This window comes from Haemaphysalis longicornis, unplaced genomic scaffold, assembly GCF_048455015.1.
Source record: "Haemaphysalis longicornis isolate Haplotype H1 unplaced genomic scaffold, Haemaphysalis longicornis Haplotype H1 scaffold_9, whole genome shotgun sequence".
In the NCBI taxonomy this organism is placed as follows: domain Eukaryota; kingdom Metazoa; phylum Arthropoda; class Arachnida; order Ixodida; family Ixodidae; genus Haemaphysalis; species Haemaphysalis longicornis.
This window is the reverse complement of record NW_027526460.1, coordinates 19859501-19998397: the sequence shown is the minus strand read 5'-3', so window position 1 is coordinate 19998397 and position 138897 is coordinate 19859501. Positions and strand designations below refer to the sequence as shown.

The following is a 138897-nucleotide window of genomic DNA, read 5'->3' as shown; positions in this document are numbered from 1 at the left end:
TTTTGAAGAGAGGTAAGTAAAGCAAAACATGAAACAGGAATGTCGGCACCATAACAGGGCTGCAACATGACTGCAAAATGCAGCTGTGCCCGCATGAAGCGATTGCAGTTATTGACAATTCCTTCGGTGATATTCTGCGAGGCAGGTGCCGCGTTTTTTATACATTTTTAAGCGCACATGAAGCGTTATGGCACACGCACAAATGTTTTTGAGGGGTGTTCATCGCGCTATGAGAGGTCGTGATACAAACTCTTCGGTACGTTTTGGAGCGCAGCCATACATGGGAAACATCTGAGGCTGGTAGAAATGGGAGTTATTTTTTCGCAGGTGCATCAGAACTGGCGCTGCCTAAGCCGGATACCATGTAGATTACGATACTGATGATGATATTGTTGGCGATTTATAGATTGACTGGTTTGTGAAAATTAAAACGGTTTAATCACTGGAAAAACTTGCTTACATGCTTGGCACAATTTGAGGATCGGGAGAAACAGGTCTTCCTACAAACATACAAGACAACTGACTGTGGTTGACCCCGCACAGTTAAAAGGCTCAGCCGAATTAAATCGTACACCGAACAAAAATAACAAAAAAACAGTTAATTTACTCAACATATTCAACAAATTTTACTCAACATAGTATTTTATATCCTTTCTTCGTTTTCTTTTTGTTTTGTTTGTAAGCATGTGCAGCTTTCCCGCTCATGGCTGTCCTTTCAACAGCGATTACTTTGCCGTTATTTAGCGTAATGTAAAGTTATTTTGCGCAGCTAATATTGGGGGTGAAAACTTTCTTTGCGCACAGTTTCAAGACTTGCACGTTTTGCGGCTAGGTTCCTGAGCCATGGAAACTATCCCATAGTAATGCATGGGGAGTAAGATTTGACAGCGAATTGCACATAAACTATTCAGAATCCTGGAAAGTTCTTCTAATGTTTTTATCTTCACGTTGACGTCTTGCTTTGTGCCAAATATCACTTTCCTAAAGTACTTTTCCCAGGTTCCTGAGAGATCGGAATTTTAAGCGAGAAAGCTGGGTATGGGTACTGCCAAATGGCTGATCACGGTGATGACAGCGGACATCGAAGACAAGCATGTGAGCTTGATGCAGAGCTTGCGTCGAAAAATAATATCCGGCTGTCGTTCTTTGATGCCAGCCAGAGTCAATGACTTCTCCTGTCCTGCATTTCCCTCCGAATGTGAAGGCTTCGAAAGGACCGTAACCCTTCAGTACCCTTCACCCCTCTGCGTACGCCCCCGTATTCCCGTAACCAGACAGGCTGACACTGAGTTCGTTGAATTATCAAAGGTATCCGACAAGGTTCACACGGAAAGCCAACACAAAAGTTAGAAAACTTCGCCATCCTCCTGCTTTGGGTAAGCAGGTTCATATGTATTTTAAAGACTGCAAACAATGTGCTGAAATTTTTGAAAAATGCTCCAAGTGATTTTCACATTACGTCTGGTACCCCACGAGGAAGTAATCTGCGACCACTTTCATTGCTCATTTGTAAAAATGATTTGGTTGGTGTTATTCCGTCGAACTATTTAGGTATGACTGCTTTTTTTTTTTTTCAGAAATGTTTGCAGTGAATGGGATCATATTTCAATTCAACAATCCACCGGAAAAAGAGTTCGTGGTTAATGAAAAGCCAGTTCTAGAATGCGGTAACGTCCCTGGTAGTCCCATTCCTTGAATTTCATTTTGTGACGTCATAACCCGCGCTTTTTAAAAACGCTAGCCTACCCGTTTTATGCATTTACCCTCCTGACCAACTCTCACTCCCTTTCCACAAGCAGGACGATCAGCAGCGGGAGTTGATGTTACGTTTTTTTTTTCTGGAGGAAGGCTTCATCACCGACTTCATCCTGACATAAATTTTTACACTAAAAATTTTCCTTTGCTCCATGGCGACAAGACACCGGAGGTAGGAGCGCAACTCGGTATTATTTTTACAAAAACATAATTCTAGACAACTTCCCAACATTTCTTCCTCAGCTCTACTGAACTTTTAATTCCTCTAAAAAAATTAAAAGAACTAACGACCCTTCGTCTAACGACAACGATGGTTGAAATAAATGCTCAGCTTTCTCGTGAGAGATCCGTTATCTGTCGCTGGGATTGTAGGGGTTCACAGAGATTTGGTGACGGGGCGGTCGCCATGAGTGGAACCAAGAAAGCTTCGTTTTAAATCCAATCTGCTTCAGTCGTGTCGGAATGACGCGTTGGGATAGACGTCGGCTTCATAACGCGAGGGACCCAGGTTCGATTCTGACCACGGGAAGTGTGTTTTTTTAAGTGCAGAGCACTTTATGGGCTCGCCTTGTCGTCTTAGCTCGCTAACGGTCGATGCGACTGCCAGAATCAGGCGGTGCAGCGAGATAGCGGACCCAAATAGAGCATTCTCTCCCTGCGTCAGGGAGTCACGCTGAAGCTTCGAAAACCACGCGGGTTATATAGTCGTAACCGTTCGAACCTCGTGAACCGCTGGCGCTTGTCATACATCTCGCAAAGAAAACTGCAGGTACATTTCAGGCAAAATATGTGTATGTAACCGACAGCCCCCGCGTTCATTTGGTTAGGAACGCTCGTTGGGTTGGTTTTTACGATATATACAGGGTGTCCCATCTATCATGCACCAAGATTTTAAAAAGGGTAATGGCGTAAATCGGAGAAAACCTAGCGCATAACGTTTGCAGTACTGTGGAGAATCGGGCAGCATTTGTTCGTTAATGAGACCTAACTAATTAATTGTAATTAATTATCTAACTCTAGCAGTACTGCCCTAATCACTAAAGTGTCAATGAGGCACTTGTAGGTACCCACGAGAGGCATCTAACTGCGGTATTTTCAGCGACGAACTTATAGCGTACACAATTATTCTGACTGATAAAGAAAACCCGAGAAATATGAAGAACACCACGTGACGGCGCCTCCGCGCGCATCGTAAAGCAATGCCCTCAAACAGGCTGCCTCTGAGTTAGCTAGAATGAAATAAACAAAAGAAAAAAAGAAGAAATCGCGACGGAGTTTGTGTCTTATCTGCACACGCGCCACGAGAATCTTGTTGTTGCTGCTCCTTCCATGCATTGCAGTATTAAGGTGATGCGTTGTCTGTTCGGGCGCGTGACAGGCGAAGCAGTTGCTTTCAATCAGCTTACTTGGGGACGCTGCTTTACAGTGCGCGCGGAAGCGCCATATTTTTCATATTTCGCGAGTTTTCTTTATCTGCCAGAATGAATGAGTACGCAATTAGTTCGTCGCTGAAAATACCGCAGTTAGATGCTCCTCGTGGGTACCTACAAGTGCCTCCTTGCCACTTCAGTGATTAGGACAGTAATTCTCGAGTTAGATAATTAATTACAAATAATTAGTCAAATCTCATTAACGAAAAAATTACTGTACGCTTCACCACAGTACTGCAAACATTATGCACTAGGTTTTCTTCGAGTAACGCCGTTGCTGTTTTTTTTAAATCTTGGTGCATGATAGTTGGGACACCCTGTATAGTGAGCGAAAAAAGCGGCCGCGCAAGAAAAAATTTGCCGCGTATCTGCTCCTTTCGTTGCAAATGTCGACAAAAGACGATAGTCTTTGTTGAATTTTGCCAAGTAAATGCCTCCCTTTGCATTTCCCGCTCACCTCTCAAAGGTTTGTTCAAGTCAATTTAAATTTACCGTGTTCTACTGCTCCCGGGCGGGTGCCTCAATGCCAGCGCTGCCGTGTACGGCGGAGGCGGGCGTGAATTGAGTCGCCTTACTACAACGTTTATAGAACCATGTTGCCCTTCTCCACGTGCGTTCCAAGCGGAACGTGGAACCTATCATTGGAACGTTTCGTTTCTCTTGATGTTTGATTCCTTAAATACCGCTATAGGAGTGCTGGCAACAGCAGGCGACGATTTTCTGCAATTAATGTAGTATTTCATTTGCTATAGCAAAAACCAAGCATTCATAATTTTTTAAAATAAAGGAACACTGCAGATATCACTCATGTATTGATTTTACGCCTCATATTTGCGTAATGTCTTGTTTTTGTTCAACAGTTTTGGCAAGTATGAGCGTTAACACCGCACTTAGACGTTTAGATTTGGCTGTGAGTATATAGACTATATTGCGCAGATTTTGTTTCACTTTGGCCGGGTGGCTGAATTGAGCCACAGACAGACTCACAAACAAACAGACAGACAGTCCAAAATTTCTGTGTTTAACTAGCCCAAGAGAGACTATCGCCTTTAAAAAATGGCGCGTTCGAAATGCCGCAGAAAGGCTCCAGCCGCGCAAGAAAAAAAATTACGTGTTCGAAATGACGAGAAACAGCTCCAGCATACGAAATTAAAGCAAGCGCAAAAAGAACAAAACTCCCGTTGGCTCAGTTTCAGGCAGGGGGTGCGCGGGCACTGCGAAGGCGGGAAATTTCAAATGCATTGGGTGGCAGCAGTGAGCGGATAACGGCGCTGCAGCCGATTATGGCGAATCACTGCTCTGCACTTCCGACAGCTTTCACATTGAGTGGAATGGCTTTAATTTTTTCTCGAGGGGCTTGATGTGTATTGGCTTATCATCATCATCGTTTTGTCTAAACCCATTGTGTAAAGTAGGCATTCCTGCAGTGCGTTTTCGCGACGGGATGGTTTCCATCAATGAGGCATTGAAAGCTTCGCTTTAAAAACACCTCTGAAAGTACAACAATTTTAGTCTGCGATAGCTGTAATAGATCGAAGCCACAATACGCAGAGCACGCTTCAGTTACATGGTGCGCACATACTAGAGAGATATCGTGCAACGCAAGACAATCCGACGAAAAACGGTTAGGTTCATTTTCGGTGAATGATGCGAAATGATTAAACTTTTACGTAACTTCCCTTCAGCAACCATAACATTGGATTCTGAAGAAGCATACAGCCTCGTTTAATGCGCATTTTTTGACCGAATTACTACAATCGGAAATCGTTTTCTCTCTGAGAATTGTACAGATTAGTATTCTGTCGTCGCCACCCCCCCCCTCCCCCCAAGATTACAGTTTGAATTTTACAGAGTTTGTAAAAGCACTGTTATCTCTCTGTTAACGATAGACTTATCCTTTGTTTTCTGACCATCAATTTTGTGAAAGATTTGAATGCTTGTGTTTTTCCAAGTGTTTTTCTTAATCACGTATAACACACGAAGCTTTATCTTTCTTCTGCTACCATTTTCCCCCTCGTGATTATATGATATTCTTTCCCGCAGCACTGTTACAACAATAAATAAACAAATCTGCGATGCATGGAGGCATGTGAGTTCTTCCACGCAGGTAACAGCTCCCCATGAAAGCACTGCTGTCAATCAGCCCTGAGTCCGTACAGGATTGTGGGGTAATTGGGCCGACACTAATAACCCAGAACAACGAGTCACAGGCGGCTACCCCACCTTATCGCTCGCGCTTGCCTCAGTTTCCCAAGAATTACCATGGGTGAAGTCACGTTTAACCTCGGCGAGCTGTCACGACCGCAAAGAGCCGTCTGTATTTTTCTTGCTCCTCTCACTTATCGCGCACATCTTGGCATTTGCTTCGGGACAACAGACGGAGGAGCTCCATTTCGGCGATTAGCGGCAATTGATAAGATGCCGCCTTGTAAAGCAATTAGAGACTGCAGTTCTACAGCTGGACCACCAAGACTTCTCTCGCGCCGCTCCCGACACCCTGGAAAGCTTGGAAACGGGTGAGCGACATGGTTTCTTAGCACTTGCACGTCGCGCCTTCGCCTTGGTCGCGTAACGTTCATCGCTGTGGTGTGCTCTAAAGGAAGAGAAATAGGAACTGAAGAAGATGAGGAAGCTATACAATATTTGTATTTCTACACTTGGGTGCATCTGTTATCAGTGTAATCGTTTTTTTTTTCTTTTACATCTCCGTTTCTCAACTGGTTCCCGCTGTTAATCACTCAACCACACCAAATCAGAATCAGAATCAGAAAAGGATTTTATTATGCAATGGATAGATTACAAAATGTTTGTATACAGAAGGAGGTCCCATAGGATAATATTTCCGCTTTCTTCAATTGGAATTCCGATCATGCGACCACCAGTCCTCGTTTTTACGCGCCGATTGTTGCCTACATATCCGTACGTGGCGTACGCTAGGGCGGAATATTACGTAAGGCTGTGCAAAGCTTTGATGGCCACGTGCCCAATTTGTGTCAAACAGGTCTATTTATTGGCCGCCGAACACACCAGACACGGAGAAACAATGAAATATGTCTGATATTTCATCTTTTTCAGTTGCAGTCTGAGCAGCGGTCATGCTGCGACCGTCTTTCCGTGAAAATAGGGCGTAACTCATGGCGGGTTCGCACGCAGTAGCTTACTTTAACGGCTCTGACGCAGCGTACTAAATTTTTTGGTACTACGTTTCAATATAAGTTCTATATAGCTAATGCAAGTGGTACTTAGAAGTGGAACTGTATTTTTTTTACGTATCGAGTAGTACGTAAGGATACCCCGAGAGGAATACTGAAGGTCAATAGCACATTCCAAGGGACACCTGCCTTGTGCGGTTGAAAACGACACCCCGGATACCAGTGCGCTGTGCACAACCATCCCAGGAAGACTCCCTGGGACGAAAACAAAAACAAGTAAGACTTATCCTAAATGCCAATGCAGGCATTGCACATGATATTCAGGTCTTAACAAGGTCAAGGGCAGTAATCAGAAAATGGTAAGGAGCAGAACAAAGTTCGGTCACCGGAAGGAGAAGATGAAAATAATTAACAAAAAGAGACCTAACTTACCGTCAGTAGTGCAGGGATTCAAAAAGATTCCCCCTGATTCCCAGAACAAATTTGAGGCCTTAATCGGAAAAAATGATGACTTCGTATACATACTGTGTGATAACCTGATAACAAAAAAATCACAGTTGGCAGCAGCTGCAGGAAGAAGAGAACGTAGGAAAGAAAGAAATAAACTGACTAAGAAAACAAAGAACGTAAATAAAGAAAGGTATATAGACTAACAAAAAAAAAAGAACTTATTGCGGAACGCAGAATTATAAAAGTGTCTGGGACAGCAGAAGAATCCCACGGGGTTGTCGAGATTGGTTAGCAGAAGTAAGGATAGTGGCGTTCATGCTTACCGTAGAGATTAAAAAAAAAACGTTAAAACGAGTAGGAAGTTTAAGGGTAACGAAGAAGAAGCTTGCTATTTGCAAAGACAATCTATGCACGTAGAAACAGAACTGGTAACATTACGAGCTATGGGGCCGGGATAATGGAAGTAGCAAAAAGCAAAGCGCAACTGATTCGAGCAATCTAAAAAGTGATAAAAACTAATGAAGTACCGGACGATTGGCGTAAGAGCAGGATGAAGCTGATCTATCAAGGTAAAAGAGACAGGGCTGATGCCAACTCGTACAGTATTACAGTTACCTCAGTGACATACAGGCTGGAAATGCAAGCCATAAAAGCGGAACTACAAGCGTTGATAGAGGGGAATGGCTTACTGGGAGAACTGCAACATGGATTCAGACGAAGCGGGCGCTTAGAGGACAACCTATTTGTTCTAACCCAATGCACGGAGGTGCCAAAAGCGGCCGTTATGGATATCATGTCTGAATATAAAGCGAGCCTACGACAATGTAGATACAGAACTTCTATGGAGCCTGCTTGAGTGGGAGGGATTAGGTTAGGGCTTTATAGAGCTGCTGCAGAGAATTTACAATGAGAACGAGGTGAAAATTACCTGGGAGGACCTAAGGGCACCGAATCGATAGTTATAGATATTTAAACCAGTGTTGTCTTTTGTCTCCATTGCTGTTCATGCTGTACGTGGCAACATTAGAAAAAAAGTTTGAAGACAGTGAAATGGGTTTCAATTTATGTTATATCCGCAAAGGACAGTAAGTGGAACAACATATCTCGGGTCTGATATATGCAGATGACATAGTACTATACCAGCAGATAGCGACCAGTGTCTGCAACAGCTCACAGATATGTGCGGGGAAGAAGCCAGTGAGCTGGGGTTAGGGTTTAGCACAGCAAAGTCTGGAGTTATGGTCTTTAATGACGCCGCTCGTAAGGATACGGTATTCGTTCAACAAGCAATAATACCGCGGGTAATGAAATACAAATATCTGGGCGTTTGCATAAACGAAGGCCAGGCCTATCTAAAAACGCATAAGGAGTATTTAAGAATGAAATGAAAACGAAACGCATCTATCATGAAGCAAAAAACACTATGGGGATATAACAAATAAGAAATAGTGAGATGAATCTGGTATGGTGTAATGGTACCGGCACGCACCTTTTCAAACGCAGTAGTGTGTGTCAAATCAGATATTCAATCAGGGCTAGAAGTGAACCGGAGGGTGGTAGGTCGATTGGCATTAGGATCCCACAGTAAAACAACAAATGAGGCACTGCAGGGAGGCATGGGATGGGCCTCCTTTGAAGTGAGAGAAGCGCAGAGCAAAATATGTTTTGAAGAACGACTTAGAAATATTGATTGCCAGAGATGGGCGGCCAGAGTGTTACCGTATCTTTACATGAAAAGCGTGGGCACATAGTGGAGAAAAGAAACCAAAAGGCATAGGACAAATTATATGAAACATGGAAGCGCAGGGGAAACGACCAAGGCAATAAAATATGAAGATGAAGAATCAAAGACAGCGACCTGGAAAAAGAGGATGGACGCAAAGAAGAGTTTTGATATCTACAGAATCGGGAAGCGGGACATCATGAGGGAAAAGTTCTTTGATAAGTGCATGGCTTTTTGAAGCCCGAGCGAGGTGCTTGCGGACAAAAAACGCTTTTCCGCGTGCCGATACAGGAAGAACTGTGCACAGGTTAAGGCAGGGAGCCAGAAAACATGCACATATTGTAACAGAGTGCAAAGGTATCCGTCCAATCCTCAGTGAGGGAGACATCCAGCTTCCAGAAGCCCCTAGCTTTAGGGTTAACGGAAAAGTGAATTGGAAAGCAGTAGAGGTTAGCAAAAGAAGGTTAGAATGTTGGTGGGGAAAAGAGCAGAAAAGAATCTGGGACGACATACGAACAAAGAAGTGAGATTAGCACAAAAATTCCGTAAAGGCTTTGTTTAAATGACGAGGTGATTGCACAGTGGCGTTAAGACTAGGTCGCTGTGCAACGCCACCCCGTTACAAATGGGAAGCCGATAAGCACCATCATCACCATTAAGGACAACTTAGGCCAGCGCAACGAGCCTTGGAAACAAAGATAACAGAAGGGACGCTTAATTATGTAGGAAACGAGCCTATCTGGTTAGGGAACAATCTCCGATGTAAAACATCATAGCTCAAATTAAGAGATGGTTTTGGGCTGGATGTGCAATGCGGAGAATTGACACGAGGTTGGCCATTTGGGCAACAGAGTGACTGCTGGGAGACGGGACTTGAAGCAAAGAAAAACGATTATTCGATAGAGGTGTCAAGTAAAGAAATTGCAGAAATTCTAAAGGGGGGCATTGCGGGACAAATGCGCAAGTGTCTCTGCTGATACTCCGAGCCAATTTAAAGTCGGCTTCACTGCTATACACAAACGCGTTGCTGTGAATACATTTTGGGGAGCTATTTAAGCAGTTGATATCGAAGTATGAAGGCCCCGAAGCATTTTATTGAACACCTCCATAACCCCCCTTGTATTTGTATAGGGCGCTATACACAAAGTTGTACATTACAAATGCTTTAAATTTTTTTTCAAGGGAAATACAAGCAGGCCTACGTGAAAATACCAAGGCCCTGGGCGTTTTAATATTATCATTTTAGTATGCGGCGAAAATGTGACGCATGCGGCTTTACAGACTGCCAGCTAGACAGACGGGTTTCCTTGAGCAAGCATAGAAAGCATTAAGAAATTCGGGGCAAAAAATGTATTCAGACATCGCAGGTTAGGAGTGGCTGGAAGTTTTGGGAGAAACATTTGCCATGCCGTGGACGCAAATATAACTGCTGCTGCTGCTGGCTGCTGACGACGACGATGACGACGATGATGATGATGATTAAGATGGTTGTTGTGGTGCCTCCAGAAAGAGGATAGTCTGTCTGTGGGTCGTTCACCTAAACAGGCTGCTTCAACGTAATCTCACATAACCCGAGCAAACTTACACCAGACCTGGCCTAACCTAAACCAAATCTAAAACTAATTTAAACCAATCCTAACATAATCTGACTGAACCTAAACAGGTTTTTCTGAATCTTTTTTTTTTTAATTCAAAGCACCCTGATGCGACGGAACGACCTACGAAAAAACTCTCCCTGTTCTTGCTGCTGTTGCTATTGTTGGCGGTGGTGGTGGTGGTGGTGGCGACAATGATACTCGAGCTATATGCTTTCAAGTAAACAATACAGAACTTTTACTTTTGCTGTAATCCGACCTAATAACATAATTTAGGGCTGCTTTCTCGCTACCACAAAAAATATAAAAGTAACTTCAAAAGTATTACACTAGTGTCAAAAATAGCTCAATTACTTCTGGTACCAGGCAATTTCAACTCTACCGAAATTGTATTTTGACTCGAAGCTCAGTAACCTCGAACAGGCGTATTTTCCTTCCCCTTTTTTTTTTCGCTGTTTTCAGGGCACAAGTCTTCAGTTGAGCCCGGTGAGCGCGCTGTGAGGGAACCAAAGGGATACCTTGCGGCAGAAGAGGATTCGTCATGTTCGCTTTCATCGACCCAAGTCTGCTACCCATTAAAGCTCACTACTTCCTCTACGTAGCAGGTAATCGTCCAATGTACAGGCTTACTGCGCCCGATTACTTTCCTGCAAACCCCATAATTAAGAAGGGGGACATGGCAACCGACGCGTAACTGTTACGCAACAGGTGGTCCCCTTGAGAATAATTACTGCGGACACAAGTTAAGTTTGTGTTGCCATTCAGCGCAGTACACGAGTAACCGTTTGAAAGCGATGAAAACTGCCGTTACCCAAAAAAATCCAGACGAGTTTCTTGGTTAGGCAACCACTGGTACTACTTTGCGCTGTCCATTTTGTTGACATTTTTTAATATTGTGTGCCTTAGGTTGCTGCCGACGAATTTTCACGGGGATTAATTGCCGTATTAAGCATGACGAGTGAACCATCAGAGACTTTTTGCTTATCGGGTCGCTAAGGCAGGAACTTCCCACGCAAGTTCTTAGTAATGCACACGAAAACAACCTATAGGTAGAAAGATCTCGAACAGATCAATAGAAATTCACGTAAAAGTCGATTGTAAAGAAAAACGTGATGTCAAAGCTAAACCGTTTTGTTAATTGTCGTCGTAACGCGAGTAATTCCGTAGCGACAAGCGGGATGAACAAAGATCGTCTTTCCCGGCCTTTATCAATGAGCGGTCATCCAGCGCGCGCGTGTTCCATACCAACCGCCCGCCAACCATGAATAAAACGTGGGTTAGGGGGTGCGTAGACGGGCTTCGCGTTTAAAACCTAGATGTATCGATACGAACTCGCCCGACAGCCATTTCAACGTTCTGTACTCTTACTCTCTTTCTACGTATAAATAAACATGACTTGTCATTTTCGCGCAGCTCAAGCCAGCGTGCTCCCGTATCTTGCCGCCATGGGAAGGCACAACGGCATACCGGAGTCCAACATCGCCTACATATTCGCCCTTATCCCTATCGGGGCCATCTTCGTCAAGGTCTGCTGCGGCTACATCGCGGACAAGACTCAGAATGTTACCGCCATACTTCTCGTTCTTAACGTCGCTCTGCTAGTGTCCGACGGTATGGTGTTCTTCAGCGGAAGAGTTCAAGACAAGCCACATCCACCCGTCGCATACCTCGAATGTCCCGTAGGCAATCTGACGCTTGCCGATCCTTTCGTAAACTGCACTGACCCGACGCCCTACCAATGCAGCCTGGAAAATTGCACTCAAAACCTTCCCAGCAGAAATTTCAGCATTTCCGTCTACGGCAACGTTTCAGAAGCGACCGGCGACGCCATCTGCCCGGTGCCGCGAGGGAACGGCACGAAATCCTCCGACGTCGCGACCCAGGTCTGCCGCTTTGTTTGCGCGTGCCACGAGGCTAAAGACAATAACGTGAACTTCAGTTTGTACGTAATATTTGTTGCCATCGCGTTCATGACCGGCGCCAGCGTGTTTGTAACCACGGACGCGGCCGTATGCGAAAAGCTTGGCGACCGGGCCAACACCTTTGGCAAGCAGCGGATCTGGGGCACCATCAGCTGGGGCATCTGCAGTCCCATTGTGGGAATCGTGCTGGATGCGGCCAACGCGGCAACGGACAACCGTGCCGGCTACACGCCGTGCTTCTACATCTTCGCCGTGCTTCTCGTGATGGACATTGTCCTACTGCATTGCACGCCGCGCTTGGTGATGGGAGCTCGATCCACGAGCTTCTTCAAGGACATCAAGACCATCTTCGGGGGTGTCGAGGTCATGGTCTTCACCCTGTGGACGTGCTTCACCGGTGTGTTCTTCGGCGTTCAAGCTTCGTACAACCCCTGGTTTCTGGAGGACATCGGAGCACCGAAGCTGGTCATTGGACTCGGCTATGCAATAATGACTTTGCTTGTTGAATTTCCGCTACTCTTCGTGGCGGACAAGATCCTGATTCGGATTGGCTACTTCTGGTCGTACTGTCTGTCGTTCGCGGCTTCCGCGATAAAGCTGATCGCCTACTCCTTCCTTGTCAACCCCTGGCACGCGCTGATCATCGACATAGTCGGTGGTGCGTCCTTTCCCCTGGCCTTTGCTTCGATGACGGTCTTCGCGAGGGAGAACGCACGCCAGGGCACGTCGGCGTCCGTGCTCTGCGCCCTCAACGCCTGCTTCGAAGGAGTCGGTTCGTAAAGTTTTTCGCACCAAAATTCACCTTGAATGTTGATTTAGCAATGCTAAATTAGGCCAGATGGCAGTTACATAAGTGTTGGAGGCTAGGTGCTTGCCGGGGTACGTAAGCGATTTTATCGAAAATCTTCTCCAATGCTTACTGACCGCATTTGTGCAGCTCTCGGTATGTGCCGGTCGACGTTCAGTGAACGGATGTGCACGTCTGTGTGTGTGCGCGGGCATGTGTTCGTGCGTACGTGTCTGTGCGTGGGCCTGTGTGTGTGCGTTTCATTTTAAAGAGAAGCTCTATATGGCTAGGATTCCGCGCATTTTCCCTGTGCTTGTGCAAAAACGTCTTTCGGCAAAGCCGACTTTATTGAGAATGCTCAGCGCAAAACGGCTGTAAACATCGTTTTATCAAAGATCTTCCCAAAAACCGTTATCATATGACAATGGAACGCTAAGGCAACTTTATCATTACTCCGGGTTTCATCCCTTTGTCATAATTAGCTAGTTTACTGTGAAGTTGTAAACTTGGAAGATTCCATCTGCTGTAAATACGCGAGCATATACGGGAGGTGTATGGTTACAAAAAGCGGCTGTAACTCCTGTTTTGCCGAAACTTCCCAGCAAACACTATATGACAATTGGCCGATAATGACTCCATAGTTAATCCGAGCTTCATTTATGCGACACTTGGTTTACACTAAATGAGTTTGTATCTTTTTTCAAAATTCTGCATCACATCTGCGTCGTGTGCTAAACAGCTTCGCATGGTCATCGCCCTTCACACGGTGGAAGGACTCATGATTTTTTTCTGCTCCTGCTGATTTGTTGATATTATTTGAGAAGTTTATTGGCTTGCCGTAGCACTGCAAGCATATTCCAGAACGTTTGAAAATTTAAAATGGGTGACTTAAAAACTTAAAAAAAAAAGAAAAAAAAAGATGGCAGCGATGGCGTAGAGGTAGAACACCCGCCTCGCGTGCAGAAGGCCCGTGGTTTGAATCCCGGTGCCGGACAATTCCCACCGGATTAAAAAAAAAAAGGAAAAAAAAATCCGCGTATTGATGGAATTGCACAAAGGGGCTTGGGCTGCGGCCTGACCCCGGCGACCATTGCCGGTAATGCACTCCCTCACCAGAGCAGGATTGGCCACCCTGGTGTAGTAACGGCCACAACCTCCCATGAATACACCAATACAGATAATGAATAGCAGCCTACCATTGTCGCTGAAGAAGAAAGTGTATGACAGCTGCATCTTACCGGTACTCACCTACGGGGCAGAAACTTGGAGGCTCACTAAGAGGGTTCAACTTAAATTGAGAACGACTCAGCGGGCAATGGAGCGGAAGATGATAGGTGTAACATTAAGGGACAAGAAGAGAGCGGAGTGGGTCAGGGAGCAAACTGGTGTTAAAGACATCTTAGTAGAAATTAAGAAGAAGAAATGGACGTGGGCAGGGCATGTAATGCGAAGGCAAGATAACCGCTGGTCATTAAGGGTAACAGACTGGATCCCTAGAGAAGGCAAGCGTTGCAGGGGGAGGCAGAAAGTTAGATGGGCAGATGAGATCAAGAAGTTTGCGGGGATAAATTGGTCACAGTTGGCACAGGACCGAGGTAATTGGAGAATAATGGGAGAGGCCTCTGCCCTGCAGTGGGCGTAGATAGGCTGGTGATGATGATGATGATGACTTAAAAACTTCTAAGGCAATTGCTTTTCCGCAGAAAGTCTAAAATGGACACACCTTAAATATTTTGGCGGTTTCAAAGTTAAAGGCGTTGAAATTAACTTCTTGTTATTCTTATTTCATTTTTGTTTGACTCCCCATTACCATTTCCTTTGTGCAAAGCGTAAATTGTTCTATGTGTTGAACAGCGCAGTAAGTGTTGTAGCCAATGTACGGATGACAATTTTGTCATGTAAAAAAAAAAAAACGTATTCCTGTTTTCCTAATGGTGCTCAGGACGACAGGCACTGCTTTTATTTCGTTAACATATCGAACTTTACCAAGACCTGATGCTTATTTCCTGATAGACAGAGTCTGAGATGCATTTCATGTGAAGACGGCGCACCAGCTGGCTTCACGTGAAACTGTGCGTTTTTCTGTGCCCGTCTTTGTGAGCAATACTCAGCGCGACTTCCCATCGAAAGATGTCATGCCAACTAGCCCAAAACCAAGCATTGTTGCGATATCAGCCACCTTTCTTGCCAGTTATTGCTATTAGACTCTCCTATAATATGTATACATCATCCTGCAGTCTTCTCCTGAAGCTCTTGACGTTTTCTTCAACTGGGATCCACGTGCATCAGAAAACGCAACAAAACATTGATGTGGGCTGAGATGCTTGCTTTTTCTCTCCTCGCAGGCGTAGTCGTCGGGAACTTCGTGGGCGGGGTAAGCTTTGAAAAAGTCGGCGGGAAGCTGACGTTCCGGTACCTGGGCATCGCGGCTGCTGCCTGTGTTGTCGGCTGCGGTCTTTCCGGTGTCGTCGTTCGGAAGCGGTATCCACGGGAATCGCACTGGAGAGCTTCCACCGCGAAGCCAGGTAAAACTCCTTCCTTCTATACCACGGAGTCAAGATTTTGAAGTACGAAACTGTTTTTAAGCCGCTCATCATGATACAACATCTAAAGCTTTGCCAAATCCCCGGTCAAATTTTCGTGGCTTCAAAAGCAAGCCCACTGGTATACTGTAAAGCTATCATACGTTACGAGCATATTTATTTGCCACAAATCCCACATGTGTCTTCAAAAAAGTAACGTACCCGCCGCGGTGGCCCAGCTGATAAGGCGTTGTGCTGCTGAGCACAAAGACGCGGGTTCGATTACCGGCCGCGGCGGCCGCTTTTCTGATGGAGGCGAAAAGTAAAAACGCCCGTGTGTACGAAGCTTCGGCGCACATTAAAGATCCCCAGGTGGTTAAAATTAATCCGGAGCCCTCCACTGCGACGCGCCTCATCGCCTGCGTTGCGTCGGCGTGTTAAACCCTGCAATCAATCAATCAATCAATCAATCAATCAATCAATCAATCAATCAATCAATCAATCAATCAATCAATCAATCAATCAATCAATCAATCAATCAAAAAAGTGACGTTTACGAGTTCAAATGAGTTGGCCGAAATTACTTGGTACTTCGTCGATGAAAGCGCGATAGCACGACGGCACCACGTTGCAGCTTAACACATTCCAAAACATGCGGTGTTCTAATCATCATGTTGAGAAAGAACCGCGATTACAATTCACTCAGAGCGCCTCCTAAGTGTCGCCTGTATAGGAGATATTAAGTCTAAACCGCTAATACCGCCAGCGATAATTATTCATAAAAAAAAACTGTGGTTGATTCCTGTGTCATCGGAACCGGTAAAACACGAAAGTGAAATGTGCAGCGAAATCTGCAGCTGAGCATGATTTGCGGGTCGGCGGCTGTCTTGTGGGTGTGCTTGGCGAGCGACGTCCTGCTGGCGGGTCGCTTCGGCAAAGGTGTATTGCGTCATTTCCGTGATGGATATGACGTCAGTGAAATGTTGGTGTATCGCGGCATAAACTTTATGGCGCTTTCGTGTTAAAATACAAAACCCGAAAACAAACAAACTTAAGTTAACGTACAGCCGGTAAAAGGCTTGTCTATAACACAGCGTTCGTACTCTCAGCCCTATCCTGCCCCGCCGGAGCGGGATTTGAATAAAACTACTGCGGAATTATGAAGTCTTAGCCCTTCGCTTTTGCCTCCGACATGTTTGGAACGAGTATGTTTCGGCAGTTTTCGGATGTAGCTGGTTGAAGTTGAAATCGCTGTTATAGACAAGCGTTTTACCGGCTGTACTCTTTAGTACTAAAGGTTGCTGCCCCTCAAGAAGACCCTGTGTGCAGGCGTGCACTCTTTACAGGCCACTTGCTTCGCTGAACTGGCGTCATTTCCGTGATGGATATGAAGTCAGCAAAATTTTGGTGTAGCCAGGAATAAAACACTTTCGTGTTAAAAATGGACGCGTACCTGCGTGCTTCGTTACCAAATAACACCGTCTACTCTCTGCCTCTTCCACCCCTCACGCTGTTGCCCTCCCCTTTCCTCCTGCAACGATGGATGCAACGAAGATTTCCTAAATTCAGTTTTCCCGCTTTGGTGTTACTTGCGCGCCATCTTTTGGGACAGCGCGCTTTTGTCTCGCCGCTCTTCGACATCGTTTTGAATACTTTGTTATTATTTTTATTTGCTATCATAAAAACAATTCGGCGTATCTTTCTAACTAAGAGAACGGTGATAATTTGCCTCAGGTATGGCTGAGGTTTCTTTTGCGTTGAAGAATTAAGGATACGCGTGAGCCATGTCAGGAGCTCATTTGTAGCGAAGCAAGCAGATACGCGGACTTTTTGTAGCGTGAGCTACACTGGCCGAGGTTGAGCAGTTTCGCTGGGCTCCTGGAGAGCCGTGCTGCGCATAAGTGAGGAGCAGTGACTCTCATGGCGCACAGCTGGCGCGCCGGAAACGCTGCCGCCGCGACTGGTTTGGACTGAATTGGATTGGAAATCGTTTTAGCAGCAGTAAGCATGATAATCAGCTAATCCTAGACAACCAGGGAACCTAAGAATAACCAGCTGAACCTTCACTCCCGCTACGTATATCCTGGCATAGCCGAGTGAAGCCACTGCTTTTTTTTTTTTTGGGGGGGGGGGTGTCTGAGCGGAAAGTACGTTGAATCGAGAGAGAGCCAAACCAAAATTTTTGTGCTTAGGTAGCCCAAACAAAAATATACAGTCTTTAAAACCGCTGTCCGACATATGCAACCCGTCCGCGCTGCGCCGAGATTAAATATGCACATTCCGCGCCCGAGTGCGCCTTCGCATAAGTAACACCTGGCTTAGGTGTTGCATACCTCAGTATTGTTAGTGCGCTGCCTGTGGAAATTTCTCGGCAGGAACCACCTCCTAAAAAAACGCTCTTCGCGTTAAGCAATGTTGCAATAGCAAATCCGGCCTCCCCCGTTACCATATATCTAGCGCACTCTTAAAAAAAGGTCGTGACACTTATTAACAGAACAATAACAAGTTACATGTCCCAGTATAAACTATATAAGTACATACAGTCAAACCCGTTTATAGCGAACTTCAATATGCACCGTGATTAGTTCGATATATCCAATAGTTCGATATAGCCGAACCCGCCTATAACGAGCTTATTGTTACGAGTTCGCAATCCACTGGAGCCCCCCGCCGCCTCCCCAACTCCGCCATCCGCGTAGGCAGAAACGAACACAGTACAGTAGCCATTACCATACCAAAATAATCAATTTATTGCAAGTATCAAAGCTACTTTCCGCCTTAACTGCCCACGTTGCAAAAAAAAAAAAAAAAAGCCGGTGATTTTTGTTTTCACTTTCGTTTTGGCGGCTTCAACTAGCGTAGCATTCTCTACACGAAACATTGTTTGCACCAGTTCGAGTCCGCGTCCTCAAAAATCTAAGAAGCATTGGCGGAGCACATCGACTGCCGAAAGCGCTTCATTATAAGCGTCGGACGGATTTCACTCGCGACATCATCGGGAACGTTGGCGAGCTCTTCCCACCGTTCACCGATGCTGCTGTCTTGGTCCGGACTCGCTGACTGGGCGGGTTCCGTCGCAAGTCCCGCGCATCGGAAACAGTTACGGAAAGTATTAGGCGTCACGTCGCTCCATGCGAGGCGCAATGTCTCAGTCGCCGCTCTTGCTCCGTGCTCGCGGCCAATCCACATCTCAATCGCCGCTCCGAGAGCATGCATTTCGGCGGCCATTCTAGGCGCCCAGAGTTCGATATATCGGATGTGAACTTCGTTATAAGGAATATGTTTCCCATGTATTTCCGTAACTGAATTATTTTTGTTCGATATATAGCATAATTCGCTCTATCCGGGTTCGTTATAGCCGGGTTTGACTGTAATGCTTCTACTAACTGGCCATGCATAACCTAGTAAAAAACTACGTGTGACAATGTGGATCGGCTGAGCGTGCAGCACGATATAGACACATTCAGCCCGCACATATCACACTTAGACAACAAACGAATTGAGCAAGAAAACCAGCGGGGTGCACGGGGAGAGCGAGTATAACTTAGTTACCTTAGAAGTACATCTGCTCTTTTTGCTTTTATACCCAGCAGCGGAAGTTCCTCTGGTAGAGTCGGTGGGCTTGTTGCAAAAATCAAATATTTCAGCGATAAATTTAGAATTACGCATTTTAATGTGGTCATATGCAAGTCAGCATGTGGATTTGCACTGAAACCTTTTTAATCGTGACTTGGAGTGGGAAAAGGGCTGTAGTTATTATGTTCAACAATTCATAGAATTTTGTTACGATCACTTAAAGTTAGTGTCAAACAAGCAGCGGTCACTAAGTGCACGGTCTAGACTAGTTACGATAGCATTTAGGTTCCATACTTAGTGGCAGACCCTGCGTACCGTTCTTCGGGATAGTAAAGTTCGGAAGGAGTTAGTAAATACAGCCGTTGCTACCCTTTTACGAGTTTATTTGCTAAGAATGAGTGTCTACATTTGCCGATGAAGTAATCATACCGTTTACAAGGCCAATCTTGCCTACATGAAGCTGCTTTGCATGTGCCTTACGACGATCAGTTTATTTGTTCTTTGTCCACTTTTCTCCGCTCAAAATTTTAGGTGAACCACAGGACACATCCTCATGGACGACCATCGCATCGTGAGAGGAGCGCCCGCTAATGGTGAATCACGCCCGGCGGTGAAGCCCTTGCCACCAGCGTTCCAACAATGGCGGTTTTTAGCGCGTTTGTTCGGCTGGCGGCTGCAGTGCATCCAGTTTTATAATTTCCTTTGTCGAAAAGAACCAGTGACGCTTGGTAAACGGGATGCCGGCGGCATTATACGTTTGACGAGACTCATCGCCGATACGGGAACCTAACGAAACAAGCAAAATACTGTTCACTTCTGATGCACATTTTAAAATTGCGAAGTTAACAGGGACAACAGAGTCTCAAGGTCTGTGTATAAGTCACAATTTCAGTAAAAAAATGACTGAAGATCAATTTATCATTCTTCAAGAAACTTTCTTTTCTTTCCTCAAGACGTGAGAGTGCTTAAGGTTTCGCATCGGTGACGAGGTCATCATAATTTTAACACAAATTTTTGTAACAGTCATTTATCTTTAGGGATTCAGAACCCTACAAATCTCCGAGTTACGTTCAATAATTACAGTTTATTGTTAACACATCGCGAATAAAAAAGCGTTTCGACAATGGAAGGTAATAGAAAACGAGGTGTTACTACTCTTGAGTTCTATTCTTGGATTTTTCTTCGTGCTGTTTTGTTCGTAATGTTTTTGTTTAACCAACCGCATTACTCAGCGCATGGCTGAATCGTTCTGCTGCAGTGCTCAAAGACACGAGTTCGACTCCCACCTCGGTGGCTGTCATCGCCTGACGAACAACGGCCGGAACGCTAGTCGCTGGGCCGACAGCCGACGCCATCATGTGCCCAGCGGAATCGCCATGGCGTGCGCACATGGACGCCGTTCGGCGGTGAATTAGCGCTCTGCAGTGCATCAAGGCGCTTGAAGCGGTCGACACACCGCAGCCTTGGCACAGGGTCGCTAGGAGTAGAAGGGACATTCGGGGTTGTCGCGGGATCGACCCTCGGGGTGGGCGGACAGTGCTTGACCGCAAAGCCTTACATGTCTCACCGGCGGTGATTTTTGGAATCTAACAGCTTCCTTTTCGGCCACTAAGACTTTTGCAAATGTGCCCCAGTATCAAGTTTGTTCGCAAACCCAACATGTGAATCATCCTCTTCCTCATTCCAAGCATGTATTCCTTGGACAAAAGCGAGTCTGCACGGAATTACGCAGATGCAGTGACGGTACATATCGCGCTTGCTGAATAGTGGATGGCTTTACTTGACCTTTCGTGGATTCTGTATAGAGGACGTTTTCTTTCTGCACCAGGAATAGTTGACAAAATATACACTGTCGCGGAACTGTTCGCTGCCACACACACACACACACACACACACACACACACACACACACACACACACACACACACACACACACACACACACACACACACACACACACACACACACACACACACACACACACACACACACACACACACACACACACACACACACACACACACACACACACACACACACACACACACACACACACACACACACACACACACACACACACACACACACACACACACACACACACACACACACACACACACACACACACACACACACACACACACACACACACACACACACACACCACACACACACACACACACACACACACACACACACACACACACACACACACACACACACACACACACACACACACACACACACACACACACACACACACACACACACACACACACACACACACACACACACACACACACACACACACACACACACACACACACACACACACACACACACACACACACACACACACACACACACACACACACACACACACACACACACACACACACACACACACACACACACACACACACACACACACACACACACACACACACACACACACACACACCACACACACACACACACACACACACACACACACACACACACACACACACACACACACACACACACACACACACACACACACACACACACACACACACACACACACACACACACACACACACACACACACACACACACACACACACACACACACACACACACACACACACACACACACACACACACACACACACACACACACACACACACACACACACACACACACACACACACACACACACACACACACACACACACACACACACACACACACACACACACACACACACACACACACACACACACACACACACACACACACACACACACACACACACACACACACACACACACACACACACACACACACACACACACACACACACACACACACACACACACACACACACACACACACACACACACACACACACACACACACACACACACACACACACACACACACACACACACACACACACACACACACACACACACACACACACACACACACACACACACACACACACACACACACACACACACACACACACACACACACACACACACACACACACACACACACACACACACACACACACACACACACACACACACACACACACACACACACACACACACACACACACACACACACACACACACACACACACACACACACACACACACACACACACACACACACACACACACACACACACACACACACACACACACACACACACACACACACACACACACACACACACACACACACACACACACACACACACACACACACACACACACACACACACACACACACACACACACACACACACACACACACACACACACACACACACACACACACACACACACACACACACACACACACACACACACACACACACACACACACACACACACACACACACACACACACACACACACACACACACACACACACACACACACACACACACACACACACACACACACACACACACACACACACACACACACACACACACACACACACACACACACACACACACACACACACACACACACACACACACACACACACACACACACACACACACACACACACACACACACACACACACACACACACACACACACACACACACACACACACACACACACACACACACACACACACACACACACACACACACACACACACACACACACACACACACACACACACACACACACACACACACACACACACACACACACACACACACACACACACACACACACACACACACACACACACACACACACACACACACACACACACACACACACACACACACACACACACACACACACACACACACACACACACACACACACACACACACACACACACACACACACACACACACACACACACACACACACACACACACACACACACACACACACACACACACACACACACACACACACACACACACACACACACACACACACACACACACACACACACACACACACACACACACACACACAAATTTCTTCATAAGAACGCGCATTTCTATGCTTCGTTTGGGTAACACGACGCTTTCTTACCGAACCTCTTTGAGGCAGCTCTCCGAGCCTTATATCTTATATGCACTGCACGCCAAGGTACAACAATGACTATGGTACAACCACAAAACGGGTCATATTCGGCGATCAACGAACGACAGAGCTCGGCGTCATGGACACGGGCTTAATGACAATTCCTAATCGGGGTACGAAGAAAATAAAATTAACAAGTACAAGCGCATCTTATCGCAAAGCTTTGCCTCAGTGGCTTCCGGGCCACGGCAACATTTCGGCGACGCGGTGACATTTCGGTAACCCATGAATGCATGGGGGACGTTTTCTGATGTTTCGGAAATAAATGACGGGTGACCCAACATTGAAGGAGGGGAGGAGGGGGTAGTGTTAACACGTGATTTATTTATTTATTTATTTATTTATTTATTTATTTATTTATTTATTTATTTATTTATTTATTTATTACATGTTCCTACAGCGCCCGTAGGCCATTACTGTGGGGGCGTTATTTTCGAAAACTATACAGTGCATAAATGTGTCATTGTGAGACAAACAACAATGAAAAAGTTATTTGAACAACAATACATCAGGCAAATATCAGGAGAGAAAATTATACAGCATGCTTCATAGCCTCAGAAAAATTCGTTTCAAAAATCGTTTGGGAGTTTGTTCCAGTCACTAAAAATTGCGCCCACCTCCCCGCGAGGGGGACCCTGTGTAGATGCGACGCATCATGGGGTTCACTTGGTGCTTCCGTTGGATTGATTCTGAAATCGCGTGAAACGTGTCGGGAACGCGTATGATTATTATGTTTTATGATTATTATTATGTTTTATTGGCCAATCTTGGTCAATCTCTCTAAGTGGTATGCTTGGGGCTTCGCTGTCGCAACGACCTTTACTCCATCATTGTTGCTGTAAGTGGGAGCTTCTTTTCTTTTATTGCAAGTGTTAATCATTGCCCCATCATGCGTTGTATCAGTAGCATCTTGACGTAGTTTGAATAAGTCAAGGATATAAGGCGCGTTCGTAGCATTTGATTCTGTCTCGGTTTTGTGGCGCAGTGGGAAGAGCACCATGTACCTCGCGTTCCGCCCACAGGGTCGTGGGGTCGAAACCTGGCGCCGCTATTACTTTTTTTATAGTGTAGGGGGAGGGGTGTGGACGAACAACAACGCCGTATGGAGGAACAAGGCGAATGAATGAGATGCAGTCGCATCTAATAGGAAAAAATGTATGTTTGAGCACATTAATGCGGCTTTGGTACTCTGTCATCTTTCGTGCATTGTCTTTCCGTGCGGATAAATAGTGTGACTGTTTTAAATCTTTGTCTGTTCCGGTTCGGTTACTGTAAATGTGTAGAAATTTCAGCCTGAGCAGTTTTCTTCTCTGATGCCATGACTTCCATCCAATACTGTTTATAGTTTGTGAGCTCCTGACCTGAAAATTATAATTGCTGGTTAAAAATTGAGCAGCTCGCTTTTAAACTCTCTCTAATCTTTTTTTTTGTAATATTGCAGTAGATGTGTCCCATGTTGTGCATGCGTATTCAAGCACTCGTTTTATATTTGTGAGAATGAGCGTCTCTTTTAGTGTTTGGGGGACGTCCTTAAAATTCTTCTGGAAGAAGTAAAGAATACGGTATGCCTTATTGGTTATTGCGTCGATGTGGGTGGTAGTATGACGACTTACTGGTAGTACGACGACTTGCGCCTACTCTCATAAAACCCAGATTTAGTCTCGCAATTTGTTTGTTTGGCTTTCTCGCGTTGCCTTAGTGTTGTGCAAAGAAGGACAACTTGATAACGCGTGCTGGTAAGTACGTTATCAAGTTGGTAAGCTTGTGTCGCACGGCCAAGCCGACTTTTTGCATAGCTGCCAAAGATTGGACAGAAAGAAAACGATGATAAAGCTTAGCGGAGGGTTTCACGAACGTAATTTTTATGGCGGAATCAGTCAAGCAACCTCGAAAATTTTTTCGCGAACTCCTTGCTGTATGCGCGCGCCACTGTCTGAAAGCTACAACTCTGCAGAATAAGACTTGCAGATAATGCGACATGTTCGTGTGTTTAATCGTCGCGGGATGGGAGATGTTGCGGCGCCCCAGCACGTTGCGTCCCCCGCCGACGCAAACGGACAATCTCCAAGAACGATAGTGCTCGGCTGAGCCACCACCGACAAGTTCTGGCTGCGCGCCGCCAATGCGGTGCCAGCCACGAGCGGAAAACAAACGGGAACATCAGTCTTGGGTTCACGGCGTGGTCGAGTTCGGACGTGTCGCGTCTCATCTCTTCTTGACAATCGCGACTAAATTAAATATTAAACTTAATACAAAACACCGAATTCGAGCCTGTATCGCCAGTCATTGAGAGCATTCTAGGGTTTACGAGCGACACGTTACAAACAATGCAGCTTAGTTTCGCTTGTCATGTTATTTCTGTGATGGCAGGAACTGTTACGTGTTATGTTTTACATAGGTTAGATCTGAAGTATCGGTACGCTAGGAAGATGCTGCAGCGTTTCTGGGCCCCACGTTGGGCGCCAATGTAGTTGGGTTCTAGCATCCGACCACGGCCAGTGGCTACAGCTCCACTAACACTGAGAAACGACACCGAGTCAAATAAAAAGTTTACATCAATTTCTCTCCCGAGGTTTATTCTCGTACCGATGTATCCGTCAGCCGACACAGCTAGCAACCCTTGAGCATAGCTTGGTTCAAGCACCATGCGCTGTCCGCAATTATCTTCGTCATGCGCTCTATGCGCGCAAACTATTCCATTGTTCATGTCTCAGCGAGCCACGTTGTCTGCCAAAATGCACTTTATCGTGAATCCTCATCACTATTTGGGGGTCAATTTATGGCATTGTTTTCTACACCAAGGGGTGTCGACTCTTTGGTGTGCACCGACTATCCAGGGTGTTGTGTAGCAACGTGTTTTCTTGCTCGCGCGGCGTTCTTTCTATGCTACCTCGATTGAGAGGCTTCGCACTCCGACAGAACAACGTTTCCCAGCAACGCTCTTGGCTACAATGGCCGAGGTTCATACACCCTCGGCGTGAACCCTACAAGTGAGGACATATACGCACAAGCGTAAAAAAACGTTAACGCGTTTATTACGGTCACACTATAGGAAGGCGTGCATTCGCGATTTACTTTCACCGTACGTATAGTTTTGTAACCAACACCATGCTCGAAGCCTCCAGTCCACCAAGTGCCTTACTCCCCACACCAAGGACAGAAAAGGACGTCGGGAGCCCTGTCGAAAACCATAGCAGTTCTTATCTGTTGTTGTTCGCGTCTGCTTGTTCCTCCGTGCTGCTTTCATGCCGCGAACTCAGGTATCTTTCGGCTCTTAATTGTTAAGTCGACCAATGAATGTTGCTACATATTTCGGTTATGGGTAGTTCAAACGTCAAGATAATCTATACCGACGTTAGTGTATACAGACTATTCCTCAGGTCTAGTACCTAAGCTTAGGGCAAAGCGTTGACTAGAACGGATAAGTTTCGCGCTGCCGACAGCGGACGACTGGAAGCCACTCTCAATTACAGAAGCTTTTCTCAGTAAATAAATACAAATTTTTGTGTGTGTGAAAAAGGGGGGGGGGGGGGTATGTGCCCGAGTACGTAAGAGAGATGAGAAGTTGAAGTTGAAGTTTTTTATTTCAGTCAAGTACAATTGCTGAGGATGCGGGAGAAAAACCCGCTGTGCTCGCGGCTTGACGGAGCTCCACCCCCCACGATACAATCAGCAGGGACGAGGCAGGGAAAAAATACAAAATACAAAATGCAATCCAACAAAAAGCGAGCCAACAACAACAAAATGAAAGACAAAACGCTAACACAATAAGATATTTGTTTAGATCAATTACATCAAATCCGGGCGCTAATACCGTATTGTGAAAACATATTCCGGAGGGGGCTGTAAGACGTACAGCGAATGGATAAATCGTCTAAATCATATTTGTTTAGCGATAAAGCCAAGGCGTACGATAGAGTCTGGAGACCGTAATTCGTGCGAGCAGATTTGTGTGAGCAGAGAGACGAGAGACCGAATTCGCGAACTGATCAGGACCCCGACCACGCAAATATTTACTGTTTTAATTTATTCTTTCCTCCCCCTCTTCTGTTAGAGTATATTTGAAAAGCAGATAGGACCTGAAGTAATAACCCAGAAGTCCTTTCCTTTCTATTGAACCGAAAACGCAAAGTAAACGTTAATACTTGCATTACATAAGGCAGAATATATATCCGAGATTTTATATAAAAATAAAGCTCGATCGCGAATTTTGAAGCCGTTAACACACAATGACTATGCTGTTTGAATACCATACATTCTGCGGCTTGTAAACTAAATCCAAAATGCCTGCAGATGACGGCGCAAGAACGAGAGCTATCGACCTTGGCAACCGCGTTCTGTTTAATGCAGTTGCGAAAGGCTCTAGGTATGGATTGTTTATAGCCGCCCCGTCTGGTTCGTCTCGATTGAGTGCGCCTAAATTTAGGCCACCCTTGGATGCCCGGATCGGCCGCAGGCATTCGCATTTTTGAGACGTTCTTCGCACAAGTAAACGGCTTGCGTTTCCAGCCGCATAAACTAGCGCAGACGACAGCGTGTTATGCCACACCACCAATTAGGAAAAGAGGAGGGTTAAGTCTCTCTCTCACACGTAGTGCGTTTCCTCTGCATTCCTGCTCGATAACATTGTATTATCGCTCAAAGAGGGTGTCCTCAGTTTACGTGGCCTCACCATGTAGCCGAAAAAACTTTTCAATTAAACAAAAGGCACATTTCTGCCGCTGAGACTGTTAATTTCATCGTTACATCGCGTCGCTGTGCGTAGCGGGGAAGTAGCCCACTGTCGGTGTTTCATCATTTCATCATTCTCGCAGTCTTCTTTGTTAGCGCAATGACTACGCGACGTAGGTGAAGCACCGCATGGCAGTGCAGAATGTGGCCTATGCATACCACACCACTACAGGGGCCTTACACGTACGCCCCAGATCCCGCTCGCCGTATGTCCAGTGCGAGTGCTGAAGAGCGTTGCCGTCGTCTGATGCTGAGGAGAGTAATTTCTCTTTGCAGATACCCTAGCCGCTGCTCCTGCACGCTTACTGTACCGTGTAAGCTTTCCTAAATTGACCCCAAGGTCAACTGGGCTGAGATGCGTTAATTCTCGCATCTGGCGCGCTCTCTCACGGATGGAGGCGATCGTTTTCCTCGCATTAAAGTAGAGCGTGACCGGTAGCAGTCTCAGTAACTGTAAAATTTAATTTTCGTCCCGAATTGTAAATAAGCACATCGCATCATTTGGCGAGACGAACTTGAGCAGCGTTTGCATAAATAGTTCCTTTCGCATTTCTTTTTGCAGTAAAGAACAAACGAGGCAAGCAGTAGTGTACTACGGACGCATGTAATATGCGCGTATACGTATTTATGTTTTGCGCTTTATCGAGCGCACACTGCATGCAGCGTCGTGAACGTGACACTGGCCTTAAATAGAGCAGCCGTTGGGCCCTCAGACGCAGGGTCAGAGCGCACAGTGGAATCCGCTCTTCGAGACGCAGACAGCCGGGAGCCACGTACTCCTGCCCAAGCAACCGCTACCGCAGTAAGAGGACTCAAGTTCTTGCAGGTGTACACCTTTGTCTTCGTCTGGCTCTCTGAGCCTAACCAACGCAGGTATGGAGTGCTGCCTGCTCCGGAAGTAACCATCATCTCGGATACCTGATAGGTTAAATCAGATAGGTTCAACCGTACTGGGAAGGCTCTTTGGTACACTAACAGCACTCCCTCACTAGAAAAGGGTCTGGCCACCCTGTTGTAGTAGTTGTACAACATCCCCCATGACTTTCCAAAGCAAATTTCAGCCCTCAGTACCCAGCAGCTGTACGACACCCGACCCCGGTGATCAGGCCAGCGCTACAGCAGAGGGTGCTAAGAATCTCTGGGTCCGAACAGCTGCCTTTGCAAATTGACCCTGGCAACGTTAAACGCGCAAACCTGGCGAGGGAAGCTTAGCTGTACTACTAAAGAAGCTCTCAAACATAAAATGGGATATCATAGGATTAAGCTAAGATAGAAGAACGGGAGAGGGCTTTATGGAGCTGACTAGGGAACATATTTTGTGCTACAGAGGACTCCACGAGAAGAAAGAACGCAGAGTGGGATTCTTAATTCATAAAGAATTGGCAGGCAACGTGGAAGAATTCTTCAGCATTAACGGAAGAGTTGCAGCCGTTGTGATTAAGCTAAATAAGCGTTACAGGTTAAAGATAGTATACATGCCTATGCGCCAACAACTAGCTACGATGATGAAATAGTAGGCATTTTCTACGAGGACGTGGAACCAGCAATGAAGGGAACAACACAGTTCATGATTGCGATGGATGACTTTAACGCAAAGGTCGGTAAGAAGCGATTCGGAGAAAGGTTAGTGGGAAACTTTGGAATAAACAATCAAGAGTCGTGGAGATACACTGATGGGATTTGCGGAGAGAAAGAAGCTGCGGTTGACGAATTCATGTAGTCTTCTACAAACGAAAGAATAGGAAATGGACATGAAAAAGTCCTGACGGTACAACAACAACAAAAAAACGAAATTGACTTCATCTTAAGTGGCAGCCTGGGTATTGGGCAAGACGTAGAGGTTCCAAGTAAAGTCTGAAGCAGTGAGTGTAGGATGGTTAGATGCAGGGTAAGCCTGAATATCAAAAGAGAAAGAAGGAAACTGGAGTCAGTGTAGAACCAGGGCGGAGGATTTTAAAATAACTCCCCAAAATAAGTTTGCGCTTCTAAACGAGGAGAAAGAGATAGTGCAGCAGCTGACGGAGAAGTAGCACGTAGGAAATAAACGGGGAAACGGACTAAGAAAACGAAGGACCTAACTGCGAAACGTAAGGACATGAAGGTGTCAAGTGCGGCGCGTGGATCAAATTGAGCTAGCAGAACTGTCTAAATTGAATAACACAAGTAAAACAAATGACATACGTGGATATAACCTGGAAGTGACCGAGAAAACGCTGCAAATAGGAGGAAGTTTGAAAGCAACTATAAGAGGAAGCTTGCAATCGGCAGAGACAGAATGTGCGCACTCGGAGACGAGCAGGGTAACATTACGCACAACATTGGCGAGATAATAAAGGTAGCAGAATGATTCTGCGCCAGACTGTATGCCAGTGACGTTAGATTTGGGGAAACCACTGAACGTACAAGCTTAACTTGCGATGTCCCAATAGTTACTAAAGAGGTAGTAGGAAAGGCTCTCAAGGGCACGAAAAGAGGAAAAGCTGCAGGTGCCGACGGCATAACCGTGGTTCTTTTGAAGGGGGGAGGAGATATAGTACCGGAAAAGCTTACTGCACTATTTTCGGAATGCTGAAGGACTTATACTGGAATTATACTGGAATTATACTGGAATTGCTTGTTGTACGGTTTTCAGAGTGCTTGAAGACTCAAAAAGTGCCCATAGCCTGGAAAAACGCCAACATTATTCTGATTCATAAAAAGGGAGATACCAAGGACCATAATAATTACAGACCCATCAGCCTAGCTGTTTACCCAAGTTTTAGTTAACCGCATTGGAGCCAGCCTGGATTCTTAACAACCCAGGGAGCAGGCCGGGTTTAGGAAGGGGTACTCAACCAAGGGTAACATCAATGTTGTAAATCAACTGATAGAAAAATCCGCAGAATACACTAAACCCCTTTACACTGAATTTGTAGACTATGAAAAAGCGTTTGAATCAGTAGTAAACGCAGCCATGCTAGAAGCATTAAAGGAGCAGGGAATAGAAGATACCTACATAAGACTTCTTGACGACATATTTAAGAGATGTAAGGACAAGATAGCCCTTCCCAAGCAAAGCGATAAATTCCCCGTCCAAAAGGGAGTAAGACAGGAAGACACTATATCGCCAAAACTGTTCACAGCATGTCTAGAGTGGGTATTCAGAAAGATTGACTGGGAAAACACAGGATTAAGGATAAACAGAGAATACTTGAGTCATTTGAGGTTTGCAGACGACATAGTATTGCTGAGTGACAATGTAGAACACATGCAAACAATGCTTGAGGAACTACAATCAGAAAGCAGGGCAGTGGGGTTGAAAATAAATATGAATAAATCGAAAGTAATGAGGAATAAACATGCCGAAAGCGCCCTCTCCAGCTTAGGAAACGAAACGCTAGAAGAAGTAAAGGAATATAACTACCTCGGACAGATAGTTGGTGCTGACCCCTACCATGAGAGAGAAATCTAGCTGTCGCAAAATAGGTATGGACTGTGGAGAACTCGGCTACCAGTCCCAAATTATGACAAGTAAGCTACCTCTATCACTCAAAAGAAAAAAATGTGGTTGATTCCTCCGTCATAGGAATCAATAGAACACGAAAGTGAAATTGCAGCGAAATCTGCAGCTGAGCTTGTTTTGCGGGTCGGCGGCTGTCTTGTGGGTGTGCTTGGCGAGCGACGTCCTGCTGGTGGCTTGCTTCGGTAAAGGTGTACTGGCGTCATTTCCGTGACGGATATGACGTCAGTGAAATCTTGGTGTATCCCGGCATAAAACACTTTCGTGTTAAAATATAAAACCAGAAAACGAACAACCCTAAGTATAACTTCTCTGTGGTTCTAAAGGTTGCTTCCCTGCAAGAAGACCCTGTGTGCAGGGGTGCACCCTTTACAGGCCGCATGCTTCGTTCTACTATTAGGTCGATGACGTCGAATGTTTTATAAATGCTTTGATTTGACGGTTCGTCGGCACCAACCATAGAATATCGTGCGAAAGAAGCAAACGTTCCCGCTTATAAATCGTTTAGCCATTATATCACCGCATATGTGTGCTGCTCTTTGATGATGTATCACTTTGCTAGGCTTCAGAATATTCAGATTACGGACACAAATTTCTTATAAAGCGTTGTCCAATGCACCAATGCGTGCATTCGGTAGTGTGTGGGTATGTAGACCTTTGCTAGACTAACGGCACCAACTGTCGGGTCCAGAGACGTCGGAACTATTTTTTAGAGCGAAAAAATCGTGCCATATATATCATCATCATCACTTATACCCCTGCTGCACTAGCGTCCGAATGTCATTTGAACCAAATGTCATTTGACTCAAATTTGACCAAATGTCATTTGACTCAAGTTGTGGTTTTGCTACACTAGGTTTCGAAATGCCATTCGGCTCAAATGACATTCGAACCAAATGAGCACCGCGAGGGACATTTGGGATCTCAAATGCCATTTATAGCACTCTCTAACGCAGCTGCTGCGTCTTCGATCGGCAATAAAGAATAATACTTCCTTACGTAAAACGAACAAAATATTTTTGTTTGTGGAACTTTGCGTGGAACTTTGCTCACTGTTAATTTACTTAAAACATGAAATCAATATATTTAATTTTCATACTCTCAATGCCAGGGTCAGTTGCAAAAAAGCAAATCATCATCATCATCAACAACAACAACATCACCAGCCTATCTACGCCCACTGCAGGGCAAATGCCTCTCCCATTAATCTTCAATTACCCCGGTCCTGTGCTAACTGCGACCAATTTATCCCCGCAAACTTCTTGATCTCATCTGCCCATCTAACTTTCTGCCGCCCCCTGCAACGCTTGCCTTCTCCAGGGATCCACTCTGTTACCCTTAATGACCAACGGTTATGTTGCCTTCGCATTACATGGCCTGCCCACGTCCATATCTTCTTGTTAATTTCTACTAAGATGTCCTTAACATGCGTTTGTTCCCTGACCAACTCCGCTCTCTTCTTGTCCCTTAATGTTACACCTATCATCTTCCGCTCCAGTGCCCGCTGAGTCGTTCTCAATTTAAGTTGAACCCTCTTAGTAAGCCTCCAAGTTTCTGCCCCGTAGGTGATAACCGAAGATGCAGCTGTCATACACTTTCTTCTTCAGGGACAGTGCTAGGCCGCCATTCATTATGTGAGAGTGTCTGCCGTATGCACTCCACACCATCCTTATCCTTCTTATTATCTCTGCCTCATGGTTGGGATCCGGGATCACAACTTGGCCTAAGTATAGATATATTCGCTTACCACTTTCACTGCCTCGCCACCTATCCCAAACTGCTGTGCTGTCCCGAGGTTATTGATCATTACTTTGGTTTTCTGCATATTAATTTTCAAGCCCACGGTTCTACTCTGTTCGTCCAGTGCGGAAAGCATGCTTTGCAATTCGTCCCCCGAGTTACTTAGCAAGGCAACGTCATCAGCAAATCTGAGGTTACTGAGGTATTCTCCATTAACCCTTACTCCCACCTGTTCCCAATCCAACGTTCTTGTAAACATGCTGTGAATAACATTGGTGAGATTGTGTCTCCTTGTCTGACGCCCTTCCTTATACGTATATAACTTCTCTCCTTATGGAGGATGATGGTAGCTGTGGACCCACGGTAGATATCCTACAGTGAATCCACTAGAATACTAGAGGATATCTAAAAAGAAAATAAACTACGCAAACAGCCACCACATTAGAGTCAAAACTCGTATACGTCTATTCTAATTTGATATTGTACTGCCTTAGACTGCTCCTAAATTTGATTGTCGTATTATTCTACGAAACCGGAACGGGGGCGACAACAGCGCCACTACAGAACGGCGAGCAATTGGGAAAGCTTTCAAATGCCATCGAAATTGTAGTGTAGCACGGCGGATTCTGAATGGCATTCGAAGCACCCCTTCGAGTCAAATGACATTTGGTTCAAATGACATTCGGACCCTAGTGTATCCGGGGTATTATTTTCCTTGAGGACTAACGCATGCGCAGTATCGCAGATGACTACACTAAATAAATAAGCGCAATCGTCGACATAAAGCCACATGAAATCCAGTCAACTTTTTATCCAACATCACTGTAGCTGGAGAACCTTCAAAAACCCAGATAGTGTATTGATGACAACTGTGCACCCTCTACAAGCCCAAGCAATCACGGACGTCCGTGGGGCGTCCGAAGTACAGCCGAACATCCAACGCACAGTTTGTACGGCCACTGTACGTCCATGTTTAGATATCACTTTCGGACGTACGGCGGACATCTAGAAACGGATGTTTTAAAAACAAAAACGAAAAAATACTTTGCTTTTCAATTAAAAAGATTTTGTGCATCAACACCCCGACTTGTATATTGCAAGTTTCATCCGCATATTTCTTAAATTAAGCCTAATATTTTTACTTTACTGAAGCACCTCACCGACTCCAATGATGATCTCTTTGGGGAATGATATATAACAATTGAGAACCGTTATTGAAACACGTGAAGCAAGTTCACTGTGTTCATGTATGCCTGTCTGTCCGGTAGTGCGTTGTTCTTGTGCGGTGTGGTATTCGTTGAAGGAACATATTAAGTGCGAATGCACTTTATAAGCGACCCCAAACCATCCACCGCCGGCGGCGGCGTCGGCGTCCGCAGTGGTCCTCTATATTTAAAAAAGAAACAGCATCCGGCGCCAGGTTTCGATCCGAGGACTTTGCGACCGCAGCGCGACGCTCTACCGACTAAGCCACGGACGCCACGCTGATATCAGTGTGAGTAACGCGCCTTATATCTTTAACGCATTCAAACTACGTCGTCAGCGGCATGCGTTGGCGACTCAGCGGCGTTATAGCGGCTTGATAACTGCGTGGTGTACACGTCATACTACAAACCCGATGGAAGAGATGGAAGAGAAGGCGGCGAGGCGGTGGGCTGCGGGGGCCGAGCGCAAGCGCCGCAAGCGGGCCGACAACCGTGCATTCGCACTTTCACATTCTCCCCCTCGGGGAAATGCGGGGGAATTTTTTCTTCTAGTCATGTGATTCTGGAAATTTTTACTGAACATTCAAAATACGTCCAATTTCGGACGTCCGACTTGACGTACGGACGTGTTAAATCCGGACGTCCCACGGACTTACAGGGCCGTCCACTTTACACGGCGCAGCCTGGCCGCGCTCCGCGGAGCGCCAGCGCACAGGCAGCGGCCGCGCATCGAAGCTATGCGGCGCAGGCGCATAGGGGCTTGGAGGCGTTGCTTCGTGTCGTCTGGTAGCGCGGGAGCGCGCCTTGCTTGCTTTGCTGTGAAGCACGCCTAACTCTCGGCATGCCTGTTAGCACGCCACGACCACGTTGCGGGAAAACGCACTTCTCACCCTGCACCACGTTGTGTATTTTCTGCGTACAAATGAGCTCTTCCTCTACTCAGTTTCACGGTCCCAGTTTAATGCATGTATTGTTGAAGGCATTTTACCACTGGTTTGGCTGGGGTTATAGGGTTTAACGCCGCAAAACGAATCTTGCTACGAAGGCGCTGTAGAGAAGGGCTCCAGATAATCACCTGAGGTTTTTTTACTGTGCACTGATACCGCGCAGCAAACGCGCGTTCTTCCATTTCGCCTCTTTTGAAAAGCGGCTTCTGCTACTGGGATCAAATAGGGGTCTCCCGGCTCAGCATATCCGAGCACCCTAACCACTGAGCCACTGTGACGGCCCAAGCGATTCCTGGCGGGATTCTCCGGACTTCACCGCACCTTAGAAGTAAAGATGGTCAAGGAACAAAGCTTTATTTTCTGCGTGTGCTCTCTAAAGCAGGACACCGTATGGCCGGATATGCCGTCCTCCCCGCTTTTTTAACCGTGGAGCAGTTGTTACTGGCCGTAAGTTCACCGTTGCAGGGAAAAAAACAGCGAGAAAATTTCGAGCTCCCGTGGGCGCGCGCCTTGTGGTGACCGGCAAAAACCTCGAGGACCGAGAAAATGCCGATCGATCGCTCGTGAGCGCGTGCCTCGCGGAGACCGCCGAGTCCCCGGCTCGCGCAGTGACTTTAACAAAGAAAGAAAAAGAACCTCCAGCTCTGTTGTCAAACCCTACCGCACGTGTAAAAACTCCCGCGATAATGCTGAAGATCTAATGCTATAGTTGACAAGACAGGGTACCCTGCCTGGGAGATATCACCGCGGCCGTCAAATCCTCTGAAAGTTTTTATGGGTAATTGAAAACATGGCTACGAGTGTGCCAATCCTTCTTGATACGACCTGCAGATCCCGCCACCGCTGCCTCGAGTCGATGACGAAGAGATGGTGGAAGGATACAATGCTGATGATGATTTTCCATCCACCACTCACCGCGAAGAAGACGACGACCCCTTTGGTGCATATGACGACGATTACTGGCATCCCAACTATGCAAATTAGCAATGATATTCAAACTTAACTGTGTTCGAGAATTCTCACCAACAACAGCTTCGATATTCAAATCTTGTGCGTGAGTGCAAGCTTCCCTAGTTTTTTTTTATCGTAGTGTCACATGCTAAGTCTAGCTCATAGACGCTCGCGGAATGCTCGATGCGACTTCGAATGTGATCAACGAACTCATGGAAATCGACAACAAATATCGTAAATATGAAAATAAATCAGAATATGTTCAGCCCACAATGCAGGTGCTTTTTTAAAGGTAAGGCATTGCTGGCATTATTAAGCACATTGCAAACGTATTGAACATTTAGGTGATTTTTCAGTTCGTGCGTTTGGCTAGGCAATGCTTGTGGGGATGGTAAAGAAAAGCATGCATGAAGAACGGAGAAGCTGTTCCACAATTGTGCAGCATGGAACTGGTGGCCACAGCTTCATTACTCACGTAGGTCCATTGCGAGGAAGTGCGCGTCGTACCAGAAAGGAGGGTACGTAGCAGGTGGCAACAAGAGGAAGGGCCGCTGTCTCCCAATAACTAGCCAGGCAGGCAGCGCAACCAATTGAATATGCATTATAATGTAGCAGACTAGAGTGGGACCAGTTCAGGACTCGGCCGGAGGGTAGGACAACTGTGCTGGGTCCCTGACCCGCTGGCTGGGCGACTTCATGAACCATCTCGACGATGCGCGAAAGTCATATATATGAAAAAGCCGACAAACATCGTTACCAAAGTCACGAGATCGAAACCCGGCCGCTGTGACCAAAATTTCGCGGATGCAAAATGCCCAGACACCCATGGACTGTGTAGTGCAATACTGGTGGCCGAAATTACACGTAGCCCTACTCTACAGCGTCCCTCCTTAACGAAACCAAGCCAGTTCGGAAATGTTTGCAACAATACATGCATTAAACTGGTACAGTGGACCTGAAAATAGGAAGCGCTCAGTTGTCGTGCGCAGAAAATACACAACGCGGCGCAGGATGAGAAGTGCGCTTTCCCGCAACGCGGTCGTGGCGCGCTAAGAAGCTACAAGCATGCCGAGAGTTAGGCGTGCTTCACAGCAAAGCAGGCACGGCGCGCTCCCGCGTTTGCAGACGACCCGAAGCAACGCCTCCAAGCCCCTATGCGCCTGCGCCGCTTAGCTTCTATGCGCGGCCGCTGCCTGTGCGTTGGCGCTCCGCGGAGCGCGGCCACGCTGCGCCGTGTTAGCACCTAAAGTGGACGGCCCTGTACATGGTACGTCCATCGGCCCTAAAACGGACGTCGTACGGACGTCCGTTAGAGCCGGAATGAACGTATGGTGGACGGCCGACGGTTGTCCGGTGGTTGCTTGGGTAGCACACACAATGCTATACATTTTATTCATCAATGTACGAAAATGCAATGCACGCTTTACAAAAATATGAAAACAGTAACAGGGAGCTTATTGCAAGCTGCCAGATCATTTTTCGACACGGCTTTCGACACGACCGTGTGGGCACCGCTCGTTGCCCACACTCCTCGAATAACTGCCGGATTACTGCTCCTACGAAAGGGTTTCGCTCAGTTTTACTGCAGCTTGAGCATGGAGAGCTTAGGGAATCTCCCGTCGCCGGGACCCGCGCCATCATGGCGACCATAGTTTGTCGCCGTTACGTGATTTGCTCTCGATGGCTTTACTACGAGTAGCCCGAAGCCATGGAGGAAGAAAAAAAGTTTTCTTCCTACATGCCTGACGCAGGCCTGGGGGGACCGTCTCCAAAGTGTCGCCCGGCTGACCGGGGGTGGACGGTGCGACGGCCACGATTTGAAGCGAATTTCGTCTCATGCTTAAGCCCGTCTGGAAATAAACCAACTATCCCGGGGCCGTCTGGGAGTCAGTGGGAGTCTACAAATTTTTTTGACTGGGGGAGCCATGCTCCCCCATTTGTACTTTAGGGGGCGTCGCCGCTCCCTTTGCACCCCCTGTTCCAATGCCCCTGGCCGGGTCTGGTCTGGAATTTTGAGCCTAACGCTACGCTTCGAGGAACCGGTTGACGGTATTAAACCTCAAAGCGTGACATTAGGCCTAAGTTCTATGTTTAGTCTAAACGTTAGGTAACCTTAGCGTTGAGCCAAACTGCATGCCAAGAAACGTCATACGTCAAACTGCGGGTGCCGTTTGACGACGTTACGCATAACGTCGCGCCGGCGCATACTTGCATCGTCCCATCTCTCTGCTGTGCAGCAGCCTGTGCGCAAGTGCGTTATATACTGAAAAATACAGGAGGCTGTACGAAAGGGGCTTTATGATTCATGAATTTCCCGTGAAACCATCAGAGGTATAGTTTTTAAGCACCCGAGCTCGACACGCCAAATGTCTGCTTTGTTTCGTTGCACTCGTTTATAAACGCAGTAGTCCGCGTAAAATGGGAGAATCTGCTGGGTGTATTTGTTGTTGAGTAGAACTCAGAATGACCATGGGTCACTGTAATATTAACACCCATTTCTAACAGGTTGGTTGACACAAGTCCTTTTGCACTGCGTTATCGTTAGTGAACTAAGAAGGCAGAAGTCGCGATCACGACTTGGGCACCTAACTTTGATGAGCCCGATTCGGCTACTGCTGTGCATTCTCGTTGGAAACTGAACAGGAATCATGATGCGTAGTACGGAAGCAGTAGCGATGAAAAAGCGGCCATGTTGTCCTTCAGCGTGAAATGAAGAATATCAATGTAAAGTCTGACTGACTGTAGGGTTTAAAGCGCTGATGCAACACAGGCGATGAGGCGTGCCGTAGTGAAGGGCTCCGGATTAATTTAGATCACCTGGTAATCTTTAACGTGTGCCAAAATCTCGTACACACGGGCATTTTTGCTTTTCGCCTCCATCAGAAAAGCGGCCGCCGCGGCCAAAAATTCAACCCGCGTCCTCGTGCTCAGCAGCATAACGTCTTAGCCACTGAACCAACGCAGCAGGTCCAGCAATGTAAAGTACATATTATTCATATAATTAAAAAAAAAACTTCGCGTTTTGAAGCAAGAAAATGGCAAAACGGACGAGAAACAAAAGAAAAAACAATCGGCAGAAGCTTTTTTAGAACGTATTTGATTGCGATTGCAACAACTGACCTCCTCCCAAGATTCTATTTGAAATTGTGTTTTCAAGTAATTTATGTACTGGCAAACGCTTTAGATTACATCAAAAAGCTAATTCACATTTTGTTCGTGAGCTTTTTGTTTAAGCGTCTTCAGAAAACCGGGGTATATATGAAGGACCATATGTGGCAGTAATATGACAGAGGGACAGCTTTTTTTTCTGTTCTGTTCTGTAATTGAGTATGACCCAACACAAGACATGCAGGCACACGAACGATTTTCTCTACAGTTATGGCTTCGCCAATCATGGTCCCCACAATTCTACTGCGAGAAAGGGAGAGCAAAGACAAACGATTCCTCGACAAAAAGGCAAAAAATTGTAAGGTGTAACGCACCGAAGCTGCACATCGGCAATGAGGTGCGCCGTAGTTGAGGGCTGGATTAATTTTGACCAACTGGGTACCTATAATGTGGGCTGAAATCTTAACACATGGGTGTTTTCTCCTTTAGATTCCATCTGAAAAGTGTTTACCGCGGTGTTCGGATCGAACCCGCGTCCTTGAGTTCAGCAGCTGCTGGCACTACAAAGCCTCTAAAGCAGTTATCAGAACACAAGGCACGGGTACCAACAAATAACTGGAATAATTTATTGCGCCATAGGTTCACATTTCCACGTTGTCACAACAGCTGGCAGTAGTCAGGTTGGAAGACGTTGCACCATCTTTTTTGCTCGTTCAGCATTGAAACACACCCTGCAGCCTTACAAGTCCGCACACCAAGTGCCTGCCCCCCAGCAAGCCCCACTGGAGTATCCACCGCAAGCTTCACCCAGCAGAGAGAACCCAAGAGTCACACCGACACACACGACAACGCACTCGAAAGGCAACGCGTAGTATATATGCCATGCCACATTGCACAAACTGCTCCGCACAAACATTCAACAGACAGAAGCTGCTTTTGAGTATTTCACTGCTTTAAGGCAAGCGCGTGCACAGTGGAGGACATGACAGCAACCATTTTCATCTACTAACGTCAGCCTCAAAGCAAATAGTTCAAAGAAGTTGGCCGTGAAACAACCTACCGATGACGTTTCACTGCAGCGGGACTACAGTGCTGTTATCAGTGCACAAGCCTCACACCTAACCGTGTAAAATGTGTGAATTTATAATTCTTCATTGTTGATGCTGGGATGCCATGTCACCCAGACAGAAAGTTTAAGTAAAGATGACAAAAACAATCTGCACTGAAAACAGCAATGTGAGGGTTTCTCATAATACCTTACAAATTCAAAAAACCCTCCATAAGAACTACATTTCAAATTTTTTATTGCCTTGCAGATAAGGGCCAGCAGCTAGTATGCAGCAAAGGATAACATTGAGGGATGCACTGCTTAATTATTCTGCACCACTACTGATTAATTTGGGATAAAACATTATCTTTTGAGGTCTCGTAGTAAAGCGACACCACTTCGTCTAACCACTGTACAACCCACAAGCATAACTGCACACTGCGCTCTACTGTTAGTGAGTACTCAACTCTGGCGGTACGCACTGTGTCAATGGAACCGCAACTAACACCCACAAGAAGCCACTATCAGACTTAAAGCATGGTCACACAAAGCAACAAGTTTAAAACGTTTCATTTAAAGTACTAATTGCTTGGCTAAGGCAGTATCTGTAACGCCGTCCCTAGCCCTTTAACGTCCATCAATAAATTCACCTTTCGCAGGAAAGGGATTAGGAGGGTTAGGAATTGTACCAGAGTTATGCACTCGTAATGCACATTTTCAATACTGCCTATCTTTTGCCCACTAAAATCCTTGCCCTAATTTGGTATTCCTTTACCTCGTTTAGTTCTTACACAATGCTGCAATCATGAAAATGCCATCACGTGTCAAAAGAAGACAGGGAAAACAAAATGCCCCCAAAACTTGATTTTTGTTCCAACACTGGCAATGAGTATGAAACATAACATCCCTTCTTAGTAGAGGAGTTTGCGAACATACACCCTTGGCTTGTTTGGGTACCAGCTTAGCTTCCTTACTGTTACAATAGAAACATACCAGTGAAGTTCAACGCAAGCTAGCGCACGCTGCTAAGCACAATGATGACATTCCCGACGCAGCTTACCTCGCAAACAGTTCCCAACAGTTAAGAACGGAGATCTTTCCACACACACTGAATGGCCGCTGGGAAGGTACAATGCAAAGGCACACATTCACATTCTTGTGGTCCCCTGGAAACCATCAGGAGACGCTGCGCTTCAAGAATGGTCGCTTCTCGCCAGTACACACGGAGCCGGAAGGTCTTCACAAAGGGTTTAGATGGGAGTGCACTGAACTAGGGTGGTTCCACGGGCCTCAGTTGCCTCCAGCTGCATTGATGCTGGGCCTTTATTTGCCTGCATGACCAGTTCTCTCAGGTAAGCACTGCAAGCAGTGTAAGTTTGAAACAGACTAGCAGATTTGAGCACAGAAGACGCAGCACAACGGGACACTGCTATACAGACTTCATCAGCTGCCTGTGTTGTTGGCTAGCCCTCACACCATTATAGCTAAAGTTCACAGTCTTGCTACAATTCTAACCTTAATTGTACAAAAAGGTCTCATCAGGACACAAGAAAGTCCATGTAGTTTAACTTTTTCACATTACGGGAGTCTTGCGAATCTTGGGAATGTGCCACTGCAGCTAGACACTGAAAGGAACACATGTGGCAGTAAGAGAGGCAGTCTGTGTCACAAGTCCTGAGGGACGGAAGGGTCTGAACACTGCAATCACAAGGCTGGCTGTACTGGACACTTGGTCTGCGACAAACAACTGAGGCACCAGTTCAGTGCACATCACACACACGCACTTGTGGGGGCAAACAAAGAAAAAAAAAAAATGGTTGCACGGGGGGAGGGGCACCGGTTCAGGACGTTGTGCTGGGTGAGCAGTCGTGGAGCAACAAAGCGGGACTGTGTCGGCTTTTTACTTGGCTTTCTTGATGACGACTCCCCGCTGCCAAGCCAAGATGAGCCGTACGGCAAAGTAGAGCGAGAACATGTGTGCCTGGAAGGCGACGGTGAGGAAGGCGTACCAGAGGACCGCCACAGGGTAGCCCTGCCACAACTGGACGCCCTGGACCGCGTGGCCGTGTTGCACAAAGGCGTACATATCCTTGAAGAAGTAGCCTGCGGCCCCGATCATGGGACAGAGCCCCAGGAGGACCGTGCCGACGACGTAGACCTTCATGCTGCTCGGGCGGTTGCGGCGCACCGCGGTTAGGCCAGGCAGCGTGAAGAGCACGCTGGCCAGCCACACCCACTCCCAGAGCAGCGGCTTGGGGATGTACAGCTCCTCCAGCTCCAGGATGAAGACGTCAAGCCGGTCGAGCACGTCTTCGGCTAGCTTGGCGCACATGGCCAGGGACAGCAGGAAGTGCAGCAGCATCGCAGTCTTTAGCCGGGTTTTGTAGATGGCGCTGCGAGCGAAGGAGACAAATGCGCAGCGCTTAGAGAGAGAAAGTGTGAGAACACACACGCACACAACTGGGAGACGGCAAGGATTGACCTATGCCATCAGCAATGGCCCGGGTCACATTTCTCTGGCATCAGCTAATACAAAGGGTTGCGGCCACATCAGCATCAATCTGACAGCGGTTCGAAGACGCAACGACAGACACGAGAACTGAATTCTATGACAGTCAACACGTTCGAAACTACGACGTGCCTGAACGAAAATCTTCAACAACGGACGTCTCGTTCTCGTTCGAAATAATGCAGCAGTGATGACGCACTACCGGATCAGCGTGATTCCTTGGTTACTGCTAACGACGGCGTGCCGGGTGTAGAATGACCCCCGAAGAGTATGCGAAACTACCTTCGGCTTCACAGATGGTTCAGGTTCAGACACATACGCAACCGAAAGCCTGACAGCTGTGAACTTTGTAAGAAAACTCTAGTCAGCCGAAACGATGTACACGAGCAACTGCATCAAGTAGAAGCCTCACAAAAAGCAAAACGAAACCAACCGCACATCTGCGGCGCCACCCGTTTAATGATGTTTTCGGCAACTATGCACTTCCCCGAGTTAATGCCACGTATTCGGCGTTGACCATTCTGCATGACCCGTCCCCTTGCCAGCACCAAAACACGCTTTATTTTGCTTCAAAAACTTTTGATTTTGCGAGGCACACTGTTCTGAATGTTGTTCTATCGCCCAATTTGCTTCGATGCTCTGAAGTACGAGAAGTTATTCCGGCTGTTCCTAATATTAGCAACGCTTGCTAAGGGTATTAGCGCGAAGACAATTGCTGCGCTAGGCAACCAACCTGATCTGATAGTGCGATGCCACTTTCTGTCGATGGTTGAAATCACTTCCATCGGTGCCGGTAACGTGAACGCCGCCCCGAGATGCCATGCTTGCCGTTATTCTTCGTGCAAAATGTGAGGAATCCTTGAGCGAGGTCGGAGAGTCGACATCATCTCTTTGCCGGAAGCTCCGCTTTGTTTCCGGCTAAAGTTTACAAGGCGGAGTTGCTAAAATATTCTTCATTTTAAAACAATGAGAAAATTATTGTAGGATACCCTCAGTTTTATTACTTCTTTAATTTTATTTTTGTTTCACTTGTTAGGTAACTTCTTTAGTTACGAAACTGTTCATGGTTGCTCTATGCAAAGACGGCCGAATCCACTCTTGCAGAAGAGAGCCCAGACAGCCCAGGGAGGGTGCCTTATTTTCATCCTTTTGCGTTCTGGGGCTTACGTGCATGTTTTATCCCGAAACGAAGTGTTCCCACGGATTTTGTGCCGCTCCCTTGTAGCTTTCCCCAGGTTATCAACGACTTACGCCGTGACCGTTTCGAAAAACGAAAATGACAGCTGATGAGGAAGAGGACATCCCAGGTAAGCGCGCTCCCATTGCACGCTAGATGCTCGCGTCTCGAGCTCATCGCATTTTGTGGCGCGTGTTTGGCAGTTTTGCGCGACCACCCGCGCGTTCTTGCGCCTCGGGCAGCGGCCTTTCTTAGCGCACCGTCCCCGAACTGGCCCCCGAGCGACCGATCTGGGCGTGGAACGTGCATCTCCGGTGTAGTACCGCTATGTGATGACCACTCCTACGCACGCACGCAAACGGGTTCGCTCATCGGTCGCTATGCAGAGCAGGCTAGCGCGACGGGCGCTCTCCGTGGCGGCACCAGCGTTTCCCGGAAGAGCACGTTTTCACGGGCGTGTGCGCGACGTCTTGAAGCGCGCATCGCCGTAGGTCAGGGCGAGCGTGAAATGCGACCCTCGTACGGTGCTCGTCACGATTAATTACGGTGCCGCGCATGGCAGGGGAGGGGTGCGCGGAGGGAACGCGTCTCGGCGTAACCAGCAATGCTTGGACGAATTCCCTCGCGGGACTGGTCCGATATTCTTCCTTTCCGAGAGCGAAAGAGTGCCGTTGCTAACTGGCGGCAGCCTCTGCCTGCCATCTTACAGAGTACTTATTCTGGAACCGGGCCAAGGTTGTTTGATTGTGACAGACCGGGGGTGTGGCCAGAGCGCTCTTTTTGCGTGCTAGCGCATCGCGACGGTAACGCGCGCGCGTAGCGGCGCAATCTCGGTACGTGGACGCAGGTTCCTCTACTTCCATCGATGCTTGCCCTGCCCACAATCGGCGCGCTCTGTCACAGGACAGGGAAGATATGCTCTGTGGCGGGACTCGCTGTGAACGCGATTGGCACGTGCGTGCATAACATAGTGAAATTGGAAACTTAACTCTGTATTTGACCGTTTTTAAACCATTAGACGCATTTTTTTTTTCCAGCTTGCGTGTGCGGCGACATTGTCAGGTCAAATGTTCCCGAGATATGGCATCTGGTAAATTCATTCTGTTGCAAACAACAGGCTGGGTTAGAACATCGAAATCTTGAGGTTCAGGTTATTACCTTAGTTTTAATTTAAGCAAACTAAAGCAAGCCACCTATACCCTATTTCGAAGATTTGGCCCCCTAAATGAAAACAGTAAATTAAAGGCAGCTTGCCCAGCAGTTTACATAAATATGCGTATTAAAATAAACTGAAAATTGTCAACATGATTTCGCGTTCAAGATTTCTTTACTCGTCTCCTTTATGCAGGTGTGTCGTGATTGTGCATGGACTTATGTGACAGAATGATGTAGCACGTCTCTGTTTATGTCTGTGTCGCAAACAATAGCTGTGAAAACACCTTGAGATCTGCAAAGTTCATGCTATTAAGAGGGCACATGGGTCTTTGGGACCAAAAAATTGTCCAAAAAAAGCATTTTTTAGGTATCACTGTTTTCTTGATTTGCACAGTTTTTGCTTCCAAACATTCCATACTTGGTACTTATAGAAGCCATAGAGGCCCGCTTTCAACCAAAAATTGCAATTTTTTTATAATTCCCCGCTTCTTCGCCGGGAGTGGTATCGCAGTGATACGAAATTCTCGAGAGGCTCATGTCAGCAGGTAGTGCAGCTAGGAAAATCGTTTCTTTTGCACTGTGAAGCTGAATGTTTAAACCATCCAATAGGGGAAGCAGATTTCGCATTTTGTGTTTCAGTAGTTGTTTTATTAGCGTTATTTTTAATTGGTTAGCACGAGTACTTCAAACCTACAAGTTAGAATTGATGTAAACTTGTACGTGACTGCAAAACAAAAAAACCGCTTCCCACATTTCATTCTCCACAACTTCTGGTATCTATTCATGCCTTGTTGGTAATATTTTGTTGAATAGTATGTACCTATTGTTCTCAATAACTATCAAGAATGATTTGTAATTAAACCAGGAACTAATTACCGCATATGAAAACTAACTGGATATTTGAAACCAGCTAAAAAACTGAACAAGTCCATTAAGTTTCATCAACGTTGGTTGGAAAGCAAAACAAAAGTTTCTAAGACCAGTGTGCCCCCTTAACCGGACCTTAATTTAGGCATAGTAGAGTGAGTTGTAACACTCTGGTGCAAAGATTTCATCCTCCAAACAAAAAGGAAGAAAAAAATGTTTCATTTCTAAAGCTCGTCTCTTTTTTTTGTAACAACAGCGCATGACATCATTGTGTCTTTGATTTACTGGCCATTTGACTCTACATTGACAATTTTGTACACTGCTCGCATTTTTTCCCGTCTTTCGTGAAAGGCTCCGGGGCAGTATGCACCTTTGGGAAGACCAGGTTTGCTGGCAACATGCCTGGAATGTTCTGGGTGAAAAACGATCCTGTCATTCATGTGGCCTGCGGGGACGAACACTCTGTCTTCATAACTGGTATGTGCAGCTGCATGCATGCAGGCTGTCTGACGACCGTGCCGTCATTTTTCTGGCTGTTTTTCTTTATTGCTTGGAACATGCTGCAGATATGTGTGCTGTGCAGTTGCGCGTAGATCGGACCCCTGCTTGCTTAATTGTGGTCTGTCTGTCAAAGCTGTTGTCTGTAACGTAAACATACCAGTAATGTGAAAAGGCTTCTTGGCAAGCATGTTGGGTCCTGTTTCAAAAGCAAAGGTCAGCAGAACCTAGGCTGACGAGAGAAAAGAAGACTAGACAGGTGCTGCATTAAATTGTGCTTATTTTGTTGATCAAGCCGCAAGATTTAAGATCAATATCAGATGTCCCATTATATTTGATTCTTGCTTTATTTTTGCATTTCACTAGTATCAATTCTTAAGTGTGCATTTAGTTATTCCTAAGCATGCATTTGACTATAGTGAATGTAGCCAGCAGTTGCAATTATAATAAATAAAAATAATGATGACTTTACTTACTGTTACAGGACTGAAAATAATTTTATGCAAAAATGAGATCATGTCTTTCCCACTTCCGGGAGTTGCAAAAGCTGATGGAGCAGCTGCGCATGTTTTGAGTGGCATTCAAGAGGTTCTAAAAGCAGCTGGTTGAGCGACTAGTACACGAATGGAACATGATTTTTTCAACTCTGCTATCTTGTAGGCCTTCCAATCAGACCTAGTTATTTCAAATGGTATCTGAATGTTCGCAGAGATGTAGAAGGCACACTTTCCGATCCAGTTCACTGGGGAACAGGACGGTTTGTGCTGTATATTTCCTACTCTTATCTGAAACCATTGTAGCCAGTGTATGCTGGATAGCTAAAGAAAGTCTGAGCAAAGGACAACTGAAATTTGAACAAGAAAAATGAAATGTTTCTTTTTGTTCATGCGGTTTCGTGGAGTGGGTAAATTGACTGTGGTTAGAGTTTATTTGATAGCTGCAAGGGCTCTGAAGTCCTGTGGAATTCAAATCAGCTGCGGATACGATCAGTTGTCATGCTTCCTTATTAAATTTGTCATTATATACGTTATGCAGTGGACACTACAATATTAACAGCTTTTTTTCTCATGAACACAAACTCTGCGATTCAAAAAATTTAGCTACATGTGTACTGTATGGGAAGTGAAATGAATAATCTCAGTGAGTTACTTAGTTAACGGACACATGAAAACAACGCTACGTGTGAGGGATTATCATAAACCAAGACCATCTACAAAAATGCAAACGAATCTTTTAGGTTCAGCATGTATTTGAGACCGCACACCGATATTATGCACCGAGGCAGCTTTCCATCTGGTAATTGTTCCTGGCTTGTATGAACCGTTTCACTGCCACTCCCGAAATAGCTCGGGCAAGCTCACACACACACCCCCTGCCACACCCGAGTATACCCATGTTGCCTCTTTACCCGACTCCCTGCCACTTCTGTGGCAACTCGTTGAAAAGAATTACCGTATTTTCACGCGTATAACCCGCACCTGCATATAATCCGCACCCCCATTTTCAGCCCGGAGGAAAAGAAAAAAATCCTTGCCTATTTCCCGCACATTTGATACAGGAAAGGCTGCACCAAAGCTCTCAAGCAACACATCACATACTATGCTGACAGAAAAAGCGTAAAATTCAGTCAGCGTGCGCTAGTCATTGTTTTTTCTTCCTTGTCCTTGTATATTTTGCGCAGTCACTGCCATAGAAGACTTAGTCAATGTTACTGCTTAGGAGCTTCACGGCACAACGGGCATTGCTGTGGAGCTGCACCAAAGGAAAACCCCCCCCCCATATTATATGCACCCCTACTCTGCCACTGAAATTTTCGCATTTTTGGTGCGGGTTATACGCACGAAAATAAGGTATTATGGGCATGTTGCGCTATCTATTGAAGTCCCGTGCATAGATAGGTCGTGTCAGGTAAACTTCAGACAATAGATGGAATGAACGTTTTTTCATCCGCGTCCCCTCATCTTATCTCAGCAGCACGGCTGTGTAGGCCGTGGCGAGTCAGATGCGACCAGAGCAGCAAAGGGAGTCTCGCTATCTGCGTTTTAGCTGCCAGCTGCCGCCTTGTGTGTAGCGTTGTTTTGAAGGATGTCACACTAAAACGTTTTCCAAACACCTGGACATCCTAAACAGCTGCAGTTATTTTTACAATTAAGTGTTAATTTGTTCGTATTCCGTACATCTTTTTTATTGGATAAGGTCATCCTGATAGAATGTTTACATGTCCTGCAGAGCATCGTAGAGCATTACTAGCATAAAATTCCCGCCGATTGAATATGAAAAAAAAAAAAAAAAAAAAGTTCAGCAGGGAGTGAAAACGAGCCATTAAAAAAGAAGAAGAAAAAAAAAAAAACTCGGCAGTGACAGGGTTAAGTACCACATGCATACTTCCGAATTGCATTGTTAGCTTTTTGCTCACTCTTGCCAGGGCACAAAAAGACACCTAGTGGTCAGTGTGATGATGTTGTGTGGCACACGGGGTCGCAAAGTTTTTTCACTTTTTGTTTTTTGCGTGTTTGGTGGTGAGAATACGTTGCCTTTTCAGCCGGAGGACGTGTGTACAGTTTTGGAAGCAACGAGTACGGCCAATTGGGGCACGGTCACAAGAACGCCGTTGTTCGACCCAAGTGCGTCAAAGGTACTGACCAGTCGAGCGTCTCTGCTTAGGTGAAGGCATGCGATGTCGGGAGCGTTTTTCACGGCGCTTAGTTTGAAAAGCATTTTTTTCCTCACCTGAGTGGAAAAAAGAAAAAAAAAAAAAAAGATACAGCATCAGGTTAGGCCGGTCTCTTGTTCTGTTTGCGGTAGCTCTCTGGATGACTGTTTCAATGTTTTGAATTGCGACCTCCTTTCTGCCATGTGAAAAAACTTTAAGTTGATCAAATGCAACTTTGCAAGTTTGGTGTGCAGCTGAGTCATACGAGTAATGACGTTGGCATTTAGCTTAACAAAGCTAAACAGGCATACTTGACTGTGCAAATTATACAGTTGAAACCTAGCAAGTCGAATTCATATGTACAGTATAGCCCACTTATAGCGAACCCGGTTTTAACGATATAGCGGCTATAACGAACAAATATTCGTTTCCCGTTACCATTGGTATACATATATTTTCTGTCCAGATATAGCGAAAAGCGGATATAACGAAGTGATTTCGGTTTCCCGTTGTGTTCGTTATAAGCGGGCTCGCCTGTATCAATTTTTTTTTTTTTTGCTATGTTGTGTTGTATTGGCCAGATATTATTTTTTGGCGCATGAACTCCTTCCCGTGTTGGGAATGGGAAATTATTGCTGGCATCAAATTTCAGAATGTATCAAAATTTTTGTCATCTCTTTTCACATTGATGTAAGGAGTTTCAACCACCTGTGATTTTTCACGCCTTCCAAGTTTGAATAAGACATTAGCAGTTATAAATTTGGTGCACAGAACTACTAGGAAGTCAGTGTATGGTTCTGATCACTCCCTGTAAGCTTTGAACAGTTCCGACACCGTTGATTTCATTGTGTCTGCCTACTAAATGTTTTGTCCTTTCAGCCTTGAAAGACCAGAGAGCTGTCCTTCTAGCATGTGGACGAGCACACACGTTAGTTGCTACAGGTGAGAATGACTCTTAGCTGCCTTTGCATCTCTGAGGGGGTTGCACTGACAGAGGTTTCTCCTAACCTGTGAATTTTTAGTGGTGAAACTGCTTTCGTGATAACTTTTGGTAGCCTAAAATCTTTTTGAAATTTGAAGTGAGACCTTGCAAAATTTTTAATTAAGCAATCTTCATTATTGTCATGCATCTGTTAGTTGATAAAGTTAAATTGTTTGAGCTTCCTAACAATTTGACATAATCAATTAGTGTTTAAGGAAAAAAAAAACTAGCAAATTTAGTGTAAGAAGTGGAATCACAAAAGTAAGTTAAAGCTTGCATTTGAATTGTAACGGTGGGCAAACTTGTTTTGGTACTTCTCTAAGCTCCTTTTCATAGCATCATAATTTAATCCAACGAAATAGCTGTAAGTGATGTGCAGGCATAATTTTCCACCTCAGCTCACATAACTGATGCTCTGTCTTAGATGCCTAAAGTTGTTTGATGAGACTGGTAAAATTAACATTGCATTTTCAGCTAACTTGTTGTGTTAACGTGTGTACAACTTTGGTGAAGGGTCACTTGTATTTCTTTTTGTCTGATATGTCAGAAAATTTGTTTTGGAGGAAAACACAAGCAGGCGCACAGGTCCTAATTGACCCCCTCGTCCACTCCCGACGACGCAGATGACCACAAGGTGTACGGCTTTGGCGTGAACACGGAACACCAGCTGGGCCTCAACTCACCAGAGTTCCAGCACACCGAGCCAGCGCTCATCACTGCCCTCAATGGACTGGAGATCAAGCAACTGGCCGCTGGGGCCGAACACTCCGTTGCGCTCACAGGTGGGCTAATCTTCGCTTTTTTTCCACGACCTGCGCGGACCAGTGAATTGTGGTGCATCATCTCAACGGATCATTTCCGTGACGTGTTGCAGACAAAGGCACGGCCTATGTCTGGGGTGGTGGCAAGGAGGGCCAGCTGGGCTTGGGCACCAAGACCACGGTTCCATCGCCCCTCGAGCTCAAGGTGGACATCCGGATCATGTGCATTTCCACGGGCTACTACCACACGGCCATTGTGTCCGGTCAGACTCCTGCTTTTCGTCTTCTCCTGGGAGGAGTGGTGATTTGGGGCTGCTGCACTAATTGTGGGCTTGTATTGTAATTGCCAGCATGCTGAGGTTAACGTCAAGTTCTCCCAGCATGCCAAACACTAATCTTTACACTTTTACACTTTTTACTTGCAGCACTTCCAAGCCAAGCGCATGAAATGTTATTTAAAACGCGTCGGTGACTAGCGTATTGTTGGCGTCCTATGGAAGCGAAAAAACAGGGCTGTACTGTCTACGAAAACACCTGGTTACACTAACTTGCGATAAGAAATGGCATGTATGTGGCAATTCCTAGCAAACAGGTGGGCCAAGAATGTTGAAGAGTAGCTTAAGTTTATTTGCTGGACTCCTGGAATAAGGAGTCTCCGCACTGGTCTGCCTCCACACACGGAGTTGAATTGGGCTTCAATAAAAGTTTATTCATCATCCAACAGCCAGGAATCTGCCAAATGCAATCGCCTAGTGGTTTTTGCTGAAGGTAATGGTAGGTAATCGTAGCATGATTAACTCTTTCGCTGCCGCTGGAAAATTGATCGATTTTTAAAGAGTCCAAGGAAACATTTTCTTCCTGCTAGAAAAAAACTGGTTAGACACTAATTACAGGAACACAAAGTGCAGATTATTTAACGGCCTTTCCAATAACACCAGTTTTTTAAATGTTTTTATATATCATAGTTGTGAAAAAAAATATCAAAATCAAAATTTTTGTCAAGTTGTCGAAAAAAAATGCTAAAAAAGGAGTTGTGTATATCAAACCACCGGTACTAGAAAAAAATTAGAATATACATTTTGTAGGGAAACATTTCAAAAACACGCTCTAGAAAAAATGTGGACTTGCGCGGAACAGTTTGTCAGATATAAAAAAAAAATGTTAGCACCCACGGTGCTTGTGTCATGCGGTGAAGCCCAACCTCCAATTGAAAATGTGCAGTTTCGGGTGGTTCCCTGGAATAAAACTGATTTGACATTATCAGAGGCACCAATTTGCCCCCACATCACGTTAAAACATCTTGTCAATGACTGACTGCATTTACAGCGAGCACAATATTTGGGACAAGGACACGATGCGGAAAAAAACATGCATGAAGTTGAAAATGGAACACCGTGGTTGATGCTTGTTGATGTTCACAGTCAGTTATCTCTCAAAACATAAAGCTGAGCTTTATTATCATCTTCCTACTGTAGCCTTGCTTGCAAAAATGAGGTATGATGCGCTAGAATCGTGCCCTGCGATCTTTGGCCGAGTAGCAGTTGCGCGATAAAAACATCAGCACAACGAGCCTCCTCCATTGCAGCGCCACCTAGCATTTTTTAAATGAAACAGTACAAAAACTTATCGGAGACTCCGTCCGAATAGACAGTTCAACTAAGCAGCAACACTAGACACCCGGAGATACCCTCGTATGGAAACGAAACTGGAAGGCGAACAGCTGGCAGTGTAAGAAGGCTGGTTTGAAGCGCTGTCCTCGGTGGAACAGATATCTGGCGACTGAGTGTGATCTTTTAACTTGCATCTGAAGTTCTTATCGCAGAAATCGGGTTAGGGTGGGGGGAGATCAGGAGCGGCGTGCTTTGTTCGAGGATCAATCGCGGACGCTTAAGGCCCCATTGCAGGTAGCCTTGAAGTTGGGTAACTGCGTAGTAGCGCTAAATATGAATTTCGCGATGCAGAAACAAAACTGAAACTGTTGTAAACTGTTCGCCTCTTAGAACACCTCTTAGAACGACGTACGCAAAGGCAATAAAACTGCCTAAAATCATAAAGTAGCTTTGCAAACAGGCACTGCTTGACATTTCCAGCTGGTTTCTGGTATTATTACTGTCAGAGTGCGAACCTGACGATTGAAAATCGTTTGCTGGTTCACCATTCACGCCCTGATAGCAAAAAACAAACAGTGGTGCAGAGTAATTACGAGTGGCACGCATTCTTCGTTGGTAGGAGCGACGCGCGGTGATCACGCCCCTTTTCCACACCCAGGTGATTCAAAAGTGTGTCAAAAATCACGTTTCCGTTGCAAAAATGAAAACAAAACTGATTTTGAAAGGCCATGTTCTGATGTAACTCCAAACAGCTTTACTTGTTCGAGCAACACCTGGAATGCTATGAAAAGGCGTGCCCAAAGTATCGATCAAATTGAACGATTTTGAATAGGCGCGGTAGCGAAAGAGTTAACGTAGCATAGCATGGATGATTAAGCGGAAGGTAATCGTAGATGATCAGTGACTTGCACACTTTTGCAAAGTGAGAGTTGGAACAGCATTGCTGGCGGGCCAAATTGTGTGGTCTCTTGTCCCCCTTTTTTTTTTCTTTTGAATAAAGCTCTTTCGAATGGCGAGGGGGCACCACGCGCTGTGCGCACATTGTTGGCGCTGGGTACACAGTTTGCCATCAGTTTTGGCCGACAGCCAACGTAGAGGGAAAGCCAGCTCGCCTGTTTTTCAGCCGGCCAAGTACAAGTGCGCTCTAGTGAAGAAACGTCACTATGTACGCAAGTGGTGTGTAGGTGGGTGTCTGTCTGTTTAGCTAGGCTACTTGACGCTGCTGCTTTTCTCACCTGTCCCGAGCTAGTGAATTGTATATATGCCCAGGACTCGGTTGAATCTTTGCACACTACAGACAACTGCAATTAATTTTGTTATGATGTAAATTTGCTGTTTATGCACTTTTAAATACCCGCAGGTCTTCTTTCATTTCATGTTGTCTTTTTCTTTGTGTGTGCGAGCACTCGTGTGCGATAGGTTCATTATAAGCAAAAATAGCTGTGTGAATTGTAGTTGAGGGGAAAACTGATGCTGTCTTGATAGTTATGCCCTGTGAAACATGATTAAGTAGCGCGGTAAGGATGGGACAAAAGTAGAGACCACGTCCCGTCCTTACCGCGCTACTTAATCATGTTTCACAGTTTGAACCAACTAGCCCACATTTACGCGTTGACAAGTTATGCCTTTGTTTCACATTTTGCGATTTGCTGTGCAGACCACCACGCAGACTGCAATTCAAGGTGTCATAACGTGGTCTAAAGTAAAAAAATGAATAATAAATAGCTTAACATTGTGTCAAAATGGATTGTTGTTGTTGGAAGAAGATAGCATGCAATGTGCAAAGCATTTCACTGTGGTGGCAGCATTTTCTGGTGCTTGAAACATACTGGGCTATGCAGCCAACCTTTGTGAAGCACAACTGTTCTGAAAGATTTTGCTGTGTGTACTGCATAATACCAGATGCAATATTCGTTTACTGTACGTGAAGAATCAATACTGAGCAGCCTGTAAGTTATGCACCTTAACTTTGATTGGTTTGTGTCAGTAAATACCGTATTTACTCGCATAATGATCGCACTCCTGAAGTTCGTCGTCAAAATGACTTTTTTTTTTAAATTTCCCGCGCAATGATCGCACCTTTAACTTGCCGCAGCCATATGTCGTATGTGTGCCAAGTCTATACGACGATGGTAGTGCTTACGTTAGTTTCCTCCTCTTTCAAAGCGGACATGGCTACGTTATTGCCGCGGGCTTGATGATATTAGCAATATCGGCAAGTGTGAGTTCATTATTGGTGCGGAAGAAACTCTCACTAAATGGACATAATGTACTTACAAAACATAAAAACACGCGCTCGGCTGGCTGTGTCGGCAGCCGTGACTTGACGTCCCACACTGTTACAGCAGCAGCCACTTATTGGTCGACCTGTTCTCACCTCACAGCAGACTCGTTCCGGCGCGTTCCGTAATTCCGGCGCGTTCCACAATGAAAACACTGTATTTTTCATCACTCGGTCTCATTTGGTGGTCAGTGGAGTTGTTATTTTTTTTATTTGTTTTGTTTATTATGTTCATGAGACTTGTCGTAAACAATCTGACCTGCAACTTGCGTTTTCTGCGCTGAAACTTTTCCCGAAAAATTTACCTCGCCTAATGATCGCACCCCTAACTTCGCATCATATTTTTGCAAAAAAAAAAAAAAAAGTGCGATCATTACGCGAGTAAATGCGGTAATTGATGCGGGACAAGCCATATTCATCTAGTCACACTTGCATAGTTTCCTCTGATGCAGTGCACATAGCTGCATGTTTTGTTTCGGTCCCCTCCAGTATGTCTTGGTGAGTGTTCGTGTGGGCTTGGAACCCATTTGTGTTGTATTGTTTGCACTGTTTGGCCTTTTAATCATTGGAACTCGCTTGTGAAGCCGTTTTCACTGGTGACAACATTCATTTGGCTTTTCCCATTTAATGACCCGCTAATGCAGGTGAAACTTTCCCAATTGCCTCTACATCATTGAACTGACAAACGGTCGTTGGGACACTCTCGCAGTTGATGGCATTTTGTACACCTTTGGCGAGAAGGACGGAGGAAAGCTTGGCCTTCCCAAGACGCTGTGCTGCAAGCGCTACAACAAACCCACCGAAGTGTCAACGATACCGGGGAAGATAGTCTCTGTCTCCTGTGGCGGAACCCACACAATGGCACTGACAGGTGGGCACCAGGTTTTGCTCAACTTCGTTCTGCATGTTGTTTGGCTCTGTTTAGCATTTGAAGGAGTGGCAGGCCTTGACAGTGGACTAACGTTCAGTCCTTTGTTTGAACAAAGTTGCCAGAGTACCATGCTTGTGGTGTTCTTATTGCGGTGAATTTTGTTTAGCAGTGTTTTGACCTAGTTTTGAGGTAGTGCCACAGTAACATTTTAGTGTTCCCGAGTTTTCGCAGCAACATCTGTTGTTCTCTAAATGCAGTTTATCGTTTTGAGCAAGTTCAAGCTTAGGAAAAATTGTGGAAATGGCAAAAAAAAATTGTTCGGAAGGTGTCCTTTACAGCTTTACCATCTGCCCCTACCTTGCTGCAACTTTTTGAACAATGCTGTCATTGTTTCCCACTTCATGTGCAGCCGAGGGCAAGGTGTACGCCTTCGGGGACGGTCGAAACGGTCAGCTCGGGCTTGGCAACAAGACCCTGCAGAGCAACAAGCCACAGCTCATCCCATTCGTCGAGGGCATCAAGATTGCCAAGGTTGTCTGCGGGGAAAGCCACACTGCATTCCTCTCGGGTGAGTGGATATGTCCTCATGCAGTGCCCACAGTGCTAGCGTCGTCATTATCATCATCATCAAACCAAAGCAGCTCCATATTTTATTTTTGCCATAAAAATGCTATTGCTTGAGAAGTTTTGGGCTCCCCAACAAAAGCGTTGGACAGGTTAATGAGAGAGACCAATCATGAGCCTATTCATATCCATTGCAGGATGAAGGCCTCTGCCATGTTCTTCTACCCATTTCTTCCTCGCGACACCCTAAACCATTCTTTTCCTTCAAATTCCCTAGTTTACGCATAGCCACTAATATTCTGGAAATTCTTTTCTATCAGTTTGCTCTGTTAGTAAAAGAAAAGTGTGTGTAGGGCAGCACCTTTCGTTCTGGCTATTGGGATACAAAAATCCCGGGCCATCTCCACTAACGTGAAACCTAGGGAGGGGCGAAGCGTGCAGTGGATATGTTTATTCTTAATGCCTTGGTGTTTTTGCCAATGGAGACGAAGCCGTTTGGGGGTAGAGGTATACAGCCTTGCTGTAAAAGTCTCTCGTCCTTGAAGCACGAAGCCCCCTAGCGTGAGGCGTAAACAAGTGTCCCGGTGTTTTTTTAGTACGCGTTATGAAGTGCTCCAGCGCGAGGCGTAAACGAGTGACCCGGTGTTTTTTTAGTACGCTTTATGTTCTCGCATGAGGCGTAAACGAATTTCCTGGTGTTTTAGTACCGTAACTACATGAGATGACGATTATGGTGACGACAGGAGACGCCAACAGCCCCAGCTCCTGAGGGGCTTCGCCCCTAACAAGCGTGCCTACAGGTGTGACCAGGAATAAAATAAACCTGAAATTTTTTCTGAATTCTGGCCTTTGGCCTTTTGTGAATGCATCGTAATTGGTCATATTTGCTTGGGGTAGATTCAGGAAAAATCAGAAATGCAGACTTGTAGAGGTAATGAGTTGTGTCAGCCACATTTCTTGGTAGTTGTTGTGAGCTGCGAATTCTGTGGCGCTGGCGATTTGTTGGGTTGGCTGGTAGCTGAATAACACTGCACAAAATAACTTGAAGTTGTGAATAATTCATATCATTCTTATTTATTTAAGCCTGTCTTTTTAAGTTGGATACACTGTGCTGTGTATTTGGACCTTCTCTCTTCCATATTCATCTTGTCTCAAATGCAAAACCCTGCTTTAAGTGCAATGCTGTAGGAACAATAGGGACAATAATTGAGCCGGCCGTGTGCAACAAAGCACTTAGCCTGCAGGGCGACTCCTTGTTAGCTCATTGTTATGCGAGAAGGGTTGAGTGCTTTCTCTAATTATTGTCCGCTTCTTCTTTCTAGATAAGCGGCAGCTTCTGACCTGTGGAGATGCTCGCCACGGCAAATTAGCACTGCTGACCAACGATGCTTCCGCCAACCAGTTCTCTCCTGGCTTGGTTGAGGAGCTACTGTCTTACCAGGTTCAACAGGTAAGATGGTTGCTTCAAAATTTAAGTGAGAGGGCATTGTTTTTTATGATGGGAAGTGAGGAGCGTGCTGCTCATAAAGTCAGGTTGGTTTGAACATGATGCCGTAAGTATTTTTGTAAGCTATATGTTGCAACTACAGCTCAAATAGCAGACTTGCTGGAAAGGAGTTCGGGGTTGTTCAGTATCTTTTCTCATCAGATCTCCCCATGCATTTATATAACAGCTTTACACAGCGATAGGAACTGTGTACACGCTTGCTGCTTCAGTGCACTACCAAAGGCATTGGGAATGAAATCTGAACATGTTTGCATTCTTGGTGTTATGTGAGTGCTTGTTATGGGACCCTATGTTGTCTTAAATATTCTGAAGCCCTCAATCATGGAGCAGTTGATCTCAAAATAATACCTATGGAAGGAATAGTGTCAAAAACGTCTTTCTACATATTCTCACATTGATTGAGTTTGCAAAGCTATAGCCACTACTATGCTGGCAGATATATTCACACTTGCACGCTCGTAGCGCGAAAACAAAGCGCCGAGAACATGGAAATACAGGATACAGTAGATAAAAAGTTGGACATGTTGAAATGATAAAAGTGTTTACTTGTGCATTGCCCAGCCACTACCCTTCATCATAGTTAGCTACAAACTACACATATATATATATATATATATATACATACAGTTAAACCTCGATATAACGAAGTCGTACTTGGGGCCGCAAATTTCGTTAAATCGAGAATTTCGTAAAATCGAGGTTTCGATTTTACAGTTCATTTAACCAGTTATTGGGGTTTTAACACTTTGGCCCTCGCCAGGCAACAACTGCTATGTAGTTACCTCTCCAATTAAAGCGAAATTTGTACTAAAACTGGCCGCGAAAATTGTGTGAATTAAGAGTTTCAACACTTGGGCAATGGAATTCGGATAGCCGACGGTAGTTCATGTGTCATCGTAAAACCGGTGCTTTTTCCGCAACGCCTCATTAAATATGATAGCAGACTAGGTTTCCACTTTTTCTTTTTTCATTTCGGTCACTACTAAATGCCGCTGTTAGTCAATTGAACCCGCGTCCATGTCCCGTGAACTTCACCCCGCCGAGGTGCTCGTTCGAAGTTACGCCTCTTTTCGTCTATTCAGTGGTAGGCTTAGGCGCGGCGGGCCAACAGCGGAAGGCTGCTATGAAACTTTCGAAAGACTTTTTTCATTTTCATGTACAAGGGCTCCGCAGTATGGGCGCGTGATTCAACCACAACACTCGAGATAAAACCATGATTGCGAGTTGAGCGGAGTACACGCGGACCGCTTCACTGTGTGGAGCAGCGCTTACGTGATCCGGAAAGCGGAAAGCTTACATTAAAAATCTTCCGGCCAAATTCGATTAAGCAATTACTTTTATGCCCACTGAGCCCTTACGAAACTGATTTCTCCGCACCGCAGCTGTCTAATGAACGCTGGTGAAATGAAGATGACCACGTTCAAAGAGAGCAATTTATTGCCACCAGCACTCGATGTTCAAGCCGTAGTGAAGAAGTCCGTAAGCAGTGCTTGGCGTTTCTTGACCAGGGCGGGCTTTACGTGACGCTCGTATGCTGACAGCGCTAACAAGGTCTTAAACATTCGTGTGCACCTGCTTGCCTCCGCAGAACATCGATGGCATCCACCACACTTCGGTGGCTGTCAGTTTCACCGAGCTTCCTCAGGCTCTTGTTCGGAACACTTTTCTTTCTCTTGGAGTGCTCATGCTGCTTACAAGACTCACCTAACGATGCACGAACAAAATATTAATTGGTTATCAGCGAGCACAACCTAGCGCAGCAGCACCGTGAGCAATGACGACGCGTAGAAAAAAAAAAGCTTGAAGTAGACCTCGGTGGCTTCGGTAGCCTAAGCATAGAGGGCGCTGGCGTAGGCAACGATGGAGACGTCAAAATAGTGGCTGCACTATTAAACCGTCTATGACCGCTAGCGGTTTGTGCAGCTTCGTTCTTCGCTTTTAATTGTTGTTAACCGTAGATTTCACCGCTTTTCTTTCATTTTAGCCTTCAAGAGTCAATTTGAGTACTGAATTTTTTCAATGTAGGGCCTGAGAGGCAAAATAAAACGTGCCTCGACCGGAATTTCGTTCTTCCTTTCTTGCCGTGACTTCGTTAAATCGAAAGCGCCGCACAAAATTACTTCGTAAAATCGAGACAAAAATACATGCATTTAGCAAAATTTTGTTAGAAAACTTGAAAAAATTCGTTATATCACGAATTTCGTTAAATCGAGGTTCGTTATATCGAGGTTCAACTGTATATATATATATATATATATACTTTACAAGGCATTAAATTACTGATGAGGTAGAATTTATGTTGGCATCTGGGGGCTGCATTGAACAGATGATGATGCTTCTTCTGCATACTGTGGCTCCAAAATCTAGAGCACTTGCTAAGTGCAGTGAGCCTGTGTTTCATTGGGGGCGGCATTATTGCAATCACTACCATTGTGTTCAAACGGTCCCAGTGACATTAGAAAGAATGCGGGAAATGAAAGTCCCAATTATAGTTTTTGGCACAAGGTGCAGGTCCTGGGCTTCACGCTTGACATACACTGGCACGTCTAGGTGCCCCATCTCTGACTCTTGATGGAAGGACACTGCCGCGTGGTCAGCTGTGCACACAGCCAGCTTGACCGTAAACATATATCTTGGGTCCTGCTATCTGTAAGTAGTTTACCGCAGGGTCCAATAAAAAAATTATGGCTGCATCCGGCCTTTGAACAACACGAGCGCAAGCAATGTAGGCTGCTCATATAGGAACACAGTGGCGGGAGTAAAACATTTGATGATTTGATTGTAGGGTTTAACGCACCGACGCAACGCAGGCGATGAGGCGCGCCGTAGTGGAGGGCTCCGGATCAATTTTGACCACCTGAGGATCTTTAACGTGCGCCGAAATCTCGCACACACAGCCGTTCTTGCTTTTCGCCTCCATCAGAAAAGCGGCCGCCGCGGCTGGGAATCAAACCCGCAACCTTGTGTTCAGCAGCGCAACGCCTTAGCCACTGAGCCACCGCGGCGGGTGCGAGTAAAAGATAACTGGTTGGCGTTTTTATTCGAGGTAGTGACATCGGAGGGGGGAGACATGGGTCTTTGATCAAAAACTTTTTTTTTTACAGTTATGATGAGGAAAATTAGTGGACATATGCAGTTCTTCATTCTGATTGTAGATATAAAATTTGTTTTTGTCTAAAACGAATATATTCCAATTTATTTGGAATTTTATATTTGATTTTTTGACAGCCTTTGTAAAAGAACTGCGGGAGGAATAAAGCTCAACAAGGTACCAGTGAACTGTACACAAGTCAAGGAGTGCAGTAAGACTAAAATTATTCTCTCTGGTCTGTAGCAGAAGTTATGACCGTTCAAAGTTTGGGCCTGGAAGGCAAAACTAGAAAAACCGGTTTTTCTAGTTAGCCAGTTAGCCAAATGAATTTATTGGGGTAAAATGTAATCGTGAAAAAGGTGAGGGTGTGGTGGCTAGGTAAGGGCAATAGAAGAATGGGTTTAATTTTGATTACGCTTGAATTGACATCATAGTTACATGAGATATAACTGGCTGGTTAAGTTGCGCCAGAGATAGCCACAGGTGGTCAAAATTAATCCAGAGCCCTCTGCTACGGTACGCCTCATTGCCTGCGTTGTGTCGGCGCGTTAAACCCTACAATCAATAGCCAAGTGATGGCGTCATTGTCAGGGTGCATTTATTCATTTAATTAGGCTTGGCCATTGGGATGGCCCATAAAAACGCGCCTTTGTTCTCCAGGTTGCCTGTGGTGGCTGCCACACGCTGGTGTTGGTCATCCCTGGCTCTGGCCTGGAAGCCAACTCGACTAATGATGCTGCTGCTGGGGGAGACGTCAACCTGGCCCGTATCAAGAGGCGTCATCGAAAGGTGCGTTGCTTACAGCAGTTGCTAGGGGGTAGCAGTCGTGATGGGACATGGGTGTTTACATCTCAAGTGTGTACTGGTTGGCCGCACGCTACAGCATGACTGTGCCGTTACCTCAACAGGAGACAAGTGCATTTGCAAGCACTTTCCTTATTACTGTCTGTAACACTGTGAAAACGAACGTGAACCCATTTGCAGATGCTGGACTTTAAAGGAGCCATGAAGAGAAAATACAACTTCATTTAACTTGAAAGAACTAGAACTTGAAAGAACTAAAAGCAAGAAGTATTTAAAAACTTTCAAATTTTGCGCCACAGTGACATGTTATGAGCAAGAATGACGTCATACAGGCCAACAATAAAACATGATTTTCAGTGCGTTAACTGCACGTTAGCATTCAAGTGATACGGTCAAATGGAACTAGAGGCCCCATTACAGACGTCCAGTCATGTGTTCTCGCGACAGGTCAGTTAGGCGGCCGCCAATCACACAAACAAGGTTCCGTGACGTCATAGAAAAGTTGCGGGAAATCCGCCTCTTTCATTGCGGTGTGCTGCCACCTAGCGTGCCTAGCGGAAGTTGAAGCTGTAGGGTTTGCCCTCTGTGGTTTGCCGGCGTTTCCTCCGGCTGCGTTCTCGTTGTATGCGCGGCAATCCCACATTACGGCGAGGAGCAGCCGAAGTTTTTCTTCTGTGTTGGTGTTATAACGCCTTAAGACGACAGCCCCTGGTCATCACATAATACCAGGCGGCTTCTTATCACTGAATGAGGGCTGGCAGAGAAATCTCGGACAGATCCGTGTGCCGTCCGAGTAGCAGAGCGAGCAGTACTTGGAGTCGTCTGGCATGAAGTGCGATCGCCAGCTCAACAAAGGCCGGCAGTTCGCTGGACACATGTACGATTGGTACACGCGATTCGCATGCGACTGATCGTTACGACTGTCGCCACGACTAGTCGTACGCGTGAATTTGAGACGGCCCGATGCGCGCATGAGATGCGTCGTCGGCGTCGCTCCGCCCACTGTTTTTGCTCCATGGTCAACTACGATGATCGCTGAGCTGAATTTGTAGATTCTGCGCGTTTGTTCGCAAGAAATGGATAAAGCAAGCAATCGTGAAGCGTTTTCTGCCTTCGGAAACAGTCCGCGCACACGCCGGCCGCGCCTGCCAGCTAGGCACACTCAGCGGCTCGAACCGGCGCAGACCACGGTAGCAACCGCGCTTGTCGCTGCTCTTCTGAATCAATCTGATCGCTAAAAAGTTCTACATGCGAGAAAGTGGGTGTTAGTGTGGTGAAAAATTGTGCTAGGGATTGTTGTCAGGGCTTATTTTAAAAGCGGCGATCAGATATATCTGCCGCGATGCAAGCCTATACATGGTTTCGCCAGCGCTCGCCGCTCTCTGGCAACATTGTGTGTCCACCGGAAACGTGCCCTAGAAAGCTTCCTGTTTACATTGTTTTACCGTGGTTTCAGCCTGCGTTGGTGGCGGCAGCTGCTTGTGTTTCGATATTTTCGGCTGATAAAATTATTCCGATGAAGCGCTCGCGACTCAGACAGTGCTGTGTTGTGCCGGGATGCAGTCTGCGTTCCGGAAAAAATTTGCTATCGGAAGTCAGAACGTTGTGTTTCCCGAGAGATGGATGCAGAAGCAGCGCCTGGCTTGCAGCTATCAAAAGGGAAAACTGGACTCCCACAAAGAGCGCGCAGATTTGTTCTGCCCACTTCATCAAAGGGAAGTAAAGCGCAATGTATGCTTCAATTGCACAGAGGCGATGCTCATACGTTAGTCTAAGGTCCCCAATTACAAGGAACACGTCGGACGCCGTCGTGTTCCACCCATAACAGTAACCGCGGTGACGCTTTAGTTGGATAGCAAAGCTGCATGCTAACGCCGAAAATACATTGTAAAGGGGTTTCTTGTAGTTTGAGGCTTAATTATCAGGGATGTGTACTGTTCGAAGCAACACTCGGGACACCAAAGTAGCCGCGCACCGCATGAATCGCCGCACAGCGTACGTCGCGTTGCCCACGTTTTGTTGCTAATTACAATGCCGCCGTTACATTTGCTTTTTATGAGAGCGACGCCTGCGAGTGGGTTTTCATCGGTGCGAGCAACTTCATGACTCGTAGTTTATCGTGTTGCCGCCAATGGAAATCGTCGCACTCCAGCTAATTTACCTTTCCTTGCGAGAGCGGACTACATGTAGGCGGGTTAACTCGAAAGTTTGATTCATGAATAGTGTACTATCCAGTAAACGATAGTTGTTCTCGGACTCAGCCGCACCTGACGTCATCACATAATGAGTACGTTTTGTTATTTCAGTCACACTGAACACCTTAGATCTCGACCGATTCCTATCGGCGCCGATCTCTATCAAAACAGCCCATTATGACACAGGCGACACAGGCGCAGTAGCAAGCGATTTTTCGTGAGGTGCGCCAAACGTTTCAGTGTTTCACATAGCCCGTTTTATGCAGCCTAAAATACGTGTAATAAAGCGTAGGTTCTGTTTATGTGAAGTGGCGTACCGTACACACCCCTTCTTATGTGAAAAAAGTGGTGTTCATTATTACGACATTGTTAATAGTGTTGTCACAGTAGTAGGCATGTAGTCGCTAGACATCGCTGTAAACACATCTTAAGGAAGCGCCAGAAATAATGCAGCAGCAAACTCAAACACACCAGGCAAACACCGCTGCGACGGCCGCGACCATTAGAAACCATTACCGGAAGTGCCGCACCGGAAGTCTTCTGGGGCAAACCGTTCGGTGCATTCATGTTTGTTTACAAAAAGCGAAGCCGTCTATACGCTGACCGGTCGCCACGGCGCGCGGTGCGCCGAGCGGCTGAGAGATGGCGATACCTGCGCGGAAGCATCGAAACAGGCTACGCAGATGTTTCGGTCACCGATCACTCAAACGGCAGTTATAACTTAAATAGAGTTCCACATGCGAGAAAGGGGATGATAGTGTAGTGAAAAGTTGTGTTGCGGATTGTCATTCGCAGTTGCACAGATAGCAGCGATCAAATATCCGCCAGGATGCCGAGCCGACGCGAGCGACGCAAGCCGCCGTAGCCGATCGCGTGCGGCCGACGGGAAGCGATAGAAGCCGACACCGTTCCCTTTTCGGCACTCCGAGTTACAGCGGAACGTAGCACAAGTTGTGGGCATTGTTCCGCGCACAACGAGCACACACAAAAAATCAAACGATGTAAATACAACCACGACCCCTTCCCGCTTGTGCGGGAGCTGTGGGGAATGTCGTCTGCTGCCCCTACTGGACTGCTTAGGGACTAGGCCGCTAGGGGATTGCGCATGCGCAGTGGGGTTGTGAAAGAGGCGGATTGGCTAGGGGGTCGCGACTGCTTCACACGTTTTCTTTCATATCTCCGTTATATGTTCGAAGATTGCGATGATATTGGTATTATTGTTATCGGGACTAAGCAGCCTTTCTAATAAACCCAACTTGTATTTTGTCTTCATGGCTCCTTTAATGAGGTTGTGTGTGGATGGCCTGGCACATAGCTGCATTTGTGTTGGCACATTTAATGAAGTTAGTGTGCTGAGAGTGCAAGTATTCACACTTGTGGGGGAAAAGTAGCTCAAGCGATCACTTGCACAGCTGCAAAATATTCGTGACTTTTTTTCAAGGAATATCTGCTTTTACCGCAGTGTATGCCATGCTCTTGTATGATAGAATAGGAAAGAGAATATTTATTTATCTTGCAGCTGTGTATACGTCGTATGTAAGGAAACTGTGGTGTTGTAGCCATTAAGGCGTTCCAATTTAAATCTGTGGAGTCTGTATTTTGATGGAGCCGAAGTGTGAAAGCACCTGCTTGCAAAATGTTTCAGTGGTCACATAAGATCACCAGGAAGTCTGAGCTAACCCGTTCTCTCTTGCTATGGATCAGCTTGCAACCTTGGCCCAGCTTTGGCACATTTGTTTTTCATTCGAGAAAAACGGAAAGAGGAAAGGCCTCGCATCAAAGCTGCCCCAGGGCATCTTCATGCTTGTATCTTCACGAGCTGTCTGTGTGGTTTGGGGTAAATGCTTTCCACACAGGAAAATGGATGCCCCATTAAGTTATTTTGACTTCTTTTTACAATCATTCTTCCAGGCCACGCTCATTGAGAATGAACAAGATGAACCGGATGCTTGCGAAGAAGGTGAGCTTTGGCTGCTAACCTCAAAATAGTATCGCGGTGGTTGGGGGGACTGAACATTGCATGAAAGCCTCTAACATGATGACTAGTTCGTCAAAGTTTCTGTATTTGTAAGAAAGAAATTGCCTCTGATGAGCTGGTGTTTGCAATCCCTTCTCTTGCCATCAGCTTCATAAACTGTTGATGCATCCAAACGGGGCAAATACTGCACGAATTGGCCTTACTGGCATCATGATGTGTGATGCTTGCATTGCATACAGTCAAACCCCTTGATAATGAAATCCCAGGACTACAAAATTCCCATGGCAGTGAAATATTTTCGGATCTCCGGCAAATGTCCATAGAAACCCATGTATTTGATATCTCTCGGCAACGAAATATTTTTGGACAGCAATCCCGCATCCGGTCAGCCTTTTACATACCCATTCGGGGCTAACAGTGTCCGAAAAGGGCTCAAATACATTTTTTGTGGGCCCAAATTGCGTAAACTTCGGCCACAGCACGCTAGCATGGCTGCCGCCATGTTTGTTTACAAGATGTGACCGTCTGCGCAGTAGGCGGCTGTGGTAGGCCTTTTAGCCACCCTAGCCATGGAGGCAGCCTTGCAGAAACACGGCAACACCACCAGGGGGCAACACAATTTTGGTCAGGATGGTGACTCATGGCATGGCTTCGGCTTGGGCTGCCTAGGCTAGCCACTATCGCTGAACAGCATCCGTGCATTCACTTTTTCTGTGGCGGTTGGCAGGTTTTCTCTCGATAAGATGCCGCTGCCAGTTCAAAAGCGGAAGTTTTTATCGCTACAGGATGAGGCAGCCATCATTGCCCAAGTCAGTGGCCCAAGTGGAGGAAGGGAGGATAGCTCCATGAGTTTGGAATTGCATGCAGCTTGCTCTGCCATTTTGAAGAAGCAAGGCCGCCACTCTTTAATGGCGCACATGCGCAAAACCAAGTAGTGATGGCTGTGGCCTTTCTGGACATAACAAAGCTGTGCTCACTTGGTTTTGTGAACAGGATTGGAACAAAAGGCACCGCTCTCAGGCAAAGTTTGTCAACAGAAGGTGGATTTCACTTGCATGCTCGGGCATGTGTGGGTGCTGAGGATTGGTAGAAAAACGTGCAGAGAAGGTGAACCTGCGGGATGTTTTGGATGCGTTTGACCCGGTTTAGTCGTTCTTAGGCGTTTTTGATAACTAGCAATGACCCAGTTCTTGTAGTGTGAGAGCTGAGGTGTGAAGTTGCTGCAAGGTGAGTTGCGGAAAGTGATATAACCGATTTTCAAAAATAAATATTCGGTTTATGGGCGATTTTTCTGTCATTTGTTTCATTCTCGTGCTTGCAAAAGCGAATTTTTTGGCTTTCCCGGGCGTTTTCGTTATTACGGGGTTTGAGTGTAATTTGTCCCTTTAGTTTGTCTAGGCATACCGCCGTTACTGCAAGTTTCCAATTTGCTGAAACACTTTGGAGTAAGTGCAAGTGTCATGTGCATATCGGCATGAAGTGAGCCTACATTTTTTTTAAATTCCAAGTGGGCAGTTCTCTGAAAGAGTTGCAAGAAGGTGTGATTATGACGGCAATTACATAAAATAGTTGAGACTAGAGCAGATGCTTGTTGGGTCACAATTAGGAGGATACGTTGGGCAAACTGGTAGCCCCAAAATGATTCTCACATGGCAACTTGATGGGACTGTGTTCTCGAGACGCATGTCACATGTCCGCCCATTCTTTAGACACGCACGTGACGGCAAGGGTTCTGGGCGAGACTGGTCGGCAGCCTCGCAAAAAGCCCCTGCTCGTGGAAGCTGAGACAGACACCAGCATCCGCCACGTCGACAGCGATGTCAGCGATGACGACAACTCTGAGATGTCCGTGCTGAACAAGGTAGGGAAGACGCCACGTCTCGGACTTTAACAAACGTACAGCAGCTGCTTACGGGAAGATGCTGTCGAGAAAGCTTGTGAGCAGGACGTATTTTACTAGCTCTTTCTATTCAGAATAGTGGGGTGTAACACAAATTTTAAAACCAATTTTTTTTTTATGCTGGTATCATTGCTATTGTACTATTTAAAAAGAAATCAAGTGCCTGTCCATTTGTGTACGTATAAAAATGACTCATGTGGGATCCAGGTGCAGTTCTGTTTCTGAGTCCTCACCTCGCTAACATGGGGTGTGGGACGGACTTGCCACTTGCTCGGATAGGAGTTGGATCGGAGATGGTGAATCCTGAGGGTGATGATGGTGATGACGATAATGCATGCTAAGCTTACGTCAACATAAAAGCACTGTGCTTTACATATTCACATGTTGAATTGCACTGAAAGCACAGAAGCACCCTAATGAAGAGACCACACTAGAATCATGTGAAGCAAACACATTGGACAGGAGGAAATTACGCTGCCCTACTGTTTTGGGGGTAGGGAAAATTTTAGAGCAAGTCAGTTTCTGGAAAACCTCGCAGAGCTAGCAAATTATGAGGAGTGTTCTTGTTGTGCTTTGTTTTCAAAGAAAATTTGATGGACCGCATGCCTAATGCTGTGTGCCTGTTTTGTTCTTCTTTTTGCCTTTTTTCCAGACCCAGATTATAAATCACATTGGATCGAAGGAAATACTGTCAGTTCTTGATCATGATGAGAAACCACCAGCATTGAAAAAGGTGAACACCCGCCACGGTGGCTCAGTGGTTAAGGCGCTGTGCCGCTGAGCACGAGGACGCGAGTTCCATTCCCGGCTGCGGCGGCCGCTTTTCTGATGGAGGCGAAAAGCAAAAACGCCCGTGTGTACGAGATTTCGGCGCACGTTAAAGATGCCCAGGTGGTCAAAATTAATCCAAAGCCCTCCACTACAGCGCGCCTCATCACCTGCATTGCGTCGTCTCATTAAACACTAAAACCAACCAATCGAAAAGGTGAACAGTGCTCAGTATTGTGTTTGGTCAACTTTTTCACAAATGTTAACTTCCCTTTTCTTTTTTTTTTCTTTCCATGTAACCATAACCACTGTGTTTTTTTAAAGTAAAATGCTTTTACATTCATGGAGGCTTTGCTCTCCACTGGACTCTGCAAGGGCTTTTCTAGAGAGGCCCTCAGCATCAGTGGTGCCACTTACGCAGCATTATTATTTTTTTTTCTTTTAATTGTGAGGACGTTCATTTACTTTGACTTATTTGCTTGCTGGAATTTTCTGCCCCATGTTGCTTTTTTCTACGAAATTCCAAAGCCCTTCAAAAAGGCCAAGCAAGCATGAAACATGCACAAATCAGACATGAGAGTAGACACTTTCACCAGAGTTCAAATAAAAATGGTTCGATAATAGCATCATTGTCAACACGTTGTTTTCAGGTCCTCATTATATTTGCCTGGTGTTCTGACACATTAAATGCTGAGAGAACCCCTATGTGAAGTAGCTATTATGTGTTCAAGCTCTTAGTCTGGTCTTTTTTTCCCCCTTTCCCTTCCCCCTTGCAGGAGTTTGCAAAGTCACCACCGCCAGTAGTTCAGAATGGGGATAAAGCCAAACTGAATGGTCCGAAGGAAGAGCCACCTGCGGTGAGAGTTGGTCTTGTTCCCTTAACCCCTAACTGTCTATGGGGTAGCTGTTCCGAAGTTCCAAGCAGGTTCAACAGCCTTACCGGCCGCCGTGAATTCTGAGTTGTAACGCGTTTTGTCGGACCTATTCATCGCCATGTAGAATTGAAGCGTTTTGTCGGACCTATTCATCGCCATGTAGAATTGAAGCTAGACAGTAAGACAAGTAGTAGGTGCCACAGCTGCTTGCCTCACTGTTGACATAGCCAGCAAATAAGCAGGAACGTGGTTTGCATTGTTGGTGGAGATGAAAGCAAAGTTGTGGTGCACTTTACTTGGCATTGCCTTATGTAGCATGAATACTAACCTGCCAAAAAGAACAAGCAGGTGAACAAAATTGGGGGAAAACTCGAAAGTAGAGCAGTACAAGGCAAGAAGCTTCAGACAAAACATTTGTGAGAAACTACCGTACCATTGGGTCCGTCCTTCATCTTTCTCAGTGCTACTTCGTCCCACGAGACATTGTAGCTTCTGCGGTGAGTCTGGTGTGGAGTAGGGGCTTTAGGATTGCAAAACTCTTACCCTCCCCCCCACGCCCTCTAATAAGAGCATCACGAATTTTGTTTTTTGAGCCATAGCGTATGCAATTTCTAAGATGTTAATCTCCTAGTGTTCTTTATTTATTTTTAAAAGGGTCAAAGACGAGCTACAACCTCGTTTAATCAATTGGAAGGACTAGCCTTTGGTAACTCACTTAACTCTATTCCAGCCTCAAAAACCCTTTCTTAAACCAAAAAACGCAAGAAATATTGAAAAGCTTTCAATTTTTATGCTACATGACTTCAGCAGTGAAAAGGAAACTTGTGTTTTAACTGCACATTGGCATTCAAGCGAGGTGATCGAACGGAACTAGAGGCCCCACTAAATCGCCCAGTCATGTTTCTTGGCAGCGACTTTGTTTGGCGGCTAGCAGTCGCACAAACAAGACTCCATGACGTCATAGAGGCTTCGGCAAAACGTGGCTGGGGGAGTCGCCACTGCTTCATGTGTTTTCTTTAATGCGTATCTCAATTTGTTTCGAGTTCATGATAATATCGGTGTCGTCGTTATCGAATCTCTTTGGTGAGACTAACCGGTATTTTGTCTTCGTGGCCCTTTTAACGGCGTGTCCATTTCGTGTCTCTTTTCCCCCGTTCCAGGTGCCCGTCGTACCCGAGACTCCCAAGAAGGCGGCGACAGTGGCCAGCCATCCCAAGACGGACAGCGAGAGCGAGGAGAAGCGAGAGAAGGTGCGATGGCTCCCGGCACACAAGGACTCGCCCAAGCACCGCAAGGAGCTGGAGCGAATGGCCGAGAAGGCTGCCGAGGAGTCCTCCGAGAAAGGCAAGGGCTTCCCCTCTGCTGTAGTGGGGAGAAAGAGCGTTGCACGGTTTGTCCTCGTGTACCGCACCACGCAATACAGATGAGTTGGATGTGTTTGAGTCATTTGTGATGACCGCACTTGCCATGGAAGAAAGCTAAGCGGAAAAGCGTGGGCGTTGTAACATAAAAGCTGTTTAATTAAGCTTGAAGTAGGTCCGGTGGCATATGCAAAAAGAAAAAATACCAAGAAAAAGACACACAATGTTTTCTGGGGAGGAGGGAGAGTACAAAACCAGCGCGCGTCAGTAAAGAGCGGAGGGCACATGCTAGTCTAGCCCAGCTTTCAGCAGCGTTGTGAGCTAGCCTCGCAGTCGAGCTCAACTCTACTCGGAACGCGCGGCATAATGCTGCGTCGGTGATACACAGTGCCTCGTAAATCTGCGCCATTTAGACTCCCGTAAAACATGGGTTGACCGAAGAAGTGTTGGAACTTCCGAGGAAGAACAAGTGCAGCGCAAACACTGTCATGTCGCTGCTCAACTACATATGAGACGGCTACAATCCAATCCCAACTATTGCGCCGAAGCAGCTGCGCCTAAACGGCACCGAAGACCAAAAGATCCTAGGTATGGCACTCGTCGGTTCTCCACACTGACAGCAAATCCCAGGGGGAAAGAAGCTAGGTTACCCCCAGCTGTGCTGTTTCTCCAGCCTTGCACAACTAGTGCAAGCTGGGCCTTTTTTTATATATGCAGTTAGACCTCGATATAACAAGTCGTACTTGGGGGCGGAAATTTCGTTAAATCCGAGAATTTCGTAAAATCGAGGTTGCAATTTTACAGTTCATCCAGTTATTGAGGTTTCAAAACCTTGCCCATCGCCCAGAAACAACTGCTATGTAGCTACCTCTCCACTTAAAGCGAAATTTGTACTTAAGAGTTAAGTTTCAACACTTAAGCAATGGAATTCGGATAGCCGACGGTAGTTCATGTGTCGTCGTAAAACAGGTGCTTTTTCCGCAACGCCTCATTAAATATGATAGCAGACTAGGTTTCCTTTTTTTTTTTTTTTTTTTTTTTTTCCTCCATTTCGGTCACTACTAAACACCGCTGTTAGTCAATTGAACCCGCGTCCATGCCCCGTGAACTTCACCCCGGTGAGATGCTGGTTCCAAGTTACGCCGCTTTTTGTCCGTTCAGTGGTAGGCTTAGGCGCGGCGTTGAGGGGTGTGGTGGGCCAACAGCGGAAGGGTGCTATGAAACTTCAGACAGACTTTTTTGAGGTAAAGCCGTGATTGTGAGTTGAGCGGAGTACACGCGGACCGCTTGTGTGGAGCAGCGCTTACGTGCTCCCGCTAAAGCAGAAAGCTTACATTAAATATCTTCCGGCCAAATTTGGTTAAGCAATTACTTTTATGCCCACTGAGCCCTGAAGAAACCGATTTCTCCGCATCGCAGCTGTCTAATGAACACGGGTGAAACGAAGATGAACACGTTCAAAGAGAGCAATTTATTGCCACCAGCACTCGATGTTCAAGCCGTAGTGAAGAAGTCCGTAAGCAGTGCTTGGCGTTTCTTGACCAGGTTGGGCTTTAGGTTGCGCTCGTATGCTGACAGCGCTAACAAGGCTTGCTCTAAACATTCGCGTGTGCCTGCGTGCCTCCGCAGAACGTCGATGGCATCCATCCTTCGGTGGCCGTCGGTTTCACCGACACTTCCTCAGGCTCTTGTTCGGAACACTTTTCTTTCCCTTGGAGTGCTCATGCTGCTTACAAGACTCATGTAATGATGCACAAACAAAATATTAATGTGGTTATCAGCGAGCACAACCTAGAGCAGCAGCACCGTGAGCAAGGACGCGTAGAAAAAAAGCTTGAGGTAGGCTTCGGCAGCCTAAGCAGCCTAAGCATAGAGGGTGCTGGTGTAGGCAACGATGGAGACGTCAAAATGGTGGCCGCACTATTCAACCGTCCATGACCTCTAGCAGTTTAAGCAGCTTCTTTCATCGCTTTTAATTGTCAACCGCAGATTTCACCGCTTTTCTTTCATTTTAGCCTTTTTAGAGTTAATGAGAGTACTGAATGTTTTCAATGTAGGCTCTGAGAGGCAAAATAAAACGTGCCTCAACCGGAATATCGTTCTTCTTTTCTTGCCGTGACTTCGTTAAATCGGAAGCACCGCACGAAATTACTTTGTAAAATCTCGATCAAAATACATGCATTTAGCAAAATTTTGATAGAAAATTTGAAAAAATTCGTTATATCGCGAATTTCGTTAAATCGAGGTTCGTTATATTGAGGTTCAACTGTATTATCGTTACCTGGTTGATGCCCACTCTAGAGCAAAAGGCCTATCTCCCACATAATTGCACAAACTTTTTTTGGATCACAAAATGCTGTTCAGAGACCTTTATTGTGTTAAATCTTGGGAGCTGTTTCAGTGAAGGCAGTGATGCAGCCAAGTGTCTGAGCGTTGGGGGCAATCTTCTTCGGTGCTCTAATAAACTTCTGTTGACACTAGGGAAAGTGCTTTGTTAGTTCTGATGCTTTGTGGTTTTTCTAAGCTCTGCCTAGCCTAGCCTAGCCTAACCCTACTGAACCCAACCTAAAATAACGTAACTGTTTGAAGCGGAGGAAATTTAGGTTTATACTTGCGTTTGCACAGCCATCCCAGATAGCATGCCACTGACCGTCATGATCCCGCTTCACACTCCCTAGCGTGTGAGGGGAGGGACGGGGCAGATAGGATTGTAGGGATGAAGGGAGCGATTTTGTATTAAATTGGAGGTATTTCATATGCACACTAATGGGGAGTAGAATGCAGTGCCACTGTGCCCGTTCATGGCTAGGATTGTTCATCATTCTGCTTCTCGCGTGCTCTTAGTTGCTACCCTTACCTATGAGCGGGTACTCATTCTCTTCGCCTCACTCTGCTAAAGAGGAGGTGGCATCACGATCCGTTTCCATACTGCGATCTCCACAAAACGGTATTGCAGGAGAGAGGAAGTGTTTAAATGCGTTTTGGCAGTACATTTCTGCTCCTTACTGGCAGTGGCAGTGCACCAAACGAGTAGTAGTAGTACTTTATAGCCACTTTATAGTACTTTATGGTAGTAGTACTTTATACTAGTACTTATAGCCAATAGTAGCCACTTTATGTTACATTGGGTTCAGGGTAGGCGGTTGGCAGAGGCCCAAAGGGCCCCCGCGATGTCCAGGGCTCTGGCCGTGACTGTTTCTTGGGTTACGAATTGTGGTCTTGTTTCACATGCTGGGTAGGAATAGACTAGTGCAGGGTGTAGTGGCTAATCTTTTTCTGCGTCACTCAACACGCAGGAACTCCAACAAAGCGTGCTGGCAAAAAGAAGAAGGAGACGGAAGCAGGTGCGTGCCACAATTCATTCATGCCGCTGTACTAAAATGGCCGCTCTGTGTGCAAGTTGCTTGCTAGAGAGAGAGAGAGAAAGAGAGCACTTACGACTTGGCACATAAAAATCCACAGCCATACTTAAACAGAGGTTTTGTGTTGTGTCCAAAAGAGAAGGAATGCCGTGAAGTGGCTGCTCTTGCTGAGTTGCAGATGCACCCGGAGGAGTGTGCAAATAGTAGAAGTGAAATTGTGTGCGTACCACAAAATCCTTAGAGATGCCCCATTATTCAAAGACAGCCCACCCTGAAATTTACTATGAAGTCCCTTTTTCTTTTCTTCTCTTTTTTTGCATACACCTTCAACCTTTCCTGATTTTGAATGCGTAGCATTCTTTGCCGAGTACCCCTACAGCCAGGACTGTGTAACGCCCTGCATTTCCACAATAATGCAGACTTCGCGAAAGTTCCACCTGTAATTGTTATAATAGTGTAAATGTCGATAATTCATTGAACGAAATTTTGAGGAACTAAACAAATAGGAAAAAAGAAAATTACGGAAAATGGCGGGTCGTGTAATGCCCTGCATTTCCACAATAATGCAGATTTCGCGAAAGTTGTACCTGTAAGTGTTATAATAGCGTAAATAGAGGTAATTGTTCGGACAGGATTTAGAAAAACCAAAATATTTGGCTGTAAAGAACTCGCACTCAAGACAAGCGGCATAAAAATGCTACGCGTTAGTAGACAATTCTCTGAATTTTTGCAGACTTTTTTACCAAGTATATCCTGTCCCCTATTTAGGCTACATTTGCTGCTGTTTCCGCCACTGTCGGTATTTTAGGGAGCACCTTCGACTGCAAGGGCCACACACATGCACACTTGTCTGCTTGATGGAGAAACTTGGAAATGCCTTGCTAAAATTGCTGTCTTCTTAAGGGATCATGGAGGCAAAAACTAGTGCAGTTCATTTGAAAGATTGCTACGTCAAAGTAATCATCTTTGTATGTGTTACGTTTGTAATTATCTGTTTATAGCACTGTAATAAACTTTAACGAGGCATCAGGGCAGTAAACTTCTTTGACTCTCAAACAAACTAGATAATAAAAAAACGAGAAGCCCCTCCATCTAACGACGACGATGGTTGACACATGAAACTTTCTTGCATGCGTAAATCAAAAGTGCTAACCGCAAGGAGCGATTTGTAAGTGATTTGGGGAGCGACGCGACTAGTGATGAACTGAATCGCTCATCGCTTCGCTAAGGGGCGCAACTTCCGGCTTAGGGAGAGAACGAGAAGGGACGAGCGGCGGCACGGTGCATCCTAGAAAAGTACGATCCTCTGCTCACTGAAATACGTTTATTTCTAGGGGTGTGCGAATACTTGAATATTCGAATACGAATTGAATAGTGCCTCTGCAAATAATTCGATTCGCGAATCGAATATCTACTATTCGATTTTTCAAATAGTTTCCGAACTTTCCCTGGCTTTGCGAAAGCAAGAGATGTCGGCGCACGCTAACACACTGCTGCTACACCGTATACTTGGCAAGTTTCATCCTAATCGCGCTTTCGACGAGAGCGCCTTGCCGAGGCCATAAATTTTATCCCACTGCACGGAATAATTTGCAATTGCATCGATAAGATGCAATCTTATGCAACCTCTCTTTTTGGCGAAAACTATGTTCTACAAGGCTGGAATGGAGTTGAGCTTGTTAGAAAAGGCTAGTTCTTTGAAAAAAAAAAAAAAGAGAAAGAAAAGGATCGCGGTCGTAAGTTGTCCACATAGTGTCTAATTTGGTATGTGCGCAAGTGGTAGTACTGCATTGTACCCTGTTACATTGCTCATGGGTGTTTTTTTTTATTATTGCTTTTAGATGGCAAAGGAGATGCTGAAAAGAAAGACTCGAAGGTAAGAATGATGAAACACGTTCTTAACCATTCGCACTTAAGACATTTTTTTTCCCTACCCTGCCACTCACTGCCAGTTGTTTCAGAGGTTTTAAAACTGGGTTTCAATTTGTGATCTGATGTCTCAAATTATTGTCATAGCCTCGAAAATTGAGTTGCGTCATCAGTAAACAACAGCCTTGTTTCTCTGAATAACACCCAACTATAAAAGGTCAGAAAAATAACACTAATTGACAGTTTTTGTTCACGTTAACAAGAGTGGATGGTAGCAGGCAAGATGACAGATTTAAGTGGAAAATCAGGGTGAAACAAGTAAATGATAGTTTTTGTTCGTATTAACAGGTTTGCGTTGTTGCAGGGAAGATGAGAGGTGGTGTTTGTACTAATGTATCTTTGCTTGTGTGACGGCATTTTATAACCACTGCCGATGGGTGTCCGGAGTCCTGTCAAGCCGCAAATGAGCAACGTTTTCTCCAGACCCCCTTTTTCGCTGTACTTTTTGGAGCGAAAATAAAACTGATTGACTGATTGATTGATTAATTGATTGATTGATAATCCTCAACCCTGGTTGTACCATCTTTATTTGCAGTCTTCAACGTGCGTGGTTATGTGACCTTCCATACGGGATGGCTGTCGTCTCCATTGCCCCTTGGCGCTTGACAAGGCACTGCGTGGTGTGCATCTCGCTTTGGTTAGCCTGCCAGTCGCTTGTTAACACTTCCTCCAAATAGAATGGCGGTTGCTGCTACCTTATCTGCCCTGGCAGCTATGGCGTGCGGAAGGGTTCATGGTCTCCGCATCCGGTGAATTTGTGTTCTTGCTGTTGAGGGTGGTTCGCTTGTTTCGTTTTTTCGCCGGTAACGTATTGGTTGTTGTCTCTGTAGCTGTTCGTTTTTGTTCTTCCTTGCTGTTGTGTTTTGCATGTGGGCGCCCTTGTGTTGTGTGCGCGTTGTTTTCCTCCTTCTGTGCTCCCGAGTGAAGTTGCTGTACATGTGTTCACGTTCCTGAGGTTTTAGAGCTTTATGTTCCGTTCTCAAAGAGCCCTGAACAACGCTGTTTCCTTTCTTGCATGTACGTCGTATTTTTGTTGTAGGTTGTCAAATGTATATGTATGTGCACGGCGTGTTCAACACAGTGCAAACCAAGCTTTAAAATTCGCTAAGGTTTGTTGAATGTTTGAATTCCTTGAGAAAGTTTATTTATGGGTGAATTAATGAAATTATTGGTTATATTGAATGTAGCTATTTAATTCAAGTGACCGTTTTCTGATGTAGGTTGCTGAAAGATAGCATCTAAAGATGCAGAATTCACTTTTTTTATTATTGACTTGCACATGACTTCAACGATGACAATGTGCCCACCATAATGGCAAAAACTCTTGGTTCTGATTATTTACACAAATTGTTCAATTTGTGGATGTGCTCTTGAAAAGAATAAATCCAAAAATGCTTGAATACAAAACCATCTAACCTTAATATGGAGCATTCCACTTGAACAGTGTTCTCCAAGATGCAAGTCATTACTGTAGTAGAGAATGAAGGTTAAATTTGTTCTTTGTGAGGCCGTACGATTTTCCTAATGTAAAGTTCTCAACTGATTCATATAACTATTGCATACATACTATAGGCATGCGAAACAATCATGCTAAGTATCCCAAAGCTGTTATGTCTTTAAAAATATCTCTGTTTTCTTTCAAGTTTGTTCAGTGTTAAACTGGTGTCCTGTGTAAGTGTGTGTATATATATATATGTATATGTATACATGTGTAATGTGCACGTTCACGTTTCGGGCTATATAACGTGTAACAAGTTATATTGTAGGTGCACGGCAGCCTAGGATGCATTCATACAAAAAAAAAAAGCATTGTTCTAAATTTTGTGCCTCGTTTTCATAGTCATCTTCGTGACAAACTTGCAGCAGCAATATCAGAAGTGTTGCCAAGATGCGTGCAATGTCCGTTAAAGCTGTCATTCGTGGTAAACAGTATGCTTGCATGCTGCTCCTTCTCTGTGGAGAGCTTTTACTTGATGCTGCTTTCAAGCCCAAATTACGTTTCAAAGTGGGAGAGCTTGTGTTCCATAGTTGTTCAGGGCTATTTGAGATTGATTCGCCTGGCTTGTTTGTTTGGTGTGGCACCTCAGGTACATAGCTTCAAGCATTTTTACTCATGCGCTGGGCTTCATGCAGTCTTGTTTTGTGCACCAAGTGGTCTTTTGAAAAACAGGCTCGAAGAAGGAAAGGAGTGGACATTTGTGCATGGTTTGGCAATACCCACCCCCATTTTGTGCTGCGAGATTGCAGCAGGCTTACCAGGAAGAAAGCAGATAGCAACGTAAAATTTGTGTTTTTTTTTTTGTGATCTGCGGAGTTAGGCTCCAGAAATATCCTGTTGCCAACACAACAGCGACTTGGATGTGAGTGCAATAAGTGACAGCAAATAAACTAATTGCTGCGCTTGTGTTGCTTCTGCTACTGCTGCTGTGTGTGAAAAAGAACTAAAAGCAGTAAGGATGGGACAAATAAACCCAAAAGGTTGTTCTCAATTTTTTCGGTTGGGTTTATGACAGCCTTTTTGTCAGCTGGCTCATGAATACCTCCAAAAACCAAAATTGTCACCAGTCATTTCCGAAGGTTTATCGGTAGTTGCTACTTGTTGTTCAAAGCTGGAAAATTTGGGCTCCTTTGATTGCAAGAGCTGTCATTTTATAATGTGGACAAGGCAGGCATGATGGAAACTGCTCGCTTAATTAATACATAATCATCGGCTACAGTGCGAATGTCTCTTTTGTTGCAGATGCATGCCAGTGTGATGTTCCGTGAGGCTGAGAAGTAATCTTTTGTTCTCTGCTGTGTGTCCAGCTCACTGAAATTTTCTGTCACTGAACGATACCAGATTTTGTCTTGGTTAAAGTGTATGAACCGTGGAGCTGATAGCAAGGTTGGCATTTGTCCTTGAAGAGTTCGGCCTAGATAACCAATGTGCACTTCAGAAAGCAACGCCGCAAGCTTTGTTGCTGTTAATGGGAAACGAGGTGAGGGCATTGCAGGAGGACTGTAAATGGCTCAGTGGCTTTATTTAATTGTTCCTTTGCTTTTTCTTTGATCATCCCATATATCACAGTCCGAAAGCTTTTGGCTATCTTGTTGTTTGTCGTGAATCAGCTTTCCACAGGCACCTTTCGCTGGAATACCGAGGGAAACCTTACAGAGCTTTATTTTTATCCATTTCAGCTTCATCGCATGTGTTGCTAGAAGCTGCATCTAAGCGCTCTTTTGCACACGTACAATCATAATAGGCAGCCTACACAACATGTTCATCAACAGGCTTTGTGCTAGCGCGTATTTTTTGGCCGATTTTGGGTCGCACAGGTAACGTGTGCTGCTCTCGTCAGTCACTTGCGCAGCGGTCGCCACTCATTGCTCAGTTTTGCAGCCTCCCAGCCTTTTTTGAAATTTTGCAAGAAAAGGGTGCATTTTATACCGTAGCTTTCACCCAGTTTTGCATAGCTGTGATTTTCGGTGGCATTCTAGGAGGCAAATTAAAGAACAGGCTTCATTTCGTCATATAGAAACACTTTTGCAGTGCCTAAAATGGTTTCTAGTACTTGGGCTCTGATGCAGATATTATTATGTCATAGGCTCGTTTAATTGCTTCCCTTGTGAAGGGTTTCAATGGCCAGCGAGATTTGCTAAAGTGAAACAATCTCCGTGGATGGCGACAGTCTCTTGAGACCGTGGCATGCCATTGCACCACGACGTTGCTGCTAGTCTCTCTCACTGCTCCGGAAAGGCATGCAGTGGGCGCAGCTATAGAGAGGAGAATCTGGGTATTGCTTTTTCAGGCCATTTTCTTTTTACACACATTCGCAAGGTGCATTTTCACCTGTTGCGCGAGTGAAACTTGTATGGTACGTTGATCAACCACCGGTAAAGATGCGCGGAAGGTCTGTTTTTTTCGAAGACAAGCAGTCCATTGGCCAATCTGTATTTCAGAGCAAGCGTTGTACACGCCCGATTATACCAACCAGCCTGCACTATTTTTGTACACACACGTTTTGCGAAGACCTCGACCCCCTGTGTCAAGTGCAGTAACGGACCAAGCTGTTGTTTCGTTTCTTCGTAGCGGTAGAAATTAACTCGGTTTTGAATGTGTGCGTGGTGGGGATGTTGTAATCCGTGTGTAACACAAGTGTTTATGCACTTCCCTTCGGAAGGCTGTCACTACTCAACAGTGTTTGCTTGCGGCTAGTGTAACCCCACAGTGTTGCTGCTGCGCTTTGGGTGTTGGTAGACGGCGAATAGGCTAGTAGTGCACACGGCTGCCTTTCCTGCAGTTGGCATCGCAAACTTTCTCTGGTAATCTCCTTGGAATGCTGGCACAAGTGGCTGCTATAGAAAGCCTCCGATGTACTATAACGATTTGTTGTGCATGTTTACAATGCATATATATTTACTGTTGAAGACGTCTGCATTCTGCAGATGTAGATTTCACTCTGTCGGTCACCGACTCTCGGTATTTCGGACCAGTTGTGTGTGGTGGTCCTGGTCTTTCATTATTACAATCACAGAAAATGACAATGCTACTTTTCTTCTGCCTGCAAATGCCGTAAGTTTCTTTGCGATCCCAGGAAAGAAACAAAATGATGCCTGGTATGTAAATTTTTCTTTTTATCCTCATCACAGACCACTAGCTGGCTTGAAAAAAATTGAAAAGCTGCTGTTTTGGTAAGCTGTTTGCTTCATCGAATGCTTGCTGGTGCATCGTGGCAATTTCCCTGCAAACTGCCATCCTTAACTGTCTCTGAACCAAAGTGCTTTGGCGTACAATATGAACTGCAGGCAGGAAGTTCCGTAAGACAACAGAGTATTATCACATTACTGGAATTTTCGTAAAGGATCAGACTTTGCAAGCCTGGTGGGTCTCTGTTGGTTGTGAAAGTGTGGGGCTTATCGAAATTGTTGGAAGAAATGTTCTAGTGTGAATGGATTTGAAGACAAACTTGTCTAAGCTGTAAAGCACAACAAGTGAAATTCTCTTCCCTGTTAACTGGTTTTTGAAAAGCAGTGCCGTACGGGAACTTGCCACGAAGCAAACAGCATTGCCAGTGTTGCCCACTGCTATTCCGTTGCCTGTTTTTAAATTTCCCGCCTTAAAAGGCTGCGATGACCATCGTACTTTTGCTGCCTTAGAACTGCTGTGCCTCGCATTGGTGCCTCTGGGTAGTAGTTGTGTTGGCTAACGAAGCTCACGTATGCAATGTGTCGCATATGCGACCCAGGGAAAGGTTGCAGTTTAAAGCAACAGCATTCCCGGATGAAAACATTGTTGCAGAAGTGCTGGTTTTGCTTGCTCGAAACCTTTCGAGTTACAACGCTAGCGAAGATCCTGAAAATGCTGCTTGCTCCGCACCTTGTTTTTAAGCTGTGGCAAGGCCTTGCGCTCGTGTTACTGCATTCTGAAAGCCTGTCTAAGAATTTCATTGCTGTTAGTCGTTTTAAAGGTGAAGCACTATTAGATTAGCGCTTCAAATATGAACTTTCTTTGCACTGCCAGAAACGGTCGTGAAGTTTTGATGGGGAAGGGAGTTTTAGAGCGACGTCGTGAAGTTGTTGCAGGGTTTACTTTCATTTTTGAGACGTTAATTGACACAGCAGTTGACACAGGTGACGCAAGGAAGCAAAGCATAAGAGGTGCAAGAAATTGCTGCAACAAGGACACTTTTTTTTTTTTTTTCATTTCTCTCGTAGAGTTCTTGCTCTACTGGAGTCGGTGACAATGCTCGACTTCAGCTTGAAGATAGAAAGCTACGAGTTGCCCTACTGTTTATATTTGAGTAAATTTTAAGGCCAACGATTGTGTGAATCCAGTTTCTAACATTCTGGCCCAGCACTTTTGTAACAATGACTTCTGTCTGGGTAGCTATCGCGCTTGAAAAGGATGCATTGTAATCTCACTATGCAGTTATTGGAGTGTAGATCTGAGTTTTTTCACTGACTTGCCAGCTAGATGCTTTTGCTATTGCTGAGGTGATGTGTACGAATTGAATTTAGAAGCTTGATTGGAACTAATGGGACTTTCTAATACCATACAGGCTGGCTGTTGTGTAAGCTGTTGTAATGTTGAAGGCTGTGTACGAAATAAATATTTTGCAAAGGCAAGTTGTGTGATTTTTACTGTCTTAGTAGTTAAAATACAGCACAATCATTTGCACATTTGGGTCCTTTTTGTGGTCTTGTATGCATATTCAGTTCTTTTGCATTCTTGAGTACAAACAAGAAATGTTACAATCTTTGCCTATGCACAGTCATAATGTTAAATATGATCTTCACAATTCAACAAACTAGGTGGCTTATTTACAAAAACTATATCATGTGCTGGGTCAACAGTAATGAATCAAGGGGGGGTCTTAAATTTGCACTTAAAGTGCATACCATCCCTTAAACATTGCCCCATCTTCTTCATCAGTGTTGCTCCACTTCTAAGTGCGCTAAAGTTCATGAAAGTTAGTTTACAAATGGTCTAAGTTCGCTTTTTCTTTTCACTTTCTTCGATGACATAGTTCAGGAGGTCCCTCAATGAAGAAAATTCAGTGCGCCCCTGGGGCTCATTCTTTGGTATCCGTGGAAGAAGTGACCCAACTTTCAGCTTGAACTCTTCCAGCTGGAAAAAAGAAACATACAAAGGCTCTTCGCCAAAATGGACAGCTTCATTGTCGTGCACAACTGGCTACACAGTCCTCTGCTTCTGCGAAGGTATGAGTAAAAAAAAGAAAAGAGTGGTGTCGGAATGCAGTTTAATGAGAAAAGCGATTTCACTGCCTCCGATGGGTATGCAAACAAAATTTCAAAGTTATTCAACTAAGCTAACTTCACCAAGCTGTAACAATTAGCACCATCAATCACAGCACATAAAATCCCCAAGCAGCATGTGTGGCTATGATAAACGTGCAATAAGACGTGCACTTGGGTTCCCCAGATGCTGGGCTTGCAAAGCAGCCTGTTATCAATCACACTGGCCCTGTGGAATCCTCGAAGCCACCGATATGCTGTTTCTTGAACTATCCTCTTTGAGGGCATGTGACTCCGGACACTTATGTTTATGAATAATAATAGTACCGCTGCAGGACACACACAAAAATAGTGCAGCAATGAGAAAGAGAGCACATTTTCACTATCAGGTAAATTTTATTTTTTTCCATGCTTATTGCTGCGTGCTATGTATACAGCTTTGGTGTCTCAGAAGACCAGGTGCTACCAGCGATGCTGTTGGGCAGGCAATCGTAAATGCAGCAGAGTTCACTCTCGTGGTTCACGGGGGAAAGGAACAAGAAGCACTACAAGAGGGTTTACCAAAAAGAAAAAAAATTACCACCCCTTTCTCAAAAAAGTTGAGAGAAGCGCGAAAGCTAAAAATACGTCCAACCTTCACGGCAAGTGCATCCAATCGATCGTCAAACCTCCCAAGATCCAAATCGCAAATGAAGAATGAACCCACGCGACAATTTTTCCTGCACTAAGTAAGCGCTTCGACAAGCAACATAAATGCATACCGATAAGTGGTTTACGGATAAAGGTATATACTATTGTACTTCTTCTTCGTGATCGAGGCGTCTATTGACTTATCTAGAACCGTTCCTTTTTCGCGATTTTCAAGTAACACAATGGAAGCCCAGTTTGACACAATGGAATCCCAGTTTCACGCATGCGCCACGTGTCCAGAGCTGTTATCAGAGCTTTCCGCTTGACCAACTGGTCTGTGGGAAAATGCATTAGTTTTTCAACAACGCCACCGGTCCCACTAAGAAAGCTTTCGCTTTAAAAAAAGGGTAATGACTAATGTAACGATGAGCCCAGTAACAGGGGAGTAATGAAACGAGTGAGAAGTTAGGCCACGAGGAGTCTGAGAAGAAGTGTGAAGACAAGCCCAACAGGCAAGTCATGTCATTGTAATTCACTGCGGCTTGTTAATTCCCACCTCCGTGCTCTCTGCTGCTAGGTTATTCAGGAAGTGGAGACTTGGCATGTTGGCGAAGGACATGCAAGTAAACAAAACTACAAGGGCACGCTGTCACAACTGTGCATCAAAAGCCGATTTGGTACCCACGACAAGCAGTGGGCAGCACTACGAAAGACTTGTAAGAACACAGTGGAACCTAGGTACACCATACTTGGATAGGCAAACAATTCGATGCAATTTGCTGAGCATGAGGATCTAATTAAGGCTTGGGTTTGGGCTACTTGGCTATACATCATTTGAACAAACAGTGCAACTTTTAAACGACAGAACATAAAAAAGACACGTCTTTTTTCCGTTCTGTCGTTCGCGTTCTTGCACTGTTTGTTCAAATTAGCATGAGGATGCGGGTTCGATGTGGGTATGGGCGATCCCCAGGTGGTCGAAATTAATCCGGAGCCCTCCACTACGGCGTGCCTCATCGTCTGCATTGTGTCGGCGCGTTAAGCACTAAAATCAACCACTTCGATGCAACTGATCTTGCGCCGTATGAAATGTACAATGTGTGCACAAAATTTCAAGGGGATATTCACACTCTTTGACATAAAAAATACTTAACATATCTGAGTTCAATGTATCTGGTTCGGGCTCTAGATCGCAAGCTGCCCACTCAATAGCGACACGGGTAATAATGCTGCTTCCCTTATATCCCCTTATTTCTTTTGCTGGCCAGCTATGAAACGCTGGGAAAATGTGTTCCGCGGTTAAATGCTATGACACTTGCTTTAACATCAGAGCTGTTTAGGCCGAGCCTTTTCTGTCCGTTGCACCAAAAAACCTGGAAGCCTAAAAATAAAGTGGTTATTAGGATGGTCCCGCAAATCAAACCCAAGACCTTTATGCCCTGAAACCAGCACTGGGCCACCAGAGGAATACAGGGTTAGCTGCGGCAGGGAACAATAACATGTTCAGCCAATTGAAAAGAAAAAAATGAAGGAAGTCCACACTAATGTGTAAGAATTGAAGGTAGCGAAGCTGCACGCAACGGTCGCTGTTTTCCTCTTTTTCGCCTCACGGCGTTGTTTAAGCCTCACCGCTATACGAGGGACCGCAGCTGGATGTTCGTCTTCTTCGATCGCAAACGGTTGTTGTTGTTGTTCCTGGTGACTTCTCACATACCCACGTGGGGGACTGGCCAGGAATCGAGTGTGCGAAGGGCTAATGCACCCGCTTAAAACACCGGAAAATTATAAACCTAGCGATTTATGTGCAGAAAGAGAGAAAATAGAATTGGTTGAAAGTTGTAAGTAGAGTTTGGGATAGAACAACCGAGCTTTTTGGACTGGAAAAAGTACATGCAAGAATCAAAGCTAACAGGGCAGGCACCTTGTCTCGGAAGCGTATGCATGAATGGCTGCAGCCACCCCTTGGTGACATTATCCCAGTGATGTGGCCCCGAAAGATAGTAGTACGGGCATGGAAATAGGCAGACCAATTCGTTGCAATGGCGTAGCAAGATGACGTTGCCTCATCATTGAAAAACCGTGACAATGCAATAGGAAGTGCTCTAAAGTCTCCTGATCACTGCAGACAGCACATCAGGAGGAGGAGGCTAGACCAGCCCAGTGCATATCAAAGTTGAGTTGAGGGACTCCACATCTGAAGGTAGAATGTGACCTCGCACTAACGAGATTCACAAAAATGGGTATTCCAATTATGTTTTAAACGGACATAATCTTCAAAATTAGTGATGATCCCTTCCTGCACTCTTGCTAGGCGTTGGTAGGTTCTGCACCGCACGTGGCCTTCCTTCGTGGCGCGCGCTTGTCGCTGCGGAGGCGGCCTCCTCCTCTTCCTCCGCTACGCCCGGCGCACGTTTCCTTTCCCTCCTCGCCTATCTCTCCCCGTTAGCGGACCGCTGCTAGCCACCTTACCGCTGCTCCGTGCCGGGCGCTTGCGGAAGGGGGTGTGGCTTGACCTCTAGCGCTTAAGGGCAAAACTGGTCACCCCGCGAAGACTGCCGAGGTAGCGTAGCTTGCGCTACAAATAAAAATGCTTCCCGTGGTCGAAATCGAACCTGAATCCCTCGCGTTATGAAACCGGCGTCTATCCGGAGCAAACCAGCTTAACTTGATCTCTGGCTCAAATACCCGCAGAGGGGGATTGGCCAAGGCTTGAAAAGTGGCTGACCAAATCAATAATTTAACCAAGGATTCCAGTCAATACATAAAAAAATTCTCATCAGTGATCGATAATTATCGTCACCTGATCAAGCTGTGATTGGCGGCAACCGTGTGGTTTTTATAAATCAACTTATCAAAAAGTGATTATTTTTTTCTTTTTCAAGACTGCGTACATTTTCTAGTTCAGACGTATTGGCGCATAGAAAAATGAATACTCACGTTAGAAACGCCCATCGCTTTCCATACCACGAAGCAGAACAGGGAAAATCCTGTTATAGAGTACAGTGTTCCCCTTCGAAGGGCCCGTAGCGCCAGTTTAGCGCCGCTTTCGTGAAGTGCCTCTGAGGCTGTCAAACCCTGCGGAGACAAAGGTGGCGTTGCGCGTACGAATCAGCACGTGTATTATTCGTTGATTAATTTCACATTCATTATGACAGACATAGTTCACTCTAAGATTATAAAACACTTCCGAGTCACTTACCTGAGCGAACGTTTCGGGGTCGCGCTTCTTAGCTTGCGCGATGGTCATACCGAAACCGAAAATTGCGGCGGCTCCTGCAACCCCGGCAAGGAACGCAGCTTCTGGAAACAGGAACACAAACACAGTGCTCAAACACAGTGCTACATTGTAACTAAGTGTACACCTGCTAGCTAGCTCTTAAAGCTCAGATTAGCAAGATACTGAGAGGTCGGAGCAAACAGATGATACCACGTTACCTGCGTATTTTTTGCCAGTATCATTTTTACGATCTTCATTGTTCATGTCACTTTTAAGGTCCGCAGTTTTCATGTCAAGACCACAGTTTCGATCTGTGGCAATAGAAAACTCGGTTTTGTCACCACAAGCGATGTTGCTACATTACCACCGCTATGCACGTGTAGCGAAAGGTCGTTTGTTTTGATTTCTCCAGGCCCGTTCCTCAAGTTTGTTTGCACACGGTATTTGTTGCGGCAGCACTGTCGGAAAAAAAACCTTATAAAAGTAACTTTGCTTATTAAAAAATTATCAATAATTTAAATTTTGTAAATATTTAATATTTAGTTTAATTTGTTTATGGCTAAAAAGTACTTTCAAAACTACGAACAAACCATTTTTAGGTTAACGTTCAGTATCGCCCCCTCACGGACAGAGGCACTTTTTTGTGTGGGGGCACAGGGCAATATTGCGATATTGTTACTTGTGCCATCTTGTGCTTGCGTTTTTGACGTGAACAGTGAACCCGAGGCCCTGGACGGGCGGTCGAAGAACTTGCTAGATGCGTTCCGTTAACAGCAGCGTTTTATTCCGACATGTAGGCGGCTTAACATCGAATCTCCCGTAACGACGTACCTCGCGTAGCTATGATTCCCGGCTCCCGTTCCCGCATCTTGTTGTGACCCCTTTGCCGTGTGATGTGCGGATCGACGGTGTTTTCGTCGAGGTTACGAGTGTCCCTAAGCCTCGCCCATGCTAGAGAACTGCTCCTCGGCTTCATGAATGGTGATTCCCACGCGAAGAACCTCTAACGAAGTGCAGCCCGGCGAAGGTTTGAGGGCAACGGCCGTGCAGTCGCCAACCGATGGTAGGCGAGGCCGCTTACTCAAAGGTTTCAACTACACAGCCGTCCGGCGTACCAGCCCACGAAGACGGCCGCAACGGTAACATGCCGCAGACGGTGAAGAAATGGCAAGTCTTCCCAGGCAGGAACAAGTTCTACTGCGATGGCAGGCTCATGATGGCGAGGCAGACGGGCGTGTTCCTCGTCACCGTCGTGCTGATCGTCGGGACGTGCACGTTGTTTTTCGTTTCCGAGTGAGTAGTACAGCGCAGGCCGTGCTGCTATTTGCCTGTCAGCATGATATGCCGCTTTCTCCGCATTTCATTGCTGTTTCTCGGAACCGATCATCCGTGGCTACCTTTACATCGTTATTAGGGCGCCGTCGCTGCCGTTGGCCGGCCCCCTGAGTCGCTTAATGCTATCTTCAGATCACCACTTTGTATCCACCGAACCTGTCCGTCCAGTTCAGTCTTGCTGGGCACAGGAGTAATCGGGTTTAGCGGTCACTCCCTGCGACACCGCTAATTAGGTTTGGAGTCTCGCATGTAGCGTGCTTTCATAGTCGGCGCAGCACTTATGTGGAAAATTGGGCTGTTGTAATTTTCATCAACAGAGCGCCATATGTGTGAGCGCCAGTCTTCGTTTATCGGAGGAATATAGAAAATGGTTATTTCAATACGTAGGAGTACGTACCGCATTTTATATGCGTATTTAAGCATTAACTTACGTTACGTACAAAGCGGTATTACAGTATAAACGGTTACAAAATCGCTGAAAACACTGATTTAGGGATTCTACATGACTACGTTTTAACCAGGTAGATTAATAGAGAACATACTAACGTGGTCTTAGTGTATTTTTCGGTCAACGGGTGAGCCAGTTTTCACAGCTGTCATCGCACAATTGTACAAGAACTGTTATTTTGTTAATGCTTCGAACAACTTCCCGTCTTCTCCATAGGCAGCTGCCATCTGTTCTGAAATTATTTTTACAGAAATTTTGGAGCGTTTTTGTTTTCAGTTGCAGGATGTTCAACGGTTTTAAAATTGCTTCAAAAATTGATTCTATCCAAATTACTCGTTCATCAAGCTCAAGCATCACATGAAGTTCACATGAGTGCTCCTAAAAAGCATTGCAACTCCCAACATTTCATGCTCAACAAAAATGACCTTTCCTGTGCGCAGTGAGGTGTGTCAAATAATTGACCCATTCTTAATAGGGCTTTGTCGCTGCCTAGTGGCTCCATGAAAGGCAAGGAAATCAATTCTGCGTGAGAGACCAGGATGAAGGCAAGATGACGACACGTTCCCTTTTTTCTTCATCCTAATCTGTCGGGCAGTAATTTATTTCTTTGCCTCTCACCTTCTGGGCTGTGTAGAACTGTGTACGTGGTTTGTCTAGACTGCTTGAGCTCTTGTTGCTTGTTCCAGCCGATTTGCGAATCCTTACCTTGTGACGACTCGCTGTTGTGTGCAGCTGCCCGTACCTTGCCCGAGAGATCAGCCCAGCCATCCCAGCAGTTGCAGCAGTGTTGTTCCTGTTTGTGATGTCAGCATTATTTAGGACTAGCTTCAGCGACCCTGGAGTGATTCCGAGGGCCAGCCCCGAAGAAGCAGCAGATATAGAGAAACAAATTGGTGAGGGTATCGCTGTTCTCACTACTCTTAGTGGATATATCTGCTCAGCAGAGACTAGGAGGGCAGATTTGTTGGGTAGTAACAGATTTAATTGGTACCATTTCTTGTGCTGTGTCGAAATATGTTTGTGAAATAAGTTTGCATTAGAGCTTTACGTGAAATGTGGAAGTGATGATGACTGCACAAAGCTCTACCCATGCATTTTACGCATGTGTGGCAGTGACATGTATGTTTCGAGACCCCTTTTCTATGAACTTTTTGCAGACTTCAAATCGAACACACACACATCATGCTCGCACTGTCAATGATGTGGGAAGCAGCTGTCTGTCCTCCATACACTCACTGAATGTGATATGTGAAACACTGAGCGATAGCACCACTTTAAAGAGATATATGCCCATTATACCTCCTTTCACCCTTCACTATATTTAGCAGACTGTCCCATGTTTTCATACCAGAGAGTTTTTAACTACGTTGCTGATGTTGGCATTTTAAAACCGGTCATACCATCCACAATCTCAGTTTGCCTCATGATCTGTCGCAAAAATAGAACTGCATCGTGAGGCTTTTTGACACCTCACATGCTTAGACTCATTGTTTTATCAATAGCCTTACCCGCCGCGGTGGCTCAGTGGCTAAGGCGTTGCGCTGCTGAGCGCAAGGTCGCAGGTTCGATTTCCGGCTACGGCGGCCGCTTTTCTGATGTTGGCGAAAAGCAAAAACGCCTGTGTGTATGAGATTTCCGCGCACGTTAAAGATCCCCAGGTAGTCAAAATTAATCCGGAGCCCTCCACTACGGCGCGACGGCGCGCCTCATCGCCTGCATTGCGTTGGCGCTTTAAACCCTACAATCAATCAATTTATCAATGGCCTTGCACACCAACCTTCATAGTAAAATTTCAATCTAATGCATTTTTATTGCAGACTGTACTTTAACATCCCGTCCCACCATTGTCATAGTGCTCTTTGCCTTTGTTGGCATTGTGTCATAAAACTTTGATCATCATCATCAAAGGGGTCATAACTCTGTCCCAGAGGATGTTAAAAAAATAACTCCCAATGCTTCCTTTTGTGTGGATGAAGCTAGTAGCTGTACCCTTTTTTCTTTTATTGTTTTTTTTTCCTCTCCTGAAAATTTGTAATACCCATGCCAGCTACCATGCCAGCTACACATACACGAAAAATTACATTAAGTGTTTAAAGCCTTCAGATAATGAATGACATTGTTTGGTCGGGCCGTGCTACACGCAAATGCGTTAAATGTGTTAAACATGATGGTGATAATAATGAGGAAGAGAAATGCACTCATATTTTAGATATTTTTAACGCAGGGAAAAGCGTCTTGCACGGGTTAAAAGAGTTTTCTAAAAAATGGTGTGAGCCATTTTTAAACGCGGCTTCAGCAGCTGCCGTCGCCTGCCAACGGTAGCTAAATCCGAAAAATTCAAATTGACAAGTAACATGATGTTTTGCCGCTGTTTTAATGGGCTTCGTCTTCTTACAAACTTTGCAACCAGGAGCGCACAAAAAATCGTCCTATTTTGAAGTTCAGCTACATTTCCACGTCAACACCCTGATGCTGAGAGTTCTGTTTGTTTCATTTGGTGCTCATCGCGTTCGAGAGTAGGCAGATTGAAGGCGTTCGTGACGGCAAATGAGTTGTGCGGAACTCCTTAAACCAAAAATGACATTAAAGCAAATGGCATTAGACTTTTGCGTGTGGCAGCGAATTAATAGCATTAAAACCCGTAGGCATTAAGCACCTAATGTCATTTTTCATGAACGTGTGGCACGGGAATAATTTTGCTTCACATATCTTGTGGTAGTGACGATATAATGGGGCCACTGTGCTGTTCCATGCCTGTCACATCACCCATATCTTTGCCACGCCATTTCAAATGCAGTACAAAGCGTCAGTGTCACCTAGTGTGCTAGCATGAAGGAAAAAAATGATCATAACAGCTGCACGGGGCTAAGCAAAAGCACTAAATTAAAATGCAGGGAAGGATGGAAAATAGATGTCGCCTAAAGCGAGATCACTGCCGCGAAAAATTGTCAGTGCTGAGGGGAAGCGAAGCAGCGACCAAATTGCTGTGCATGTTAACTACAACGTGTATATTTCACAAGCCTTGCTCTTTTTGCCTGTTTCCTACAACTGGGTGTATGCGAAACAATGTAAAAAACAGCAAGAGCCTTAAAAAGAGCTTTAAAACCACAAGACCCACCTTTTAGGGTTTATTGTATGTGGACAATTGGCGTCTGAAAAATATTAGCAGTCCTCATCGAAACTACAGCTATGGTTTAGGTGTGCAATGCATATACTCCGAGGCCCTATATTTTGTGGCCCCAGTATTTATAAATTTGCATGAGCGAGTTCATTCACAAATTTGGAAACGTAAGTCTTAAAATGGTACGCAAAAGATTGATTGACCCTGCAAACAAGAAACGTGGCCTGTATTGTCGGATAGGTGTTTTTCCTTCTGTGCCCTTTTGGGGCAGGGTGGTTTGTGGGTGCGCCCTTTAGAACTTTGACCTGTAACAGCGTTGGTATTGACGATATGTCGTTTCGTGAAATCGGCATTGCATAGCATTTCGCTGACGTTAAGCCAGAATGTGTTCCTGTGTTCAGGTAAGCTGTGCACAAGTAATCTTATTTCAACGGCATGGAGGCAGATGTGCAATGGTCTGGGGTTCAGATTGCTCTGACAATGCTAAGGGGGCACATGGGTATTTGGGACCAAAAAGTTGCCCCCAAAAAATGTTTTTTTTTAGGGACCACTTTTCTCTTGATTTGCACAGCTTCTCCTCTGAAAATTCTGTACTTGGAACAGTACCAGGTACTTATAAAAGCCACAGAGGCCAGATTTCAACAAAAAATTAAGCATTTTTTCATAATTCCCCTTTTCTTCGTCACGAGTAGTATCGCAGTGATAGGAAATTCTCGAACGGTACATCCCAGCATGTAGTGCAGCTAGAAAGATAATTTCTTTTGCACTGTGAAGCTGAATGTTTAAACCATCCAATAAGGGAAGCAGATTTCGCATTTTGCATTTCAGCAGTTGTTTAATTAGCATTATTTTTAATTTGTTAGCAGGAGTACTTCAAACGTGTAAGTTAGAATGGATGTTAACTTGTATGCGATTGCAAAAAAAAAAACTGCTTCCCACATTTCATTCTCCACAACTTCTGGTATCTATTCATGCCTTGCAGGTAATCTTTTGTTGAATAGTTTTTTTTTCTATTGTTCTCGGGAACAACCAGAAAAGATTTTTAATTAACTCAGAAACTAATTACCTCACATCAAAACTAATTTGATATTTAAAATCAGCTGAAAGAACTGAACAAGCCCATGATGTTTCATCAAAATTGGTTGTAAAGCAAAAAGTAAAAGCTTCTAAGACCAGTGTGTGCCCCCTTAACTTCATTGTATAAGTAAGCTAAAGGAGATGGTCAAACTCATATTATGTTCTCTTAGCATTGTAGCCAGGTTATAAAGGATGTCTTTACACAGGAATAGGCTCCTGGGGAAGGGGGGGGGGGCAGCATTTTTGGGTGTGCCTTCACTATCTGATGATGAGAATGATGATGATTGATAGTGGTATCCCCTTTGTAGCGGGGGGATGAGACATCAACTTACCAAAAAAACCTAAAAAGAAACTAATATACCTATTTTTTACACTCTTCGTTTAACTGTTCTTAGGGAAGGTCCAAAAACCTTATTAGGTACAAAATACTTATTTTTTTCTATTACAGGGGGTAGCTGTCCTATGCAATACTTCCCTCTGTGCTTTTCATCCACCAGCATTCTAATTTTTATCCCCCCCTCCTTGTGGCAGAGGTGCCAAATGGGTCGAGCTCCCCCACGTTCCGGCCGCCCCCACGCACCAAGGAGGTGGTCGTGAGCGGGCAGACGGTGAAGCTCAAGTACTGCTTTACGTGCAAGATATTTCGACCGCCCAGGGCCTCGCACTGCAGTCTCTGCGACAACTGCGTCGGTGAGTCGGTTGCCTGCGGTCGTTCGCAGATTTGCAAAGTTGTATTACGAGAACTCAGCCTGCAGCAAGGCACTCTGTGGCGTTCTGTTCTTGTTTCGCAGAGAGGTTCGATCACCACTGCCCGTGGGTTGGGAATTGCGTGGGGAAGAGGAACTACCGATACTTTTACGTCTTCATCATCTCGCTCGCCTTCCTCTGCGTCTTTGTGTTCTCCTGCGTCATCACGCACATTGTTTTTGGTGAGTTGCAGCTCGACCTTCTGCTGTTGAGGCTGTGCAAAATGGACCAACTTGGATGGTGTATAAACCACCAAGTGTGCATCTGCACTTTGTCTCTGTTTTTTTCATGGCGAGGTGCGTTATATTCCATCTTTGCAGCTGTTTCTTGTTTTGACGATGAAGTGGGGAATGTTGAAAAAAACTGGTGTTCAGATTTCTTAGCCTGCACATTCTAAGCAGCTAAGTTTGTGTTTTGCATGCTCAGAAGAAAGTTCAAAGCCTGCCTTGTGGAAGGGAGGGGAGGGGGGGGGGAATAATACCGAACTGACCCAGAATACTGTGAGGTCCTAAAGGTGGCAATATTCTGTGCTGAAACTTTGACAATGCAGATGTAAAGGAGTCACCTGAACATAAAGCTGTGTTGCCACCCTGTGTGCACTTTATTTTTGTACTGAAGCCAAAGTTTGTCAAATTTTTGCCTCGTTCGTTAAATAATGGCACATGTGTGGATTTCAGTTGTCAGCTGTTAAAACAGCCCTTGCCTGTTCAAAGTGGGCATGTTTCCTCGGCTGGTAGTGATAGCAGCGGGGAAAGTGTTGTGGTTGGACCCTGCTCTCGTGGGACTATCACTTATTTGCTGTCCCTTCGTTGTCTTTCAGTTGCTCGGGAACACGAATCCTACTTAGAGGCAGTCAAGCAGTCTCCAGCAAGATATCCTTCCTGCTTTATCGTCGGTGGCCACCTGAGACGGCGATATTGAGATTGTGGGCTGCCTGTGCTCAAAGCGCATTTTTGCCTCAATTTATGTGCTCTTGTGGAAGTTGTAGGTGTGTTTCAGAAATGAAATAGGAGGAGGTAACAACTTTTTTTTAATTGTAAATGTGTGGGCACGAACGAATTTGTATGCATAAAACTTAGTTTTTACCTGGGTGCCTTTCTGGATAAGGCTCAAAGGTAAAAACTAATTTGTGTGGGAACAGGAAGGTAAGAATTTGGACGTTCTTTGTGGCCCGCAATTGGGCTTCAGTGTGCGTGCTGGTGTCGAATGGGTGGAGGGGAGTGTCTAGGAAGCCACTAGTTTCCTCTGTTGGGAAGCCTTGACCTGCTGCCGTCACTGTGGTGGAAGGGGTCGTGTGCTTCTTCTCCGTGTGGTCTATCATGGGCCTGGCGGGATTCCACACCTACCTCACCACTTCCAACCAGACTACAAACGAGGACGTGAGTGGATGCGCCCGTCTCTGTGGTGTCTGTTTGGCTGCTGTTTGATTAACCTGGCAGCATATCGTAGGGCTCTGTGTGAAATGTAGTTAGCACTCGTAGACTCCTTGTCAACTTGTCCCTTTCCTCCCCAAAAACGCACGCACGCATTGCTCTTTTTCTTTTTTCTAGTAGCCATGAGATCACTACAATGTGCTATCCCTGAATCGGCTTTTGATTGAACCGAACTTGTAAAATGACGAAAGTTATCACATGCCCAGCTAATTAAACCTTTGCTGCACAAGAAAAGATGTATACCACAGAAAAGATACATGATACAATGCAGGTCTTGGGTTGTATCATGTATATTTCTGTGGTCTTTGTCTCTCTTTTGCGCAGAAAACACTTAGTATGGATTACCAATGCACCCAAACCTACACCTTGTTACACTGGCAGGATGTTTTGCAAATTTATTACCTCTAGTATGGTACGCACAAATTTTTAACCCAAGTCTCCATTTTGAGGCTGACTGAACTGGGCTGTGCTGCTATTAAGGGGCTGGCCAATCAGAACAACTTTTGTCAATTAACATGTGCTGAAATTGTATGACAGCTGCATCTTGCAGGTACTCACCTACGGGGCAGAAACTTGGAGGCTCACTAAGAGGGTTCAACTTAAATTGAGGACGACTCAACGAGCAATGGAACGGAAGATGATAGGTGTAACATTAAGGGACAAGAAGAGAGCGGAGTGGGTCAGGGAACAAACGCGTGTTAAGGACATATTAGTAGAAATTAAGAAGAAGAAATGGGCGTGGGCAGGGCATGTAATGCAAAGATAACCATTGGTCATTGAGGGTAACAGAGTGGATCTCTAGAGAAGGCAAGCTTGGCAGGGGGCAGCAGAAAGTTAGATAGGCAGATGAGATCAAGATGTTTGCGGGGATAAACTGGTCGCAGTTAGCGCAGGACCGGGGTAGTTGGAGATCCACAGGAGAGGCCTTTGCCCTACTGTGGGTGAAGACAGGCTGATGATGATGATGGTGGTGAAATTAAAGAGCCATAAATTGTTTTTGGCCTGCCTCCAGATCAAGGGCTCCTTCTCGTCCCGAAGGGGTCAAGATGTGTACAATCCATACAGCAAAGGTTCCTTCATCGGCAACTGCGCGTCAGTCCTGTGCAGTCCTGTACCTCCAAGGTGAGCATTTTGCAGCTCTTTAACGTATCTGTTTGGGGCTAGGCCGGTGGTTCATTCAGTCCTACAGAGACACAAGAGAAACTGCTTTGTAATTTAGGGTGTGCAGTCAGGGAACTGTTATTCTTGTTGCACATAGCTATGTTATTGCACTTGGCAACGTACTTCTCACCGTTTCTTCGCCCAGCTAAAATGCGTGAATTTTATTTTAAGAAAAAGCACTTGCAGTGAAAATGTCCCTGCGCTGACAAGAATTTTAAGTAGGGATTCCACAAAGGACATTACGTCCCTATTATAAGCTTATAAAAAGAGTCGAGACCAAAATCGGGACTAGTGTGTGGTAGCAAATGTGCAAGGTCTGCAAACTAGCCTTGCCAGTGCCACAGTGTCATCGCCTTCGTGTCAAGAAAGCTTTATCTCTGTGTGCTATATAGATACAAAGGTGCAGGTTAAAAAAGATCAACTGTGGGCATCATTTGATTGGGAAACCGATGACTGTTCTGGTAAGCAGCTCGGCTGTTGACCTAGGAAGCTGTAGTGCGAACACGTCATCAGGACATAAAAAGGGGACAAATACCAAAGAGATAGGAGATACAACAGACGGGAATGGGATGTTGACCCTTAGCCACACAGCACTGGGGCATTGCGGGTAAGCAGCATGTCATTGCTAGCGGAGGAGACCAGTGCACATTTGCAGTGGCCAATCACAAGTGCTCAAAGTGAGGTGCCTCCACTGCCATCTAGTTAAGTTCTAACTCATTACAAAGAATATATTGTGCGTGTGTTTTTAGTGTGGCATTTAGCATTTTCAACATGGCATAATTTCTGGCGAGTTCACTGAAACCGCTGTCCTTTTGTATTTTTGAACTTCAAAACACTTTGAAAAGATTCAGTTTTTAAATTGCACTATTAAAAAAGGAGTGTTGTTTTTGCCTCAGGAAAATGTGTTAATTTAAAAAATTGTGCTGAAGCCTCTGCGCCAAATGGTTATATCGTCTACAAAACTACGTTTTTCCAGATGTGGATTGGGCTTCAGCTGATAGAGCCTATCATCAGCCTCACAATAGATACTTCCAAGCATTGCGCCATGTTATAGCGCACCGATTCTGCAGCTTCTAAACGCAAAGAAACATTCCTTCGAAATTAGTGTCTTTGATAACACACAAGGCACAGCATGTCCGGTGTGATAAGAAATGGCTGCGTTTAATCTCGCGGCAACCGTGAGAATTAACTCCGGGAAATTCTCACGGCAGTTTCCGTAAAAGCTGGCCGGCCTAAAATTCGCTGAATAATATTATCTCCCAACGTAACCTAACAAAACCTACACTAACGTAACCCAATCTAACGTATCATAACCTACCCAAATCCAGTCCAACTGCAACAATCCTAACCTAACCCAGCCCAGCGATGCGAAAATATATATTGAATGTAATCGAACCTATTCTAGAAGTCCTGTGCGTTGATCTTCTGATATATTAATAACCAGGATAAAAAAGTAATTACAAAATCACCATGAGTGAAAACCTCAAAAATTTCGAAAGCTAAAAAAAAAAATAATAATCTTCGCCCATGCCGGACTCGAACCTGAGCTTTCTCATTTAGAAGCAAGTGCTATAACACAGCACCACAGAAGCATCTGTAGGAAACAGTGTTTAGGATATATTTGTCCCACAAAGTCTCCTGAAGGCATGCTTAGCCAATCAGAGGCGACTGCCGTGAGAAATTCCTAAAGGTAATCCTCACAGTTGCCGAGATAACAGACACTACCATAAAAACTAGTTACAATAGCGTTGCCTTTGCACATTGCCTTTGTTCAAAGTTGTGCGGTGAACATTAGTGTTGTTGTTCTTGTCACCTTTGTGTGCAGCCTCATTGACCGGCGAGGTCTGGTGATCCCAGACAGCGGGCCTGCACTGAGGGAGAGTTACGGCACGGTTAAGGCATTTCATCTATCGGGGGTAAGGCCACGCCCTTTCTGCACTCTCTGTCGGCTTGTAGCTCTTTGCCTTGCACACGTGCGTAGCTTGTTTCCAAACCCTTTCCGCACCTGTCGTCAGTTTCGCCCTTTCGCAGTAGTTGGGAAGTGCTGTTTTCTGCGTTCGTGGGCACTTTGTTGAACGTGTGAGCCACCTGTAATTGCAGGACCTTCATGACCAGGGCATTGAGCTGAGCCTAATATTGATACCAGGTCCAGTTCACTATTTTCCTCCGTCGAACAATTATTGTTCGATAGTAATATATTTAGCCATCCTTTGTTTTCTGAATGACCATTCTACATGGAGGATGCATGGCTGTGTGCATCCGAAATTGCCAGAGCTAGATATGATAGAGCCCTTGATCTTTGCGCACTATCTGGTCATGGTAATCGGATAGTGATTAAACTTGCACCAACTAACACTCCCACAACAACTCGCGCTCGCACACCACTTTCCCACTCGTTGAACTCGCGCACTCCACCGGCTTTCTCTACTAGCTCTCTCCTCTCACACGCACTTGTTCACTGCGCAGCTGCAGTTTGCTTCTGGGAGGGACCGTTGGAGTTCCACTACTGGGCAGCGTGGAATGGTGGCGTTCGGAAACAAATTTCACATAGGCAGCTTCAGTCCTGACGAAGCCGTCTCGCTAATCAATGTACGTTATTATGGTGGCCGTAGTCTCCATCGGCGGGGTGGCGTTGCACTCGGGCAAGGCATGTTTTCACTCTGCTACACTGTAGTGAGGGGCGCGTAATTGGGAACTCTGCGTTTGTATTTTGCTGCTGGGGCAGTTTAGGCTCGGCATTCAGAGATGGCATTTGTACATGCATTGTGGCTTGTTTGCAGCTTCCAGAGAGAAAGCACTTTCGCGTTAATTGAAACTTTTTTGGCGGCTTTATGCAGCGTTTTGGAGAGGTGTATACAGATTGCTTGCGTTGCAATAACTCGGTGTTGGGGCAGTTTCGCCGTCACAGTGGCACATGCTTGCTATGCTGCAACAGCGTTCTCATGTGCAACGTTTTGTTTCGTTGCCAGCCATGATAGATGACTTCGCATATTTTTATCATTGCTTCAGCTGTTTATGTACTGCTCGGCGGCTTCACACATAGCTTACACGGCGTATTTGCACAAAGCTAGCTTGCCTGCATACTGACGGCATTGTTTCGGCAGCTTCGATGATAATTCTGCAGCCTTGGGCAAGGTGCTTTGGTCACGTGCCTTGCAGTCTGCATTCTGCCACTTTGTATTGCACTTCTTCTGGTTCATTGCGCACTGGCTTTGCAAAATCGGTGTCATTCTTTCAGTGGTGTAACTCGTTGCTCGGCTGCAGTGTGCACCGCTTCAGAAAGTGCATTGCTGGATTCTGGATTCTGACTGGTGTCGTTGTCTTGGCAGCCGTAGTTACATTCCATGGCTTTGGCTTTCTGCGGTATTCTGGCTGTTGTTCATGCTTTTCTTGCTCTGCTGTCATTAAAAGAATGCACATACCTGATAGAACAAGGTCTTGTGTTGCTTCAATGCTGCAGCAGCATACGTTAGCTGCTCAGTAACCCTGTAGGTAAATTGCTTGTTCATTGCAAATACTAGATTGTTTTATGTACATGTAGCATGGTGCCCCTCTTCTTTTATGTCCCAGTGTAATTATCACAGAGCTACCATGCTAAAGGCAACCATAGCCACTGCATTGAATTTCTCTCCCTCGTCTTAGCGTTAATATTTATAGTGCCTGTTTGTGCCAACTAGTTGGAGAAAATAAACAAAGCTAAGCTTATTTGCCCTGGCCATTTCAAAGACGCTGGTTTTGTTGCCCTCCAGCTGTTCACATCTGTTGTGTGTTGCCATCAAAAAACTGCGCTATAAACGGTATTGTGCTTCGAGCAGCCGCATTATAAGTGGTACACTTATGCATTGAGTTCTATGGGAGGCCTACCGGTGGCCAGAAAAACCCGCGTTATATCTGGTCCCGCACTATAAGTGGTTACATTATAAGAAGTCGACACTGTATAGCCAAAGTTGTGAACCAAGTGGGCTATCAAATCATTGCCGGAATAGCAAGTATGAAAACACAAATGACGGCGCTGTATGCGGTGGATTTGCCTGCGGATTAGGAGTTGCGGCGCAGTTCGTTCGGCAGAGCAGTGTATTCTCGAAGCTGACGAAGACTGCGAACTGCTTGGGACTGCCACAGTTTTTGCGCGAACGCCAGCTGCTACGGCGTCGTGGAGGGAAGAAGGCTTAGGAGAGGCCCCGCTGGCCACTGGCGCATTGGGAGAAGGGTAGAAGAGGCGACGTAATTTTTTCGCATCCTTGCAACAGCGCTGAAGGCCCGGCCCAGCCCGTAGCCAGTGGTTGGCTGGCAGAGGCAAAGCAGACGACAGTGGAGAGAGCAAAGGCGGAGGAGGTGGTGCAAGCGCGCAAAATACAAGGACAAAAGGGCGGCCTACCAGATTGGCGTTTCCGTTTTCAGTAGAAGCAGAGTCCTTCAATGCTTTACTGGTCACGAAACTGCTCCGTAACTCAATGGGAGAGCTTCATATGCTGCGTTTGGCCGCCGCGCGGTGGCGCCACCCTCTCACTGAGGTCACTCCCCGGGCGGCGTTGCGCTGGCTCGAACGGCGGAGCCGCGGCGAGTTGTGTTTGTTTTGTGCGGGGGAAAAAATGTAACGTGCATCTCGCACTCTTGTGATGCGACTTAAGTAGTGCAACGACGATGCCTAACATGTGTTGCGTCCCGGGATGTCGTTCCTTGTACAACGATACCACAGAAAATGTTTCCTTGTTCTGTTGACCGAGCGACGGGGAGCTGCGAGAGAAATGGAGGCGCGCCATTCCAAGGCAAGAAACGGGAGATTTCAGCTTCGATTATAAGTGTGTGACAGTGCGTGGAAATGCACTGTGTGTGAGAATGGAAAAGCAATGTACCCTTTGGAGAGCATCGTGGATCTAGAATTGTACAAGGCTAACTTAAAGCCGGATTTTTGTCATATCAGTCAGGTTGTAGCGGTGCTTCATTACCTGTTTGCAAACTTGTATCACCTTGCGCTCAGGCTCGCGTGTAAAAAAGCTTTGGGACGTCCTTGTGCTTTTACTTTTCATATTTCCACGAATTATCCCTTAGGGTTCGTATTGTTTGTTTTGTAACCGCGCGTGGCCGATTCCGGTTTCTTATCTGGCGTTTCAAACGGAGCGCCTGTTTGCTCTTTTTGTCGTACATCCCGTCGGGCAATATTGTTTGATATGAAAAGGGTGCCACCTTGTCGCCAACTTGATTTTTTGTTTCTTCGACAATGTTCTCGATCCCATTTCCATGGATTTGAAATTAATAACGTTCCTAGAGTAATGCATGCTTAGCAGACGCCACGCACCTCACTTTATTGACATCTGTGCACGTCACACTGCGGACTGCTTCTTCGACGTTTGTGTTTCATTCTAGTCTTCTGTAGAACAGGAGCTCGCTAGCTCGGTGCGTTCAGAAAAGCTTTGCGTCGTTCTTGGCTACGTGGCAATATTCTGTTTCCTCCGTGTGCTCCACATTGCAGCGCGAAAAAATAAATTTTTGTACGCTGGACCACGCTCTTTTGTCCCCCTTCGTAACATTGAATTTTTGTTGCGTGTGATAAAATCAGTTTTATTGTTCTTTTTTCGCTTCCTGTTTTTGCAAGGATTGCAAAGCGTGGAAGCGGAAAGACACATGGTGCAACATATATCTTCGTGTTTGGTCCTTCGCGTTTCTGCAGCGTTATTAGATGTTCTCAAGTATGTACCCACTCATTGAAATGATAATACTATTGGGCTATCTCTTTTAGTGTTCTGTGCATTCCAGAGCAATCAACGGATTCATTAAGCGTAGTCTGAACGACGCGTACTTGGTTTCTTTCAGTTTTTTTGTATTGTATTATCGATAGGCCCGCAGCAGTCCGTGACTACGCAGCTACCATATGTGTGGTATTTACAACTTTTGCTTTAAGAAAAGAAGAAATAGAGATTTAAAAATCCGAAAACACGACGGCGCAGCGCTTGTGCCAGAGCACGCAGAAGCCGTTGCCGTTCGCGGCCGAAGTCTACGGTAATTTACTACGAAAAATAAAACCCCATTGAAGGCAGGTGATGACTGGACTATTCATCGCTAACAACTACGAAAAAAAAACACACTTAATCAGCGCGCAGACACCAAAAGCAGTGAGCATTTGCACGCCAAGAGCAGGCCGATACGCCCCGAAAGCGGCGGTTGATGACCTTCGTGCGGCGGTGGCGCCTGTAGTGGCACGCGCGGTCCCTATATGAAACGAGTGCCGAAGTTTCGTGACCAGTAAAGCATTGAAGGACTCTGGTAGAAGTAACGTCAGAGCCTCTCCTAAGCCTTTTTTTTTTTTTTTTTTTTTTTTTCTTTTCTCCTCTATCTACGACGTAGATCAACCAGACCAGTGGTTGATAGTAACGCAGCTTGATGAATGTCACCAATTCAGGCTGAAATAACTTCTCCTAAGGTAAACAGTTTCTTTCTTTTTAGGAGCACAACACCTTTTTTCATAATTGAAACTACAAGCACTGAAACATTTACTAATAGTTTTAAACAAGTCCGCGTCCAACATTAGTTGGCAGAAAATTGCAAACGTACTGCGCAAACCTCCTCGACTCTGCGTCTGCTTTTTATCTAAGCGCGCCATTTTGTTTGATTTAGCACCAATTTTAGGAACTAAATTTTTGTGCCAGATTAATTTGTAAATAGCAAACTGTGAAATAAGTGTTTTTATGATTAAAAAAAAAAACAATACGCGCAATCATAGGCACATTTCAATCTTACGCAATCCAGTTCCACTACTACCCATCATTCCCTTCAGAGCATAAGTTCCGTCTCGGAGTTCGCGTTGACACTAGTGCCACATTCCTCCCTAGTTATTACTGTATGAAACATTGATTTTCTGAACCTGGTGGGTGCATCTAGCATTTAACAAACCCCCCTTGCATCGGCCACTGTCACCACTCAATAGTCAGCATCTGCAGGTCAAGGCAGCCGCTGTACCGTGGTACCTAAGGGGCTTACCCAGTAAGTCCTGCTTTGCCAAAAACGCTCACGCTTATCTTTAAAGCATTTGATGACCTCCAAACGGCATGAAGGTCATGCACAGACGACCTAGTATGTGACCTTTGTGCCACGAAGTGGTCACATTGGCTCTTTTAGATAGCTCCTGCTATAGCTCCTGCTATTGGTCTATCAGTCAAGGTGCGTCGACAGGCTTTGAAAGGTGGGAGCAGAAGCAGCAAGGGCTGCTGGGGAGCAAACAAACGTGCCTGCTTTACTTTATTGTCCCCAAAAAGTGCAGGTTGGGGCTGAGTAAATGGCCAAGAGTCTCCTGCTTCTTAATGAGCCGTGCGCCACCGGGCGGCATTTCAGAATGGTCTGCAGATGAACACGCCCGGTGGTGGTGTGTCTGTGGGGCCGGCTCCGCCTATGGTCGACCTCAAGTCCACGCACGTGCCGTACATTGCCGCACCTCTCCACCCTGGACGGGCCACGCTGCCTCAGGCGGCCAACGGCTCCTACCCACGGGACGTCCTCTACCAGAACTCCAGCAGCCATGGTCAGTGTCCACACACCATCGCATGCCCGTCCCCCTCTCTGCCTGCTCCTTTTCTTCTTCCTCCCTTCCGCCTGCTGTGCCTCATTGGCTACTGTCCGCGGAGGTCAGTAGCCAATGAGGCTTCTGAAAAATTCAGTCGGTAAGTAAGTTTGCACGCTGCAGTGTCGCAAAAATGCCCATATAATGCGAAAGCCAGTTTTCAATAATAAGATTGCAATTTCCCACCTTGTATTTGGATCCAAACAAAAATTTCAGCTGAAAATTGGGTTAAATGTTCTTGTTTTTGTTATTGCTGCATCACCATCTTTTTCTTCTAGCTTACAAGAGATGATTGCAATTTTCCACCTTGTATTTGGATCCAAACAAAAATTTCAGCCAAAAATTGGGTTATGTGTTCTTGTTTTTGTTATTGCTGCATCACCATCTTTTTCTTTTAGCTTACAAGAGACGTCATCTGACTTAAACAGCTGGAGCGGCAGCACACAAGCTGTCTGTGTGAAGTGTGCACTTTTGAGGGTTTTTTTTTTTTTTTTTTCTGCATTGAAGCAGCTAGAATGTTGGCATCGTGAAGTACTTGGCTGCCTCTAGGGGAAAGTGATTTGGCCGCAGAAAATGTCTAAAATCTATAGCATCAGCTAAAATTCCATTTTAGCTGACTTTTTTTTTTCTTTTTAAATGGTCAGAAATACTCGCAACATGGCCCTTTTTTTTCTAAAATTTATTCTGGTAAGATAATTGCACAAAGTTTACAACTTGCTTCAGTGTCCCTTTAATTCACTAAAAACTTCACATCATTTTCAGCTCCTAAAAGGTGGTGCATATAAGAAAAGGGGCTGTCATTTGAAATGCTTTCGTGGAGTGAGACGAGGCATGTACCGCCTATCTAATAGTAATAGCACCCAAATTCTGATTTCCACTTATTTTGTTGTGCCATTATTTTGACACAGGTGCTAGCTGTTTCTTTGCCGCATTCATTGTGGCAGTCATGTGGAGTGGTGTGTCCTTCAAAATGTGCGGCATCAGCCAAGGTCAATGATGAGTAAATTGAAATGTGCCTAAACAGATGACTAATTAAATAAAAATCAAACTGTAATAGAGGACACTCAGGGGAAAAGGTTGTGAGCAGGCAACTTGACTAACCCAAAGATCCCTTTAAAAATGCAGGCAACAGCAGAGTGCAACAAAAAGATAACTAGAAGGAAAAAAATAAAACGAGAAGAAAGGAGCACTAAGAAGGGAGAAACAAGTGAAAATAGATACAACAAACTATTATTAACAGTGCAAATTACTGAAAGCAACTACAGACAGGCTCAATGGACAATGCCGTAGGTGTTATGAGAAAGAATAGTGGCAGTACAATTCGGATGTTGCTGCCTTATACCAAGAAAAATATTTTGCATGCAGCGCAGTTTGCATTTCAGCAAAATTTGTTTTAGTGCAGGATGGAGCTCCCCTTTGAACTATGTTTTCGCTACACTTTGTTGGAGTAACACTCTCGGAGTGTGCCGCTTAATGTTAAATGTCTTCGAGGCATTACCTCTTTTCTTCTTAAATGTCTTCAGTGTCTTCAAGAGATATGAATGACAAATTGGGTACTTAACAGGAAGATTGCACCTTCTGTATCATCTGTGGCATTTGCTCAGGAGGAAGGGTGCTTTTCTCGCGTAGAAGTTGAGAAATAAACCAGAAAATTTTTCGTAGTGTTTTTTGTTGTTGTTGTTGTTGTTTTTGAATGTGTGTGTGCGCTTGAGACACAGTAAGATGTCACAAATCGTGGGCCAAAGAGCACTGCTCCTTAGCCCTTTGAGGGTCGAATTTTTTTTTAAAAAACTTTCCCTCGTGGTCAAATTAGTTTATTGTGCATTTGGAATGTACAAAATGTCTAAAGTGAGGATTAAATGGTAAAAAATTATCAGGAACAGTATTTTGGGGTCAGCATCACTTAGAACTGAAAAATGTTCAATAGTATTTCAGAGTGTGGTATTCCTTGAAACACGGGTCTACGCACAGTGCCTTATTGCAGTCTGCCTGCATAAAGCGCATGTCCGAAAATGAGCTGTCTTCTTCCGAAGAAAGACTGTCTTCCGATTCAGACTCGGTGAAAGGAGCAAACTCAGAGTCAGAAGAGTCATCGCGGTCGGTGTCATCAGAGCGGGCAGTTTGTTGGGCCATATCGCCGCTTTGCCGTGCATCTGAAGAACTCGAAGACAACCCAGTAAATGAGGAGAGCGAGAATAACTCATGCGCGCCGGTGATAAACAAGCTAATAGCAACGCCAATATAGATAGAAGTCAACTTCCGCCGCCCCCGCAACGGAGTCTCCGATTAGGTTACTTCAGTTCCAAGCAAGGAGGGCAAGAATACCTAGTGAGCGTGGGTAATAAACAAGATAAGAGCAGCGCCAATATATATCGAAATCAACTTCCCCCGCCCCTGATAGCGAGCGCCGATCAAGTTTCGTGCGCCTCCGATGCGATCACATGGCGAAACTGAAACCACGAAACGCATTGACACGTACAGACGCCGTAACACGCCGAAGCCAGAGAGTTCTGTTTTTCACCGCAAGAAGGTAGCACAATCAAATTTCAAACACTTCTTGTAAGTCCCAGGAGGTGGCAGCACCTCCCAGGGAGCATGCATCGTTAATATGGCGCAAAATTTCAAACAGATGCTCGAAATCGTACGAAATCAGGCAAAGACCTTGCGGGACGGAAAACCGCCGTAGTACACGTACGGCGAAAACCCTCAAAGGGTTAGTTCCAGTTGCTAAAAAACCAATCCTGCCAAGAGTTTCTGGGTGCATTTCTCCTACATTTGCCAAGAACTGCGCGAATTTACGTTTTGTCGAACTGTGCTGTGTGGGACTTATGTGCTCCAAATCATTGGTGGAGAGTGCTTTAAATCCGTGAGCTGCGGATAGGATAAGGCTCGGGTCAATTTTATTATCAGATCAAAGTCACTTAACGCACATAAAATACTTGTAAATTAGTAAAGGTATCCGGTGTAAAGGCTTGCAGTGCATTGAAAACGAGGTCATATCCGTATTCTTGGGATTTAATAATTGCTTTAGAGAGGGTGAGCTTAAAAGTATATTGTAGGTAGCAATGTACAGGAATGTTGAACCAGTGCTGAATAAATTGTGGGAAGCAGTCACTGCATGATTGACGGAAGCATTTCTCTTTGCTACGGGGCAAAAAGCGTTGCATGCCTTTTGGAGTTCCTACAAGCAAGCCAGAGGACATATATTCACTTGCTGCACACGTCCTACCACAGGTTGTATGTATACCTTTCTGCCTGACGCGAACTGCATGATGTGACGCTTGGTGCAAGGGAAAGTTTATCGCAACCTGTTTCTCGACATAGTCACCCTTTTCTTATGTTCTTCCTGTCTGTGGTTATGGTTTCGTTTTTGGTGACGGATTCGTGGTTTTCAGGTTGATGTGTCTCCTCCTCCTCCTCCTCCTCTTCTTCTCTTTGCGATTTACCTAATCTTTCCTCCAGTGCATCCGAAACGACATGTGAGTACCTCTGGATCTGCGTGTGTGTGTGTGTGCTTTGCAAGTATGCGCTGCACGCGTTGCTGCCTCGTTTGCCTGCTGTCTTCCCTCCTGCTGTGCTTCTTGCTGATAACGCAACTAGGCTTGAAGCTCTCTTGCTGCGCTTCTCTTTGCAGATGGTTTGCGTGCCACATGCTTTCTATTTGTTCTGACCTGTGCATTCGTTTAGCAGGCGAAGTTGTCTGTTGTAGTCTTGCGCGATGTTTGTTGGCTGTGGTGTTAGCGGCGATGGGGGAAAAAACCGTTCTTTCCTTTTGTTGCGTGCACATGTTTTTATGCAGTAAAAAATGCTTGCCTATCTGCCCCACTGTCAATGCATCACCTGCCATTCGCTGAACCACGAAACAGGGTCAGTTCTCGGGGAAAGGGAAGGAGCGATTCGTACCCCTTGTATATTATCAAGTGGGGTTAAGTGCAAAAAACAGATCAAGTAATTAAGCAAATTGCTGAAATCTTTGTCGCTCTCAACTCCATAAGCTTGTTTTCTTTGGCTGGAGCTCATCTGTTGAAGTCCCATAATTTCTATCTAAAGGAACCGTGCAGCACTTACTATTGACTACTTGGAATGTATTTTGGGGGTACAGTCTATTGACCCAGCAATTTACTCTCGCAAGAATTATGAAAATCCGTTCAGAATCACCGAAACTACGCGCAATGTGAAATCGCGCATAATTGTTCTCTCTCAACTCGACCGCGGATCGGATAACGCGACGAAAGCTGCGCGCTCTGTCCTGGAGAGGGGGGCGGCTCGCAGCGTCCTCTTCGGCGGCCTTGGATATATCACAGACCGGGGAGTTGCGTCCTTTTCTCCGCAACGTGGAGGGGTCTATTTCCTGTCTGGTGCCACAAAAAAAAAGGCATGGCTGCCTGCTCGCAAGCACACTCAGGCTGGTAAGGTGTTCTTGAAGCAGTAGACGCTTGTTGTCGAGTGGTCAGCTCGTCACTCAAACTCCGCGCGCACTCCACACGCAAAAGAAATGCCAAAACTGTGCGTACAGGTTCAGGCATAGAAGAGGTTGGTACACAGCGCCGATGACTGCGGATAGTCACAGGAAATAAGAAAAATAAGCCACGAAGTTGACCTACAGCCAATAGGACAGCCATGGCCACAATGACGTCGTTTAAGCCATGCCAGGGGTGCAGCAATGAGGAAAATTGAAGAGAGCGCAGTTTGTTTTTCCCGGTCTTTCACAGCAATTTGCGAGCTTACCGCTTCATGTGCGCATGTAATATTCGGCTCAGGTATTCCTGGCAGTGTTATTTAAACGTCGCGCAGGCTTACTTGCACTGCTCAAAAAGTGTTGCAGGGTCCCTTTGAGGCCATATCACTGAACTTAGTTTTGCAGGGAATAGCAGGTCATTAGGCAACCTAGTTTTCTCTTAGAGAAACAGACTTTAATGTTGCTCTGTTGGTTTGCTGTGGTGTTCTTGCAATCTGTGTGGCGAATTAACCGTTTCTTACCATATGCTTTGCTATTGCAGTCGAACCTGTTTACAATAAAATCGAATGCCATGAATCATGCTATATATCTAACTCAAAAAATGCTTCATCAAAAATGCATACAAAATATACTTTACTGTGAATGACAAATAAGATATATGAAACTTGGAGTGCCTGCGGCCGTTCCCAGAAGGCGCTGCTCCCTTCAATTTGAGTGGTAGGCTTCTCGACGATATATGGCAGGAGAAATCAAAGTTGACAGCGGTGCCTTTCTCGCAGTTCATGACAAATAGTTTTTAGAACGCCTTTCTTTTTGCCCTTGCGCCAACACAGCCTTCACACTGTTTTGCGCCCACTGGCAACATGGTCGCTAATGTGTCAGGCCTTAATCCTGGCACTTTTGTTGCACTTCTTGGAGGGTCATATCGGCGTCATTCTGGGCATCTGCAGCCTGTTACATGTGTTTTCACGAACTAAAATTAAGAACACGCAGAATAAAATAAGGGCACCGTGCTTCATCACTTGTTTGATTTCTTATTCGTCGGTGGCATTTATGAGAACTGCAGCAAATATGCATTTCTAAAATTGTGGCTACTGCTGTGTCCAAGGCACAATGGGCAGTCTTGTTCATTCGTTGTAGTTGTGAGGGCTTTATACAAGGCGCTTTTATGTGAAATAATTAGGGGTGTGCGAATATTCGAAACTTCGAATATTCGATTCGAATTTTTTGGTATTCGATTCGATTCGAACGACACTTTTATTGTTCGAAATATTCGAACCACCCAAAACTAAAAAAAAAAAAAAATTCAGAGCATGTCTGTATCGGTGTTTATGTACAGTGGACTTTCGATGGTACGAATCTGGGGGTGCGAATTTCGGGATGATACGAATTTCCGAAAAGTCCCGGCGAAATTGCATCGTTTGCAATGGGAAAAATTTCGGCTGTTACGAACGGACCTGCGCGGCCCGGCGGAAGATACGAACAAGCCGGCGAGGCACCCGACTGCCGAACGAGCAAGTGACGGCTCTCACTCCCCTGTTTGTCACTCTTTCTCCAGAAACGGCCGGACTGTTGTTTTCTGCTCGCGAAAACGCTCTGCGCACGCCCAACGCGCTGACACCGCCGCGAAACCACCCCCACGCTGCGCGCGGCGCGGCCGGCGGCGTCAACATGGCGTCGGCTCCAGCCGCGAAGTGGCGCGGGCGCTCGGGCGACCGCTTCTAACCGCTCTTTAAAATGCGGCTCAAGGGAGACACGAAGTTGCTTGTGCGGTAAAAGAGCTGATAATGCATGCGAAAACGGTACTATAAAACATCATCCGCGCCGCTAATAAAAGCGCCCATAAAATATTTGCCGGGGTGCTAAGCCTAACCATCTCCGGCGGAGCCAAGCTGGCTGTCTCAATCTCATCGCAAGTAATCAGGCTCCTCCATTCTGCCGCGCGCATCGTGCGTAATTTTCTGACCGAGGTAGCGCTACCGCGTGCGCGAAATCGTCGATGTGGGCGTGAAAATACAGCGCTCGCAGAGCCGAGGCGAGCGAATCGCGCGCAAAAACGCACCATGCGGTTCACGCTTGACTGTTGCTTCGTGTAGCGAGCTTGGGTACAGCGAGTGAGGAGACGAGCGCGAAGCTTTACGTGCTCCAGAAAGGGCTGCTTTGCGACATGGGGGTTAAAAAAAGCAGAAAAAATCACGAATTTCTTCACGCGAAAGTAAGAAAAGAAATAAACGAAAACTTTTTTCAGCGCCCAATTTTTTGGTCTGTGTTGGCTAATAGGAATTTCGGATGATACGAATATTTTTCGCGGTCCCGCGAGATTAGCATCATCGAGGTTTTACTGTATCAGCGTGCGGCAATGTGCACGGGCTCGGGCATGCCAGCCACTAGTGTCTCAAGTGAGCGGCTGTTTTCGGTATCTGGTGGAGTCGTGACGAGCAGGAGGTTGTCACTGCTCCCCGAACATGTAGAGCAGTTAACCTTTCTCCATGTTAACATTTAAGTGAGTGCAGACCTTAACCTGTTGAGTGCAATGGTATTGTGTAATTCCTAATTTTACTTTGTGTGATTTGTTGTGAAATAAAGTTGCAGTTTTTGTGTCTCTAGATGGTGAAAACATTAATTTTACAAAAAACAATAAGTATTCGTATTCGAAAAATATTCGATTCGATTCGAACTTTGTTTTTATTATTCGAATTCGCTTCGAAATTAAAAAATTGATATTCGCACACCCCTAGAAATAATCCCTCACGCAGTAAATACATGACAATATTCGCAAATACAGTAACATATGTAGGTTTGGCTATATCAAACTAATGTCACATCTTGCAGTTTGCTATAGTAAATGGGTTCGGCTGTACTGTAAGCTTGTCCCTGGAAATGGCATCAAATTCTGCGCTGAAGTTTCGCTGCAAACGTGCCAGTGCTATTTCTTTTTTCTTACTTGTGTGCTTGTGCATGCTTTGCGTTTAAATGCTCCATGCTCTTTATCTTCTTAACACTTGGGGAGCAAAGAAGTGTCAAAGAGCAGTGGCTATCTATTGCTGCACATAAGGAAAACTCGGTTATCAAAACTTGATTTGTATTTGATTTCATTGGGATTTACTGTTACAAGCAGAGTCGAATCTGGATAGCTTTGTTGGAGGGGGGGGGAGTCGCTCATGAGGCCACTTTGAAGAATGCTGGGCTTTGCATAGCAGTAGATCTTGGTATGCTCTGAAGCAGTGTAGGTTTTACTTGAGCAACAAACTGAGTTCACACTGGACCTTTAAGGTTCTCTGCCATTGACTCTGCCAGAGACAGAGGTTCTCTATAGGCTGAGGCAGTTGCTGAACTGTTCTGGAGTAGCCATGCTGAATTGGAAAGCGCAATCTGATGGAACTTGTGAAGGAAGATAATGGTACTGAGAACATACTGAGAACCAGTTTGGCTTGTTGGTCGTGCATGCTCAAACGTTTGCAGCGCAGAACAGTGAGGACAAAGAAAGAACAGATAGCGTTATCTTGTTTCGTTCTTTCTTCATCCTTGTTGTTCTGCAGTGCAAAGATTAGATAAAATACACAGCATAAAAGGAACACCAGATGTCAAAACAACAAACATGTGTGCTAGAACCCACACCATACAATTGTGGTTGTTCAGATTTTGCAGCAATGGTGCTACAACAGCTGCGTGGCTTCCAAGCTGCCATGTTTTCTGTGTTAAGCTCTTAAACAACTTGCCAAGAGTGTTCCGTCTTGCTGAATGACATGCTGTACACCTCGGGGCATTTAAAAATAGTTAAGTGGTTCTACAGGCGCAGCAGCGCTTCAGTTACCTATAACTTGCGTTTGTAAATGTGCATGTGTGTGTGTAATGTCATGTCCACCACTGAGCCTAAGCCCTGTCTGGAAGTTCACATTAACTTGCCCATAAAGGCTGGACACAAGGATACAAGAAACAGACAGTGCTGATGCCAGAGTATTTTATTAGGAAGAAGTCGCACATTGTAAACTGAATAGTGATAAACTAAACATGAGCGCATGAAGAGCATACTATTTACAGTGGCAACCATATCGGGGCAAGTATTTGTCACTTCGGATACAATATTTCTATGTTTTTTTTTCCTCCTTCCTCATGCTGAAGGAAGAGAACCATGAATAAGTCTCTGCAAGATCACTGCTTTATAGGCTCCCTCCTACTGGGAGTCTCAAAAATAAGGAAACTTTGCATACTGAAGGTGTGACGAACGTGTGGCCTGTGGGTGTGGGTTTAGAAACGAAGTATCTTTCGTGTGATCTTGTTTCATTTCACTGCACTACTTCTATTGTGGAACCCATAATAGTGAACTCTAATGTTACATCTAGCATGGCCCGTGTCTCCATGGCCTGTTCGTAATTTAAGGGGGGACACTGTTCTTAAAACCGTTTCCTTTAATTGTTAAGTAAACTATGTGATGCTTGTCAGGCTTGCTGCTTTTTCCCACTGATTTCAAACATGCCACTATTTTTTGAGTAAGTCAATTAGTTACCAAGATAATTACAGATACTTAGTCATTTTTGGAGGAACAATATACAAAACAGTGTTAGTCATAATACTGTAATGTTTATATTTTCCAATACTATGAACCCTAGTGAGTGCAATAAGAGAATCGATTTTTTGATGCGCCGCTTGGAACTAATTTTACAGCTCATTAAACCTTGGTGGCACCAGTGGCAAAGACCCATTTCGAACACTCATTTCAAACACCAAAGTTTAATAAGCTGTAAAACTAGTTCCAAGCGGTGCATCAAAAAACCAATTCTCTTATTGCACTAACCAGGATTCATAGTATCAGAAAATATAAAGATTACAGTTTAATGATAGTTTTATGACTATGTTTTGTCTATTGTTATTCCAAAAATGACTAATTACCTCCAATTATTTTGATAACTAATTGACTTACTCAAAAAATAATGGCATACTTGAAATCAGTGGAAAAAAGGCAGCAAGTCTGACAGGTTTCACACAGTTTACTTAATAATTAAATTCAAAGAAAGAAAGAAATTCAAAGAGCCAGGTCCCCTCTTATTAAGTGACATTTAATATGCATTTCCACTCTTGGTGCCAAACAGGCCATCTTTGTGGCTTTGAAATACTGGTTTTCTAAGATGGCGTTTCCTTTTTTGCCGCCCTTTCTTGTGGGGGCGTGCTGTTCTCCCACTCTCTCTCTCCACAGGGAGGAGTCACATACCCGTGGCCGTAGTGCCGCCGCAGTCTCGCCACCCGTCCGAGCCAAGTTCGATCACCAAGGGTCTACTCCCGGACAGCATCGATCACGAGTTTGGGATAGACGCTGGTAGTCAGCTGTCGCTCCTCAAGCAGAGCTCGGTCTGACCAGTCGGACTGCACGGAGTTACCCGGAGGACTGTGGAACGAACCAGCTTGTTGGATGAATTTTCTTTCCCCCTGTTTCCTGTCCCGCTGCTACCAAGACGGGGAACTTGTTTTCTTGCACTGGACTTGACGCGCACAGTGAGAGAAACAGCCGTTAGTGGGGCCCCCCTCCCGGTTTTACTGGCATGCATGTTAGTCAGTGCCGAATCCTATCAACCTCGCGGGGCTGTGCCAAGGGTTTTAGGGTCAAATACGGGAGCGGGAAATCGTTTTTTTTTAGGCTTATTTCTGGCTTTGTAGCCACGACGGATCGTTGCTTCATCGGTAACTAGATCAAATTTTTTTACGTCATATTTAGCAATTTTATTGGTTAAGAATAATGATCAGTTGACGGTTTGTTTAGAGATGTGGCTGCACTCTTCTGTGGTCACTTGAAACGGGCTAATCTGTTGTTAGATGTTAGTAAAAACGTTTTTAAGGAGCGAGCACTGCTCTCTCAGTGGGACGGGCGTCGCAAATGTCCACCAAGATGCCATAGTCTTTTATTTATTCATGCATCACCGCACCTTGCCAGCATGTTTTTACCCGTGACGTTCGACCTCTGCAGCAGATAAGAGGGCAGCTTGATCCTGCCATTGTCGTACCTTCCTGTTGAGCTCGTGGACGTGTCGTATATTTAAATTTGCGTATCGTTGCTTTCGTCTGTGTGGCACGTATTTCCCAGCCACTTTGCTTTCACTCTCGGGGCTGGGTTGTTGTGGCGGCAGCCATTTATAGAAGATTCAGTGGTGCTCACCACGAAGAAGTGGTCTTGTTGGCGGTTACGAACACCACCTCAGGTTGGCAATACGCACAGATTTGGGCGGCAGTGAGGAGAGAGGCCTGCCTTGTGATGGGCCGGTTAACAGTCACGATTGAGCTGGCCCTCTTGGACATCCCTAGTCACACTACTATTTCTTTTGTGGCCATACCCAAGCACCGCGCAAGGTCACAGAAATGGAGCATGCGCCTTTGCATGCTTACCTCCGTTTCAATTTTTTTCGAAGGCATTGGTAGTGGTTGTGGGAGCGTTGGTTTTGCGGTGGCTGGACTGGCCGTGCAAGTTTCTTCAAACGTATGCCTGTGATTGTTTTGTGTTTATCTCCTTCTATTTTTCACTTATTTATAAAGAAGTAAGCGGGGATCTGTAAGCGTGGCCGAACAAAAACTGCACAAGGGGACAGTTCAGCCAAAGACATAGACATCTCTGAACTGCAAGGCGTGCTTATTGTTTTTTACTTGCTTTATATATATATGCATGTGTGGGCAATTTTCTTTTTACTAGGTGTGCCTTTATTGTTTTTTCCTGCATAGAAGAAACACTTATTGAATTCATTGCTCTTGGCAGGGGTAAAGTGTCTGCTGGTTGGCAGCAGAGTTAGCGATACGCACACTTCGGAGATGGAGTACGTAAGATGTTTTCAGAGCCGAATGCCGTAACGAACGCTCTTAATTTCCTGTGTTATTTGTTGGGTGCTGGTTCTTCAGCAAGGTTGTAGAGCTCAGATGGGTTATGTGCTTGCTACCGTAACCTGTCTTGTTGGAGTTGTATACATGCGTGGTGCTGCTTTTATTGTCACTAACCTTAGTGGGGATTTTTTTGGATGCAAGTCTTTTCTTTGAGGCTGCTATGCAGTGATTGTTACATAAAACTCTTGGCGAATACGGTCTGCCTGAAAATTGCCACAACTTTAACTTCAAATCATATGCATCATGGTTGGGTGTACAGTATAATAATACGGTTCCATGCTCGCATAACTTTATTAGATTACTGTAAATCGTGGCACAGGAATCTGTAATTTATAATTGCTCGTAAGGCAGCACCATGCATTGACAAGTATAGCGCTTTATTGAAGTCTTAGATGCTGGTGCATTCTGTTGTGTTGCATGTTGTAGGATGTTAGCTGGATGTGAGATTATATTCCCTACTATAATTTGTATCAAAGTATTGGATGTGTTGCCCGCAGCCAGAATTTTAGTATGCGACGATGCGCGCGAATGCTTGTATCAGTGTACATATGCATATATCGCACAACATATACATACTTGGAGATGTACATAAATGCGCTGTGTAGATATTTTTGTGGAATGTGTACATTGGGTTTTTAATTGTTATGCTTTTTGCATATCGATATTGCAATAAATAATTTTATATGAAACGTCAGCTGTTCGTGTCTTCGCGTTTGCCACTTGTAGAATATAGATCGTTTGTCATGGGTACGATTTCACGGCTTATTCAAACTGGTTCTCTTTTACATTTTTCAGAACATTTAATGTAAGCGACTTCTACGCAGGCCATTGCACAGAAATTGCGGTACCAAACAGGCCAAATTATAAGTTAGAAATGCTTTTTCTTTAATTCAATGTTTCATGTAATAGAGGCAGTATAAATGGCCGCATAAGAAGGCAAACATGGAATGTCCAGGCTAAACTTCTCGCAAACGCACCTTCATTTAGTTTAAAAAGCTCACCATAAGCTTTAACCATGTCGCATTAAAGTACCAGAGAGCTTATATTGCAGTGCAATAAACATTCTTGATAAGAAAGCTTTGCTATCCTTTTTATTGTCATTTCAACAGAAGGGCAGTTGACTTTTGTTTTATTTTTACCATATGAAACAATTTAATCCAAACCGATAAGAATTTTTGATACACACAGAAGTATTGCAAATTTCATTTTGATATCTGTTTTTGTATGCACATAAATGATGCAATGCTGAACAGCCCGTGAACATAAGGAAAAATATTGCTGCATGATTTAAAACAAACAAGCAAGTGACCAGTGGAAGTGCTTTTCAACCGTAATTTTATTGTTCAAACTTAATGTTGTTTGCGGCATGCTGACCGGCTCAGCAAGTGATGTGCTCGATGATGCGCTATTCTGTTCCAAGAGGAAGGAACTTGTACGTAATGCTAAGAGGCTTCTTTTGGAGCTTGTGTACTGCTGTGATGAGCACGAAGCCCGCTCGGTTGTCAACGATGTAGTTCGCGGCTGGTCTTCCGTACTGGTAGATTTGCGTGTTCACGCTGACGGCGTCACCTCCTGCGTTGACATCAATCTCCGGCTTGAACCACTTCCGCGTCCTTTCAAAGTCTCCGCGTTCACCTTCGGCGACATTGTGTGTGACCCCGTTTCCGCTCTCGCCTGCCTCTTGAGTGCTGAAAGTGTAGTTGATGTTCAGGATGTCGGCCGCGAAGTGGTGGACTCTCGTGATAACCGTGAAGTCTTCGTTTGCGTTTATCCTGTTCTTAACCAGGGGCCGCCCGTTCTGGTATATTTCTGTGTGTGAAGAGGCAAATCCGCTGCCCTCGGTCCCAATATAGATCTTGGGAATAACCTGTGAAGCTGCGTAACCCACAGGCCTCACAAGTCGAAATCCATGCCAGAATTCCCGTCTATTTTTGAGTGCGTTTGCTCTCAGGAAGGGGATATACGGATGGGCATACGGAGGCATCTGAATATTGAAATTTCGGTGTGCTTGTATAAATGGGAAGAACTGCTGCTGTGCTGTAGGGTTTGGAGGCTGTAGGGTGGGAATTCTGTTGCTATGGTGTCGGTGCAAACGGTGCACAACGCGCTTAACGTGGATGATCGGGTGCGCTGATGGTGCAGCTACGTTCTTCGCGAAGACGGCGTTGGGTGCTTGACTTTCGAGTACAGTTATCTGCTTATTGAGGGGCTCTTGGTTCCCTTGTTCAACTTCTTTATCCATTTGTGCCGCTGTTGCAGGGGGATGGGTGTCCTGGTTGTCGCGTTGAACAGCCACACTGACACCATTCGTGTTGAAAGTTTTGTTGACAGTTACTCCTGTCCAGGGGTTCTGGATGACGATTTGCTGGACGGCAGCCCCTTGGACTCCACGCTGGACCTCTACATTGATGCTACTCCCCGTAGATGTTTTGTTAACCTCAACATTGGTATGGGGATTTTCGACCTCGATTTGAGTTGTGGGCGAACCTTGGACGCCACGGTGAACTTCCACATTGGCAGCGCCTGGAGTTGCAGTTCGGTTGATTGTCACTGAAGTCCAGGGATTTTGAATCGTTATTTGATTACTCATGGCTGCTTGGCTGTCATGCTGAACTGTCACATCAACGCTGCCTCCGGTGATAGTTTTGTTGACTTTCACGCCTGACCAGGGGTTTTCGACGACGACCTGAATGTCGGGGGCTCCGTGCGAGTTGTGTTGAACAGAGACGTTGACACCGCTGATGTTTGTTGTGTTCACATTCAGGCCTACCGGTGGGTTTTGCACCTGTTCCCCTTGTGCAGTCCGCTGAACCCCTATATTAACGTTGCTTCCAATACCTGTCCTGTTGATTGTCACCCCGTTCCAAGGATTTTCAGCGACGACTTTGGGGTCACGTTGGATGAAGACGTTTATGCTACTGGCACTTAAAGACTTATTAATGGTGACACCTGTCCACGGGTTTTGGATAACTACTTGGCGAATGGGGGCTGCTTGTGCACTGCGTTGAATTGCCACGTTGACATCACGACCCATCGCTGTTTTGTTGATTTCAACTCCGGTCCAGGGATTTTTAACCACGATTTGGCTGCTGGCACTTTTTTGGTTCTCGCGCTGAACTGAGATGGCAACACCGTTTTCGGTAATAGTTTTGTTAACTGTTGTTCCTGTCCAGGGATTTTGGACAGACACATCGACGCCCCCAGAACTGATGGTCCTGTTGACTACCACTGACGTCCATGGATTTTGTACCACTATTTCACGACTTGCAGCTGCCTGTGTTCCACTTTGAACATCTACACTAACTTTGCCACCTATGACTGTTTTATTGATTGTCACTCCAGTCCGGGGATTTTGTACCACAATTTGACTACTGGCAGCCCCTTGGTTCTCGTGTTCAACTGACAAGTTGAAGCTGCCTTGATTTATCGTTTTGTTGACCGTTACTCCTGTCCAGGGATTATTGACGACAACTTGGCTTCTAAGAGTTTGCTGTGGGTTACGCTGGATGGACACATTAATGCCGCCAGCACTTACAGTTTTGTTGACTGTCACTCCCGTCCACGGGTTATGTATCGCAATTTGGTGACTTTGAGCCAGCTGCTTGCCACTTTGAACTTGTATATCAACGTTGCCACCCGTGAATGTCTTATTGATTGCAACTCCGGTCCAGGGATTTTGTACTACAATTTGGCTGCTAACACCTCCTTCGTTTTCACGCTGAACCGAGATGTCAACGCTTTTTTCCGAGATAGTTTTGTTAACTGTCGTTCCTGTCCAGGGATTTTGGATGACCACTTGCTTGCTTGGTGCTCCCTCTGAGTCATGCTGGACAGTCACATTGACCCCACTTGTGCTTATTGTCTTGTTGACTCTTACTGCTGTCCATGGATTTTCGATCACTATTTGGCGACTTGCAGTTGCTTGTGTTCCAGTTTGTACTTCTACATTACCTCTGCCAACTGCTACTGCTTTATTAATGGCCACTTGGATCCAGGGATTTTTCACTACAATTTGGCTGCTGGCAGCTAATTGGCTATCTTGCTGAACTGGCACATTGCTGCTACTTTGAGTTATAGTTTTGTTGACCGTAACACCTGTCGAGGGGTTATTGACAACTACTTCGCTGTTTGGAGCTCCTTGTGGGTCGCGCTGCACGGACACCTTGACGCCACCAGCACTTACAGTTTTGTTGACTGTAACTCCTGTCCACGGGTTCTGTATCACTATTTGACGAATTGGAGCTTCCTCTGTGGTGCGTTGAACATCCACGTTAACTTTGCCACCAGAGATTGTTTTATTGATCGTCACTCCGGTCCAGGGATTTTGCACCACAATTTGACTGCTGGCAGCTAATTGGCTGTCACGTTGAACCGAAACATTTACACTTCCTCTTCCTATGGCCTTGTCGACTGTCAGTTGTTTCTGGGGGTTTTGGACGGCCACTTGGCTGCGTGGCCCCCCGTTTAGGTCTTGCTGGGCAGAAACGTTGATGCCAGCGGCAGTTATAGTTTCGTTGACCGTAACGCCTCTCCATGGATTTTGTATCACAATCTGATGAGTTAGGGCTGCCTGTGAGCCACCATTAACTATTACGTTGCCATTGGTGGTTGTACGATTGATTGCTACTCCAGTCCAAGGATTTTGTACCACAGTTTGACTGCTGGCAACACCTTGGGGGCCGCGTTGAACTGACACGTTGACGCTGCCTTGTGCGATCGTCTTGTTCACTGTGACCCCTGCCCAGTGATTACGAACAAAAGCTTGGCTGTGAGGAACTCCTTGTGAGTCACGTTGCACAGATAGGTGGACGCTGCTTGGGCTTATGGTCTTGTTGACGGTCACCCCTGTCCAGGGGTTCTGTACTGACACTTGATGGCTGGGAGTTCCTTGTGCATTGCGTTGAATTCCCACGTTGACGTTGTTCCCAATGATGGTTTTATTTACCGTCACCCCCGTCCAAGGGTTCTGAACGGTGATCTGGTGACTTAATCCTCTTTCAATGCCATGTTCAACCTGGACTTTGACAGCTGGAGCAGTCCTTTGGTTTACTGTTTCGGATGTCTGGGAGCTCTGGACCACATTAAGACCGCGAGGAGTGGCGATACCTTCTTGTTTTACTTCCACATTGACACCACTTCCAGTTATTGTTTTGTTGATTGTCACCCCTGTCCAAGGGTTTTTAACAACTATTTGTTTGTTGATGCCGCCTGGAGTGGCTCCCTTGATATCAATCTTCACATCATTTGCAGCGACAGTTTTGTTTATTGTGACCGCTGTTGATCCAGCTGTTCGACTGATGCTGGTATCTCCGCGATGTTTCGGCTGTACTTGAACTGACAAGCCGGTTCCCTGCACACTAGCCGGTGCTTGGTTGCGGTTTTGAATTTGTGGTAATGCATCCTTATTGGGCTGTAGATTTATAGGTGGCGCCACATTCACGTGCCTTGCTGGTGAAAATACGGCCCCTGGTAGCACGTGTCGGGTCCAAGGAGCGTTAACCTTCCGCTGCTCTTGACGTTTCTTCTGCAGCAATGACTGACGTTGCCTAAACCTCTGTTGCGCTGCCAATGCAGGCTGGCGAGCTCTTTGCTGCCTCAAGCGCTGTTCGCGTGCCCTTTGTGCCAGCAACCGCTGCTGCTGTTGTCGTCGTTGCCTCTGCGCTTCGAGCTTTCGAAGCCTTTCACGCTTTTGCTTCAGAAGCTGCTGATGCTGGAAATGCTGCTGTTCAAGTGCGTGTCGCCTCTGATCTCGCTGCAACTGCACACTCCTGTGCTGCTCTTGAGCTGGGAATGCCCCGGTATTGCTTGCGGTTTTCTCAGGGGTTGCCGTTTGGTGCAGGAAAGGAACATTAGCTGAAAGCCATGGAAAAGCTCGGGCTAAAGGGGTCTGCTGCAACTTCGCGTTGATCACTGGAATGGAACTTATCCATGACCTGGCCTGGTTTAGGCGCTGCTGTGCAAATGCCAGACCAGGAAGGCTGAAAGGTGATGAGCTGTCACTAACGACAGCCTGTGCCCCACTGGTATCGCGTTTCATTCGGCCAGAGTAGCCATGTTGCTCTTGCAGCGAAGGGGGGGAGGAAGCATCGGTGTAAAGTAGGGGCTGCAGTGCCAATGCTTGTTGAACAGCAGGGCCTAGTTTTCTTGTCCGAGATGCCGGCAAAGGATGAACGTCATATGTTTGTGGTTGAAGCTTGGGTGCAATGTTGGGTTCTGGCTGGGATGCCTGCTGTGACAGCTGGGCTGGGGAGGTAGGTTGTGGCTGAGGTGCCTGCGGAGACTGAGGAGGATACACTACCACTGCCTGGGCCGGATAAAGCTGGGGTGCCAGCAATTGCTGAGCCGGGTATAACTGTTGTTGTGGGGCTATTGCTGCTTGAGGCGAATATGGCTGAGCCGGTAGTACCTGACCAAGGTAAAGTTGCTGCTGAGGTGCCAGCATTGTCTGTGGAGGATAGAACTGTGGCTGGGGTGCCGGCGCTGGCTGTAGAACGTAGACCTGCGATCGAGGTGCAGGTTGGAGGAGATATGGCTGGGTCTGCGGCACCGCTGATTGAAGAACATAGACTGGTTGCGATGCCATTACCGGTTGGGCAACTACAGAGCCAGCGTAGGGACCTCCTTGGTAGGGACCATAGGGCTGGTAGAGTGCAGGCGCTACGGGACCACCGTAGGGCGGGCCCAGACCGGCTCCAAACAGACCCTTTTTCGCTGCTGCGAAAGCTCGTCCTCGCTGGGCGTACGCATTGCTGACAGCCAGACCATATGGTGCTGTTCCCATCTGCACAAGAATGCAAATGACGATGCATTTACTTATATAGCTGCAAGGTTAAGCTCAAGTAAAAGCATATGCTTTACAGTAGCAAGCGTTTTTTCTACAAATTAGCAATTTCTACAGTGCATAAAAAGGTTATACCGGTAATCCAGGTGGGAAGGCAGCAGCATCTGCAATAGAGAAAGCAAAAGAGAAAGTGCTAGTTGAAACTTTTTTGGTGCCCTACACCAACCACACTGTTTGGAAGGGCAACACCAGTGTTTACTTGAGTTCATAAACACGCACTCACCTTCTTTGCAAAGTAACAAGGCGATGCCAAGAATGTAGAGTACGATGACCGCTCTTTTCATTGTCTCTGGAAAGAACAAGCAGGAATGAAATTATTATCTTGCATGCAAGCCTCTCATACATTGTGGTTGTGCAATATGCAGGTTTTTTTTTTTTTTTTTTTGGGGGGGGGGGGGGGGGGGGGGTATTATCAAAGTAGGATTGATAGTGTACAAAGGTGGTTGAACAGCCAAAGCGGCTGACTTCCCTAGACAAAATGGTTCTGCTGTCCTAAAGTTTTAATGCACAAAGAAACTTGTGATCACAATGCCATTAATTCCATAGTGCCATACACTGTTCCTTGTTGAGCATCCTTTTTTTCCTAGTGATGTGGCTGGTGTAAAGTTACCATATTCCGTGGAGCCCAAAGCGGGATTGGGGGGGGGGGGGGGGCGGGGGGGATGTGTAAGGAAGAACGTGGCACATAGCTTGGAGGGAGACTAAGGCTCAGTGAAATTTTGTTTTAACTGGAAGATAATACATTCCGTAGTTCTGTCGGCCTTTGTTTGACGAGCAATGATGCGTTATTTGCTGAATAAGAAAACAAGTGCTGAAGCACGTCCACCCATGCAGCGTTCGTCAAACGCAGAAGGGTGCATGCACATGTGCTGAACGGATTGTTGGTACACTGTAAGATAAACAAAACAGCTCAGACATTCGGACTAAGCAAGGAACACACAACGTTTTCTTGCTTAGTTCCATCGTGTGCACTCTTTTCTTAAAGTTCCTCAAACAAGTTTTTTCGGCTCGTTCATTCCTCCAGCTTTTCGTTAGTGACACTGGGCTTGATACCAGTTGTCCATGTTTCCGGCCGAAAGCGGCACAAAACACCGTCCCACAAGCGGCCGGGCTGCGGGACAGCAGGACCGCAGCCGCAAAACCGGGACGTGATCCCGCCTAAATCGGGACGTCTGGTCTCTTTAGGCTAATGTATCGCTACCTAATTTAACTTTGGCTGACTTGGTGCCACCTGGAAAGATCATTCTGTTTATGACACGTATTTTCGGCCGTACAAGGTCACACACGATGTGTTCTTTTCTCAAAACAGGTCATTATGGGGTTACCATCGATTGGTTGCAAGATAGCTGGGGCACTCCTTTTTTGTTAGATGTCTGTGAGGCAGTTGCGAAGGGAATGAAATGGCAGGGATCTCATGTTTCTTCAAGGAACGCAAAAGCTCGTTTGACAAAAGGCCGCTTTAGCTTCACGTCCTATCCCAGCGGACTTTACACCAGCCATGACGAAAGCGGTCACGGGCCATAGCAGATTTGGCAGGAACTAGAGTAATGGAACAAAAAAAATTGGGGAAGAGGCAGTGAAAAGGCTGCCACAAGCATATACAGCCAAAGGCAAAACTTCCTAATGCGAAATTTGTGCGCAGCGGGAACTGCATTCTTCGTCAAGGCGCATAGCTGCTGCCTTTCGGGAAGCAATCGCATGATCAGCGAACGTGCAGCGGTGCGCGCTACTCTGCCGTCATCTCGCAGCGTGTCGGCGCCGGCGAGCACGTTGTAAATCGTGTTTGAACCTCCCAAGCAAATGTCACGTGGTTCGGATGAGCCACCCAACGAGGACCGATCAACGTGCAGCACGCAGCGCATGCTGGGCTTCTGGGCTTTTTTGTGAACTTGGAAGAACAAGACGCTTGCTTTCATGGGGCATCCTTGATTAACCAGACCTGGACGGTCCGCGGGCAGTCAGGACTGCGTTCGGACCGGAAATCCCATAGTAATGCATGGGAAAATCGAGAGCAGGATCGCATCTCGGGCAGTCCGCGGACGGTCTGGGACTGATAATCGAGGAGGCCCATGGATGCGTGGTTTTGCGTTTTCTTTCTCGGGCACCACTAGACGCCAAGGGCAGTTTTAACAAGCGTGTCTGGTACGGGCGCGGCAACTGCCCTCCCCTTCACAATGTCGCAACTCTTCCAGTCTTGGCCGCAACTCTCAGTCTGCAACTCAGTCTTCAGTCACCGTTTTCTTTTAGTCTTCGGTCTTGCCATCTTTCGCTCAGTTACAACGCCGTCGCCGCCTCCAAACCACAGTACCGGCCACCAAAGTGCTGCACACTAAAAATATTCAGCATGAGCTCAATAACTTAGGCAGGGTGCGAGCCTTCGGACATCATCGTTTTCCTTGTTCCCAGACACTGTTCAGTGTGCTCTTGAACTGAAAACTTCAGATCGAGGAACCTCAAAGCATGAACGCTTCATATTAGACAAGAATCGCTCAAGCTGGGCCATTCTAATTGCCATCTGTTTTCGCCCTGTTTCATAAATACATTAAAACAGCTTTAACTGTTAGACGTTTGTCATTGGAGTTGACTGTTGTTGCGCGTAGGCAGTCTGCTATGGTATAGAGTTCTTGCGACATGGGATGTTTTGCTGAATTCATTAGAAAGTCACTACTGGCTCCATTTTTTTTTTTTTTCTGGTGGAAGCAAGAGACAAGAGCACCCATGTTTCGAGTGGACAGTCAATTACCAAAGCCAAAAAAGTAACTTTGTTACACAGAATTTTTATAAGTAACTTGTTACAGTTACTGTGGAAAAGTAACATCGTTACTTTTTCGTTACTGTATAAAACTAAGTAATAGATCGCAAAACAAATTTTAGAGTTTGTGCGGTATTAACGTACGAATGAGTGCGGGTAGTCAAAAGTGCACGTGGTAAAACCCCAGACGAAGGGAACCTAACTGGGGCGCACTCAAGCCCAAAGCCAACAATCGTTCTGTACGCCTTTTTTTTTTTTTTTTTGCATCAACTTCTTTTGCTTATGCACCCTTGGTGACGGGGAATATTTTTGCAAAACTCACTCTAACTTAGGATGAGTTCTTTCTCAAAGTTGGCATTTGAGAGCTTCGCTCTTTTCAGAGGTATACTTTCCCGTTTTTTTTTTTTTTTCTTGCTTTTGCTCGCTCAAAACGAAGGAATAGTTTCAGACATGACCGCCGAACTCTGTCTTCTACAAGAACTATAATCAATCTTTGTAGCGACCTTCTCTTTTAAACTGCGAAAGCAGCCGTGTTGCGTAAAAGTGAAGGGTGGACAGAAAAACTCTGAAAAAGGAGCAAGCGTAATCTGTACGTCGGTCGGCCTTTTATGTGTGTGCCTAGTGGGTAGTTCTTCATAAAATATAGTTACTGTAACGGTATTTCCTGTTACAGTTACTCTGTATAAAAGTAACCGTGTTACAGTTACAAGTTACTGAAAAAAAGTAACTTAGTTACCGGTAACGCGTTACTATTAACCAGTTACTTCCCAAGACTGCCCTTCACCCATCACAACCGTGGTGTTGCTGCTGAGCATGAAGTGTCAATTCAAACTAGAATTATGTCATCTGCAGGACGAAAGCATTTACTCGCCAACACTCTTAAACTGCGCTGTTCGAATCCCTTTTTATATATATATAACGCAGCTCTTATGCACCCGTTCCTGTGGTGCCGTGGAGTCCCTCGCCCTCGTCTCTTGTAACCGAGAGAACGAGTGAGGAGGAGGAGAAGGAGATTGTTGGGAATGTGTGAGGATCTACTAAAGCCTCCCGTCACTTTCCTTTTTTTCCTTCTTTCAATTCATTTGATGCCCTGGGGCAAAATAGCGTAATAAAAAAACATTAAAGCTAAGTGCCGCGCGAGCCGCTCCGCGGTCGCGACCCGCCACGAGATAACGCCTGAGTTGTGCGCTCGCCGATGATGCGATCACTTCCCGAGACGAAGGAAGTGCTTCTGCAGCTAAACGAGCTGCCCAAAACCAGAGGAGATCGCTGGTGTGGGGATTCAAGGGGGGGTATACCCCCTACTTAATCACGCGCGCCAGGCCGCTAGCAACAACGAGCTGGGTGACTAGGTGGTGTGGATGAGGAACTTCAATATCAAAGTTGAAAAACACTGGATTGTGTCGATGCAGATCAAAAGCGGAGCAATACAGAATAAGACGTTGCGTGTTAGCTTCACACACGGGGTGGGAGAGTTCTAGCAAAACGGCTAGCTTATGCTAAGCTACGGCGGCGGGTGCCGACCCGACTGGGCAGGATCGCATTCGTTCCGCGGGGACTGGCGTCCATGCCTCGCCGAGCCCGCGCATTCGTTCCGGAGAGGGACGGCCTCCTTGCCGTGCCCGCGCGCGCATGCGCAGCTGGGTCCCGGTAAAGCCCGCTCTACATGGTGCGACTTTCGCCTGCGAATTCGCAGATGTGGCGCCGCAGATGTGGCGCTGACAGATTGCCAAATGTTTGAAACAGTCGAACTTCTCCTGTGAACGCCGCTTGGCATTTGGAAATTTGTCGCAGCAACGAAAATAGAAAAATGGATCGTTTTGCCGCACGATCGCCGCCGCATGTGCGAATTCGCAGGTGCAATTCGCGTGTTTTAGAACGGGCTTAACCCGCCCCCGTAGCGTTAACGTACGCTAGCCGCTTTGCTAAAACTCTAATATGTGCAAATGCGGGGGTAGGGGCGTCACCTAGATGCTTTTCCCACCTCACAACCTGGAGTTCTACCTGCTCATCTTCACCACCTCCCACACAGATGCCCCATCTCCGCGATCTTCACCACCTCCCACACAGATGCCCCATCTATGCGGACTTGCCGCCATGCGGCCACTTTGAAATGGCGTGAGTACGACGCTACCTCCTGTTCCTCCAAAAGGACGCGCGTCCTCCCCTGGCTTCCTCGGAGCCACCCCAACACAAAAGTACCGCCAAGCAAGGATCCTCAGTCTTCAACGCCTTGAGTAATCCCCCGCGCGCCCCATGTGGTTCCCCACAGACCTAGAGCACCTCCCCAGAAAAGGAGAAGTTATTGCAAATAAGATAAGCTCTGCTTATTCAACAGCCAGTCTAGCTGTAGATCCCAGCTGAAGATAGGCGCAGCTCGTCTAAAAATCGAGCCATTTCTATTCGGGGAAAGGGCGCTAGTTCCATTACCGAAATGCTCCAAGCGATGTGACCATTCCATTCCCATTCCATTCGGCGCCACGAAAAGGCGGAATGAATCCGGAGTCATTCCAACTTCGTAGTGGTAACTCCGCAACACTTCCTCCAATACATGTGTGTCTGAGATTCTTCGTCTCAACATACTCTGCAGAGTCGAAACAGCTCAACAGCTACGCTCAGATTTCGCATTAGGGAGTATCGTAATCGTCAGCCATTCTTTTTTGCTTCCCAATTTTCTTATCTCATTCCCCCGCCGAGTTATCAGTTTACTCCATCGTCCCCTTTCTCGGTAGCCATTCTTTTACCCTGAAAGCCCACCGGGTGTCACTTTTCCGCATAACATCTCCGGCACATTACCCGATTTCATTTCACTTAATTTTAGCTCGCGAGTTTCCTTCCTGATCGAAGGTGCTCGTTTCCCATCACTAACCGTTAGTCCGACCATTCTTCTCTCCATGGCTCGTTGCGCTGGTCTGAGCTTGTTTTCGATGGGTTTAGTGAGTTTGTTCCCCGTGAGCCATGACCGGATGTACGCGCTAATTGTGAGCATTTCTTTTTATTAACAGATCTCGAGGCAGCCTAGCTTCGATTGAGAGTACTTGCCGAGTATATGTTCCGACTACCGACGCAAAAGCCATATCGTGATCTATGGACGTAAAAAAACCGGCGTCACGCAGTTCTGTTGGCTGAGACGGGAAATGACGTCATTCTTTAAAGTTATTACGACAGTTGCGGTAACAGTCTGAACCTGGCCTAACGTATACTAATTTAATTAAACCCGATTTTTCGCGGTTTTCATCAGCACTGACAACTGGTCCAAAATAGTTGTATTCATCGACGAGATTTAGGGGAAATCCCAAAGGTGGAGTAAGTTTCTGTAAAGGAAAGTTTGACGTCCACGAGATTTAGGGGAAATCCCAAAGGTGGAGTAAGTTTCTGTAAAGGAAAGTTTGACGTCCATGGACGTCAAACTTTCCTTTACAGAAACTTACTCCACCTTTGGGATTTCCCCTAAATCTCGTCGATTAACACCTGTCCTTCACTTCGAGTTGTTGATCAATTCGCTTTCGCGCTACTAACGATTAGCCTCCTGGTTAGCTCAGTTGGTAGAGCGACTGCTCCGGTTAAGCAGTGGTCTCGGGTTCGAATCCTGGACCAGGACGAATTTTTCTTCAACTGCGAAGTTTCCGAGAAAGCTGTATAGCTTTCCTTTGTAGCCCTATGGCTGCATTTAGGTGGATGTCAAACTTTCCTTTATAGTTGTATTCATGCACCTCCTATTCTATAGGTTGAAGAGAAGGCTTTCTGCACTGCATGTATGTTTATCATTACTTTCTATCTCTTTAAATTTGCCCTTAACCCTGTATACTTCCTGAAGCATTCTTTCAGTCCTTCCTCTCTCTCCATTTAGATCGATTAGGATGTTGAGCGCGCCGACGCTATGCAGGCGATGAGGGGCGCCGTAGTGGAGGGCTCCGGATTAATTTTGACCGCCTGGGGATCTTTAACGTGCGCCAAAATTTCGCGCACACGGGCGTTTTCGCTTTTCGCCTCCATCAGAAAAGCGGCCGCCGCGGCCGGGAATCGAACCCGCGTCCTCGGACAACGCCTTAGCCACTGAGCCACCGCGGCGGGCAATATCTCCATTTACTCGTGTCCTTGATAACACTAGCGCTGATTATTTATTTATTTATTTATTTATTTATTTATTTATGCTTGTTTATTTGTTTGTTTGTTTGTTTGTTTATTTATTTATTATTGTAGTCAAGCTGTTCAATATGTCTACGCTTTCTTCACCCTCTCCGGTTAAGACTACAAATCTGTTCCTTTCGCGCTGTTACGGAATTCAAGTTTGAATTCCTTTTTTTACCAGTTTCGAACTTCGCCTTCTCAGCTCTAGACTTATTATTCTCTTCTCCATTCTTGCCTAGCACCTCAACATCCTGCACAATACCAAAATTAGAATGACGTCTGTTTCATTTTCATTTAACTGTTAGGATCTTCCCCTTTTCCCTCACCCATTCCTTCGTTTGCGGTGAAATGTATTCATTATCTTCAGGCTATTTCGCTCTGCCAATCCAAATAGCGCATCGCCTCGGCTATTCGGACTACCTGTTCCGATGTTTCCACTGCATGTTCGCCTCCCTGGTCAAAGTCTCCCATCACTACGCTTTTATCAGCGGAGCTGTTATTCTAACTCCGCGTTTTTCTTCGTTGTTTTTTTGTAGTTTTTCGTGAGCAGACTTCCCAGTAGCGCATTTGTGTTAGAAGTAATGCCGTAATTTGGTCTTTGTAAGCTGTCTTTCCCACATTGCGTGCTGTACAGTGAAGCCTACTCTAAAAATAGGCGGCAATAGGAGCGAACGCGGCGGAAGGAGGCAACCGACGACGATCGGGCCGCGGGCGCCAAGCGTAGGCGCTATGCACGTCGCGACCCCGAATAGCGCGAGGCGTAAACGCAAGACGCCGGCGTGGATATAATACCGCTGAAAGCTTCCTTGGCGTGACGGCGCGGTCTGAGCGGGAATTTCCGACCGACCACCAACCGACAAACTACGCTATAAAAAAATAGTCATTTGGTTTCGCAGAGTGGAATGGCACTTGCTTTTTTTTTTTTTTTTTTTTTTTGGGGGGGGGGGGGGGGGAGTGTTAAACTTACCTGTCAACAGCATCATTTTTGCATCTAGACGTTGGTGCACTGGCCCGTACGTATACTACCTTCAACCAGTACCTACAAGTATTTAGCGGATAAGAACGGCCGAGATGCTGTGGGGCTCCTTGCCATTCCGTGCTATTTCTTTGTGGATCAAAAATCCCACCCGAAGTTCCTTGTTTTCTCGATGCCCTCGGTAGCATGGGCGTCGGTAGGGGGGTGCAAAAGGGGCACCTACCCCCCCCCCCCCCCCCCTTCCCAACCCTGCAAGCCACCCCAGAACAATTGCCCCGCCTCCTGCTCCTCTTTCTCCTCAATACAATGGGTTTGCCCCCCCCTCAAAACAAAATCCTGCAGACGCCCATGCTCGGTAGCACAGAATATGCCCTATATTTATCACCTTTAGGCCCTCGCATGTTCTTCGAACTTTGCTCAATGATATCTCATTTAATGCCTGAGAGTTTATCTAATAGCATAGGCAAGCTGCCTTCGCTCGACAGAGCCTTGTGTTAAACATTGCCAAGCTCAAATTGCAGTGACGGCCTCTCCAGACCCAAAGATTCTTCGCACCTCTGCAGCACCTTCTGGGGCGTCACCCAGCATTATCGCTCGCTCAGACAATCCCTTTTGCACAGAATACCCAAGGACGAAGAAACTACTCTCAGAGGAATTCACACTGACAATTTCCTTTACCCCATCTGCCTACACTGCCTCTATCCAAACTCAATACTCCGCAGAATGCAAGTTTTGCCCTGAACCACATGCCCTAAACCTTGTCGGGTGTGCTCACAATCCAGCCCTCCCACCTCTTTCCCCTCCTCCTCCCCTTTCCGTGCTCTGTGTGAATTTGGCGACCAGCGCTAGCCTGGACGCCCAGCAACAACGGGTCTCCAGGGCATAGACCGCCAAGTCGTCACTTGGCTCCTGGACGAAGGAGATGCATCCACCTCTCTGTTAAAAATTCTTTGCTACTACTACTATTACCACTACTACTACTACTACTATACTACTACTACTACTACTACTACTACTACTACTACTACTACTACTACTACTACTACTACTACTACTATACTATATACTACTACTACTAGTAGTAGTTCTGTTACTACTAATACTGTAACGACAAATTTCGTTCAGTAAAGTTGTTTTCCTATCTCCATTGATGGTGCCGGTACTACGTGACTTTTAAGGAAAAGCGAATACCCTGCAATGCCTGCGTGATTTTGACTTAACTGGCGTGGAAAGATCACTGAGGCCTTCAATGAGTTACTTTTGTGCTGCCCCGTATGCATTGACAAGCGCGTTTAGGTAAAAAGAACGGCACTTACCTCAAGTCATGGATGGTCGTCGCTGAGTGCTCCTTTCTCGTATTCCCGTTTAGAGAAACGCTGTCGTCCGCGTTTCTCTCTTTTATGTCGCTATTGCAAACTGGCCGCGGGAAACGGTGGCGTAATTGCCGCGACGTCATTAGCGCTGGCGGATCTGCTTTTCTGACGGCGTCAACCTTTCTTGTCGACTTTACGATGGCCGCGCCCGTTATCTGGCGCTGGTCAAACGCCCTTAGATAAGAAGCGTAAACGGGAACCGCGCGGCGCGGTATTCGTGAGAATTCAGTTCTGAAAGAAATTACTCGCGCGTTGCGCGCAGCGTCACACGCACGGGCATGGAGGCCACTAAAAATGCGTAAACTCGATGTTCTTCACTTTTCAAACCACCACTGTCGGCGGAAAGCGGACGAATTCGACACGCGACTTTCTAACAGCCAATCACCAGACAAAATGCATTCTCTTTTATTCACTCTGCTTAAACCTGGTCCTATCATAGGGCGTTGATTATCGGGATGACTCCGGATAGTGAGATTATGCAGTTAGCGCTGAGCTACAAAATGAGAGGCGTGCCGGTTGTGTTAGCTGTTTATCAAATACGAGGATAACGAGGGATACAATGAATAGCTTCGACGATGTCAAATCCTAAACATGAGGAGACAGGGACCCTGTCGAAACGACAGTCAATGTCTGAAGATGCGCTCTGGTTAAATTTGCAGTAGGGACATCATCTTCCCTTCTTCGCTTTCTTTTTGCATCAGACTTAAAGGGACCGTGCAACACTTTTTTTGACATCTTAAATGCTTGTAGAACGTAGTCAACCAACACATACAGTACTTAGATTAGGGGGTCGCAAAGTACCTCAGCCAGAAATTACTGCTGTATGCCCATCAGATAACTTTGAAACTTGCTCAAAATATTTTTCTCTCCTTCCGGGTCTTGGCGTTCTTCGACCGCTGGAGTTACGTCATTACAGCAGTGTGGCGGCTATTAGCCCTCTTTCCTTCAGTTGCAGCAATGAACGCATTTGAGAGCCACTTTAAAAACAAAAGCAAAGCAGAAATGGAAGGCGTATTTGCTGCGACGACCAAATCACACAGTGCCGCTCTGACAGAGAGAGAGAGAGAGAGAGATAGAGAGAGAGAGAAAGAAGGCTCTTTATTAGAAGAGAAAGTCGAGATGTTTGCCGGAATTTCTACACCGACATGCTACTCGGCGGGGGAAGGGGAAGGGGGAAAGAAAAGGCCCCATAAAGAACAGGGCAGAAGAAGGAGGAAGAAAGAGAAGAAATAAAAGAAGACAGAAAAATAACAAGAAAATGACACTCAGTTTGTGAGTAGTGGGATTACAAAGTCTGTCTTCTAAACTCTAAGTCACTGCAGTGACGCCAATCTCGTCAAGATAGTCGAACAACGCCTCCAGTACTTTGCGTTGAGCTGGTGGAGATGGCCATGGACCAAGAAGTACTTTCAAGGTCATTGGTCCTGGGCTGAGGCGCTCTAGTTTCTGCGCAAGACTGCATCTTGCGTGTATGTATGCAGAGCATTCCAGCAGCAAATGCTTCACGGTTTCCGGCGACCCGCAGTTGTCGCAGTAAGGGTTTGCGGTGACACCAAGTCGAAAAAGGTATGCCTTAGTAAGCGCTGCGTTGAGGCGAAGTCGGTGGTATAATGTCTCTAATCGGCGCGGAAGTACCTCAGCCTCATCCTGAACTCAGGGTCTATGTAGCGTAGAAAGGCGTGGTGGTGATCTGGAAGGGACTAGAGACGGTTCCGTTCCATTAAAACGAGCGCCTTCGCCATAGTAGTGGCATCACGCTTAGTGAAAAAAATCTTCCTCATATTGCGCATTTCCAGACCCCTGCGAGCAGCTTCGTCCGCCTTCTCATTTCCTAAAACACCACAGTGACCAGGAAGCCACCGAAACGTTATACGGTGTCCAGCGTCGTTGGCAAGGTGGTTCAGGTATGTGATGTTGCGAGAGGCATGTTCATGAATTAAGGGTGAAGCAGTCGCTGCGTTGCAGGTTTTGGAGACCCGCCTTCGAGTCTGTGAAAACAGTCCATTGCTTTGGCTGCTGGCGTAAAATGTAGCGTATAGCTTCCTTGATGGCGTGAAGCTCGGTGGTCATCGATGACGTCGCACGCTCGAGGCGATAGGAGAACGTGGGGCCAGTAGAGGGAATAAATATTCCGGAGGAACTGGTGTGCGGGAGCCATCTGTGAAGATGTGGTTTGCGTCAGAGTACAGCCAGCTGATATGGTGAAGTGTTAATTGTAGGAGTACGCTTTGAGGCATGCTCTTGGAGTCGATTCCGGGGATGCTGCATCTAATATGTAGGGGCGAAAGGGTCCAGGGTGGAAAATTAGATGGCATTGCTTTGGGTGCGTGGGAGGGAATAGAAAGATTTAATGTCCTGAGTGTTCGCCTGAAACTCGAATTACCATCTTCAACCATGCGTGTTAGTATACGGCTCTTGGCATGCAGCCGATGTCGCAGTTGTATTCGCGCAGTCTCCTGGAGCCGAATCACGTCCAAAGGCAGACAGCCAGATTCAGCGATCGTACCTAGGCACATGCCGTTCTGTGCTGGCGATAACTATAGCATTCGCAGTGCTTCCGGAAGCGAAGGAGAGTGAAAGCGTTTATTAGCAGTGTTGCAGAGTCCCTTTAATTTAAACAGTTGTTTTGAGAAAACGACTTTCGTCTACAGCGCGTCAACGTTGATTAATCTGGGATTTCTAAGACAAAAAGTTTAAGCAACACACATTCTTCCAAATCTTGCTCAAGGGATTCAATTAAGAGTTATATAGGGTCGCGTAATTAATGTTGTCACCGTAAACTGTATGGAGTTCGACTTGATTTAAATTAGTGAATATTCTTCGAGCATCACACGTCTCCGACCGCATTCTTCGCTGCCGCGTATATACAGCTCGCTGTCCACGTTCACCACAACGTCCTTGTTCAAAGCGAGGGGAACCAAAAGCATTTACACAAAGACTAATCAAATATTATTTCAGGCGTTCAGTCGTAATGCAACCAGTTTTTGAGCATGTAGGTTCACCACACCGTCAGCGAGGACGAGCTCAACCACTTTTGGGTGGCGGCGACCGGGCTGACTTGGAGATGCGTCGACTTAGTCGCTGGTGCCTGGCCGGGCCACCTGCCGCTGCGGTGATGAGCCGCGATGATGATGATGATGATTTCTAGTGGTATCCCTTTCGTAGCGAGGGGATTACGTGTCATCTTACAAAAAAAAAACTAATACCTATGTTTTATACTCTTCGTTTAATACTAGCGATGCTCTTAGGGCAAGCACAAAATACTTATTAGGCACAAAATACTTATTCTTTCTGTTACAGGTGGTAGCTGTCCTAGGCAATATTCCCTTTTCTCCTTTTCGTACACTGGCATTCTAATCTTCTTTTCGTCGCCTCGACAGCCCTGGCGCGGAGGCCAGCGCCATCTCGTGGCGTAAAAAACCAAAAGGCGCGTCCGGGCCAGACCACAGCAGCACCGCCCGAAAACCCGGGAGGAGAGTCAAATAGTTCGTACCGCAGCACATTGCCAGCGGTGGAACAAAAGTTATACAAATGCGTGCCGCGTGACAGGTGAACGTGACGGCACGTGTGTACAACAGGTGCACGTCGGACACGGAGAACTGTGATTCTTTCTGTGGCACGAAGTGTCGCCGGTCTTCCTGTTGAAGTAATTCGCGTCTAAGACGAAGAAACGAAATCAAAGAAAGAGAGTCAAATACGATGCCTTTTCTTCTTTGCTGCTAGTAGCAGCAAAGAAGAAAAGGCTTTCGCTTTCAAAGCAGGCTTCACGCAGGCTTATTTCTCCCGAGGAGTTCTTTTTTTTTTCCCGCAGCCGTACGCACCGCCACTCTCCGTTGTGACAGCTGTAAGGTGGCCGGCGACTGCAGAGCCACATTCCTGAGTAAGCGACTGTCTGAAGCCAGAGTGAACTAGAATATTCTAGTTCATTCTACTGAAGCTACGCGTCTCCTGCCGTACGTCTATTCTTTCAGGAAAAGCGATATCTCGAACAATATGCGCTCATTTTATTACTTCTGGTCGAAGAAACAGTGCTACTTGGCGTCACTTGAAGACAACATGGGGAGATTTTTTTTTAATTGCGAAAGTTTGCTCTTCAGCATAAAACGGTGGGGGTGAGTGAGTCTAAATGTACGCTAACAGAAAGTTTTCACTGAGGAAGTCTAAAAGGCTCCGGTGATACGGCCCAAAGAGCCAGCGTCTGTAGTCGGGTGGCCGGCCTGGGTTGAGTACCGCACTATTTAGTACTTGCTGTCGGGAACGTTGGCGACCACGGCAAGTCCACAGAAGATGGTGAATGTCTGCGGTCGATGCCGACATGGAGCAAAATGGACATGTCCGGCCAAACGGAGCCCGTCGTTCCGGGGGCCAGGTGTGGGTGACAGCTGGTGTACAGCCCCGACGCGAATCCTTCGTAGTGCCACCTCCTCACGGCGGGTGAGCCCACCAGGGAGGTTTGATCATCCACACGGTGGAATAAGTGCGTGTGTGGAGTGCCGAAGGTCTTCTTTGCCGGTGACCAAATTTGAAATTGCGTCGACTGGAAATAAGGGCAGTGGATGCGTCGTGGGAGGTGTACGAGTTGCCGCATCCGCCTGCTGCTGTCCAGGGGTCGATGTCCTCTGCGTCCAAGTAATCTTCACTCTGAAGCTGATCGTCGCAGCCTTCGCGTGAATTGTTTGGGATGTGGGCACTTGATGAGGTACCTTCCGGAAGTCTGGGACGGCTTGCATTGAGTCAGTAAAAATGGTGACAGGTTGTGATTGGTCTGTCCTCAGCAGCTCTATAGTCGTCAAGGCGTCGGAAATCGCTTTGAGCTCAGCAAGTGTTGACGGGGACCTCTGAGGGGCATAGTAATGGCAGGTTTGACAAAATTGCATGGCTGGGTTCACGGCGGCTGTGGTAATAAGGCTTCCTGAAATATTGGCGTCGACGTAAAACGTATCTTGGCCAGCACTGGATGCGAGTTGCTGCGCAACACGGCTTGACCTACCCATAGGCCTTCATTCAGTAATTAATATTCGGGTCCAAGGAGGGGGTTGTGGAGAGGGGTATGGCGGCGTGTTAGTTTGGAGGCCCATATACCACCTTAAAGCAGCCACAGGTGTGTACACCTGCGCTTTAAGAGATCGTGCCTGCCGCCGCTGGTGAACCAACTCATCTATCGTGGTAAGGCCAGCTCCTTCCTGTAGTGTAGATATGGGTGTTAAGCGAGGAGGGCAGGCGATAGTCCTCATTGCTTCTCTATTGATGGCCTCTAGACGATCCCACTCCGCCCTGTCAGTACCGAAACTGAGCCTAATACGTGATACGTGGATGCAGGATCGCACGTACGAGAAGCCGAGCCATCTTTGTGCGAGCTCCTCCCTATTTCATGGAAATCCGGCGAACTAGGTGCAACAGTTAAGGGCGCGCCGGCGAGCTTCCCGGAGCCATGGCGTAGCTGAGCCGGAGGCTGCAACGTCCGTGGACAAGTAACTTCCGTTACTGGCTCGCCATCAAGATTTAGTAAAGAGGGGCGGTTTTGCAGTTTTTGTCGAGCCCTTCGATTGCCGACGATAAGCAACACGGTCTTATCTCGGGATAGCATGAGCCCCACGCGTGTGTACCACGTGTCAACCGTATTAAAGCACTCTGAAGAACTTGTTCTTGATCCGCAATGTCTGGAAGTGTCGACCAGAGCGTGATGTCATCCGCATAGATGAGGCATTTTGGAGATAATGAGAAGTCTGATGATTATGCAGGCGACAGGCCGTGACACTGAATGCTACTACTGCTCGCCCGATGCTCGCATAATGCATCAGTTGAACTCGGCTTCAAGCAGTACACTGCGAAATAGTGACGTACACGCGCACACACAAAACTGACGCTAGAAACTGTGCGGGAGTTTGTGACACGAGCGTAAGATTCGCATTTAAAAACCTCCGGTTGTTTCACATCACCGGCAACAGAATTGAGGTAGCCGCAGTGAACAAGACGCGTGGTCAGCTGCTATTTGCAGGTTTTACCGTGCGGATTTTAAACGACCATGACGAAATGAACAGTGCATATATGTACACGATCACATCTTCGTTATCTCCGGAAAGGAATTACGTGACCAGTAAGCTGGTAAACGTAAGCGAAAATTGCAATGCACATAACTAATTTCTAAGCACAGTTCAAATATATATAAAAAAGCTTCGTTTATATCCGCGCACCAATGAGGCAATGGGAACACATCTTCCATATGAGCAAACATTTCTAATCAATGTGTGTGTTGAATTGCAGTTGCACTTGGTGCATGAAAAGATGAAAAGGGCTATATAAAAGTACCATAGTGCGGGTGTCCAAAGTTCGCAGCTGAAATCCGCAAAAAATATTTGAATATCATTTGCATGCACTGCAACTATTTTTACCTGCGGATTATAACGGAATTTAAATACACTTTGGTGATCTAGCTATTGCGGTGTAGCCTAAACCTAATTTATTGTTGTGGAGGGATAAGCTTTCCATCGCGGAGTTTATAGCCCTGGTTTAGTTTGTTCCTATGGGCGAGATCCTCCTATAATGTAATTTCAGAGTACTTTTCAGTGCTAAAACTCTAGAAATTCAGGAGCATCAGTAAAGCACCTAATGCAGAGTCGAAACACTTTCCCACAGGTCATCTGACTCTTAATCAGTACGCACGTTTGTCATGGTATTTCGTTGGGCTTGACCTAAATAAAGAGTATTGGTGAAAGTTGTCCGCTCTGCAGAGCGGACAACTTTCACCAATACCCTTAAAACTTTCACCAATACCCTTAATTGTGGGCGCGTGGGAGAATCTCTAAAAAAGAGTGGTTGTCATTAAAGTAGCTACGGGGTGTTGACACCCGAGGGGAATAAAACCCTGGGTATGCGGCCGGGCGTCATTTTCTGCGCACGTGTGCACTGTTATCGCACAGCGGCGATATACGTATACGGAGGCGACGGAATCCGGCGTTCTCGCTAATTATTGCCGGATGCCGGTCACTGGCACCGGAAGACACGACGTCTACCCGCCCTTCACTAAATTAATCTGCTGTTTTCTCGCCACGAGAAAGAAAAATCAACGAGAAAAAAGGAAAACAAGATTAGGAGAAAAAAAAAAGTAAAAAGTTCAGTGCCCTTACAGTTTGTGAATTATGGCCACCGCAGCTGGACGCAGTCCAAGTAGTGCGCGGAACAAAACAAGTTTGTTAGTAATCTGCTGTTGAGCCTACTCCCCAGCTAATTAGCTGAATGAAACTTGGAAGCACTAGACTTTCCTTTCAGCGCAAAAACATGGGCTGTCCGATTCCCTCCCGTAGAAGCCCATGTACTGACAGCAGGCGGGCGGAGGAGGAGGAAGAGGAGGAGGAGGAGGGGGGGGAGGAGTAAACTTTATTTAGGCGAGCCTTAGGTGCTGATGTCTGGGCACCCGCCTGATGGGGGGTTTCCTCTAGACCGGAATACCTCCGCCTGCGCTGGCCACCCGGGCCCTCCCCACCAGGCTACGCTGGGAGGAAAGGTCGGAGATGGTCAGCCGTGCCAGCCACTGCTCGTATGTAGGTTGGGGATTAGGAGTAAGGGACGGGGTTTGTTGACTCCCCCATGCCAGATGGTATATAGAATTCCAGGGTGGGGCAGTATTTGCAAGATGCGGGGTACAGGGTGGGGTACACTGCATGGAATAGGGTATTCTGGGGGTACGCGTTCGTTTGTAGTTGTCGGAATATTGTAGCCTCGGTTCTGGACAGGTGTGGATGGGGTGCTGGTTATTGTTGGCGCCGGCGCCGGTAGTGGGCGACTATGTCGGCGTATTTTCGAAGGGGCGTAGGCTTGAGGATGTCGTCATCTTGTAGGTTATCACCCTCTTGGGAAAATGCCGTAACGTTTACCGTTTCACTGTGACTAACTAATAATGACAAGTAATGAAACTCGCCGGACTTATAGAGTCGTCTCAGCCACCGATTTCAGTATATTTTTTTCAGCGAAGCTTTCTATGCCTAAGTGATGTATATAGGGTGGTGCGACGATAATTGGAACACTTTTTAAAAATTTTCCTAAGCGAACCACCGCTCTGTTCGCGCTCAAACTTCACACGAAGGTCGCAT

The 138897-nt window shown here is 46.0% G+C and overlaps 6 protein-coding genes across 9 annotated transcripts; 3 read left to right on the top strand and 3 right to left on the bottom strand.

Moving 5' to 3' along the window:
* The first annotated feature begins 5542 nt into the window (after positions 1 to 5542).
* LOC144153853 (major facilitator superfamily domain-containing protein 6-like) lies at positions 5543 to 20819 on the top strand. Of its 3 annotated transcripts, XM_077685582.1 has the most exons (6): positions 5543 to 5701; positions 10568 to 10710; positions 11519 to 12799; positions 15160 to 15339; positions 19444 to 19505; positions 20171 to 20819. In XM_077685582.1, exons 2-5 carry the CDS (start codon positions 10647 to 10649, stop codon positions 19485 to 19487), a joined length of 1569 nt encoding a protein of 522 aa, XP_077541708.1. In that variant the 5' UTR covers positions 5543 to 5701; positions 10568 to 10646; the 3' UTR covers positions 19488 to 19505; positions 20171 to 20819. The 3 variants fall into 3 exon arrangements, with proteins under 3 accessions (XP_077541708.1, XP_077541706.1, XP_077541707.1); XM_077685580.1 differs by lacking the exon at positions 19444 to 19505; XM_077685581.1 differs by lacking the exon at positions 20171 to 20819 and having other exon boundaries at positions 19444 to 19826.
* Positions 20820 to 39811: 18992 nt separating this feature from the next.
* Jagn (jagunal) lies at positions 39812 to 43684 on the bottom strand. The gene is made up of 2 exons (XM_077684660.1): positions 43500 to 43684; positions 39812 to 42650 (listed from the first exon to the last, which is right to left on the bottom strand). The coding sequence occupies exons 1-2, from the start codon at positions 43586 to 43588 to the stop codon at positions 42158 to 42160; spliced, it is 582 nt and encodes a 193-aa protein (XP_077540786.1). The 5' UTR covers positions 43589 to 43684; the 3' UTR covers positions 39812 to 42157.
* Positions 43685 to 43851: 167 nt separating this feature from the next.
* Positions 43852 to 82060, top strand: LOC144153025 (X-linked retinitis pigmentosa GTPase regulator-like). The gene is made up of 18 exons (XM_077684659.1): positions 43852 to 44073; positions 46317 to 46442; positions 49006 to 49098; positions 49996 to 50058; positions 50722 to 50880; positions 50973 to 51122; positions 55460 to 55621; positions 56031 to 56189; positions 57508 to 57635; positions 61444 to 61572; positions 65694 to 65742; positions 67470 to 67621; positions 68313 to 68393; positions 69205 to 69285; positions 70464 to 70647; positions 73961 to 74008; positions 75868 to 75902; positions 76491 to 82060. Exons 1-18 carry the CDS (start codon positions 44043 to 44045, stop codon positions 76512 to 76514), a joined length of 1854 nt encoding a protein of 617 aa, XP_077540785.1. The 5' UTR covers positions 43852 to 44042; the 3' UTR covers positions 76515 to 82060.
* On the bottom strand, positions 81764 to 86958 carry LOC144153027 (transmembrane protein 242). Its single transcript, XM_077684661.1, has 4 exons — positions 86756 to 86958; positions 86520 to 86620; positions 86258 to 86395; positions 81764 to 82562 (listed from the first exon to the last, which is right to left on the bottom strand). The coding sequence occupies exons 1-4, from the start codon at positions 86826 to 86828 to the stop codon at positions 82422 to 82424; spliced, it is 453 nt and encodes a 150-aa protein (XP_077540787.1). The 5' UTR covers positions 86829 to 86958; the 3' UTR covers positions 81764 to 82421.
* A 242-nt stretch (positions 86959 to 87200) lies between these two features.
* App (Palmitoyltransferase app) lies at positions 87201 to 115428 on the top strand. Of its 2 annotated transcripts, XR_013319217.1 has the most exons (11): positions 87201 to 87830; positions 89053 to 89213; positions 93050 to 93208; positions 93310 to 93447; positions 94086 to 94137; positions 94542 to 94644; positions 95711 to 95820; positions 97685 to 97775; positions 103189 to 103375; positions 106810 to 106893; positions 113068 to 113208. XR_013319217.1 is itself a non-coding variant. In XM_077684149.1 (10 exons), the coding sequence occupies exons 1-10, from the start codon at positions 87598 to 87600 to the stop codon at positions 113223 to 113225; spliced, it is 1392 nt and encodes a 463-aa protein (XP_077540275.1). In that variant the 5' UTR covers positions 87201 to 87597; the 3' UTR covers positions 113226 to 115428. The 2 variants fall into 2 exon arrangements, 1 of the variants encoding a protein (XP_077540275.1); XM_077684149.1 differs by lacking the exon at positions 106810 to 106893 and having other exon boundaries at positions 113068 to 115428.
* A 623-nt stretch (positions 115429 to 116051) lies between these two features.
* Positions 116052 to 130881, bottom strand: LOC144153001 (uncharacterized). The gene is made up of 4 exons (XM_077684619.1): positions 130751 to 130881; positions 121799 to 121864; positions 121651 to 121679; positions 116052 to 121515 (listed from the first exon to the last, which is right to left on the bottom strand). Exons 2-4 carry the CDS (start codon positions 121857 to 121859, stop codon positions 116140 to 116142), a joined length of 5466 nt encoding a protein of 1821 aa, XP_077540745.1. The 5' UTR covers positions 121860 to 121864; positions 130751 to 130881; the 3' UTR covers positions 116052 to 116139.
* Between the last annotated feature and the right edge of the window lie 8016 nt (positions 130882 to 138897).

Coding starts and splice junctions, on each gene's coding strand:
- LOC144153853 (XM_077685580.1), top strand. CDS start 10,647: ATGTTCGCTTTCATCGACCCAAGTCTGCTACCCATTAAAGCTCACTAC. Junction 12,800..15,159: donor CGCCTGCTTCGAAGGAGTCG/GTTCGTAAAGTT, acceptor CTCTCCTCGCAG/GCGTAGTCGTCGGGAACTTC. Junction 15,340..20,170: donor AGCTTCCACCGCGAAGCCAG/GTAAAACTCCTT, acceptor GTTCTGCTGCAG/TGCTCAAAGACACGAGTTCG.
- Jagn (XM_077684660.1), bottom strand. CDS start 43,588: ATGGCATCTCGGGGCGGCGTTCACGTTACCGGCACCGATGGAAGTGAT. Junction 42,651..43,499: donor GCATCGCACTATCAGATCAG/GTTGGTTGCCTA, acceptor CTTCGCTCGCAG/CGCCATCTACAAAACCCGGC.
- LOC144153025 (XM_077684659.1), top strand. CDS start 44,043: ATGACAGCTGATGAGGAAGAGGACATCCCAG. Junction 56,190..57,507: donor CCACACTGCATTCCTCTCGG/GTGAGTGGATAT, acceptor TCTTCTTTCTAG/ATAAGCGGCAGCTTCTGACC. Junction 65,743..67,469: donor ACCGGATGCTTGCGAAGAAG/GTGAGCTTTGGC, acceptor CCCATTCTTTAG/ACACGCACGTGACGGCAAGG.
- LOC144153027 (XM_077684661.1), bottom strand. CDS start 86,828: ATGAAAACTGCGGACCTTAAAAGTGACATGAACAATGAAGATCGTAAA. Junction 86,621..86,755: donor TACTGGCAAAAAATACGCAG/GTAACGTGGTAT, acceptor TCCTGTTTCCAG/AAGCTGCGTTCCTTGCCGGG. Junction 82,563..86,257: donor AAGCGATGGGCGTTTCTAAC/GTGAGTATTCAT, acceptor TCTTTTTTCCAG/CTGGAAGAGTTCAAGCTGAA.
- App (XM_077684149.1), top strand. CDS start 87,598: ATGGTAGGCGAGGCCGCTTACTCAAAGGTTTCAACTACACAGCCGTCC. Junction 87,831..89,052: donor ACGTTGTTTTTCGTTTCCGA/GTGAGTAGTACA, acceptor TGTTGTGTGCAG/CTGCCCGTACCTTGCCCGAG. Junction 103,376..113,067: donor CCAGAACTCCAGCAGCCATG/GTCAGTGTCCAC, acceptor CTCTCTCCACAG/GGAGGAGTCACATACCCGTG.
- LOC144153001 (XM_077684619.1), bottom strand. CDS start 121,859: ATGAAAAGAGCGGTCATCGTACTCTACATTCTTGGCATCGCCTTGTTA. Junction 121,680..121,798: donor CTTGTTACTTTGCAAAGAAG/GTGAGTGCGTGT, acceptor TCTCTATTGCAG/ATGCTGCTGCCTTCCCACCT. Junction 121,516..121,650: donor CCTTCCCACCTGGATTACCG/GTATAACCTTTT, acceptor ATTCTTGTGCAG/ATGGGAACAGCACCATATGG.